This window comes from Haliotis asinina, chromosome 4, assembly GCF_037392515.1.
Source record: "Haliotis asinina isolate JCU_RB_2024 chromosome 4, JCU_Hal_asi_v2, whole genome shotgun sequence".
Taxonomy (NCBI): Eukaryota; Metazoa; Mollusca; class Gastropoda; order Lepetellida; family Haliotidae; genus Haliotis; species Haliotis asinina.
In genome coordinates this window covers 16071623-16215801 of record NC_090283.1, presented here as the reverse complement: position 1 = coordinate 16215801, position 144179 = coordinate 16071623, and the positions used below count along the sequence as shown (strand labels likewise).

The window sequence follows — 144179 nt, the reverse complement described above, 5'->3', positions numbered from 1 at the left end:
CAATACATCGAGGTTATATCTGAGTACATCGAGGTTTTGTCCCCATACATCAAGGTTTTGACCCAATACATCAAGTGTTTGTCTCAATACATCAAGCTTATGCTGTATCTCTAGAGGCAAAGACCACCTCGGCCATCAACCGATGGCCATGAACAAAAGAAATCGACTTTTGACATACCTGTGAACCTTTCCCCATGACGCCAAATTCTAGAGACGTCGAGCTTGCTACCAAGTAAACTCATGGATTTTAGAAGGGGCATATCATCGGAGGACATATGATACTAATCTTGCAGTAGTTGTCACTAGAGGAAGCCATATGATCGGTTATTACATCAGGTCCAAGTTATCGAGGAGTAAGAAATATTTAGTGTGGAAAGAATATTGTGTTGAAATTATCATGATTTGAAGATGAAAGGTCAACATATCCATACAGACCTAACTATGATATGAAAATAAAGGGAAAAACGATCATACAAAAACATGAATGTAAAAAGTCAAAATATTAAAACATGTTAAAAAACGTCTAAACGTGGGTTTAAATCATACGTGCTGCGACATATCAACAATGTGTGTATAGAATTAAGATATGAATTACGTACAACGTTGCTGTAGCTTTTAAACCAGGGATCTTTTCATGAAAGATCAGGTTCAGAACCAGAGAGTCCAGATTGCACTAACAAGTACAAGTTGTGGTTCCATTTGGAAATGCAGACCCAGTCGGGTAGGGCGATAACTGCACCACAATAACGACATACGTGATGACAGTCCCGGTCATCTGAAACAGATAACAAGATCACGTGTCATGATGGTCTCTGCTACCTAAACATTAAAACACAACATATCTGACCATAGCCTCAGCCATCTGAATCAGATAACAACATCATAGCTGTCTTTGAAATAGTATTGGCCCGTCTTAACAACAAGGTAAATCATGGTGTGCAAAGGTCCAGTAAACTCCCTACCGTACTGATAAATTAATTATGAGATAGATGTTTGATTCGTAAATAGTCAGACGCAACAGCTATTGTGACATATTTTTTTTCATTTGGTATGAAATGACTCTGTACACAATTAACAGATTTCAACCTAGCTGAAGAACCCCACATGAAGTGGATGAATATTGAGAGAAAAATGGCATATATTCACACATGGCCAATAAAATTAACTAAAATTTTTTTAAAAAAAAGAAACAAAAAAAAAAAAAAAAAAAAAAGAAAGAAAAAAAAAGAAGAAAAACAACCAAACCAAACCAAAACAGTAAATTCAGTTTATTGTATTCACGGCCACAGGTCCATATACAAATAAACATACTGTCATACATATATACATTGGTAATGGAAATATAACACATTTGGCATATATAGTTTACATTTGCTCTTTAATCTTTTCCTATTTAATAGAAATGGTGTGTTTACAAAATTTACATACGTTCCACACAGTTTCACTTTTACAATCAGACATAAGTGTACAAAACATTACAAGATTACAATTCTTGATGTATTTCTGAGGAATAATTTGTTGTCTAATTTCATTATACAGTGTGCATTTTAAAATAACATGGAATTCATCTTCTTTTTCATTTAAGTTGCAAAGTTTACAAATCCTATCCTCCTTAGGGTATATTATTTCTACGTTCTATATCTACCTGTAATTGGGCGCCTCCAGTTCTTAGTAAAGCTAAGTATGGCCTCATAGCTGAAAGTTGAAAATTTGTAACATATTTTTCTGGGAACATATTGTTTTTATCCAAAGAATAATTGTCGTATCTAGGACTATCGGTTAAAACTGAATGCCACTCTTGTATGGAAACATCTTTAAGCCTCATCTTTATCATATTCAAAAACAAGGGGCAATGGCCAACCTCTTGATATATCCATACATATCCAAGACCCAGCTTGAATAGTGATTCTCTAATAAATGACACCCAGCGAAGTCTTTTCTGTATATCTAAACAAAATAACATATTGTAAGCTTTTTGGGAAGTCTATTATCTGACATGTGGAGTAGTGATAACCAATATCTAATGCATCTTGTAAACGTTTCTACATGGACTGGGAATCTGCCACAATCACCAGTATCCATTGCATTTGGTGTATTATTTGGAACTCTCAAGCATCTTTTGCAGGCTGTTGTTTGTATTCGTTCTAAAACATGAAACTTCTGGTAGCCCCACAATTCTGCGCCGTACACACAAATAGGTTTTATCTTCGCATCGAATATTTTAAAATACAGCTCATAAGATAGATTGCCGAGCGGTTTCATTGACCTCAGTAGCTCACATAGCGCAGCTTTACCCTTAATACAGACACTTTGTACAGATTTTTGCATGTTTAGATTATATGTAAACAGGACACCAAGATATTTACACTGTGGGACTATTTTAACTAAGTCATTTCCAAAGTAGCATTTTTTAATATTTTCGTAGACCACCATGTTTTCTAAACACCACAATATTAGCTCTTTTGTAAACTAACTTGCAATTTCCATTTCATACCATACGCATTCAAGGTATCAAGGTGTTTTTGTAGACCAATAACTGCATATGAAAACAAAAACCCCACCAATCCAAAACAAAAAACAAAACAAAACAAACAAACAGATAAGGCGTCTTAGCCATATGTCGAAAGAAAACAACATTTGGCATCTAAAACGACCACGAGCAAGCTTGTAGATCGTCCCTGTAATGGTCGCCCACCAATAACCAAACACCTCATCAAGACCGACAGACAGCGGTTCCAGAGAGTGAACCCTACGGCGAGAACCATACCCTTCAAGACAGTGTATGTGTGAGAGCAGTTAGACGGCTTCTCGATAAGGCCTCTGTTCAAATGCGCCGGTTCTGACGTCGATTCCGAGGTGTTTAATGACGCTTACATCTGAATGCGTCGTTCACATACTTATAACGTGAACGACCTCTTTTCCAGTTGACAAGCTGCGTGTCGTTTCCCGTCGTGCACCACAGAACTATGATCATGAGTACATCTGACAATGACTCAGTGGCGTTTGTGCAGATATGCTGTAATGAGATGTGTCCAAGTTTGTAATTCTTCTAGTACAAACCACACATACTAGCAAAACAAAGTAATTTTGCATTATGTGATGCCTATTCTAATGCAAAAAGATAATAACATGATTTGTGGTGCTTTGCTCCATCATTTTCATCACTATCGCTACAGGATATAATCGTAATAATAGCCATCCCTTGAAAAGATGTGTGTTACAAGTCAGTTCACACATTCAGCAACGCTTGTGTCCACCTTTGGTGTTGATGACGACGCACAGACGACACGAACCTACTGAAGAAAGCTTTGGATATGATGTTCCATGTCTGTCTTGTTTTACGACAGCATAGTGAATGCTTTATTCTCCATCCATTTCATCCTAAAATGTGGGAACAGGGAGCAAGGCAGCTGGTACGGGGAGTACAGGAATGTTCTTCTGTCTCAGGAAATCAGTCACAACACAAACGACATGTGGATGGGCATAATCTTGCTGAAGCGTGACGCTATGTCTCTGTCCTTGAATTAACGACTGCACATGAGACCCAGTAATATCACCTCTGTACCGCAGTCACATAACCACTGAGAAAGACAAGCTCTGTTGGGCAATGAAATGTGATGGTGACCTATACCATAACGCTTTCGCTAGCAAACTGTCGGCGTTGAAGAATGCATACATCAGGATACCATTCAGCATCGCCGTCTGAACTCCTGTCCTCTGCCATCTGTGATGTCCACAGGAAATTTCCACCCGTCAGTGAACAGAACGCCATCCCAATCCTGTCTCCTGTGCCGTTGATGCCGTCTGCCCCAGGCAAAATGTGCCTGTCGGTGACGATGGGACAAAATTGGACGCATTGCAGTCCGTCCTTGCCGTTCTTGTGCTCCCTCAGGCGCTTCCGTACAGTCCTGGAACTGGTTGGACTTAAGCCAATCGATTCCTGAGATGGATCGGCCAAATGTGGTTGTCTTGCTGACATGAAGTCACTAGTGGAAGGCCGGTCCGAGGCAAATCTCTCGTGTTGCCGTAATGTTCAAAATGTCTTCATAGAGATGAGATCGTTTTTCCACGGACACCAAATTCTCTGGACACTTCTCATTTGGGGCCATTCCAGTCTCCACCATACTCATTGAGCTGAGACGCTGATTTTCTGTAAGCAGTGGCATGACGATGACGAAGTTTAAGGTGAAGTTAACGTGTTGTCCACACATTTGAAGGTGAGTGAATAATTAATCGTTTGTCAGTTTTCGAGCAGGTGTGTGAAACATACAGAAAGTGGGTGAGTTCACCGTGCACGAAGTGAACGTGTCACGTGCGATACTTAACATCACATTCCGTGCAAGTGCATTGCTACATGTTTATTTAGGGTTATTTCCATAACGCTTCATCATTTTTTTCATAATTTTATACTATGCGCAGGTACTTGCTTTCCTTTATAGTTTCTTCATTTTTTTTAATGGAAGCCAAATCTTTCCCTTGGATATTGTATCATATACATTTTAAGTGTTGGTGGCTAGTAAGTCGTAGAACAATTTAAATCCACTAACTGTAAGTATTGTTGCCTTGGTTACCAGGAACAGACCCACAACTGTGATTCCAACCTGTGATGTTAACACCTGCGACGTAAACATCCCCAACTGTTAGAAAAGAAAATCACACAAAAACATGAACACTCTTTATGTGGAACATAATGGTAGTGCAGAATTAGATGGTGGTTCTTCAAAATGTAGTTGGTATAATATATATGTACAATTGGATATGGATATAATTTCAGTGTTACTATCATGTGTATTCTACTGGATTAAATCTTTTATAGCAAAGTCAAGAACACTTTCTGTACCTCTGAGCATAGTTAGTAACAAATGACCATTACAGTAACTCACTGCTCGAAATGATTTTTCATCCATGACTGACACTCTTATTCTATGCAGGAGATCCACAAAGCAGGTGCTCTGAAAATAACCAATATAAGATGTGGAGAGTACACATTCCCTAAAGTGTATTGTAAGGACGTGCAGGTGCATTAGACTCATCGCAGGAGAACGTATACAATGTATGTTATAATATTCCCAGGGAGTATTGAGAAAGTTTCGGCAAATATCTCATGTATGAAGATAGCACTAGAAGTTTTACTTACGTGAATATATTGAGATATGGTTCTGTTACATTTTAAGTGTCATTTCAATACTTTGTGAGACCTGCAATAACACGACTGTATTCGCCTGGGTACATTACCGATCAAAGATTGTAGGAAAATGTGTGACAGTGTATCCCAATATTTGATTTGACAACTTCTTTCAGAAGGAGGTGTATTAAAATGGACATGAGTGGACATTTGTCTTTTGTGGAGCACTTTAATTACGTTCAATATTTTTAGCCAGACGTGATACATAGATCGATCTGGTGGTGTTTTCGATAATTGTCGATTTCTGAATATTTCTATTTTTATTTTTGGCGTTTTCATGGTAACAAGTTTGACTTTGACTAAATTTGGTGGCGGTGATCTTCGGAGCGGAACCATATCACTATTTCTTCACCAGACTTAGCCCATAGGTAGGTCTGGTGGTAAATTGGCGTCTTGACAGTTGTCAAACTCTGATTAATATATGTTTTGCGTTTCCCATGGCAACAAGTTTGACTTTAACTGAATTTGGTGGTAGTGCTCTTTTCCAGAGCAGAACTTTTGATATTCTTCTTCCACATTTCTGTATGCACGCCAACACATGTGACATGGTCATAGCTATTTCAAATAGTCACAAAATGTATGTTGCCCTTGCGGGGGATATTGATGACGTTGTCTTGTCTTTTTCTGTCCTTTAATAGTCCCCTTATATTCTCAAATAAAAAATCTAAAACTTCAACATTTTCGTCCGACAACCACTGTTTTGTGCAGCCCGGAGTGTCTGTGGGGTCAGAAGAACTGTTACAATAACTTTTCGAAATATTATGTTGCAATAGTCTATGGTTACTGCAATAGTTGATTCCCCGTCAACAGTGACCCTTCGTAATCATCTATGCCTTGCAACTGTTTATGGTGTATGGCTGATTGTATGTCATCATACAAATCTCATGTAGCTGACTGAAACCTCGATAACTGCTGTAGTCACACTGAAATATTGCCAAAGTGGCAATATATTATACCTCACTCACTCACGGCTGGTCCACATGATACGTTTGTTGTCAAATATACGTGTTCATTTACAATGCCAAATGCCATTTAGTACTGCATCGGGTGTAACTACTGTAAGGGGTGTGATTACTACAACGATCACAGGCGTAAAGTGTTGACGTTGTCGTAATGTCACAATAGAATATATGCAGTTGTGCGGCCCATAACCGGGTCAGAATCCACCGAGCAATGTGTTGCCCAATTTGCCAAAACGGTGGCATATGTACAAAGGTCGAGGACAATATCAAATCGTTAATATTGTTCAACAATGTAACTATACACTTACCATTGTATTGATGTACGCTCCAGCAAGTGTAATAACCGCAGCAGGAAGCACTGATCCAAAAAAAGAATTAGCAAAAATCACTGCTCCATCTGCCGAGGGATCCCATTTCTGCAAACTATATATGGTGAAGCAAAGCAGCGGGATACAACACAAGTAAGTAACAAATGTCCCTGAAGAAAACATTGCTTCAATCGTGTCCACCACACTGACAGCGTCTTCATATTCTTTGCGAATCATTTCCAGGACCTCTACGTCGTACTGTTTTCTTCTTAGCCTTTGCCTGACTGATTCAAATTCCATTCCGATATGATAAGCAGCAAGTGCTAGAAAGCTGAGCGTGACCCCAAGTCGTACATAGACAAGCGACATATGGAGGCAGTAGAGAACCAAACCAATATCCCATAAGATTGTTCCTGGCACAAACGGCGCCATTCTGAGGTAACTCACTAACCTGACGTTAAGCTTATCATCTCTGATATTGGATACGATGTCGTATGGGACGTACACTGCTACAAAGAAGGCGGACATAACCCATAAGCCCAGAATCACCCCTAGAGTCATGTGAGCTCTTCTTGTCAGCCGGATTTTCGATCTCTCCAGTTTTTCAATGTAGGCCATTGCGTAGTTTCTCCAAGACATAATAACGACAGTTTGGAAACATACGGTGTAAAAATGTGATATGAAAAACATGACTTTGCTTGCTTCCTTTGGTGAAGTCAGGTTGTTCCAGTTGACTAGCCATCCTATACGTACAACCTCAAACCATCCGAGTACCAAAGTAAGCACTGTGATGACAAAAGACACTGCCCCTAAGCATTTCCCACGCAATGTATCTCTTGTAGAATCCTTGTAATATACTCCACAATTATTTAGCACAGTCATGAGATGCTTGCATGTCTTTATAAAGGTGTAATCCTTTACTGTAATCGAGTTTCCATCCATGATGCAGGTGGAATCAGAAATGATGTCTATCCTACTGTCAATGCTGGACATAAATACCGATCCATAGTGCCATCTCTTTCCAATACAGTAAAGTGAAACGTGTGGATTTGATAAGTCTTTTTAACCGTTGCCATGGAGACAGGACATGGCTCTGTGAATCTGTTTGGTTAGCCATTACCTTTTCAACCGATATGTGTGTGCCTGTAGGCGTATATTGGTTCAGTTTCAATTGTTATCCAAATGATGTAATGTGACTGAGATAGTCTGGACTAGCTTTCCCGTGCAGCTAATACACAGCATATTTGTCTGTGTTGTTTGACTACGAGGCTTCACTCCTATCTAATCTGGGTTGTTTCGGGTTCTGCAGAGTGAAGAAGGGAACTGTTAGTTTCAGCGTTTGCTTTTCACAATGAATAGTTTATAGTAGACAAACTTCATGTCAAAGCCGAATTGTATTTTGAAGTCATCTGAGCTGACATTGTCACATTAATTTGTGGCCAATCTTGCATACAATCACCAGAAGCTGAGGGGATGGTGTAATCCAGCTAGGGACCATGCAGTAGCAGAAGTACTGTAAGTCCCCATGGCCCCTAGTATGGTGATCTACCTTTAGTTGTCGGTCATCTATAGCTTGTTTTATATTGTATTGTCTGAATAGTCATATTAGGTTTAACGTTTCACGCTAGTTGTATTTCCTACTGTGACATTCTAGTTGTTTTACTGTCCTTTGTCGACAGTATTTTTACAATATACATCAATTTCTTTTTTCAAGAATGTTCTCGTCACGATATGGCTGCAATATTGCCGATGTGACGTTAAATATTAACTCACTCACTCTCAGCTGACGGATGGTCTGCTCACGATACAATTATTTGTCAACGTATCAACAATCGGTGCCAAGAGACATATCCCAAAAGAGCGGCATGTCATCAGCTTCCGAAAAATACGAAATACGTTCAAGATGGTAGCAGTTGTTACCTGCTTTTAGAAAAGGAGTGGTCTGACCACGCTCAGCAAAATGTGAAACATGTTCTTCCTCACGATACCTCAGTGGGCTAGAACTCTTAAAACAGGGCACGCGTGTTTACTTTTTACATTAAAACACAAACACATAACGCCATATAAGTGGAATATTGCTGAGTGTGGTGTAAAACTAAACTCACTCACTCACTCACTCCTCTAGGCAAACATTTCAAAACTGTACTGATCGATATATCATTCACTTGACTATTATCATTTATTGCATTAAAAATTAGGCTTACTCCCACGGCACGACGAAGCTGGCATGCCCAGACTGATCAGTGATCAATATGTAAACAATGTGTTTCCCGCCATGGAGAATTTATTGGCAGTTCAAACTGCTGCAGAGTTTAATGGCTCTGAACGCGGAACATACAGACCCTGTCACAGTGTGAAGTTGCAGCCATTTGTATTTTAGTCTTCGCAGAGTTTACTTTGAATGAACAGGGTTTTAAAGCCTCATGTGCAAGTATCTGTCGATATTACGTTAAGGAAATAAAACAACTAAAGTACTGTCGGAAATAATTGTTTTCACCTTTAACCCTACACATAAATTTCGTCTAACTATAGTGTCAGCGTGAGGGAGATAGGAAACTCGAAAAGGTGCTTTACTGAAATTAGTGCAACAAAAGAACAAAGCGACTTACCTGGAACAGGCCAAGACTTAATGCAAATTAGTGTACGATGATACTGCGTCACAAAAGACACTTTTGAAATGTCCAGTTTGAATTTAGACTTACCTTCATTATAAATGATGGCTGACGTAAAATATACTACACAAAAATAGTTAGCGATATACATAAGTTTTATGAATAATGAACTATTTTATGACTAATAATGATTTTGGGATATGTAAGTGCATTACAGGCCCGGCGATATATAATATACAAACAGTGAAAACAATAAAGGCAGTTATGGCATTAGATACCTAGTAGCAATTGCGGCACTGATAAATGCGGGGGGTGGGGTGTGTATTTGTTTTTACGCTTTGCTGGATTTTAATACATACTGTGTTGTCAATCTGATTGCGACCCTGGTTAAGTCAGTTCGGAACCTAAAGCACTGTTCGGGAAACTGTCATTATACGTTGTACGAATACCCTGACCAGCGTCATTGTGACAACCGAGAGACACTGTGGCTCTCCATTCGGCAAACGTTTGGCGTAGACGTTTATGTGACGTTTGACTCCATGGAAGTGGATGAAAAAACCCAAACTCTTCTTTGGGCACACTCCTTCGATATAGAGGATCATAAACTGCTTCATCCTTTGGGCACACTCCTTCGATATAGAGGATCATAAACTGCTTCATCCTTTGGGCACACTCCTTCGATATAGAGGATCATAAACTGCTTCATCCTTTGGGCACACTCCTTCGATATAGAGGATCATAAACTGCTTCATCCTTTGGGCACACTCCTTCGATATAGAGGATCATAACCTGCTTCATCCTTTGGGCACACTCCTTCGATATAGAGGATCATAAACTGCTTCATCCTTTGGGCACACTCCTTCGATATAGAGGATCATAAACTGCTTCATTCTTTGGGCACACTCCTTCGATATAGAGGATCATAAACTGCTTCATCCTTTGGGCACACTCCTTTCTCACCAATGGACTCAATAACAATAATTATTACACTTATTAACCCGCTGCAATTTTGTTGTGTGCGACGTTAACAACAAACCAGCAAACCAACCAGCTTTTACTGTCACCGATGCACCAATGGAAATAATATATAAGCTCGTTGTACGCTTCGCGAACAGTAAATAGTTTTATACACATCGACCAGATGACAAGATTTGAAGAGTGAAGTCTTCACAAGTCGTAAATCCAGTTGCTGCAATGTATCGTGTTAGGCAATATTCACCCAGATCTGTCTGCCCTAGCAGCTACAAGATGTGTTTCCATTTGGATACGTTGGTCCAGTCGGATACGACGGGAACTGCAGCACAATGACAACATACGTGATGATAGTCCCAGCCAACTGAAACAGATGATAAAACATACGTGTTAACGGTTCCAGATGAAATAAATAAATAAATAAATAAATAAATAAATAAATAAATAAATAAATAAATAAATAAATAAATAAATAAATAAATAAATAAATACTGAGGTGAATGCCAGTCATGTGAGTGCGCTTTTATACTTTTACGCCGCACAAAGCAATATTCCAGCTATGTAGCTGCGGCCCATAAATAATCCAGTCGGGACCAGTCAATGCGGTGATCTATGTAATTAGGATACGATATGTGTCAGCGAGACTGACCAACCAATCCTATTAGTCGTCTCTTAGAAAAAAGCATGGGTTGTTGGAAATCAATGCTAACCCCAATTTTCACGAGTCTCCACCTAGATAAAGCAGACTATACAACATACGTGATGACTCAATCAGACATTAATAACCTATGTAATAAAATTCCCAGTGTATTTAGATAATTGTGTAAAGGCTGATTTATCTAAAAACAAAACATGGAAAAAGAAAGTAAGACGTGGTTTCACATCTGAATCGATGTCTACTCATCTTACCCTTATCATATTTTGATGAGATAAGATAAAATAAGACTTTTTATTAGCACGAAGGAAATTTGCTTTGCACGGTTAAAATAAATTGAAAACACATGGAATACAACAAACGATACACATACATACGACCACAAAAACACCCATACATATGACAAATATTACTAAAACACCTAGCAAGAACACCCAATGATGATTTGAAACATTTGACATATTATTGGTCTAACGTAAAACTAAACTCACTCACTTATTGGTCTAACGTAAAACTAAACTCACTCACGTATTGGTCTAACGTAAAACTAAACTCAACCACTTATTGGTCTAAGGTAAAACTAAACTCACTCACTTATTGGTCTAACGTAAAACTAAACTCACTCACTTATTGGTCTAACATAAACCTAAACTCACTCACGTACTGGTCTAACGTAAAACTAAACTCACTCACGTATTGGTCTAACGTAAAACTAAACTCACTCACTTATTGGTCTAACGTAAAACTAAACTCACTCACTTATTGGTCTAACGTAAAACTAAACTCATTCACTTATTGGTCTAACGTAACACTAAACTCACCCACTTATTGGTCTAACGTAAAACTAAACTCAACCACTTATTGGTCTAACGTAAAACTAAACTCACCCACTTATTGGTCTAACGTAAAACTAAACTCACTCACGTATTGGTCTAACGTAAAACTAAACTCACTCACGTATTGGTCTAACGTAAAACTAAACTCACTCACTGATTGGTCTGACGTAAAACTAAACTCACCCACTTATTGGTCTAACGTTAAACTAAACTCACTCACTTATTGGTCTAACGTGAAACTAAACTCACTCACGTATTGGTCTAACGTAAAACTAAACTCACTCATTTATTGGTCTAACGCGTTTAACACATTCAACATTTATGTAAAGACTTGGTAAAGACTTTACCTGTCATGACCATCATGACCCATGTAAGCAAACTGGAAGAATTGATTATCTTTATTTGTTAAGTTACAACTAAAGTGACAACACACTGCCATTTGGACGAATGATTGTCGAGCCGCTGTAGTCCTAAATTACGATGTTTGATCTTCAACTACATCTCTTGTCTCGCCTTGTGTATACTAAACAGAACATAAACACGTGTAATGACATGCCCATGTTTTTTTTATAAACAGGAACAAAAGATGCTGTCTTCATTTTTCAGAAATATGAAACTGCGCATGCGCAAATATATTTCAGTATTAACCAATGTATCACATATTCTATAGTCAAATTCTGAAAGTGACACTGCCAATAATCCCATGATTCCCTTTCTGTTTATAGCAGGATAAGCCTTAAACGTTGCTTCAATTAAAATTCGAGTGTCTTTTTGATTTGATATATTGTTTATGAGACTTAGATACACATTTCCTTCTTGACTTAATTCAACAAGGTTGTGTTTTTCTATATTGTAATCACAGCAATGATATTTGTGTCGGGAAAAAATCTTTGTATTTTGTGTCAGAAGAAACATATTATTTGCCCCGCAAACATGTTTTCACATTTCAACATCGAACCAAAGATACTTCTCTCAATACACTCAACCATAAACCACGCTGTTAGTTAATGACAGCTGAGAATACTCATGGTAACAAATAAGGGAACACATGAAAGTATAAGTGTTTCCTTATTTATTTCTCCACTCTCACCCACAGTGAAATACATACCTTGTGAAGAAAAATGAAAAAGAATGGAAAGGAATGAAAGGAATTTGATGTGTTCCCTTATTGTTTCAATGCGTATATATAGAAGAATTTTCAATTGAGTAACATCACAGATAGCACTTTCTCTGTTTGGCGATAAACAACTGAATTCATAACATAAATTAATATTAAATTAAATTGTGTATGTAAAGGAAACTTTAGTCCGTAACTGTTACAAAACGTCATATGTCGCTTGCTGTCCTGTGATATCTCAGCGTTACTAAATGGTTCACAAACAACGTACGGTGTTATAATTTTCTTATAAAATATATTCCTCATAATTATTGGCATTTCTGAGTGGTGCGTGTTCTTGTTCTTGTTTCTTTCCAAATGGTTGGGGACTAGGCTGAACATACAACCACAAAAATAAACAAAAACCCACAACATACCCACTTGCAGCTACAAATGACTAACGGCAGTACACCGATTGTGTCATCTGAAGTAGATTTGTCTGCTTATAAGGACAGGGAAAGAAACTTTGTTCTTTTGAATAAGCTTTGTATTCAGAATATAATCCCTTGAATTAAATTTCCGAGGTATCTCCCTAATTATGGGCCAAGGAAAATGTCCAATGGTGAAATTATCAGTGAAATTCTGCCAAGTTAGTGCCAACTTTCATTATGGTTGCTTGGTAGTGGAATATCTTGACTGCGGAAGATGCTGTATTGGCCATAGGAGATACATCCATGAATGTCTCTGAAATGGAGAGAGATCCTCCATGTTGTGTCCATTGTGAGAGAATCATGGTCTTGACTGTGTTGATTTTCAATCACAAGAGATACGTATGTTCATGTGAATACAACGAAGGATCTGTCCAATAACCTACATCTTCATTGACTCATTTTAAAGGGATTGATATTAAATGAGAATTCCCAATGTCGCTTTGTAATTGTTTGAATGAATTTAAATTTGTTAGAATGAAATTTGACTTCATAACTGGAATGTGGTATATGACTGCCTCCAAGAACGTATGTAAGTTACATTTGCAAGATTTTGCAGACTACGTGTTTTAATTGAAGAAAATGTGTTTTTTAATGTTTCGCTGAACTGTATTCAATCACCCAAGACTTAAGGGCTGATGTGAATCCAGCTGGGGTCCATTCAGATAACAAAAGCACTGTAAGTCCCTATTGGTATGGTAACTAATATGGTAACTTGCCTTCAGTTGTTGGCCATTTACACCCTGTTCATATGTATACTATTGTACTGATAAGTAAGAAAGTTTCAGATTTATGCATTAGTTGTAAATTTAAATCTGTGATCGTATAGCACTTTATACTGTCCTTCGTTGATAGTTATTTTATAATTCATATCTGTATTTAGACGCAGTCTGTCTGAAATATAGTCGCAGTGACTTAAAATGTTCAGTTTCACCCACTCTCTCGCTCAAAATTGCAGTTGTGAGGTGATCTGTTAACTGTCCGGCACATGTTAAGAATAGGTTAATTGCTTTTGTTTGTCTGTCTATTGATTAATTTTAGGTTACATTTTTTATTAGGGTCATACCGTGAACTGGATATACATACGAATCATTCAACAGTTTCTTACTTGCGAAAATATTTTCTACCATACAATGATACCAGGGCAATTCTATGCAAAGAAGAATAAATGACAATGAAATGTTTACTTGTGTAAGTTAAAATTATTTTTAGACATTTCATCAACATGTGAACAAGAGAACGTTAAAACTGTTCTTGTCTTCGTCAATATTAACAGGGTCATACTTGTTGAACTAATCTGACAGAGTTTATGGCCCTCCACGGTCTCTTGTTACAAAAACAATCCTGTTTACCACTCTAGAATGTAAGCACCATGCAGAAAAAAGAAGGAAAATAGATGTGTATGATGACAAAGACATTCGACAACTGAATGCAATACACTGAGAAAGGAAACTAACAGCTCTTCAACGTGTATACGTGGCACCTTTAATGGAAAACTAATATGTATAGTGTATATGTTTATGTATAGTGGATAATCGTACATGAAGAAGGACAAGTCTGAAACGTCGTGATAACGAATGATAAACAGTTGTTTCCATAAAAGCCGCAATGTTGGTCTAGTTTCTAAATGTTTACCGTGCTGCACATTCTTCACTGATACACTGAAACATACATACAGTTCATCGTGGTAACACATCACAATCTAACTGATAATAAAGTTACTTACTGTGAGTATTGTTGCCCTCTCTACCAGAAACAGTCCCATACATACATACAGGTGACCGTGGTAACACATCACAGTCTAACTGATAATAAAGTTACTTACTGTGAGTATTGTTGCCCTCTCTACCAGAAACAGTCCCACAGCTGTGATTCCAACCCGAGAAGTAACCACTCGAGACGTAAACATCTGCAGCTGTTATAAAATACTTCGTTAAAAATAGACTACATATGTATTAAATCATATTGCGGATCGTTGCAATTGTCTAAAATTGCTGCAACGGGCATTACCACCCTGGACCTAAATATCAGCAGCTGTTTTGAAAGCAAATTAATTGTATGTTCGAAGAAATATTGACAGACTTTGATGCCAGTTCATGTAGTAATTTAAAATAACATGCTATTCAAACTATTTTTTCTCTTACAACACGGGTTTTTGTTATTTTAAAGCAATGAAACTGTGTGGTGAGAGCTTGGAAATATATACCACAAATATATACAAATTGGCATAATGTTATTTGGCCTTACAGATCGAGATGCTTGCTCATCCATGTTATGCAACGTTATCCTGTGCAGGAGATTCTCGAAGCAGGTGCTCTGAAATAAATAAAGGTGTGAGTGAATAGTCTCTTTACCTAAGTATACTAATGTGGACACTCTGTCCAACTGATCGAGGTGTATTTTACACTGCCCCATTCCTCCATTGGATAAAGTATGTCAAAACGCTTGTGAAATGCTGTAATTGGTGTCACAGTGATAACTTAAACATTCTGGATTCTACGGTTTCGGGTGTCTTACGGCAACTTTGGACATCTGTCATGGTCAAATTTATAACTGTAGAGCTAATTACATACGTCGTTGACTTGAACTTCAAATTTTATCTAAAGACAGAAGTGTCTACTTAAAAAGGGCACAACATCTGTCACCAAGGTTCGTATTATCATGAAAGGTAAAGAGGTGAACATACCAGTTTCGTTCCAGAACGAATTCAACAATAGGTTTTTGAACATGCCTACAACAATTTACATTACTTTGAAATAAGAAGAAATCTCATCACACGCATGCCCTTGTCAAGACAATGTGTCATAGTCTCAAAACAAATGATATGTGTGACGCTGATGAGAGTTTCATGATGCCCTTGGTTGATGTTACTCACTTAAGTTACCGATGAGGTTAACAGAAAAGTTAACAGAAAAGTTAGTCCCTATTGGTAGACATCGTCATAGTGGGAATATTGTTGAATGTGGCAATAGGGAGCATTCATTGCTTAAAACCACCCCATTTGGTTCCACCCTAACTATGAAGATCACAACATCAATGCAATGGTAGGTGTAGGAAAACCGTCAGAATAAGTTCCTTCAGGTTTGTTACCTACAGTCGTGTCTGGAACTGTCCAAAGGTCAAGAATTCGTATTTGCTCAACACTTCAATTTCAGTCCAGGTCGTTTTCATTGTGAGACGAATAACTTCAGTCTTACCACTGCATTTATGTAAGCTCCAGCAAGTGTGATAATTGCCGCAGGAAAGGCCGACCCAGAAACAGCATTGAAAACAACAATGACAGCATCTGCAGAGAATTCCCATTTCTGGAAACTGTAGATAGTAAAGCATAGCAATGGGAGACAACACACGTACGTGACGAATGTTCCTGAAGAAAACATTGATTCAATGGTGTCCACCAAGCTGACAGCATCTTCATATTCTTCACGAATCATTTCCAGGATGTGGATGTCGTACTGTTTTCTTTTTAGTCTTTGTTGCACTGACTTAAATTCCATTCCGATGTGGCAGGCAGCAAGCACTAACAAGCCGAGTGTAGCACCAAGTCGTATGTAGACAAATGCCATGTATAAGCCGTAGAGAATCAGACCAACTTCCCATAAGATTGTTCCCGGAACAAACGGTGCCATTCTGAGGTAAATCACTAAACTGTCGTTCACATTATCAGTTCTGATGTCGGAGATGACATTATATGGGACGTGCACTGCTAAAAGGAAGAGGAACATGATCCACAAGCCCAAGGCCAACCAGACCGTTATGTATGCTCTTCTTGTAAGCCGGATTTTCGACGCCATCACTTTTTCAATGTAAGCCTGTACGTGGTGTCTCCATGATATATTAATGGAAATTTGGAAACAGACGTTGTAGAAATGTAAAATGAAAAACATGACTTTGCTTGCCTCCTTCGGTGAAGTCAAGTCCTTCCAGTTGGTTAGCCATCCTACTCGTCCAGTGTGAAACACGCCAAGTACCAGAGTAAGCACTGTGATTACAAGAGATAGAACGTTTAAGCAAGTCCCACAAACGTTGTTCCTTTTAGCGCACTTGCAATTAACGCCAGTGTAATTTAGTAAAGTCATAAGCGGTTTGAATGTCTTTTGAAAGGTGTATTCCTTGACTGTAATCAGCTTATTTTCCATTTTACAGTAGATTCAGTAACAATAGATCGGTCTCACAGACAATGCCGGACAGACACCTTGATCAACAGCACTCAATGAAATGAAACAACACGTGCGGAATTGATGACGTGTTTTACCATTGTCATGGAGACAGGACACTATCACTCTGTGATCATATTGGATTAGTTATTCGGTAAACACATTCTTGTCTTCCTCCACTCCCAATTGATCCTAGTACAATGTTATTTGACACATCACGAGTTGTAAACATGGCGCTGCAATGGAAGTGGTTTCTCTTTTAGAATTCCATTACCGATCTGTTTTGTAGTGATAACTATATCTTTGCCATGTTAACCACTGTGTGTTTGTAATAGTTCTGTCGAGGTGTTTACACATTGGAGTTAATGGCTACTTGAATTGGTGCAATTGTAATTTCTTTGCGACTCCATATGACGTAATTCTTCAAAGGCATTTAGACGTTGGTGTAGTAATACAGGAACAATCTTAAGGAGAACCTTTTGAATATATTTCTCACGACGTTTAGTGATCAACACAAGCTGTTCTACTTTGATGTGTCCCTCGACAATTCATCCAACAAGATCACTCCCTCTCTCTATAGAAAACCAACACACGCTGACCAGTATATTCATGATCTATCCAACCATCATCCACAAATAAACAAGCCATTGTATAACACCTAAGTAGACGAGCCAAGGCTATCTGCGACCCAGCCCAACTTCAGGGTGAAATTTACCACCTAAAAACATCTTCATCATCCTCAACGGATGTCCCAAATAACTGGTAGAGTAGACGGAACCATCCTAATTCAATGAAACGACGGTTCACCTAAACCCGAATCAGCTCCCATCCAGATTAACATTCTCTACCAAGGCCAGATTAGCCATCACATCAGCCTATTCCTACGAAGAACTGCCAATGTTGATGTGACATTTTATTCTGATAAAACTTTGAAATGGGAGAGATGGCAGCAACTAGGCCGAATCCAATCCCAGCGGATGTACATGCAAAATTTGTTGTGATTGTGGAAGCAGCCATTTTGGAGAAACTTGCTGACCCTTCAGTATAAGATTTTAAGAACTTCACTTAAAAATTCTGATATCAAATCTGCACTCTCAGAACACATAGTTAAAAGTCCAATTCACGCCATCAACTGGCAACACACTCAACTCCTGGCGTCCAACATCATGTATTGGCGCATAATCTAGCAGAAAAAGATTAGTGTCGGCGAGTCAGCACAAAAGGATTAGTGTCGGCGATCAAGGGAGATCAAAGGGTTTACCTCCCTAGCGCCTGGTGCATCACAAAATATCATAAAGTCTCAACCACTCTGGTATGTAAACATACCCTTGTCCTCAGCGTTAAATCTCTTTGCAGAAACTGACAAGGGCACCCATGTATAAACAACGTTCTATGCATTTATAGAAAGTCTCTGTACATATCTAAGTTATTCCAGCAATATTTTATACATTCATAATAATATGCATATTCATCCCATTACCTTTGTTAGGTAAAACAATTCACTTTCAGTTGTATTATGTTGTCATAGCACTGTGACATCATGAGCATTGTGACGTCAGGGGCAGAGTTATCAGTTAGGCCTCACTGTTCAGTTCCACCTGATCATGATAGGGCTGGAACAAGCCCCGAAACATCGTGAAAAATAAATTCAAGAAGTTGTTATCTATAAGATTTGTCCTGTATGGATTCCCTTTGACGCTTAGTTATTCGTTCTTTTCTGAATCTTTTATATGTTTCCTTCATGCTGTTCACTGTCATTTTAGTCTTAATCGGAAATCGTATCAGAGATTTGGTTAATATACGGACAATAGAAATAATGTGTAGACGATGAAGGTAATTTGATTTGAACCACAGCCAGCATCAAGCTGTTATGGACACATATTATTTCTCTTGTAAAAATTCTCCGTTTGCGAATGTTTCAGTTTTTGCTTTCTTCTTATTTTCGGCAAACATGGTAGGTGACAATCTCGGTATCTAAATGACATTTTCATCAAAAGAATGTATCAGAAACATTCGGGGACATTTTTTTTGTGAATTCGTAATCGTTTCGCTATGCACTGAAGACGGGACACCTTCTCAGCACCTTATACCGTGCAAAACGCGAAGGTCTGGGTTACAATAATGGCCTTCAGTAACCCATGCTTGTCGGGGATCGGGTTATCAGGCTCGTTGACTTGGTTAACACATGTCATCAGTTAGCAATTGTCCATGCTGTTGATCATAAGATTGTCTGGTTGCAGGTAGATGGACCGCAATATAGCTTGAATATTGCTGAGTGCGGCGTAAAACTAAACCCACTCTCTCATTATACTGTACAGGATGCGTGGGTGCTGTTTGATCTGAGGTGGTTTAGTAGTCCTCACAAACCAGAGTTACAAGCCACAATATGATGCCCATGACACATGCAAACTTCCATATGACAGTCTCTCTCTTTCCCTCTCTTTTTTACACCAATAAGAACATTCAATGACTTTTAAAACTGTCAAAATACGGGTTACAGTCGGTTATTAGCAGCAAATGTTTTGAGCAAGAGACTACTAGGACTGGGTGGTGAGACTCGCTGACCTGGCTGGAACATGTCATCGTATGCCAGTTGCGTAGGTTGATGTTCGTGCATGTGATTAGTCCAAGTCTCGATGATTTACCGACCGTCGCCAGCAAACAAACAGAGAACACGGGTCATGGTAACATGTGCGCGAATAGGTTAGATCAGCCTGATGATATGTCAGTGGGCTAAAAGTCTTGAAATATGACACAGGTGTTTGCACTTCTCTACAACAGCCATGAAAGCAAGGCGACTTAAAACTCATCCCATGTTACAACAATTACTGTTACAACTAACCTTGAAGGCTGTTCTAATTAGATTTATCACAATTTCAATGTATTTTGCACATGAAAAGATTTCTTTTAATGGGAAGGATTTACTTGCATGTGGGAGAAAATCAGAATTATAACATACTATCTCCTACTTTGGGACATTGGTCAACACGACAGGTTAGAACTTGGTGCTTTCTACAAAGTTTCAAACTAAGCTGGTCGATATATCTGTCACGCAGTTATTATCTGTTATTGACATACATGATTCCTAGATACTAATTAACGGAGCTATTATGTCCTGGTTGATCATTTAGTCAATGTTTAAACAACGCGTTTCGTGTTATGGACAGTTTACTGGCAGTATGAGTAGACAAATCCTGAAATACCATAATGCTATTAGCATCATAGAAAACTTCTGGATAGCATCTTATTAACTACTACGGATAATTGGATTCAGTAAATGGTGTTTGTCATGCACTCAAAAATTCATGTTGGGTGATAACCTGGAAGAATTAGCACCGTAGGTTAAAAAAACGATCAATTTCATAACTCTTGTCCGTTGGTTCACGTCGCAGTCAGCAATATTCGAGCTGTTTGATGACCAAATTATGTTATAATCACGATTCCTACATCAGTAAACGTTTGAGATATGTGAACGTTTCCATGCAATGTTTGTGGAGATTAAGTGTATCAGATATCGACTCCTGCCACTGTGAGACTCCAATCCTGGAGTTGTGATGTACAAGGAAAAGTCTTGCAGTGTTGACTTTATGAATTAATGTCATGGTAAATTCTTAGTATAACTGTTCGTATATGAGAATATATAAGAAAACACATATACGTTTGTATTTACTTATGTTAATTGCAGCAAGCCATCAACTGTACACAAAGAACAATTACTGCCATGACGCACTCGGTCATAATGTAATATGTGAAATAGGTTTCCACGTACTTGGCTCAACATAGTCTCTGAAGGCCTGGCATCGTTGATGCACTCATGATCACTGACATTAACTGATAGCAAAATAAGTCTCCGTGTTTGACCCAACATTTTCTCTGAAAGCCCGTCTTGCTTCATGCACCAACAGCCATGCATGAAATTGGTTGAAACAGTCGTACAATATCCTATTGCTCTCAAGTATTTGATTAGTTTGTGATTCGACCATTTTTGTTTGTACAAAACGTATAGTGTGTAAAAATATTCTAATCTATAGTAACGTATTACGTCTTTATCATTCACATTTTATGACTTATTTCCTAATGAAAGGTAGTCATGTTTTGCAGTTTAGGTTTTTTAATGACATTCATATAGATTTTTAGGATTATGTCCGACTTGAATTTACTCTTTATGAATAAACACATTGATATTGACGTGTTATAACCAGCTGCTACCGGGTAGACCCATTCACATTTCCAACATCACTTTGCTTCTTAGGAAAACGAATGATTTATTACGAGACTACATTTTTCTTCTCTTCACCGAAATATCAAATGTTGAAGACTTTATTGAACACATACAGTTGTCAGGAGAATAATGGCCAAATGTGTCAGCCTAACTGCAAGTTGGTAACAAACAAAACAAAACAAAAACACAAAGAGATAGTAGCACCATTAATGCTTTAGTCATAAGTGCCACGTGAAGCAATGCATATATAGGTGACTGTACAGGGTCGGGTAATCTCAGTCTTCAACTATTACCCATTAGATTATTTGATTGTGTTCTATCGTAACAACGCACTTTCTTTGAAATAGGCATTTTCAGTTGCGCTCTTTATAGTACAAAAGGTGAAGGGGTGGATAAACTGCGGATAGTTTTGTAGCTAATAGTTTCGTTTGTTCATACGCTTTGTTTTGTATTTATCAAGGTAGCACATGTTGGTTATAAGCGGTGATACGTGTACTAGAAGGCTATTTATGATAAGAAACATAGCTATGCCTTTAATGTTTTGAGTGGTATTTATTCAATGATGTGTGCGGCAGTTTTATAAATGTCACTATGCAGAATTTGCCGAACATGTGCATCGTGCACATGGCAATGATGTTCTATGACACTTTCAGCTTTATTCCAATGTCATGCCCAGTGCTCATGGTCTATTACGGCAAGTTAGACATTACTCTAAGAAGACTACATTCTGCAGAATTTCACCCAAATGAGGTGTCTTTTATCCAGTATTTTGTCTTCACTAATTCAACCTTAATTCCAAGCTTCAATTTCAAGACTTTAGATAACGGCACGGTGTTACCTTCAGTTTGTGGATACATTATTTCTTGTTTAGGAGAACGTTTACAAGAGTACTCTAAGAAGTCTTTATCATACTGAATTTCACCCAAATGAGGTGTCCTGTAAACCTAGGTTGTCTTAATTTATACAACATGACTTCCAAGATTCAAATTTATGAGTTTAGATGTCGCCTCTTTGCTACCTTCAATTTGGGGAAACATTATTTGTTGTTTAGGAGAAAAGTTTCAATATTACTCTAAGGAGCCAGCATTATACAGAATGTCACCCTAATGAGGTGTCTTTTGCCCAGTATTTGGTCTTCCCTAATTTACCATCTATTTCAACATTTTAGATAATGACACTGCGTTACCTTCAATTTGTGGACACATTATTTGTTGTTCAGGAGTAAAATATTTTCAAATATTACTCTAAGGAGCTTACGTTATTCAGAATTTTATCTAAATGAGGTGTTTTTTAACCCTCATAACAAGTGCTTTGTAGATAGTTGAGATATCTATCTATCTATCTATCTATTTATCTATCTATCTATCTATCCCCGTGAAGGGAAGCAATCCATGCTTGCCTTAAGAGGCGACTAATGGGGTCGGGTGGTCAGGCTCTCTGACTTGGTTGACAAATGTCATCGGTTCCCAATTGCACAATCGATGCTCATGTTGTTGATCACTGGATTGTCTGATCCAGACTATTATTTACAGACCGCCGCCATATGGCTGCAATATTGCTGAGTGCGGCGTAAAACTAAACTCACTCACTTTGAGACGTGTTGCTTGCTTTGAGGACAAATCACTCACTCACTATATATACGTGTGCGTGTGTTCGTGTGTGTACATACGTGCATATACATTGTGTGATTACTGTCACAGACTTTTATTCCAAACGGAATAAAAGATATAAAAGATATTGACTTCACAACCCGTCGCCTGTGGTTACTATGAGCAATAACGCCACTATTTCATGGCAGCAACACGTATGTGTCACCTAGCCCAGACACTGTGTTCTGACTGTAAAGTCTTCTGTACACCTTCTAAAAGTGAGTTCACACATTTGTTCGAATTGTCAAGGCAATTGTACAAAAAATGCTGGTTGGATGCGAGTCTGGACGACATTTTTGCTGAATGTGGCCTTCACGAATCTTGCATGTGAACAGTCATTCGCTCTTCCGTTGTTTTAATTGATCCTGGGTTTTTGCCAATCCCTTGAAACCCGTACACCTTCTCGTTTCATCTGCATGAGATTACTGAGAATTGTACAGTTTTTATTTGGTCACTCATTATTAATGTGTTAAATATGAATATTGCAGAAAGTAACTTCAACGACGGGTAAACAGTATTTTGTCGAGTCACCATGGGCAGCAATGTCGGCTTCAGTGCCAAAACTTAGAAAGTCGTGGTCAGTGCTATCCCAATATAGGACCGCCTCTCCTTTCATTTCAGAAATATACTTCTTATGGGCACTTTCTTTCATAAGTCCCAAAGCATTCTCTCCTCCTTTAGGTCAGGGCTATAGCTTGGCAGATCTAATAACTCATTTGTTGGGTCCGAAACCCGACCTGTGGATGCTTTGAACGATGTTTTGGGTCGTTGTCCTGCTGGAAAGTCAAAACATATTCCACAGACCACGTAAGCAGATGGAAGAGAGCATCTGTGTATCGCTCACTGATCATATTCCGCATGCACAGACGGGCGTTGCCCCTAACACAGATTTCACCCCACACGTTAAATTTCGGACTGTACTTTGGGCGCTGATACAAAGTTTTTTCAGTTTGTTTGGTCCGAAATTCCAGAGGATTAGGAAACAGCCACACAGAACTTTTTATCTGCGAAAATCTCAATGTCCCAGTCAAAATTTCTGTTCCGTAAGCACCTGTTCAACCTTCGCTCCATTTGTTTAAGTTTCATGACCGTTGATGGAATTCCTCGACTTTTCTGCCAACCCATTGCATGCAGCTCAGGTCTATTTGTCTCCATGCAGACAGCCACATGTCCTCCATCAGTCATGCTCAACCTTACGTTTTCTAAACTCCTTCGTTTGTTTTCAGAAACAAGAATACCAAGCCGCCTCCTGTCACCGACAGCCAGTTTCCTGGGCCTCCCTGGTGCTCACTGCTATATCCATTTGCAATGGTTTTCAAAACACCATAAACAATGGACAAACGGATGCCTGTTCTACTTGAAATTTCTCTGATCTGGTGTCCTTGTTATAATACTCTAAAATCAACTTCCTCTTCTCTCAATCATCCATGACCTGTGAAGGTCAGGTGTAGACTAGGCCTCCAGCAACCCATGCTTGCCACAAAAGGCGACTATGCTTGTCTTAAGAGGCGACTAATGGGATTGGGTGATCAGGCTCCCTGACTTGGCTGACACATGTCATCGGTTCCCAATTGTGTACATCAATGCTCATGCTGTTGATCACCAGATTGTCTGGTCCAAAGGCGTAAAACTAAACTCATATCAATCACACTGAGGATCACTGAAAATGTCATCTGCTAGGAAGAAAACAAAGGGGGATAATTCTTCCCAAATGAAAAAGGATTCCTACAATTCTCAGTAATTTCTGGTCATGCTATAGCTCCATTCCTTGCTATAAGGTTTCTATTACGCAGAAAGTTCAAATGATTTAGATACAAACAGGCCAAGGACTATAGGAACCCCCCTGCAATATTCTCCATCTGACTGGAATAGTATCCGAAGTCTGCACTGTCCTTGGGAGTACATCTCAAGATGAGTCGACCAGCAACTCATAAAGACTAGTAAATCAAGTAGTCGCTCTGGGTCGTCAACATGGAGCGGCTGTGGTGATATCAATTAGCCTCTTCCAAAATCATTTTTTGTACAAGAGGTTGGTCCTTGCACTCCCAACATCCCTTTCGTACCAAATTCTGCTCTCTGTAAATTATATCATTGTAAGAGCAGTAAGATAACAGGAGCTTCGTCATAAAACCAGTAAATATTTGGTATTGTGTATTCAAATGTGATAAAGCGGAAGTTTCTGGGATCAGTCAACTCTCCTTTCTTGGGGAGAAGAATTGTGTAACCATTGTCGAACCTTTGCAGAGCCCCTGTATCCCTCCCCTAGACGCGTCTATGTCCTCAGATGCATTGTTCATGTCCTTAGATGCACTGTCCATGTCCTTAGATGCATTGTTCATTTACCTAGACTTGACGATTACGAGGATGGCTACAAAGAGCATGGTGTGAATTACAAAGCCTTGGAGGTTTCAAACAAGAAAGAAGTGAGGTCCTGTATTATACTGATTAGCCTGTATTTGTGATGTCATACGGAAACTATCTGCATTCAGGGGTGAGAATGTCAAAACACATAAAACAATGGGTAAAGGGAAATTCAGGTGGTTTATTTACAAGAATAACGCATTGACCACACTCCCACATCAATAGGTCACAAAAAGTTCATAAGATATTAGCTACGGCATGATACAGGTCAGTTGATTAGGTGTTTCCCCAAAACATCTTTCGATATTCACTGCATAGTTCATACTAACTCATATTAAGTGATATAAATTTGCTAATTGCATGATTATGGGTAATTCAAAAAACCTTGAATGTTCCATAATACTGTAGAATACTTTGCAAGTAGTCTCATTGTATCTAAAACATGGCTTCATTAGATTAAGATTGTTAACTCAATATGATTCTCTGTTGAATTATTAATTACAAAAAAGTGTATTGTGCTAGTGAAGAGCGCTTGTAAGACAATATTTAACACATGTCAAGTGAGTGAGTTGGGTTTTACATAGATTTTAAAGTTATTCCAGCAATATCACGGCAGGGGACACCCAAAATGGGCTTCACACATTGTACCCATGAGGGGAATCAAACCCAGACCTTTGGTATGACAAACAAACACTGTACCCACTGGGCTACCCCTCCTCCCTTAATACATATCAAAAATCAAAAAGTCAATAATCATTTCGGCATGTCATTCTTAAAACGGTTGGTTTTTTAAGTGATTTCATTCAATGAAGTAGTATATGAAATATAAGCAAATATCTTGGGTAAAGTGCTACAGTTGTGTTAAATAACTGGCAAATATGTCAGAGCAACAATCTGAGTAGCATGGGGGTCATTCATATTATAAATGAGAAAGAAACCATCACATTGATGGATTGAGATTGTATTTCCTGCAAGAAACAAAATGTATTTGAATGAAACACAGGCAAAATGTTTACCATAAAAACTTGTTTATACATTTAAATAATCTGTCTCAGTCCTACTGTTGCGATGCCCAATGTGCAAGGATTTATACCCAAGCATAGAGATTACTGAAATACAGTAAAAGGTTTGTTGTGCTGGAAATTGAAATTGTAATGAGGAGCTAAACATACTGTGTTGGAAATTCAGAGGCATATAAATAAATCATATTAGCTCCAAATCTGACTTAGAACCAAACGCTTAGCATGACGTTTTCTATAAAAAATCTAGGGGTATTCACATTTTGTTCTGTGCGTCCTATTTTTCAACACAGTATGTTTCTCTCCATTCTACCACATCCGTGTTATTAAGATTTAATAATAATAATTTAATAATGTGTTGGAAAATCAAAGGTGACTTAAGTTAAACTAACAAAATTCAGTATTTATTGAAGTGAGGGTAAAATATGAAATATATATGGATTCCAACTTTGTCAAGCAATGTTCATCAATCTTTGAAAATGTTTCAGTACAAATATTCAACATACTGCAATTGTGCATCTATAATCACTACATTCAATCACCCCAGTGATCAGACCCTCTATATTGTTTCCAAGGCAATATGATTCACACTGTACAACACAAGTTATTACATTGTAATGAGTAGATTGCTGTCACTCACAGAACTGAATACTGGAATAGTATTATTTTCAGGAATATTTTCAGAAACATGATTAAAGACAAAAATAAAAATAAAAACAATTCTGTGAATTTTGGCAACAGAATTTGAGTAAAATGAACTGGGAATTCTAAGCTGAGGGGTTAAGAAGACAATGGGATTAGGGGAGAAAAATAACAAACCCCACCAACCCAGGTCAATGTAGGCACCATTGGGAGTTAATAAGACACAGAGGCATACAGGAGTTAATAAAGGCAGGGGTTCAAATATTTTTTTAAAAGCCACTTTCCACAGGGCAAGTGACTTCAAGAAAGTTACTTGTGCTGATTAATTTTCCACTTGCCCTGATTTTATGACACTGTTTGATGCTAATGTTTACTGGACTATTTATGAAAGAGTGGTAAATTTCAAAGAACGATAGCTCTAAATTGCTATTATTGCGAAATGTAATAGCTACATTATGAGCAGATGAGATGATGAAATGAACTTCAAGTTTATTTGCAGTGTGAAACCATAAGTGGATATCATATAGTAGCCCACAGACAAGTAAGACACCATTATTTGACTGCCCGAAATGAAAACTGACTTGTCCCTGGCATCGGGCGATGGGATTTTTAACCCCTGATAAAGGTCATGTTAATTATGAAATGTTCAGTAAACAATAAGTATGAGATCTAAGTAAATGCTCCCGAATACAGGTGAACCAGAACAAATCTTTGCAGATTCCAGTGCTAAGTACTTGTATGGGATTGGTTCATGAGAAGTCTGAACAACTCTGTCGAGATGGTAGATTTACATATTTGTATTTTGAGACCAACAAGATTATCAAGCATTCTTTTTGTATAAAAGAGAATAAACATAAAATATGAGACAGACTTAGGGATATTGGAAAAACCTTCTGTTTAAATACAAGTAATTTTTCAAAAAGTCATGTTCCCCAACACAATATGAGATAATACTAGAAATAAGTGTATTTTTGCATACACATGAATATTTCTTTTAATAGGAAAACCTATCTTAACAATATTGAAAATTTAAAGAAATGTCTCCTAAAAACAGTTCGAGGCATATCACAGTGACTTTGGAGTTGCATGTACTTAACAAACAAGGTCCCTGAAGCACATGGCAAAGAGAAAAGGGGAGTCAGTTGACAGTAACAACTGGCAGTGACCCCTTCCCTTGTGCAGACTTGCTCCTGGACAACCTGGTTGCAGACTTTTCCTGCCGTAGTTTCTCAGTGCGTTGTAGTTTGGATGTGAGGTGGATTGGTGGAAGGATCTTGTCAAGTTTGGGTGACTTGGGGAACTTCAGCAAGTTTGAGACTTTGTCAAGAATTGATCTACAATGAAAAGTCCCAAGGTCATCATGAGTGGGGTCAAAAGGTCATCAAGGTCATGAGGTAATCACAAAAGAGGTCAAAGTCAGATCTGAGGCAGTCAAAGGCCATGAGTGAGGTCAAAAAGTTTACTAAAAGTACTAAGTGAGCATTGAGTCCTGAGTCAAAGAGAGTGAAGTGTGACAGGAAAGATGAAAGACCATTTTTAATGTGAATGCTTAAATGGTATGGGTTTGCAACGTACTCAACATAAGCCTTTCGCTCATCCAAGAACAGTGCTGCCTCATCAATCTCCTTGGGTGGGATGTTTTCTGGAGCTACCAGCTACAACAATAAAACATGATGACAGAAACTCCAGAGGGTACAAAAACGAAACGTCCATAATATACCATTCACAAAAGGTAGGGGATATTGGATTTACCAGAATGATAAAATACGAAGGATGAAGCCAAGGAAGAAACAGGTAATGAAAAGAAATTAAGGGAAAAATGGACAATTTATTCCATTCCTTTGGAAATGTTTCATCTGTATGAATACACAATACTTTTTCTCAATGCATTGGCATTGGCTAGTGGTATGCTTCCAAAATTGGAATACCTCCTATTTTTTTTAATAGTATAACAATCATACACACCCACTCAACAACTGCCTTACACATCGTCATTAAAGTCTATTTTGATGGAGCTCAGCTAACACAGGCTCTAAGTTATTCCCTTGCTATTGAGGCAAGGTGTTATTATTACTACAGGCTACTGCAGATCATACTCTAAATAGTGCTGGTATTGGCATATAACCTGTAATACAATACATCACAATGCTAACATTTTATTCACAATACTTTAACAAAGTATTGTCCACTTTTTCTGTGTTAGGATACGAATCCTGATACAAGGATATCACTACGATATGTATCACAATATGAGAATCTTCAATTCTAACACCAACTACAAAACGCATTAAGGTCAAAAACCAAACCAGTTTTAAAGTATTTTGTCAAATTCCGCCAGTGATGTTAAATGTTCATTCGAAAATGAGATAATTACGTTTATACACTGATTTTGTAAATGCTGATAAGATGCGAACACTATGTCTGATACAGGTCTTGAGGCAAGAATTTCTGAGGAAACGTTTACTTATGAACGGAAATAAGTAAGCATACACTTTAATCATCTAACTGAAGTAGTCTCTCTTTTTTTGACTGATATTGTGATCTGGCAATATGCTAAGTTAGACATAAATGCATTGTGGCCCATTCGTATGGAGATATACAACAATGTTAAACTTTGCATCAATTCACTGCATCAACAACCAATGCATTGATGCGTATCGATGAATCCTCACACCACAACCAATAACTATGCATTGCTGTGGAGGACTTTCCATCACTCCTACCTTGAGACGTGAGCCCACATTGAATCGGCAACTCCTCTTCTTGGCTGTTAGGGTGAGTGCGATGCTGTCCTGGTTCATCACACGCACACCAATGTAGCGGTTCAGGCCGAAGCAGATTGGCTGGAAGGGTGGAGCATGTACGTGAGTCTCTTGATCCTTCCACGTCCACTTCCTTCTCCGGCCCCCATGAACGTCCAGCTCGATGCCACCCAGCTGGTCAAAGTACAACCTTCGAACAGTTTAGTTTGGTGATTAGGTATATTGATATTTGATGGAGAATAAAATGATTAGATCCATTTTACCTACCACCCACTGGATCATGTCATCAGGCCTGGTGACTTGTATGGTTGCATGTTTGTTGTTTGATGTGCACTCAGCAATATTCCAGCTACATGGTCAGAAAATAATCAAGTCAGAACCTGACAATCCAATGATCAACATCATGAGCACTGATGAAAAAATTTCGGACATGATGACTCATGTTAACCTGCCAATCCTGACCACCCAATCCATTTAGTGACCTCTTACGAGAAGCATGGATTCCTGAAGGCCAATTCCACCCTGGATCTTCACAGGCATGTTGTGCCAAGACATTGTGGCATGGAACACTTAACTCAAGAAAGGATTTGTCATTGGAGACTTAACACTGTACAAATCCCTATGATATAGCCTAAACAGTCCTAATATCAAAACTTTGACCCTTCTTTCACTTACCTCACTATTCCGTTGTTATGGTAACATGACCCATATCCACTGGGTTCAAACACAGCTTTGACTGTGCGGCTGGGATTTTCGTCATGCACTACGTAGATGTACTGACCAAGGCTAACATAGCTGATGAGGATGGCGATCTGACCATTAGGGTAGCTGACCATTGGTCAAGGAGATAATCAAGTCACAAAGACTCCATACAGGGATAAAAGGTTGAGAATTTAAACAGTATTTCAGACACTTTGGAACTTTGCAGCGATGAGTTCCATATTTAAAACAGAAACATTCTTGTAAATGATTCTCAAAACATATGTCTCTTCTTCATACAATCTGTGTTTAGTTTGATTTTAAGTATTGTACAATCTTGAAATTCAAATATGAAGAACATAACTGGAAAGTGAGTGAGAGAGTGAATGAGTTATTAACAATATTCTGGGGGACAGCAGGAATGGGCGACACACATTTTACCCATGTGGGGAATCAAACCTGGGTCTTTGGTTTGATGAGTTTGATGTAATGAAAGACCATGAGGCCACAAAAATATAAATACATCCCTAAAAGTTAAACCCCACCTCACCCTACCCCACCCCACCCCACCCTCAATGCTGTGAATACATAATATAGAATAATTCAGAGTAATATATGCATGATAATAAATCATGACCCATATCGACATAGGCATATTTAAAGTTAGGTCCCTCGTATGTCTATCACATTGATGAACCCAACACGTCCTGATGTGGTGTTGCCAACCAGAAAACAGACATGGTGTATCTTGGAATCAGAGTCATGTCTCTAATGATGCATTGGTTTGTTTGCTGTTTGTTTACGACCATACTCAAGTACTGAGGACTGTTAAATTCCATAATTGAAATCATGAGCATATATATATATATATGTAATTGGGATATGATGACATGCTTCAAGATGTCATCGAGCTTGACCTTGATCATAGTTTTCATCTTTGGCCTTAGGACAAAACTAAGCTGCTGAAGACCAATTTTAATTCAGATCTTCACAGTTGACAAAAATTGGTTAATGAAGACCAATTCTAACCCTCTTCTACACAGGAGACAAGCATAGATTGCTCAAGACAAACGCTAACCTAAGTCTTCAAGGGGGACAAAAATGAGTTAATGAAGACCAATATTTACCCAGACCTTCATGCGTTGATAGCAAATGATTATCCTGGTACAATTGTTATGAGAGTGTATTTTCTGTAAATTGTAATAGTGATTAAGTGATTATTATTATTGGGTCACAATGTTTAGAGATTTGAGTGATAGCTCTTATGGGTCACATTTCGTATAATAAATGTTCAGTGCTATTAGAATTTTAGCAGCAGGCCTCTACAGTTGCCTCCCTTGATTAATTGTGTTTACTCATGGGGGTCTGTGAGAAAGTTGGTGGCGATGTGGTCACAAAGTGCTCGAATATTCAAGAATCAGTGACTGCTTATATATAAGGCTGGCTACTGTGTTAACGACACACACAGACTTACACACATGGATTTACTGTAGTTGTCATCATTCGGCTTATCTACGTATGACTGCCTCTTCGTCTGATTGCCAACATCAACCTACATTCAACACTGACCTCTCGCCATGTAACATTAGGTACAACTGTTTCTCTCTCTCAAAAAAAGATGTTGGTGAGTTGATATTATATTTGTGACCCATTACATCAGATTTGACTCAGCTGCATTGTATTGGAAACCTCTATATTGAATCTTTGTATCTTGCTATTTGACTGCTCAATACATAATATTGAATATTTTAGACTTGTCAATGTCATATTTTGCTGGTTCTAAGGGGATTTCTTACACCTTTTGTCACAGCAAATTATTCACCGTAGCAATATATACCTACAACAAACAATACCTAACAGGTCTGATGTGTTATGTGATGTAGTTACACTGTAGTACTACAGAAGGATACAATATGTTGCCTGATCCATCTGGGAATACGGTCAGGAATTTCTTCCCATCCTCATAAAACTTCTGTATCAATGGTCGCTCATGGAACTGAAACACATTTAAATTTTAAATGTAATTATTATAGAGATATCTACTATTGTCTTGTGTGTGTCTCATAGTTCAATAAAAACAGAATGCCGTTTTCTACAACGTTTCAATTTTATAACTAAATAAATTAAATTTTAAATCAATTGAATTATCTAACAGAGTCAAATTTTGAATTAATTACATTTTTTAGTTAAATAAAAACAGAATGTCGTTTTCTCCAACAGAATGCCGTTTTCTCCAACATGTTTCAATCTGATATTTATGATTGAAATTTCCCCGTGATCCTCTCCGTACTTATCAAGGCCGGGTTTAACTAGGTCAGTACACCACCTACCCTCCCTGTTCCCATCATAGCTGGGTTTAAAGGTTCAGGTATGAAGATATCAATATCTTCCTCCTCATTGTTAAGAGGGCTTGGCGGCCGCAACGTCCAACCTTCCTCTAGACATCGCTGCGACGACAACTGGTAGTTGATCGTCTTCATTTGGCGAGCAACTGCATCAAACATGAAATAAACAATCAAGCAATCATCTTAAACAAAACTAATCCCCAAACCAAAACATCTTAAAACTTTCTGGAAAGGTATCAAAGAAAAATATTTACAAACATTGTGACTAATCTTAGACTAAAGAATATGTCATATAAACAAGAAAGCATCCTTCTAATTTTTTTCTTTTTTTAAACATAAATATACTGAAAAGCAAAAGCAACACAAGTTAAGAAACATTAAACAAAAAATAAATAAAAGTAAGCGTTCATGTTTATGTCTTTAAATTAAAAACTCGACAAAAAGACAGTGTTGTGTTTCTTTTGCTGTTCATTATATGTATGCAATAATTAGCTGCATGAATATACTAGAAAGAAATATGTTACGACTGTTTAATGTTCCTGAACATGTGGACATGAGGAGCTCATAATATTTTTCTAACCTCAGCAATCTTTGTCCTTAGGCCTAAGCAATATGGCACGAGTATGGTCAAGCATGCATTTTTTACCCCCTAAAAACCAACATACTATTAGTGAGACAACTTTCAATGACACACAACAAACATGTTAGTGATGGCTAGTCTTCCAACACTCATCCAAGCTTTACACTATCCAACTACACAAACATTACAAATATTTTTCCTGATTTTTGTCCGTACAACTATCTCTCAATACGAGATCATGGCTGAAAGTATTAATGTGGACTCATTTAAATATTTTGGTTGCAGGTTCTCCATGAGAGAGTGAGTGAATGCGTGCTTTCAGTCTCATGCCGCACTCAGCAATATTCCAGTCATATGGCGGCTGTTTCTAAATAATCAAGTGTAGACCATACAATCCAGTGACAACAACATGAGCATCCACCTGCACAACTGGGAACCGATGACATGTGTCAACCAAATCAGCGAGTCTGATCACCTGATCCCGTTAGTCGCCTCTTACGACTAGCATAGTCGCCTTTTATGGCAAGCATGGGTTCCTGAAGGCCTATTCTACCCCAGGACATTCACAGATTTCTTCATGAGAGACTTTATGTTCCCAAAAATTGAGAATATAGTGGGAATCTATGCAGGGATGGGTGGCTTTGAGGATACAGAGGATCATGTGACATGTCGTGTGACCACGACACATGCACTTTGACTGGACTTGTAAATGTGGGTGAAAATTCAGCATGGAACTAAAAAAAGCGTTAGTGTAGAAGACATTCACAGGTATGTTCTTCTGACTACATGATGTCTGGTAGTAACCTGGGGCAGGACATGGCAAGGATTTGGCACAATGGGACAGGAAGTGACATCATCACAGGATACTGTCAGCATGACTTGGATTTCATTCATGATCAGGCTGCTAACGTGATGAACATTTTTATCAGGCCATGATCATGCATGATTTAAAAGTGTATGGTAACTTTAAAAAGTCGTGTTTCACAAGCTGGGTCTGTGACTGTACAGATTTACCGACATGACTGGATTTTCACTTGGCACGGGCAAGCGGGCCTGTATCTATTTTGCAATTTGCACACTGACATTAACAAGAGTACAATGAAAGAAATTCTGAACTATTTTTAAAGACAGAAGAGCTGGAGGAGGTGATGTCACTTCCTGTAAGAGGCTGTGGTAGAGAATGGGTTCAGTTTATTGAGTAGAGACAAAACACCCTGGACTGATGAGGATGGGAATATCTCGAGAAGCATGGATCCAGTGAGATCTCGTCAGAATCCTGGTTTCCTGGTAAGAGCTGATGCACATGGGTACATAACCCAGATCTGGGTTTCAGTCACAGAGATGCAATATATATTTATTAGTAAAACCAATGATATGATGCACGTCACATGGCAGACTTACGTTCATGTACAGTAAATCGCATAGCAAAACACTCAGTAATAAATAAATAAATAAATAAATAAATAAATAAATAAATAAATAAATAAATAAATAAATAAATAAATAAATAAATCATGGATGGATGGATGAAAAAACAAATTCCAAATTATCAACATTAACATCAATAATAGTGAACTTACACAAAAACTTACTTTTTAAAATACATTATAAATATACGATTATTTTCACTGTGACATGGCAAAACTAATGACTACATCCCCTTGAGGAAGATTCCCTCTTGTTAATACAATCTGCTGGGTTTAATGATATACAAGCAACACGGGTACACTGTATATGAAAGGGTTGATATATATGTCCCGGACACCTGCCAACCTTCATTGGGGAGAACCCCAGTCGATCTGTTCGAGGTCGCTGTCAAAAACACAATAAATAGCTAGCTATAAAAATTTCATCCAGTCGTATTTAATGTATTAACTTGCACAACTTATCATATTATTGGGAAAGTGATATGCAATTTGGTGTATGAAGATTATACTAGCAGTTTAAAGGACTGTTATCTGAGAAATATTCAAATTCTGTCAACCATCTATTAGGAAGACATTTACATCTCAATGTCCACAAAAAAATGGAACAGGTTAACACAATTTGCTTGCACAGTGAAGGCTTGCATAAACCAAATCAAACATCAACATGAAATATGGTTCAACAGAAATATTCTAAAATCAACATCCAAAACACAAACATCTCAACAAAACAAACAAATTGATGGAATATGAAATAATGACAGATGAGTATCCAAGATGCTGCAGACTGCCCTGTTTGTGTTGCAGCACCCCCTATGTAGGGGAGATAACTCATGTCTATCTGATTCACTTTGCTTGTGGAATGAATCAAATCTGCAGTAATTTTGGCAGTGTTGATGTTTGAAAGTCTCCACTCTCAGAGTGACTGTTACTTATTAATCCACACAACTGCACAATGTGAGAAGAAACACTGTTAGTCTGAAAATCGTATTCTTAGATACTGTGTGATTATAATGCTGGCCCATTGCTAAATTTCTTCAAATTTCAAAAGGCTTATCTGATTTTCCAAAAACATCTAACCCCACACAACCTAAAAACAAAACGACACTTTTCACAAGAATGAATTAACCCACTATGTTTTAAATAATAAAAAAAAACGACGAAGATCTGGGTTGTCAGCAACTCATGTCGTCATTTCCCAATTTCATATATCAATGTCCATTCTGTGGAACATTGGATGGTTGAGATTTGATTGTTTACTGACAGCCACCAGCAAGCTGGAGTATTGCTGCGGGCACAACAAACAAACAACAACAAAACAGTTAAAAACATTCCCCAATGTCTTCAAGTAATACAAAACTGAACAAAAATACAAAAACAAAATCTTTAAATAATTAAAACACCCCAGAAATGTCTTCAAATAAGCAAAACACCTCGAGTGTAGCATAAAACAAATAAATAAAAATACAATGAAAAACATCCTCAAACATCTTCAAATAAACTAAATAACTCTTAACATCATCAACTGAAAACCCCCAAACTCTCTTCTTCAAACAATAAAACCCCTAATGTCTTCAAATGAAGGAAACAACCCCAAAAGTCTTCAAATAAACAAAATAAACAAAGTCTTCAAATAAACAAAACAATCCAAAATTTCTTTAAATAAAAAAACAAAACAAAAACAAACACCCCTTACATCTTCAACTGAAGAAAAGCAACCAAGCATCTCCAAATAAACAAAAGAACCCCTAATGTCATCAAATAAACAAACTAACCCCAACACTGGTCAAATGACCAAAATGTCCCCAGCAATGGTCAAGTGAACGAATGCATGCAGACAACCACACTCTGACCTACCACCGTCCTTATAGGAGATTCCTTGGGCAGGTATAATGTTGGCTTTGATAGCCGCGACCTGTGTGGCCCGCGCAGAGGGCATGACGCCCCCAACCTGCCCCCCAGCGCCCCCTGATGCTGGAGTGAAGGAAACAGGGATAGAGAGAAAGGAAAGGAAACAAAGAAGAAAGAATAATTTCATCCATGAAAGTATTAGACAGAGAATCAATGAATTGCTTAAAATACTGTTGCTTCTCAGGGCCTAAATTTCCGAAGCTGTCTTAGCACTAAGATAGTAAGTACCTTACATTAACATTGACTTACAGCTGTCTTAGCACTAACAGAGTTTTGTAAATCTAGGCCCAGGACTTCAAAGAAAGACAAAACATTTACAAAGTTTCTTTGTTCACCTCACTAGCTCTGATGACATAGCATTGTTATCACTGGGCACAATGCAGTTATGCCAACAATGCACATTAAAAATACAGTATCACTTGGCTTTTATTCTATTTCGTGTATTACCACTGGTGTCTCATAACACCTGGTGTCTTCTGTGGGCCAAAGACTCGTGTTATTGTGAGGGATGACTGCATGCAAGTTAACTGCCTCTGGAGGTTATGGATATAGATTTGATCAATTGTGGCGATTCAATCTACTTAGGCATCAGGGCCATTGTTTGGGTGGGTTGTTAGTCTGTTTATTGACCACTACAAAGTAACCCACCAAAATTGGTCTATTTGAATGAGTCTGCCTGAGTCTCACTTCACGATTTTTCAATTTCACAGAAAGTGCTGGCTCGTTCACATGCCAAAAGTTAGACAGACTCCACCTTTACGGCAATATGGACTAGTACGTAATTCTCGATTATACGCGTATACGCGTAATTCTCGATTAGTACCTCGAGCATAGAAAGTCCATGTTGAGCTTGAGGCGGCATGGAACATGACCTACAGTACATGGGCAAAAGTAAGAGTTCTAAAACGTTTTACTCTAGAGATGAAAAATTCAGTAGTCACTCACAGCTAGGTCAGTGCTTGATGCCCCTGAAGAGGAACTGGTCTGTCTATCTACCAGCACTATACTAAAGGGAGGTATTACAGCTGTAGAATGCTGTACATTACACTCAATAGCCACTTACAGCTATATCAGAGCTTGATTCCTCTGAAGACGAACTAGACTGTATCTTAACCTAGCAGTACAGTATAACAGGGAGGACAACACTGTACATTACACTCAATAGACACTTACAGGTGTATCAGAGCTTGGTTCCTTTGAAGACGAACAAGATTGTATCTACCTAGCAGTACAGTACAACAGGGAGGACTCAGTTGTACAACACTGTACATTACACTCTATAGACACTTACAGGTGTATCAGAACTTGGTTCCTCTGAAGACGAACAAGATTGTATCTACCTAGCAGTACAGTACAACAGGGAGGACTCAGTTGTACAACACTGTACATTACACTCTATAGACACTTACAGGTGTATCAGAACTTGGTTCCTCTGAAGACGAACAAGATTGTATCTACCTAGCAGTACAGTACAACAGGTGAGGTAAGAGCTGTACAACACTGTACATTTATAGACACTTACAGCTGTAGAAGTTCTGTTGCAAGCCACTAGCCTCCTGCTGTCTTCGCTGCAGTTCTCTCTCACGCATTCTGAAATATATCACAAATAGTTTCATCCTCAAACTCTGGCAATATGTCAAATCTTGTATGATCTTCCAAAACAACTGTCAGCTAAAATATAAAATGAAGCAAACTGTGCAGGCAATAGCTACTGAGGCTTTAGCGCAACCGCCATGTATCTCCGCTTATTTGGCTAAAGTGCTGTTGAGAAAAATACTGAGATAATGAAGGCCAGACTTCTTTTAAAAATCCAACAAATCACATGATTAAACAAAACTTTGAAATATGAGAAAAAAACCAAAGAAAAGCCATGGGGTTTTCATTCAACCTGAAAAACCTAAGATGACAATAATAATAATCACATTGCATTAAATATATCATTCCAAATACTGTAACTTAAAACTTCTTGGAACATTATTTGAAAATTTACAAAAGACGATATGCAACAGACATACTAGTACTTCTTCAGTTTAACATAAGGGAGGTAACTTTTTCACTTCTTACTCAACATAATAAGGTAATACAAAATAATTTGTCTTTTAATAATATAACATATTGATCAGAGGAAAAAAAAGAAGTCTGGCCTAACTATACTAAGGTGCCCCAACTGTAACCATGGTAACCATGGATAAAAATAATATAAATTTAACGAATGTGATTTAGAACTGGTGACTACATAAGATCAACATAAAACCTTAGTATTTACAATATATCTTCACCTCAAAATATCCACGAGCAAACACTGGATGTTACTCAGTAACTCACAAATTACTTTTCCAAATGTTAAGAGGGAGTTTTTTCAAAACTTTCAAGTTTAAAAATAGCCTATGTCTTATTGTGAGTTAATGATCACTGAAAAATATATCATACATAATTATCTTACCTCACATTTTCTGTTTGGCTAAGTGCTCCTCTACTATTTTCAGTGTACCCTACTTACAAGCAGGGTGCACTGCTATACACCCCGCTGCCAATGGCAACTACTTCTCTACTTTGTGGTAGTACCTCTTTATCTCAAATAACATTGAATCACACATGATGCACAAAAAGAACCAATGTATTTTGAATGAATATTGATGAAAGGGAGGTAACTCAAAATCTGTTTTTCTTGTATCATCTGCAAAATCTAGCGATGACTATGAAAAAGTTTGCTGCACATTCCATTAAAAAATTTTGACAAAAAATTCCAAAGTAGTCTCTGTGAATATTAAGAAGGGGAATGCAAGAAGCAAGATTTGAATCATTTGAATCACACAGCTTAGCTGAAGTATACAATCCGATACCCAAGTTTAAAACAGTTCAAAATTAACATTGAAGTGTCTGGTAAGATAAATATGTTGTTCAGTGGTCCTTTGGAGCCGATGGGTTGATGTACCCTTGATGTCTGTTCATGTTCCCCTCGCCCTTCAGGGTCAGGGAACATAAACAAACATTGAGGGTACATCAACCAATGCCCCACTCATGACCAGGGAACAACTTTTAAGATCTACAAATTTCAAAGACTACATACACATTTGCTGAAAATAAAGCTACAGATGTCAGAGATTTTGCTGAGTGTGAAACAAAGCAGTCCTGCATCTTGACAAATATATGTGAACTCTTGGCCCAGAGGCCAAATCTACATTACATGACATTTGAAATCATCTCTATGACCAAATAAAATGATGCGACTGTCTTCATATTGATGCTATAATGGCTGCATGTGTGTGTTGAAATCTGTATTAGGTAATCCAGTCATCGATATCATGAATATTCCACACTACAGTTGTACGATGACACAATCAGCTGAACCTAATCCTCTGATAGCCATTGTCAGCCATCACTACAAGCATATATTTTCCAGTAATAATACTAATCTAGAATACCATGAGTGCATGATGCTTTATGCCATAGAAAACCACGAACAGACAGTAAGAAAGTAACACTGGACTAGATCATCTATGCAGTGATAAAACAAAATAAGAATAATAAAAAATATGTCCTATAACCATAGATTACCTCCCGTGAGCTACAGTATATTTCTTTTTGCTGGAAAAATAAGTGACAGAGCTTTAATCTTTAATAACAATTGCAGAGCGCTATATAAATTGCGGTGAATAAGTTATCAAGGTTAATTCTTCATGTGTCATTAATTAAAAATGTCATGACATTTTGATACAAACATGTAGTGCATATGACCTGAAATTTGGTTCATTCATGTGGGAGAAAAACTCTTGGAAAGAAATATTTGCTTCCATATTAAATCAAAAACAGCTTTTTAACTCATTTACATAAAAAGCTCATCTTTGCACATTCTTTTTTAACATTCTGAGTTTAAGTTTGATATTTATTGTGCAGTCATAAAATTTAAATATGAAAAACATTAAAAGAAAGTGTGAGTTTTACACCGCTTTTAGAAATATTCCAGCAACATCACTGTAAGGGGCATGAGAAATGGGATTCACACAATGTGTCCATTAAGGAATGGAGTGAGTGAGTGAGAATGGGTTTATGTTACTTTTAGCGATATTCCACCAATATCACAGGTGACATCAAAAAAGGACTTAACACACTGCACCCATGTGGGACGTGGAACCTGGGCCTCTGACATGAAGAGCAAACACTTCAACACTAGGCACCCCAGTGGCGCTTACTGGAACGTAATCATTCACACCAACATATATTTCATATAACTGGTGGCATTCAGTTCTGTATTTCATATTTCATTCAAGACGAATTAATAAAAGCAAAATAAAGCCTGGTAAGCATCAATGTATTTTATATTCATGTTGATAAAAAAGTATATATTTATAGAAGAATGTACAATGCTATCATAAAATATTTACTATCTAGCTAATTTAGCACTATATTCTGATGCAGTTACGTGTAGAATAATGCAAAGCTGCAATCTGTGGTTGGTTGGTTGTTTAGCAGTGCACTCAGGAATATTTCAGCCATATAATGGTGGTCTGTAAGTAATCAAGCCTGAACCAAAACTTCCAGTGATCAACATCATGAGCCTCGATCTACACAAATTGAGATAGGATGACATGTGTGAACCAAGTCAGCTAGTCTGACCATCCGATCCTGTAAGTCGCCTCCTACGACAAGCATAGTCGCCTTTTATGGCAAGCCTGGGTTGCTGAAGGCCGATCTTCACAGGTCCTAACATAACAAAAATGTATTGGCCAGAATCACGTTTATATGATTATGTTATCATGTTCCTGTTTCCGTTTCGTGAGATACGATGACTTGTGTCAATCAAGCCAGTGAGTCTGACCACCGGATCCCGCAAGTCTCCTCTTACTACAAGCATGGGTCACTGAAGACAAATTCCAAACGGGATCTTCACTGGTGCCACAAACGTTTGTTTGAAAGTTTGTTATGAAAATGCAGCCATATTTCAGCTACCTGACAGGAACAGATTATGTTTGGACCGGACAAACCAGAGACTGATATCATGAGCACAAGAATATGTAAATGAGGTACAATAACATGCAAGCAAAGAAGTCGGTGTGTCCTCCCACTAGAACCACTACGGCCAAGTCTTAAATTTCAAGCCAGGTTTGCAAGTGTGGAAACTGTTCTCATCAAGTCGGTTAACATCTTGCCTAAAGAAAGCATATCTCGTATTTGGACACATGAGGTCACTGAACATCTGGAGATGTCACAAGGAATATGATACAGCTGGACAACCACTGGCAGTAACGCAATGTCAGTTATTAAGTGACCCAACCAACTTTCTTACATCAGAGGCAGGAAGATAGCAGCTACACATTCCTAATGGTAGAATGAGTGAGTAAGTTTATTTTTATGATGCACTCAATAATATTCCAGCTATATGGTGGCAGTCTATAATAATAAAGTCTGGACCAGACAATCCAGTGATCAACAGCATGAGCATTGATCTGCACAACTGGGAACCAATGACATATGTCGATTCGATTCCTGTCACCGATTAGTCGCCTCTTACGACAAATATAATCACCTTTTGTGGCAAGCATGGGTTGCTGAAGACCTATTCTACCCCTGATAGTAGCAGAAGGAAATAAAACAAAAATTAACATAATCTTGAGACTGATTACCTCCGAGGAGTAAAAGAATATTTCTTTTTGCTGAAAAAGTAAATCAAGAGAAAGAAACAGATGAAAACACATATGTGCAGAGCTCTATGGAACATATTTGATAATGTTTACTGACAGCTTATGATTTTTTTATTGTAAACAATCTATAACACACAATTATACTCAAAATCCTCAAATTGTAAATTATAGATCATGTGATGATACTGCTGGTCCGGAAGAGGATCAAGGATTGAGTTGAAGTAGGGGGAGCTTTATATAGTGAATGAAGACACAACATGTATCTGATAGTGTTGCTGACTATGAAACTATATATATGTATTTACATTAATAACACATGAAACCTGAGTGAATGGTTTTACACCACCTTTAGCAGTATGCCAGCAATATCAGTGCGGGGGACACTAGAAACAGGCTTTACATATTGTACCTATGAGGGAAATGAAATCCGGGTCTCAGCTCAAAAACAAATGCTTTAACCACTAGGCTACCCTATGGCCCACATATATTGTGACAATGACTCAAGCAGCCAAACATATCCTCCTAAACCACAAATTGACGACATATAACACATACCTTGGTTATGACGTGACAAAAAGGTCGACATAAAGTAGTCAACAACATGGATGTGTCTATTTCAAAATATACGTTCATTAATTTGAACCTATAAACATAGATGATCTAGATACCTTTGCACTGCTCTCTCCTTTGCTGCCTTTCTGTCATTCTTGTTGCCAAAGTGAGCGTGAGGTTTGATGTTGATCAGCTTGTTGGCATGCCTCGTCTCCTCCTCCAGATCCATGGCTGTGGTGGTTGCAAAGTTCACAAATTCTCGATACTCCTCACAGCAGTACAGTTCATGTGGGGGAAGTTGTTGCTGGCGTTCCACTGAGGGGAAAGGTTTAATGTTCTGCCTGCAGAACTCACATTTGCCGCCGAACATGCCATACATGCGTCCACACTCATCCACGGGGTAGTCAGGGATGTCCGTCCCTTCCTTCTCTCGCCGCTTCTCGGGGTCCTCTACTTCAATATCAGCAAGCTCAGACTCTCGGATGTACTGTAGGTAAAGTATTGATGTAAGCATTAGGATGCACCAGTGGGAGATGCAGCTTACAAGCATTACTGGCAGACAAGGATAAGGTGAACAGCGACCTGACAATTTACTTGTACTAACATGTATGAGTGCCGCCTACTGGCATTTGCCATTGTGACTGAGCGTTGGGGTGAAGCATGGGAGTTTTTCATGCACTGACTACTTCTCGTAAACACATTCAAAGTGCCGGTCCAACCTATCCTTGTTTGCCAATAGGATGTATCATTGTCTGGTGCAAGTGCAATAGTCCATTATTCATAGTGTCCAGTGGTTCTTAAAAATTAGTTCAACCCTATCATCTGTAGTTCCACACAGTGGAAAAACATATCACTGTATCGAACAAAAAGAAATGATCTTAAAGTATTTGAAGCAAATCATGTTACCATCATAAACACTGACAATTTCCAATGATGTTCAATACCTCATCCTAAAACAAATTGTGAGTTTGTTGAAGATGCCCTCAGCAATATTCCACCTACAAAACGACATTTTGTAAATAACAAAAATTGGACCAGACAATCCAATGACTGACAACTCCATACGATGAACTATACTGACATCAGCAAGTGTCAGTGAGTATCACCAATTGCTCCCAACCGTCACCTCTTACGATAAGGATCTAGTGGTCATGCTCACTGACTTAGCTGTCACTTGTATCCTAATTGTGTTGATTGATGCTTATAATCTTGATCACTGGATAGAAATTATTTACGGGCTGACGCCATGTAGGTAGAAAGACACAAGGTAGAAAGCTGGTCAAAGGATGCAAAGTACACACAGAAAGCAGGTGAAAATACTAAAGCAGAAATGAAAGGTGTCGTAGCTATGGCAACCAGACTCTGAAAGTGAATTCAGTTTCTGAAAGGCAATTGGGATGTTCCGTTAAACCAAAAGATACAAGACACAGTACTCATAGTCAAAAGACAGGTGTTAGCAGCAAATTCAGCTAGAAGAAGTCAGAGAGAGCTTGCAGAAAACCAAAAGAGTGTAAGAACAGTAACAAGTAATCTCTCAAAGGAAAAGTCTGTGGAAAGCAGGTGCTCAGGTGTAAGTGGGCACAGAAAACAGCGTCAATCACAATGAGTGCATACAAGACAAACAGAAGCAAATGTTATCATGTACGCAAAAGCAGCAAAGGTGCACAGGCTGGTGTTCAGGGTTGAAGTTTCAAGTGATGAAGAGCTGTTAAAAGTAGAGAAAGCTACAGGAGGTGGTAGAGGAGAGGACGTCATGGGCAGTCATAGCCGTCCCCAGCGTTACCTGCAGGATTTGAGGGGGGCCGATACTTGGTAGAAAGTTATTATCATCTGCGTCTTTCCTGTTGGAGTCCTCATCGGAACTCTTCATGGAAAAAAAACATGAAATATTTCAACAAACAAAACAAAACAAACAACATGCAGATGAGACAAAGATACACCTTCAGTCACTGGACTAATCACTGTGATTCAGGTTCACCCAGACCTCAATTCAATTCGACTTTCGATACTGGACCCTCGATTCAAACATTTTCGATTCCATTCTACATACAAGTAAAACCATCAAAACTTCATATAACTCTCAGTTGATTGTTTTAGCATGAAATCCATCGTCAACATGGTGATGTCTTCCAACATCAAGTCTCATTTGATAATTAGCCAGGCATCATTCAATCACATTTTGCCGTATTTTATGCTTGAAACCGCTCAAGTCGGTGCCAAAATTACATTGTGACTGTGTGTAAATATTTTGAATAAGTATTGAAATATCGAAAGGAAATAGTGATAATTGTTATCGAAATAAAAACTAAGGTGTCTCAGATTCGATTTTCGATCAATCGAATCGATTTGTTACAACCCTACTACTGATTAACTATAGTGAAGCATAGCATCAGGAATAGCAACTGATATGTCATCATCTCATTGATGTCATTCCGATGTCTTACCTCATCTACCAGATACTATCTATCGTTTGTCACTTTTATGTATTTGTGCTTCAAAACAGCTTGTAAAATAAATGGTTTATGAGAGTCACAAGAGCAAAGGTTTGTTCCTGTTCCTAAAATGGCATCACTTAAGCACTGAATCTACAATTTTGTCTATTTTAACGATTACCGTGGAGCATGATTACATAATACAACCTTCATTCATCTGTGATATCATCCAGCATATTATTACTATTATTATCACATATTATTACTATTATTATATAGCACACATGTGCTACTGCTAACTAGCCACACCTACTGTGACCTTTAACAGAATTATTGCTGTCATACCTATGGATTATCAAGACAAGACAATGATATATTTACAATCTACACAAACAAGGTATTCGACCAACATACAAATTAAATATCCATGAACTACATCCAGGAAAGTAGTCATCACACAACCTTAACTCTCCAGCATGAAGTAGCAATCACAGATTTTAATCACTTGACCTTGAAGCCAACTAACTCACGTTTTTGGTTTTGCATATGGCAGAAAAATATTATGATGGTGAACTAACACATTTCCCTGTTAGCCTGTGGGTCCGTTCCTTATTATTGAATGGAAAGTCTGTTATTGTTCCCTTTAATTCATAAATTTACATAAAGTTGGAAATTATTATGGAAATTAGGCCAGACCAATTTTATTTCTTGTTTTAAGGATCTGCCTGCCGTATTTTTTTCAAGAATGAGAAAAAAAAAAATTAATTTCCCCCGCTCAAAAAGTGAAAAATCCTAATGTTTTTATAGTATATATGTAAACTCACAAGAAAATACTTTTTGGGTTGTTTTTTTTCAACCATATTCATTTCTTAAATTGCCAAAAGTAATATATTTTGAGTATTTAGATGGAATATTACTTTGATTGGAAATTTTATTTTTATTTGTTTCCCCGCCTGCCTTTAGGTTTTCAGAGGACAAAAATCCGTAAAACAAGAAATAGAATTGGTCTGGCCTTAATAATTTTCACTTTTTAGAATGTTTCTCACAGTCCTAATGTTCCCAAAATATGATTGTTTTTCTATAAAATTTCAACTAGAACTATTCATAAAACTCTCTCACAGCTGACACGATTAACCCTGAACATGCATATGTGCATTCATAAACTTACATTCAATATTATGTTTATTTATTGTATATCATTTGCAACATCTTGCCCTGATGAATTACCATGCTGTGAAACCATAAACAACAAAACACTACATCACATAGGCATTGCACGTGTTTTACAGTTCCTGAAGTGTGGAAACAACATCCTAACATGACATTCGCATGACATATCACATACCATACCACATGGCACGACACCACACACGCACTGCATGTGTCTGACAGCACCTGAAGTGTATAGATTCATCTTACCATGACATGCCACATGACATATCACACGTCATCTCATGCCATGCAACATGACATGACACATGACACTACACCACATCAGTAATGATGTGAGTGATGTTGCTTGAAGTGTAGATACAACATGATATTTGCATGACACTGGCATGACATGTTACATGACTTACCACATGACATATCACATGACACTACACTACATAGGCACTGCATGTGCATGACAGTATCTGAAGAATGAAACAAGGTGCTAACATGACATTAGCATGATGTGAGCATGACATATCACATGACATGCCACATGGCATTGTGCAAAACATTCCACATGAAAACATTCCAAATACATACAATCTACATAAAATATGATTAGACGAACCCCTTTACACAATGGACAACACCAATAAATGGTTCTGGAAACCATGGTTACCACGCTGGAACATATCATGGAATTCCAACAGTAACACATGACTTCTGTTTTGCTAGTATGAGACTAGGGAAAAACTTACAGGACTAAAAATTATCTTAAATTTTAACACACAAAGTTCAAAATTAATTAGGACATAGCTCATAAGTAGTTCCCGAGAAAATAGCATGTGAGACATCTAATAATATTGTTACCATGACAACAGAGTGTGATACACCAACATGCTACATCTGCAGTGAGGTGCTACCATACCTGTGGCCATCAGGGAGCTTCTTGGGGATACAAAGGTGCTTCTTTTAAATAAATACATGGAATATCACAGGTAGCTTTGATATGTTTACCGAAAAAAAAACCCTTTCTGGAACCATGCTCAACTGGGTACGATATCTACAAAATGGCATATCATTTGCCTGCTCTCTAGCATGGTCATTCATGGAGAGTTTTTTGTATTACAGGGACTTTATAAATAACATGATTTGGTCAAATTTCCAACAAAATCAATATTTTCTGAGTGTTACACACTCGGCTTCCGTTAGCATTGTGCATTCATGTATAAACACACGTTCATCATAGTTTAAAACTCACTGAAAACGCCCATAGTTTTTATTCTGTATGGATTTAACTTGAAAAGTTTTGGTGGTAATAGTCACAAGGTTGTACGTGACTCTCTACACATCTCAATTAAAAACCAAGTTCCATATGTTTTGAAGCACGTACTGAAAATCAGTGTCTTTCAAATAAACTTCCAGGCTCCAAATCCAGCAAGAATATTCATTTTGTCAACTTGTTTACAGGTGATGGAGAAATGACAGAACATAGATCTGCCCAGTGATTGATTAAGTGGCTCTAGTTTTATGCCATTTTTCGCAACATTCCAGCAATTTTATGGCAGGGAACACCAGAAATGGTCTTCACATATTTTACCCATGTAAGTAATTGAACCTAGGACATTAGCGTGACGGGAAAGTGCTTTAACCACAAAGCTGTCCATCACCTTGATCTGCTTAGTACTGACTACACATGCTACTTACATCTTCAGAGTCGGAGCTGATGTCAAGGATGGGGATGCCGAACTCATCGCTGTATGGTGTGTAGGGCGTGGTCGGGGCCATGCGGTCATCTGCAGACATGGATTCAGTAGTGCCAGCCTTAGACAGGCTGGTAGTCTCCCGACTGTCCGGCTTCACTGAGATCAGATTGAACATCATCCATGAATTCAGGAAAATTTGTTATTATGCTAGCAAGGTTTCAGGAACAACGCTTCAGTGGAATGTAACCCTTTACAAAGATGCAAAGTCTGACAGTCTGATCCAAGTGGGTTGGGTAGTGTCTCAAAACATCCTAACAGAAGGAAACTGGATCATTTTGACAGACGAGTAGTGAGGGATGTAATTCGGCAGTTTACACAAGTCGAATGTTTTCCAGAAATTTGAAGACGACCATGATATTCATGTCTCTAAGTACACAATATCGCTATCTCTTCAAGAGACTGAGCCACCAAAAGTTGACAATCCGTGCAAGTTGTGATATTACAGCAATGAGAAGTTTGTAGCTGAGGAAGGTGTGTTCTCTTAACATGGTAAATCTTCCCTTTCTCACCTTTGTAATATTATCATGTTTGTTAATCATATTAACTACTTGTCTTTACTTTTCAATTCAAATGAATGCTTTAAAAAATCTGTCTAAGATGAAATGGTCCCTCAACATGTCGATACATAATCACAATGTCACCCAAACTGCATGTGCCACACACATTACGACATTTTTGATAGAAATTGCAGCATGTGAGAGTACTCCCTTGTGAAAACATTGTTGTCAGAAATTTAAGATGACAGTTTACAAGTAAAACCTTTAATCGCTGACATAAAGTTTGGAAACTCAACATAAGATTAGTCAGATATCATTATTAACTGAGCAGATTAAAGATGGAAACTTTTTGTTGCAAAAAAAACATGCAAAAAACCGTGTTCCAAAAAACAAGCTGACAGGCTATAACTGATTAACATCTCCCTCATAAGTCATGTCAACTAATCCTTCCTGGCCAAATTATCTCCCCTGACACTGATATTATTTCCCCTGGCATTGTGATTATCTCCCTTGACACTACGATTATCTCTCTGACACTGTGGTTATGACCCCTGAAACTTTGATTATCTCCCATTAATGATTCAAGATTTACCCAGTATAGATTTGAGGTCACTTTTCTCTTTCTTTGAGTCACTGCCACTGACTGCACCTGCAATACACACACAATACACAACACCTGTCAATCACAATTATCATGCAGTTATAACAAAAGTGGCACATTTAGAGTATGCAAGCTTCCAACACCGTGTATACATAGAATTAGAGCCGAGACCATTCCAGCAAATATGAGAGCAACAAACTTGGATAAGAAATTGATGAAGCTGTTAATATATTTGGACTAATGAATGAAGAAGAAAAAAATCTTCTTTAAACAATCTTAATGAAGTAGATAGCCTATAAAATAAAACCCATTTTGGTCCAAATGCTTTGAATTCATGACCCTCTCTGATGCTCCATTGACTTTGTACTTTTCATAATCATGTCAGCTGACCTGGAGGGCAGTGTTACCATGGTATCGGCAATTGCTTTAAATTTTAAAGCGACTACTTGTTTCTCAATTTTTCAACCATGAGAGTTCTTTTACTCTAACCTTCAAATTTAGATGTGTTCAAAATTTCTTGTGCAACCTGTCTATAATATTTGCTTATTAATTTCAATAGTCAAAAACAATGACCAGCCCTCATCGATCTATCTATGGCAGTTAAAAAATGTCTGCTAGAGTAATCTAAACTTTCATAAAGCCAAAACGTGCTTGTTTCTGGCTTAAAGCAAGCTAACAATACTCCAGGTATATCAGTGTAAAGATTCTTGAGCTTGATGCACATAAACCTGTGACTGTTGGTTAGCATGGTAACAATTTTGTCATCAGGATACACTAACCAAAACAGATTTGAAATGATTCATTTATTATAATTTTCGTGATGATGATGATGATGTCAGGTAAAAGCAAACAATCAACAACCATCACCCAGTAATTTGTGATTCAATGTGAATTCGTCATCATGATTTTTATGATTATTATGATGATGTGAAAATTATGAAAATATCCATCACCAAGAGCATAATACAGTCTTCCTTATTTCTCGAGATGTTCATTAAGAATATCAGCAAAGGGAACAGTGAAATACCAGTAGTGATGTGTTTGCCTCGTCCGGAATCTACAGCATCTTTTAACCACTGCCAGTCAGTCTGTGTTTCCAGCGTAACCACGGTGATCTCACGCCCATCGTAAGTCTGCCGTTTTGCTGTCTCCTTAACAGCTGGTGATCTGGTACTTAACCTGAAAAGTAGAACGAGTGTTGGTTGGTTGGTTGATTAGTTTTGTTTTTTTCAAGCTATATGTGTAAACAGTCAAGTCTGAACCAGACAATCCAGTGATCAATAACATGAGCATCAATCAGTCTAAGTAAACTTTGTCTCAGTACTTTTCGTTACAATCACTACTGTCGTATTCCTTGAATATTGATAAAAATGCTATTTTCAGTAACTGTTTAATCACTGTTGACAGTATTGTAGTGTGCTCCGTGTACATTACCCGGTAGCGATCATATGGAAAATAGCATTCAGAATCATTCGGGTACAAACCCTTCTGAGGTAAAAGTTCAAAAGATATGTGCTGATGTTTACTTTTGCGATTTGGTAAGCTGTGTCCTGATTGGACAATCTCAAAGGTTACCTGACGCAACCCCCTACTAGGTTTTGTTAGACTCAGTAGTGGAGTGTTATAAAATGTACTGAGACTAAGTTTACTTAGATTGGAGCTTCAGTCTACACAATTGGGATACAATGACGTGTCAAATAAGTCAGCGACTCTGACCACCCTGTGAATACCGTTAGTCGCCTCTTACGACAAGTATAGTCACCTTTTATGGCAAGCATGGGTCACTGAAGACCCTTTCTACCCTGGATCTTCAAGGGTCAGTAACATACAATTATGTCAAATGACCTGGAGGTAGTGTTAGCTTGGTATTGGCAATAGCATCAAATCTTAAAGTGACTATTTTGTTTCACAATTTTTCAACTATTCGATGCGATGATGTGTCAACCAAATCAGCAAGTTTGACCACCTGATCCTGTTACCAGCCATTCACAACAAGCATGAGATGCCGAAGACAGTTCTAACTGGTATCTTCAAAGGCAGTAGTAGAGTGAGTGAGTTGGTGGTGGACAGGACTCACCCAAACAACCCCTGTTCATGGATACTCAGTAACATTCACATGAACGCATTTGAAACTGATATTTTTTCTGCTGAAACCTGTGCAGATTAGCATGTGGTTGTTTTTCACTTCAGTGTTCTACTTGAATGAGAGCAGTCTCACATTGGTGGCTCTAGATAATTGAGTGACTTTGGAATGTGTTTGTGTCTAATTTGTAGATGTGTGATTGAAAAAGTTAGAGATTGCACATTTGGTGTATCTTTTGTGTTGTGTCATATTTTGGACACACTCTTGTGGTGTTGTGTTTGGACACTAGTACTGTTGCAGTTTCAAGTTTGGACACACTCTCATAGTATCTTATTTGGACACTCGAATGGTGTCATGTTTGAAGACATTTTTATTGTCATATTTGGTATGTGTAAATATATTTGAACATATAGTGGGTTATTAATATTTTGGAATAAACCTATGGAATAAAAATTAACAAAAGTGAACTGTTCTCATCTGACTCCGTATTTACCAGCTTCCACTGCATTCCAGGTGGGCTTTGATAATGCATTGAATCAAAATCCCAGCTTGATGTTACAGTGATGTTTTAGTGTGTACTACTACAATACAACCCACAAGCACAAACCCAGACAGGTGATAAGGGCCAACCTACATTTGATCCCATATTACAGGCAAAAGGGACAAAACTCAAGCTTGGAAAAATACAGTAAATCAAAGAATGGGCGCCATTATCAATGTGTATTTACAAATGAGACCTACAAAAACAAAGACAACAATATATCTCATATTTCACAGGTGAGATGGTGAGATGGTGAGATGGTGAGATGGTGAGATGGTGATGATGATGATGATGATGATGTCTGATGATTGCATGCCTGTATTTAGTTTATATCTGCATTTGTATTTGGGGCCAATAACATCCTATAATAACCAAATAAGAATGATGAAAATGAAAAAAAATTGGGTACACTGACCACGAGTCTAAGTCAAACAAAACCTAGTAGAAGGCAGGTGTCAGGTAAACTTTGAGATTGACCAATCAGAGCACAGCTTACCAAATTGCGGAAGTGGACATTTGCGCATACCTTTTGAACTTTTACCCACACAAAGTTTTGTACCTGAACAATTCCGAATGTTATTTTTCCTACGATCGCTTCCAGGTGATACACATGGAGCACGACACAACAGTGAATAAACAGTCGCTGAAAATGGCGATTTTGGCATTATTCACAAATGTCAGCTTGCGGAAATATTAGCTAATGGTAACCATGTCAACAGAAACCAAACTGCATATATACTGTAGGACAAATATCAGTGTTATATGCGGATTTTCATTTGTTGACACTAATGACAGATCATTGTCAGTGATTGGTGTATTTCGTAAGTCCCACCAAACCCTCAACAGTAGCTTTGTCTGATTGGTTACATCCGTTTAGCCATCACACATTTCATTGGACCGTCAGGGTCACTCAGTGGTTACCTGGCACGACCTCCTTCTAAGTTTTGTTAGACGCAGTGCAGGAGTGTAACGAATGACACTGGGGCTAAGTTTACTTAGAGTTAAACTGACTGACCACTGGAGAATTAATAAAAAAAAAATAGAACATAGACAATTTGCATATTCAGATATAAGCGACCTACATATCACTTGGTGGTTTAGGAGTGAAGGTCACGGAACGTTTCGATGTCCTACTTTCTGTTATTCCATCATCATCAAGGAGTTCTGGTCGGAAGCCACGTGCAATTTTTGGATGGGATCGCCCATGACCGGGCATGTCCAGTGCAGCAGAAGAGGCTGAAAATAAGGATCAGAGGACCAGATAAAGTGCATATCCATGTAAAATATGCACAGAAAATTCCCAAATACGCATTGAAGAAATAACTGTTGTGTAACAATTACACATTTCAAATATTAGACATGCTAAAAAGTTTAAAACATATGCATGCGGGATAAATCTACAAGAATCGCTGCGTAATGAAAAAGTCATCAGTTTATTTTAAGTCGTACTGTTAGTATAAGACTAATGGTGAACTGTCAGTACTAGATGAGTGATTTTTAATGAAATCATTTCCATTATTTCAAAGTTGGTTCTGATTGGGTATGACATAATACAGTACATACCCGCATAGTAAACTTAATGGCATATACTTAGCTGTGTAAAATCCCTGAAATACCCACATATTTGAAAGGAGTGAGTAAGGGAACATGAAATATGCACTCAGCATTCATAATACCCACTCAAAGAAACACAGTGGGTATAGTACCCACATGAGCTAAATCTTATCTGGATTTGTATACCCCGGTGTCTTATAGATTAATCTTTTGTGTTAACATTTGCTTTTAAAGTGGTACATCAGTTAACATGTTAGTTAACTGAAGAAACACATGATTTTCACTAAATTTCAGATTTCTAGTCTACCCACCATCCCCAACTAATATCTTGTGAGTTTCAGAAGAATCTGTTTTCAGTTATAGGTAATTCCATAACAAGGGCAACACATGGACAACCAAAAAATACTGCGAAAATATTATTCCACACAAAGGGTTTTGAGGGGTTAAAAGATATCATACTTCTGACATCTGGGATGATAACAGTGCACAAAGTTTACTTGATGTAATTTTTGTAAATGTTCTCTTTTCTGTAATTCTTAAATGTTGAAAAAAAATGGAAATGTCAATGCCATCATGGTTTTGAAATTATTTAAAAATTACATTGGTTTTAGTGAAAGTGATAATAACCCAAAATCATTTATGTATGACATCCATTGCATGACAAAGACAGAAAATACCCATTTATCAAAGCAGTATCACAAATAGTCATCATTTTCCTTGACTACAATAAGAAATTAATGACCTCATATTGATGGAAAATACGAATGACGCTGACACACTACTTCAGACAGTATGTTGCTACGTTTTAACAACCAGCCTGTACAAATATTTGAACAAACTACTTGCTTTTACAGCTGTTAAAATGTGATAAATAATGTATCAAAGTTGCATGAGATAAACCCTGTACACTTGGAAATAGGCATAAACATTAAAATATTTAGCACATCAACAGCTAAACTTCAATGTCTTACTTTCTTACCAAAGTAAAACCATGGTGGATACTGTATTTGTTGCTGAAATTTCATTTTTCACTAAATTTACTCATCATGTTTCTCTGTGTGTGTGCTACACACAACCACCACTCTGTCACCCACTCTGTCAGTGACATCACAATGAGGGTCATGTGACCAACAATGTATGACATCACAGTCAACACCTGCTTTGGTGTTCACCATCACATCACAAAGGTATGACATCACAATGCTTATGACATCAGAGATTCCATGATGACCCTCACACAACATAAACAAATGGGTTTAATGTTTAAAAATTTAATACATTTATAATTAATAAAGTTATTATTAGTTAATAATATGAACCTACATTATTAATCAGTCGACATTGAATGCAGTTCTTACTAGTGTTGTTTTATTAGTTAATATCCACAATATTGTTTGATTGTTTACTATACCTTCTGACGAAGTGTCTTCAGTTGGCTTGACACCGATATCCACTTCACTCTCACTATCTGAAGCAAAGTCATTATCTGGTCCATCCTCTACCCTGTTGTCAACTTCTTGCCTCCCACCTGCTCCATTGTCAGTGTCAGTATCCCTTTCTTCCACATTGTCCAAGAATTCAACACTTTTCCTTTTCCCAGATCCTGGACTCGGGGAAGACACAGGTGCCTCTTCCTCCTCCATGTTTGACACCTCTTGCACTGTGTAAATCAAAACATCTTGTAACAGTACTGAGCTAAAGGACATTATGAAATATTTAGCACTAGCTAGCAGACTGAAATGTGTACCAAATTTCATTTGGTACTCAGAACAGTACATAAGTACAGAACTGTTCTTAACAGTGTTACCATCCGATTCAAAATATTAAGGTTTCGGACAAAAGACGACATATGTCTAATGATCATATATCCCGGCTATTCCCCCTAAATTGTAACGATGGGGGGAAATTTCTTTGAGTGGCATTTTTAGAAGTTGAGTATGCGTTTCAGTATTGTTCACATGCATCTGAAACAACATGCTGAAACTCATCTTTAGCAGATGATGAGGAATACATATTCTTGGGATATCATTTAACTAGTATGAAACTTAAGGTGAGGTACAGGCGGACGTCTTTCGCAGAAAATACTCAAGAGTCAATTTATACAGAACACTTGAAATAATTTTGCCCAAGTTATCAATTTATCACGACATGCATTATCGACGCGCTTTATTTGCAAGATCACACTTTGATAATCTAGTAATCAACTACCCGTGAGGGTACCATTACACATTTTCATAAAAAGAACAATATATTTTGTACCTGAACGAATGTAAGAATCTCGTGTTATCGGGCCGCCATTACATAGTTTGTTTATAGCGACGATCACGTGCTCTGAAGACGGATTTGATTGGTTTATTTCAACCACATTCGGATCGCCCATGCTGCAAAAAATCCGTTTCACAGCAGTGCCATTAATTTCTCAGCTAAAGCCTACAAGATAAACACACATGTATCTTTAGGAAGATGTTCTTTTAATAAATGTTTATTTTTAAAGGGATACTGAAATGTCAACTGTCGTAATATTTCAACTGTAGTGACGCATTCACAACCGGTGTTGTATTGCTTTCTTCCCTGTATTATTCACTACAGCATCCGTGACCAATCCTGTAAATTTATTATATATAACGCTTATATATCATAAAAAAGGGGATTGGATTTACAAGACTGATGAGATGTAAACGATAAAACTATGGAGGAAATAGCTAGATTATGAAGAGAAATTTAGAGAAAATGTAACAATTTTAATCTGTTCCATTCTTTTGGAAATGTTTAATCTGCTTAGATACGTATTATTTTTAATAGTATAATGCAAATTACAGGAATTATGTCAACAATATAATGAACTTTTATTGCATTTAATGAAAATAATGCAATGCATGGTGAAGTAGCTATAATGACTAACAATTTCGTTGATATTGATCTTTTTCTAGAATGTCCTATACACTATATCTACAGAAAAAAAAAACAGCTCTGAAATTTTGCAAGAAAAACAAAACGGATGCAACCGATACAGAGATCAGAAACTCAATCATGATAATCAAATTTGTAGGCAAAACCGGACATTGGCGTACTCTGGTCATACGTAAATATGATTGTGTCGTTTGACAAATGGGGTTTCTAACAATTGAGAATGAGTGAGTGAGTTTAGTTTTACCCCGCACTCAGCAATATTCCAGTGATATGGCGGCGGTCTGTAAATAATCGAGTCTGGACCAGACAATCCTGTGATCAACATCATGAGCATCGATCTGCGGAATTGGGAACCGATGACATTGTGCCAACCAAGTCAGCAAGCCTGACCAACCGATCCCGTTACTCGCCTCTTACGACAAGCACAGTCGCCTTTTATGGCAAGCCTGGGTTGCTGAAGGCCTATTCTACCCCGGGACCTTCATGGGTACCAGACATGGGCTTCACGCACTGTACCCATGTGTGGAATGTACCCGGTTCTGCGGGTTGACGAGCGAACACTTCAGCTACTGAGCATGCCTCACTGGAGTCTTTAGTGAATCCCTCCGAGACTAAAAGTGTTATATTGCATACACTTATTTTTCAGGAGAGGGGTACTCACGTAAATAAAAGGAACACATACATGTAAGAGCAGGTGTTCTTATATTCTGTTCTTGCTTTCTTGTCATTCTTTTTGAAAATCTGGGAATAAGTAACAGTTATTACCATTGATTCGGAGTTTTCGCCTCGGATGGGCCCCACGGACAAAACCGTCCTGATACCTGCCGATGCAGCGAGGAAACTGTTGTAATAAGTGACTTACATCTCATTAATACTGAGTGAAAAACAATATATATCTTTAATAATTCTCAAAACATTGTGAATTTCCACAACCTTATTTGGGCCCCTCCAGCTTTAGTGAATGAAATCTGTAGTACTACGAAAGTTTTCGCAAGACATGTGATTGGCTCATCCAAAATGCACGAGCATGGCGTCCCTGCACGTGCAATATTCAGGTATAAAAGCAAAACACGTGTTATACTTTAGCCCTTTATTGAGCCATGGAGTTCGATAAGGATGGAGACGAGTTGTTGTCTCAAATTGACTTTGAGGATAGAGAAGACTTCAAACTTACATCTAGTCAAGAGCGACGACGCTTTGGTGAACCAGTGACCGGTGAATTTATTGAAACTTTGCATCAAAATCGGATTCCTAAAAAATACACAGCGGAATACTAAATGGTGTGTCGACATATACGACTCGTGGGCGAAGAACAGAAACACACGAATAGCTCTACAAGGGACAGCTGCAAGTGAGCGGTATGTATAATTTCTCTCTGCAGAAATTCCCGCAGACGCCCTCGACTTCTGGATGTGTCGATTGATTTGTGAAATTAAACGACAAGATGGAACCGTGTATCCCGCACTGTCGGTCAAAAATATTTGTATCGGTATATGGCGCTACTTGCGTGACGTGTGCAAGAGACCAGATCTAAACTTCATGGTTAACCACGAATTCTGTAACTTTCTTGATAGTGTGATGAAACAAATCAACCAAAAGGGTATTGGATTGTCTTCACGCAAAGCAGAACCTGTCACGCCTTTAGAGGAAGAGATGTTGTGGGCCAAGGGCACATTTTCTTCTGAGACTTCTAGTGGTTTGCTACATGCAGTTTAACTTCTACAACTGCAAAGTTTTTAGATTAAGGGCGGCCAATGAACATGCCAATCTGGAAGTGAGTCAGTTTGAGTTTGGCCGGTATTCCGTTGGAGAATACGTGCGATTCATTGAGCGTGTCATCAAAAATAATCAGGGCGGGCTGAAGCAATGCGGAAAGATTCAGTTCAAGTGAGTATTTACCTTACATGTGTACTAAGACGGGAACACATGTTCTGTCTTAAATATGTCTGTTAGTTATTATTTCGAACCTTCAAAAGTATTCCGATGTATAAACCCTAGAACTGGGCATATTTAGACCAAAAGGTGTTTAGACGACAAAAGGTAGTTGTGAAAAACTCATTAGAAAATATTTGATAAGTGAAAACAACATTTTCGTTTCGACAGTAAATGTATAAATCACATTCGAAGTTTGAATTGAAGTATGTTAATACGATTATAGTCGCCAGGAGTGAATATATCAAGTGTTTGTTGCAGGGATATCAAGCAATACGCCCAACCTGACAACCCACGATGTTTTGTGGGACTGCTCAAGACCTACTTGGCAGCGATACCGGCCGACGGTCCCTTCTACAGGCGACCTCTGGCAGCTAAGGACGGAAAACTGCGATATTCACAACAGAAAGTTGGGATACACACATTGCAGAAACTGTTCAAGACAATGTGCGAGGAGACAGGTCTACATGGAAGATTTACTGGCCATTCCGGAAAGGTATAATTCATTAGGTTTCATGACTATTTAGTTCATGAAACTCTTGTACTTGACAAAAAAAGTTAAGAATCATCCCCAAATCCAGTTCTGAAGTGTTAAGTAGATCATAATATGAATTTTAAGTTTTTGATATTGAAAACTGGGATGGTCATTAATCGGTTTTTTTTCTCGTAGTAGACAAACCCGAAACCATTCAGCTAACTCCGCAAACTGAAAGTGTTTTTGGTGTGCCAATAAAACATGTATGTTTTAGAAAGCCAAATGGTAATTTCTTTCGTCAGGTCACTTTAGCGACAACCCTTTTCAACGCCAAGGTGGACGAGCAGCTCATCATGGCGAGAACAGGCCATAGAAGCAATGCTTGTGAGGGTTTACAAGCGCGCCTCTGAGGTAATCAACAAGGAAATATCTGACAAAGTCCAACCACCTCCAGCTAAGAAGCCAGAACGAAAACAAGCTGATGTCCCTGTCGACGATGCCGACCACGCCAACCAGAAGACAGATTCCAAAAGTGTTGTCACCAAATGTGAAAAACCAGACGGGACATCCTTTGAAATCGTATTCTAAATAGCACTGAATAAACGAATAAATCGTCTTGACTTTTCAGTTTGTTAGAAAGTCATGGTCGTTGACTGATTCAAGATGTTTTCAGTTCAGTTTGTACAGATATATTTGGCAATGTGAAAATAAAACAATTGTTTCAATATCTTGATGACGTCACGATACAGCTTATTGAAGATTTTCAAGTGTCCTGATATCGATAATTAACAGGACACGTTCATGAATGGTTGCCCGTGGCAACGAGGTGTTAGTGGGATGTAAATAATCACTTGAGAACACTTGAACGTTCATGTTTTCCGTTACTTGTTTCAATTAGTATATGTACTAATGGCGTAAGGATGTTTCATGCTAGAAATAATCTCCTCATGTGTCAAGCTATTTTCATGCATTCTACACAGTGAGATGGACAAGTTCACCCTTTGTGTAATTACCCATGAATTTTGCATTGATTTGGCCTACGCAAATGTGATGCGATGTACATGTATCAACTGAGTCAGACCACCTGAACCCGTGAAGATCCGGGTTAGAATTGCTCAACAACCCATGCTTGTTAACGGGATTGGGTAGTCGGGCTCACTGACTTGGTTAACCCACGTCCTCGTATCCCAATGGCGTAGATCGATGTCCATGCTATTGATCACTGGATTATGTGGCCCAGACTTGATTATTTACCGCAGCCATACCTGGACAATAATACTGAGTGTGGAGTATACCTAAACCCACTCACTCACACCGTTGCCTGAAGCTCGATATAGAAAGCCTGGCTATAGCAACTGTTCAGAGTATCCAATCTTTGAATAGGTGGCGTAAAACAAGAAAAAAGACAGACCAGCTAGCTGATCACCTCGTTAGGAGCATGGGTTGCCGATGGACAATTCCTACTCCGATATCACTGGTCGGTTAAGATATAGAGGGTGTAATCTGAGTGCCCACGTCATACTATTTTATAGTGTGCCTAAATGCATTTCCAAGGACATAGGGGTTTGTCAGGGGGTTTCACACAGACAGCACGCATGTATAGCGATGGAAAAGAGATAGAGATGCATGCAGGGAGCCACACAACAGAAACGGCAAAATACTAGCGTTCAAAATCTTTTGAAATTTCGCCTACACTTTGTTTTCAAATGTCTCGAACATGCTACTAATAACTTCTCAAATCCATATCAGGTTGAGTAGCCTTTTCCTTAAAGCTTTCACTCGCCGCGCGGGTGTCGGCAGTCGTTGTTGGACCCCTCACGTGGGTAATAGAATCTTGCACAAGTTTCTGAGGTAATAATTAATAGTTCAAATAAACAAGCCCCCCCCAAAAAAAACAAAACAAAAAACAACAAACAAAAACAAAACAAAACAAAAAAACAAAACAACAAACACAAACAAAAAAACAAAACAACCCAAAAACTCACAAACAGTAAAGCAAAGCAAATACTTTCGTACTTTTTGTTATGTGGGACATTTAATATACCCTCTGTGAGTGTGCGCGTTCGTACGAACGTGTTAATGTATCGACCCCTGGTTGATGCACTGATTTCAACTGATTAAAATTCAGTTAATTGAAGACAACGAAACAACACAGGTTGGAGCATGATTTGAAGCTGACACATCATTGGAATAAGCACGTTAAAACATTGCCAACATGACATGCACACACATATCTATATAGTAAACATTTCTAACAATAACAATAAATTTTCAGAACCTTGACCTGTTACTTTTTAACAGCGAGATGTACGTGAGACATTGTCTTGAGAAATCGGCACGTGCACCTTGACCTTTCAACACGCAGGATGAGCAAGCGTGTTTTTAGTACAATTGTTTCACCATAAAGGGATACGTATGGGATCGAACGAACAACTTAACGTCTCTGAAAATATACTATTTTGATGGAGACAAAAAAACCCACTATGTTCAAGTTGAAAAGGATCCCCTTGTGATCTCGGAGATCCAGATGCAGGGGAGATCAAGATTTCTTTACTTTGGGGCGTTTGAGGTAAAGAAAAGATGGGTGGACGGGAAAATATTGTCTTTCAGGGACTGCGAGATGAAATTCAGGACAGGGCGAACTAAGTACGGTCATTGCAAATTCAGCATTTAGATCCCCGCACCAGGATCAAGGAGAAATGGTTGACACATACTATTATTCATGTTTGTAACCGCCTGCAAATGTTGATTTGCAGACTGCAACAAGGTACCAGTGAAGCAAAGCACAATTTCATTTACTGCCATCTTTATCTGACAAGAATGTGCTGCTTATCAGAAACGAGGCCTCTGTGTTCAGAGATGATTGAGAGTTCCTGCCACGCAAACCTCACAATGATGGCCTTTCTTAATAGTGGTCGCATGTTGTATTTCCAGCTTCCCATCCTGTATCAGATAAGCAGAAAAAAGAGATAAGACATCTGAACCAGGGGGCTGGTGTTGACTCAGCTGGTTGCAGTTAAAACCGTCACACGCGCGAAGACACATACACGTTTTGTTGCACGAGCAGGGCGCGGTGAATTGGACGCGTACTGCACTTGGAGTCGAAGTGACACGTTTTGCTCGAGCGAAAGGCGCTGCATCTAATATCACGTGCTGCACGAGGAACTTGTTATGTAATGGAGATGACTTCACGTGCACAGGTAAGTTTTCAGTTCCATCGTGTGTACTGCTGACGGCAACTTGTGGGTGTTTGGGTTTAGTTTTACGCCGCTTCTAGCAATATTATAGCAACATTACAGCAACATCACAGCGGGGGGCACCTGGAACGGGCTCCATAAGTAACTTAATAGAATAGGACCAATGATCATTGCGTTCGTGGACAACTCAATGAAGAGTTGACTTTTATTTGCGTGTGTTTAAATACAAATGTATTTGGATATCACGACAGGCATAAATCCTCACAGGCAAAGGCTCCTTTAAGTAATGCGTCAATAGCAACTCATTATTCCTAAATTAATGCCAATTCCTTTCAATATGATTAACATAACAACACCTTGAAAGATTTTTTAATCTTTAAAATACAATAAAACTCCCTGAGTGAGTGAGTGAGTTTAGGTTTACGCCACACTCAGCAATATTCCAGCTATATGGCGGCGGTCTGTAAATAATCGAGTCTGGACCAGACAATCCAGAGATCAACATCATGAGCATCGATCTGCGCAACTGGGAACCTATGACATGACATTGTGCCAACCAAGTCAGCGAGCCTGAAACCCGATCCTGTTAGTCGCCTCTTACGACAAACATAGTCATGGGTTGCTGAAGTCCTATTCTACCCCGGGACCTTCACAGGTCTAAACCCCCCTGAAAACATGGTATCTGTGACATGGTACATGCAACAGTCAGGCTGGTTAATGGACACGTTTACGTAATCAGGAAATATAATCAGGCAACATAATTTTAAGCATCAGTGGGAGTAGCTAGCCACAGTGTATTCGGTTTATGTATATAATTAACACATCGTCAATATGGACATAGACTTCCAACCAACACCGTATTTCTAAACATAGTTTGCAGAGAATGTTGTACAGTTACCACAACCAGTTAGTGTAAACCACGATCAGCGTAAGGATGATAACAAACCACTTTTGTGTGTACACTATCTAGAACCAGATGCTGCCCCCCATGTTTCAGCTGGCCGCCAGGGAACTGATTTTCCTTCATATCTCGAGACTGCTAATTGTAGCATGTTTTGATAAACAGCTCTGTGTTGTGACAAGCCGATTTGCAAAGATACTTTAGCATCTGTTAACTGAAGATAACCCTACACCATCATGTTTACCTTACCGTGTGTTTGTTTGAAGTTGTATCATGCCACGTACATACAAGTGTAAAATGCTTAAAAGAATTCGAGGATACCGACGTACAGTAACTGTACAAGGATATGATCAGTCAAGTCTCCTGGAGATGCAGGTTATCGTTCTTCAAGACAAGACAAGACAAGCAACGAATTCTTGACGTATGATGCGACTGACGGAATTCATTTTGGCTGGATGAAGTGCCTGGTGCATGTCATGTACCCAATTGCTTACAACGACTCCATTGATCTCTCGATTGTCTGGTCCAGACTCGATTACTTACAGAGTACTAACCGAATACAAAGCTCGGCATTAAATGCCAACCAGCAAAACCACAAACAAAACTATGCTCATAGTGTTACTCATTGACTGTTTTGCTTATCACTTACGATCGCCGTCACATGGAGGTATTCAACAAATTGACACATCAACACAATGAAAACAACTGTCACATACACTCCAGCACACATACATCACTACTAAACATTAACACAATCTTCAACAACAGTCGTGCACAGATGAGTAATTGAAAGAGCTACTATACAATGAAATGCTCAAACCAATAAATATGAATGGCAGCTACATTCTCAACCATGTTCACTTTGCAAAAACACGACAAAAATCAATCACTCAATTGTAACTGAAATGTCAGCATCAGTTATACTCTACAACGATCGTAAAAAACGTTCTAATCATAGAACACACTTTGCTATTCTTTCCAGACAAACAACCTCAAAACTGCATTATCAAACTTGCAGTAAGTGTACAAGTACTTTGTTTACATAACCACAAAAACAACTGATACCTTTAATTTCCTTTTCCAGAGTATCCCAGGTAACGACAGAGTCGAAGACAAGAGGATGGGGATGGAACCACAAGTCTCCAGGAGAATTGGCATCGTCGGAACTGGCACCTTCGGGAGAGCTCTTGCTAAGCGACTGGTCCTATCTGGCTATGACGTCATCATCGGTAGCAGGAAACCAGCCTGTCGGAAATTATCGGAATATGACGAATGTTTCCGTGACATTCAGCTCACCACGGTTACAGAATGTGTGAGTCTGTGTGAGGTGATCTTTGTGGCTGTTCATGCAGAGAACTTCCAAGAAACACTGTCACCTCTGACAGACATGTTTACAGACACAATAGTCATCGACGTGTCAAACAGAGAAAGTCCTTCACACAAGACATCTAACGCCGAGCTCCTTCAGTCTCTGTTACCAACAGCAGCTGTCGTCAAGGCCTTCAACACCACTTCAGCCTATATCATGGAAAACGACATTGCCGGTGGAAGTCGAAAAATATTCGTTGCCAGCAATGACGCCAGTGCACGAGACAGAGTTAGTAACCTTGCACGTGAGATGGGCTTTGTACCGGTTGACCTAGGCAGGTTGACGTCGTCACAGAGAATCGAGGCGTACGCCTCGCGTCTATTCCCTCAATGGAAGATACCAGTGATGTTCACTGGTATTATATTCGGTATTTGGTTTCTTTACGCTATGTATCTGTGTTTTATAAGACACACATACACTTATCATCAACTTTTTTTGAAAGTTCTCAACAAGCCCGTCAGTGCGACGGCCATTACAGTTATGGCTTTGACCTACATGCCCGGATGTTTAGCCGCCTTCATGCAGATGAGGTATGGAACAAAACACAAACCATTTCCTAGATGGCTGGATGCTTGGTTGAAGTCAAGGAAACAGCTTGGCGTTCTTTGTTTCATGTTGATAATACCACATGTTCTTATGTCAGTCGTACTGATTACACCGGCAAACTTCAGCTCGTGGTTTCATTCAACCGCCATTACAATACCCGCCAATCATACCAACGACCTTCACCTTCCGATGAAGACGGTGATGATATGGAAGGGAGAGGCCGCTTGTCTCGCCGGTATCGTGGCCTTCGTCCTGCTCTGTCTCCTAGCAACCACCACGTTGCCATCAGTCAGCGATTCTTTGAACTGGCGGGAGTGGCGGTTCATCCAGTCCTCGTTGGGGTTCACAATGTTGTTTATTTCAGCAGGTCACGTGACGATCATGGGTCTTCCCCGTTGGATAGAGACAGGATTTCCAGAATCCTTCACAATCATCAGTTTCCTGTGTTTAGCATTTCCGATTTCCGTTGTCATTATGAAACTGATACTCCTTCTGCCCTGTGTAGATAAATACGTATCCAAAATACACAAAGGCTGGGAACGAGGTTCACCAAGAATACACACTGACACAGGAACACCAGATGAAGAACATTGTTAGGATGACATATGACGTAAGATGAACACTACTCGCACGTTTCACAATCAAGCTGAATAGCTTGTGATTAAAGTAGGTTTGTCATTCCTGCCTTGTTTGATGGAGACAAAAAAAATATCTTTTCGAAATAGCTCACCCATAATACATAAAAAAGTGATTTTCACACAATGTTCTTATATATAATTGCCATTTAGGCCTAGCCAGGGTGTAGTTTGGATACAGTAGCTATGAGGAACACTAAACTTCACTGATATGTTACTCATTTTCAAGGTTACGTCGGAGATTGGTGTATTGTGATCACAGACCATTGACGACCAAAACAGATCCGATCACTTTCCACATAAACCTGAATGTGCTTGCTTCATGGAGTTTCCTGGCACTGGTTGTATCAAACTTTCATAAAGCTTTAATCGTTAATGTAATGCAGGGGATACAGTCGACGCCTGGTTTGTCTGTCCATCCGTCCGTAATCATTTTGTTTCAGGAGCTTAACTCAAAAACCGTTCAATACTTTTAGACCAAAATCGGTAGATATAATAATCTGACCCTTTGGTTGCGCCTTTTGCTATTTACAGATTTTTGGCATTTTTTGTTTATTTATTTATTTATTTGTTTTGTTTTGTTTTTCCATGGAACGCTTTGGTGTTAATCTAATGGCGGGGTGGGCTTCGTTTCCGGAGCAATAATTTTCTGCAAAACCTGGTAGATGTATCAGTCAGAACCTAAAGTGGTGCCTTTTGCTATTTACAGGTTATTGTGATGTATTATTTTATCGGTTTCCATTAAAACGTTTCTGATTCAGTCTCAAAATGGAGGGATGGGCTTAGTTTCTGGAGCAGAACTCAAAAAGCGTTCAATATTTTTCTGCAAAACGAAAGTGGTGCCGTTTGGTATTTACAGGTTTTTGTGATGGATTATTTTCTCGGTTCTTGGAAACGTTTTGGACTTAGTCTCAAAATGGAGGGATATGGGCTTCGTTTCAGGAGCATAACTCAAAAACGTGATGACTCTTGTTATACTATGAGTAGTTAATCATTGATTATCTTCAGTTGCATGAAACCCTAATAAATGAATCCCTTCATTAATCCATCATTAAGCTAATGAAGGTTTGATGGTATCATTAACTCGTCATTAGCCTTATCTACATGGCAGACAGCATAACCTTCCATCAACTACTTATCCGAAAACTCTTATTTTTTGCATTTTTCATACATATTGTCCCATTTTGTCTTGATTTCTTTGGGCGTTCTATTGCTTACCTTTAGGCTATTGATCTCGGACGTTATTTTGTCCCATATCTGCTTCCTTTTGTCATTAGGAATGGAGTTAGTCAGTCTGCTGTTTAACACACAGATATGATCTTCAAGTAGGTCTGCTAGAAGTATTTCACAACTTTCAAAATTTTTACTACGATTTCTGACGACAGCCATCATGCAGACGATAGATTAGTGTTTACCCGCAATGCATTATGGATAATAATTAGGGGATTCCCCTAAGTTAATGATGGTTTAATGACGAGAACTTCATTAGAGGCATACTTAGTTAATGGGTGTTTAAATACTGTAATCTGATTAGTGTTTAATTGATGATTACATAATTATGCGTTGATGCAACCGGGTCCTGGTCATTACAGGTTTATATCTACCACCAGGAAGCCAGTGTTGTTAGAGTCACTGGGTGTGCTGATGATTCCGATGCCCTTTGTGAACCTTCCAGATTACGCTACTTTAAATCCATCATGATAATCCCATGTATTGCTGAGAGTGGTGTGAAACCCTTTCACTCACTATAATATGTGTTCAAAATTAGACGTGTTTGTAGATTGTGCTAGACATTGCAGTGTGCATGATGTCATCCAGGTGCCATGCTGATTCACTGTTAGCTTGTTAGATAGCGTCATTCTGTTACATCCCAGTAGGTCTATATGTATCACATGTATGCAGCCGGAAATACACCGTCGTGTAAGGTGTTAAAAAGTGAGTTGTTGTGATATCCCCGGATAGAAAGAGTTTGTTTTTCGTTTCTTTCTTGTTTAAAGTTTTTCTCAGCCACATACCGGTCTGCTGTCTGGAAAGAAGCGAGCCCGGACCAGACAATGGAGTGAACATCGATTTACGCAATTGGGATATGCAATAACTTGTGCACCAAGTCAGCTAATCTAACCACCCGATCCCGTTAGTCGCCTCTTCCGACATGCATGGATTACTGAAGATCCATTTTAAGCCCGATCATGGCTTTTAGGGTTATGCCATTCTGTGAAATACAAATAAAAACACTTGGAACGGGGTCCAGCTCATATATACGCGTGACGATTCGGGTTAGAATTTGTTTTCATGTTTGTCACAAACCCAAGAAGCGATTTACTGACTTTGTGTTTTATCATCCCAAACTGTGTTCCACAGGAGATATCGCCTGTGTGAGATCAGAAAACATCTCCTAGGAAAATCGTTTTGGCACTACATTGTGTGCAATGCCCTGACAATGCTTTGACGTCATGAACTTGATGACGTCACACTGCTATGACATTGCTGTACTGCAAGTCTAATTAGAAGATAAACATAATGTGTTGGCCAATTTCCGGGTGTTATTGAGTATTTGAAGCACGGGAATGCATTTGGAACCGACGGCGTCAGCCGGAGATTTCAAATTAAATATTCCTGTGCTCAATAACACTCGGAAATTGGCCAACACATGCGGTTACATGGACCAGACAATTCACTCACTGACTCTATGCGCATTGATCTACTCAGTTGGGATACGATGACGACCAGTTCCAACCCAAGTCGTCAGATGTAAGAGACCATAGTTTGTTTTAATGTTTTCAAATCAGTTTCATGTACATTATACAAATCTCCCTCAGGCCTAAAATGTCTGAATTTAATTTGAATGAGAAAAAGAGTACACGTACACTGTAAGTCTGTTAAGCTGTATTCTGTTAGATCTGTATCAATATGTCACCTGAGTACTTGCCACCAATGTCATCAAGAATCATAAAACAGGTTTTATGTTGAAACACGACACTCATCCATTCACAGCTGGAACCAATGAAGGGCTGTGCAAATGTATATAAGGCTGATATTGACAGATGAGCAAAACTACTTTTCTGACGACAGACCACTCGGGCCTTCTTCAACAAGAAGCTGTTCCTCTTGATGCTTCTAGGTAAGCTTGTGTAACCACTGTGTCTTTCATGGGGCTATAGACCACACCATTATGGACATATCCTCTTTAACATTCATCCATTGGTTTCCATGTTCATCCGCTGGTTTCCATGTTCATCTGCTGGATTATTGGGTTCATCCGTTGGTTTCCATGTTCATCCCGACTATGCTTGTCGTAAGGGGTGACTAAAGGGATCGGGTAGTCAGGCTCACTGACTTGGTTGACACATGTTATCGGTTCCCAGTTGCGCAGATCGATGCTCATGTTGTTGATCACTGGATTGTATGGTCCAGACTCGATTATTTACAGACCGCCGCCATATCGCTGGAATATTGCTGAGTGCGGCGTAAAACTAAACTCACGAATAGCAAATCTTTTCTTAAATAGAAAATTACATCAACAGCTTTTCAAGAATGTATATATGCTTATATATAGTCAAACGAAAATACGCACGTATTATTCAGTACTATGAAAATTCACTGTTCCATAAAAGGCAATCTGCTGTGACTACAGTACACAGTACATGTGTCTTCCGGGAATCAGAAAACGCATAGATGCGTTAGTATATGTACCATCGATTCATTTATATTTATATGAAACACACACACACACACACACACACACACACACACACACACACACACACACACACACACACACACACACACACACACACACACACACACACACACACACACACACACACACACATATATATATTATTCCTCTAATATCCCCAATGGCATGAAGTGTGTGAGGACCATATTATAGAAGGTTTATTAGTAAGGTATAACACTTAAAAGACTTTTCTCTGGAAACCTTCAGCCTTTACGTATCCTCTATTTATTACGTATCAAAATGGAAAACGAAGTACCACGTGGGTAATAATTCTCTTTATTACTCTCCCGTGGTAGAGACTGCAGCGTCATATTTTACGGCAATATTACCCTAGTGTAATACCGCTAGACGCTTCTCGGTTTTGACGTCACAATGCTAATGCAGCTGTCGCAATGTTACCAGACCCTGCTTGACTCATGGAAAGCTCCGAGTCCTCACACTGTGCCATGATTGCAGCTGTTTTCTATCAATATATGTTGGAGAGTAATAAACAGAATACTAAACTCGCTTCCGTCAAATACCATTTTTATTAAACTCGTAAATGATTTTGTATCAAACTTCTTTTCTCTCGTTTGATTCCAAATCATTAACTCGTTTAATAAATATAGTATTACACGGAAGATCGTTTAGTATCTTCTATTTATTACCCATGTGTTACTTCGTAAAGGTGTGTCATAACAAAGTGTTATGACACATATGTGTCATAACACCTTCGAGTGATTTGATTGGCTAATACGTGAACTTTGACATACTGGTACTACCTTTATCACTCATTCCATTCATGATTTTCATTCAAAAGTGTTCACAACTGAGAGCATGTAAAACGAAAACACTTCTATGGAATTAGATAAAATTTATTTCATTTAGTGTGGTTACTAGCATTATTTTCAATTCCATAATAACTCAAGTAATAAAAACGAAAATAAAACAATCTATAAAAGTAAGTAAACAAATACGTCTAGTCGGTCTCTCATGAGTGTAAACAAATATGGCGTCGCCCGTAAAAGTTATTGATTTCGTCAAAATTGACGGACGGTTGGTTGGAAGAGTTGTGAATCTTATCAAGAGATTGAATACCTTTTGCGTGTATGTTGTCAGGACTGCACAGTAACACACAACATCTAAAGACGAGCGGCGCTCTTGTATCTCTATCACTGTCACTGTCACTGTCACTGTAATCTGCATCCATTCGCGTCCTCCCGAACAAACATAGTGTCACTGCCATACCTCCCGTGGTTTCTTATGCAGGGGTCAAAAGCACTTCCCAGAATCTGAACACAATAGCCTTGAAATCGTCTTCGTTCGAGGTTGCAGGCTGTGTTTTCGGACCCAATTTTCGCTGGAGTCTCCAACATAACCATCTAATCAAGACAAGTGGGAAGTCAAAGCCGAGGTGAGAAGGCGTCGCCGAATTATTTACAGTAGCTCCTCCTCCGATGAAGAACATTAAGCTCAACTATTTGAGACATACAGTTTCCTGTTATTCACATTCATCTTTGATGTTGTACTTGCCGCTCCTAAGTGCTCCTTATAATCTTCTTCTTTGTGAACACTTCTCAACATGACGACTCGCCCGACAATGATGGCCGACTGACATTCAGCCAAGATATAGGACACGAAGTCAAGTTCAAAATATTTACACTTTACAAGTGTTTTGATGAATAATATAATTGCTTTTGAAAACAAATGCTCAACTGAAAAGAATTAAATTTTGATTACGACTTGATTCTGTCTTAATTTGTTTATTAAAGGAAAAGGAAAGTGAGTGAGTGAGTGAGTGAGTGAGTTTTAGTTTTACGCCGCACTCAGCAATATTCCAGCGATATGGTGGCGGTCTGTAAATAATCGAGTCTGGACCAGACAATCCTGTGATCAACAACATGAGCATCGATCTGAGTAATTGGGAACCGATGACATGTGTCAACCAAGTCAGCGAGCCCGTTAGTCGCCTCTTACGACAAGTTGAGTCGCCTTTTATGGCAAACATTGGATGCCTATTCTAAACAGGGATCTTCACGGGTTCGTAAAGGAAAGACATTGCCTTTATATTGCGAACGTTTTCCTGGAGCGAAGCGTTCGACATTCCAATCACCAATATGATGTATTACATGGTTCTATATAGGAAAGCAAAATATTGCTTTATTTTAACGATATTTTCATTTCTTAGAACGTGGATAATAAAAAGGATACAAAACTCGTTCACCTTTCATATCAAGTTTATGTTCCGAGTGAAATAATTTTGTTTCACGAGGGATATTAACTCGATATGAAATGGGAAGCTCGTTTAATATCCTATGAATATATATGAAAAGCTAAATATATGGACAGACAAAACACTCAGATGTGTGTCATTATGCAACTGAATTGCTAACGGTGCACGGACGTATCTCAATACAAAACGTCAAGTCATAAAACAAACCCATTTCGGTTATCTATGCACTGTGAAACGTCAGGATGACGTTTTATATTTTTCACGATTTTTATTCGATCACATATTGTCACAAAAGATTGAAGAAATCAGGGTTACTTCTATCAAAGCACCCCAGTCATTACTAGCGTTCTGACTGTGTTGCCGTATCTCCGCACGTAGTATTCATCGGTAGAGGAACTTGTCGTTTTGCGGTTGACGGAAAGGGGCAACTGAATCAAAGTCTGACTTCAACGTGTCATGCATGTGTCGAAAATGAACTTAGTGGACACGTGTGCTATTGATCTATGTACGTCCTGATTTAAACTACCTTCATTACTACTCTTACATAACCTTAAAATCAGTTCCCATAGTTTTTGTCAGAGGTTTCTGATCAGAGGGTCCATAAGAGTGGACAAAACACCTATTGATATCACAAAAATCGATAATCTACAGACCGTTCAAAGCAAACCAACTCTTGTATATGGCAGCTAGCAAGATCGAGTGATCAGATTTATTTTCTTGCCTCATACGTGTCATCGTATCGAAGTATCTACTACGCTGCCAATCACTGGAATGTCTCGTCCGGACTCGGTTAATGACGGACCGCTGCCATATTGCTGTAACATCGCTTAAAGCAGTCTTAAACCAAAAACAAACAAGAAAATTACGAATGACGTTTGTTTACCCACTTGTATGTTTCGGTTATTTCAGTGGCTCCGTCGAGTTCTGGACCTGGGATTATGGAGGGTGAGTAGAACAGTTTTGTGTGTAAGGGTGGTGATAAAGAGACATTGTGGTGCGTTCATAATTTGGAACATATGTTGACACTGATGCACCCTTGGAAAATCAGGTCCCCCTACATTTCTATGAGTATACATGTAGTTTGACCAACATAACGAGTGATTCTGAGAAAGCTTTTTTCATGTACGTCCGGATATCACGGTTTGAGGATAGGTGTATCTTGGGGAGGATCGGTCAGTATATTTGCATGCACGTTCATGATCACACTTTGGAGGAAGACATCGGTATGTGTGCTGATGCAGTGTTGGTTTTTTTTAGCGTGGGGCATAATTCCTTATGGTGAGTACGACAGAGGCATAGAATGCCTTGAACAAGCTTGATAACAACAGCAAGTCCGGATTAAATTTTGTGTTTCTCCCTTTGTTGATTTTTTAGTGGTAATTCTCCCAGCCTTCATTTGGTCCATTTTACATAACTAGTCAATGCTAGTTTCTTTTTCTGCATTCCTGTCCAAAGTTTCCATGTTTGTTATAATGCTACCTTTGTTAATTTCTACAATCTACTGAGGTGGCTGGGAAACTTGTGGTTAAGCGTTCGATCGTCACACCGAGGATCGATTTCCACTTAGGGTGTGTTCATTTCTGGAGTCTCCCGCCGTGATATTGCTGAAATATTGCTAAGCGCGACCGGTGTTAAAACATAAGCCTTCAGTCACTTAGAAGTATATCCTCAAAAGTATGAATTAGACCAGATATAAATGCTCACCATAAGCTCACTCACTTACTCTTCCATCTGCTATTAATGGTATATCTGATACTCTTGACTGCAGTTTCCCCAATCATACATGATTGTACACTCGAGATTATATCCCTTGCTGTTGTAACCTGTTCTTTAGTTAACAACTGTATTCTTCAAATAAGCAAAGGCGGAACAAGAGCTGACATTTCGTTGTACAGGTCCTCACAGAGAGGATGAAAAACACAGTTAAAGCTGGGCTTGACTCGTTGCACTCGGCGCTGTGCAAGAGACGGTTCATCTGCCTCTGTGTAGAGACTGCCAACAGAAGTTCTAAAGGGCCCAAGACAAAGTCTTAGACCTTGGTGGTGGATGGAACCTTTCAGTGTAAGGTTGCTTGTGCAGGCTCCACCACATATGATGAGGTCGTAAAATAGTTTCGAGTGATTTGTATAAGTGAAGCAGGGTAGTTTGTTCCCCATACTGAATTTGAAACAACTTTTAACATGGCGAGTGCTTTCGGGCATTTAACCGTAAGGGGATTAAAATTCGGCAAAAACGTCAAGTGGGAGTCGACAATAAGACCCAGAAACATGGCCCAATCCGGAAATATTGCTCAGCTTTCTTTCCTCCTAACCTGTTTGCATTGATCGTTAACCTATCGTTTTCGTACTTGAGAAAATGCAAATGACTTTTGGATACACTCGTCACCAATGTTACTGGGTACATCTGAAAGACATTTTATAGCACCAGGATTCAAAATCTGTGGAGAATTGCCTTTGAACCAAGCTCAGTTTGTTTGACAGCTTATGAACTGAATGGATATTTAACATCTTGACTCGATGTTGTGGTTGTTGTGGCAAAGGTTTTCCTGGAGGTTTTTTAGGTTCAGAACTCTTACAAGTTTTTGGGCTTTGGAAAAAAACTAATGCAATCCATTCAAAAACATGGAAACGTGGACCATACTCAATCGGTTTGGGCGGTCTTTGATCAGTATCAAAAGGATCAGTTTCAAGTTGACGGTTTTGTGTTAAAAGGGCGGTTTCATAAGCCATGTTTAGAGTAATATAGTTCATCATCCGAGCTCCCCACCCATCACAGAGTATCACAAGGACTATGCCAAAAACAGGTGGGCCTCCGACTTGGTGAATCACTATCTTCATCAGCTGCTGAATATCAGCACCACAACATCAGCTCTAAAATATTGACAGATGTCACTGGGTGAACACTGCCAAGTCGGCTGTAGCGAACTGCATTGATGCAAAAGATATTATGACGCCATCGGCTGTGATCAGCAGAACGTGTTTTAATTGAAGGACACCTTCGCTTCCCTAGATCTATATACAGTGAATTCATTTTCCGAAATGCAAATGTTAATATTGCTAGGGGATTATTTTTTTTCAAAATGCTTTTACCTCCTTGTAAGAACCACAGCCGCTCTGTATGGCTGGGACTTACACATGGCAGTTGCCAGTCTCATACTCAAACTTTCGGCCGAACCGTTTCTGTAATGCAATACTCTAGAAAGAAGCAAGCCTTGACCCTCACTGGTTTTGTATCTCAGAGACCACTGGGGGTAATTCAGTATATACGGAAAGATATGATTCTATCAAAATTTCATATTTTCAGAGACTTAAACTTGAGTCAGGATCCTGTAATTATGGATCCAAACATATCCCGTATATGCTTATTGGGTTTTCAAGACCATACCTATATTTCTGAATTTCTCCCTCATTAAACAAGTGTTCTTAGATCCAATATTAAATCTGCAGCTGTGTAGACATTTTGTTATTTGTTGTTGTTTTTGTGTATTTTGCGCATGGCTTAAAGCAAACTTCACTTCCCTTTTGGACATGTGTTTTGTTTTATAAAACTTGTTGTAAACACATTCCAGACGTCCTACCTAGATAACAGACATGCGATGTGTGCATGATAGCTAGATATCGGTAGGTCAGAGTGACCCATGTGTCCCCTGTTTGTACATAGCAACTACGTTCTGAATTAATTGTGAACTATGAACACAACGCCAAATCGGGATATCGGGTTGGAATCCCCATTTAGCCCAGAGGATGAACCTTGCGTGGTACCAACAACGTCAGAACTACAAAACATTCATGACTTCTGGCTTTTCTCCCAAACTACCTGTACTTAACTAATCGAAGTAACACAAACTTTCACTCACTTTCATTCGAACAATGTAGATCACCTCTGTGTTTGTCCTTCTCGATAGGACCCGTGGAGGTCCCGGGGTAGAATAGGCCTTCAGCAACCCATGCTTGCCATAAAAGGCGACTGTGCTCGTCGTAAGAGGCGACTAACGAGATCAGGTGGTCAGGCTCGCCGACTTGGTTGACATAATACGTCATCGGTTCCCAATTGTGCAGATCGATGCTCACGTTGTTGATCACTGGATTGTCTTGTTCAGACTAGATTATTTACAGCCCGCCTCCACATAGCTGGAATATTTCTGAGTGCGGCGTAAAACTAAACTCGCTCAATGACGCACTCACCCCTTCACGGCTGCAGATGCATGTTAGAAATACGGTACAACATGCGACCATAACAGAATACATAAAAGGACATATCAGTACGGTCGTTAATAAGGACGCACATGTCAACTTTAATAGTACATAGCATTGAAATACATATATTAATGTTAAACAATACCCAGTCGTAACAATACTCATATTCCATCCCGTGAAAATGCGACATGACCGTGACAATATTATAGATGAACTTCTTAAAATAGGTGAGTGAGTGAGTGAGTTTAATTGTACTCTTCACTCAATAATATTCCAGCTATATGGCGACAGTCATGATATAATCTGGGATACGGTGACGTGTCGACCAGTTCAGCGAGCCCGACCACCCGACCCCTGTAGAGACCTTAAACCCCTACAAGATCAATTCTAGACGGTACTTGAAACAAGTGATGTCACCATCACCATCACCATTGTCACAAAAGGGTATGCATGACATAAGAAGCACATGGTCACCAATCACCCCGTCACACATACAAACTGAAGAGCGTATTATCTAAGTTGGTTTGTCACAAATCCCTCCAATCAAGAAACAAAGAACAAATGTACATCTTTTGTAAACAGCTGAGCCATATAACCGAGGACAGTAACCTTAATTTGATTTACTCATATGCTTCTTTCAGATTACGCTCGTTTAAATCCATTGTAATATGGATGTCCAATACTGTTGCTGACATTGGTTTAACAACATTTCACTGAAGACAATGTGTGTATAAAATTGCTCGCCAAACAATTCCACCATCTTGGTGTCCTGTTGTTCAGCTTCTTCTGTTTATTCGGAATAAACCAGCGGCCCAAAGAAACGCCACCAAAATAAGAACTATTGTAAATTGTCTAAATCATTGTCAGTCTGTTTGAAAATAGCTAAAAACACATATCTGGTACACAACATGTCTCTTCCCGGCGATAATTTTCACTTGCATGATAACACAATGCCATTTAGAAAGTGGTCAAATGTAACATATGTCATAATTGGCATTCCATTTTCTTAGTCACCGCCACTTCCCCGTCAGCTAGGCGGCTGACCTTGTGTGCAGGCAATTGGCTGCCTGACTCCGAAGGTGCGGGTTCGAATCCCGGATGGAACTCAACCCCATTAGTACTAGAATTTGTAATTTAGTACGACAGTGCAATTGCAAACATGACATATGTTACATTTGCACTTATATTTCGCCCTTTTGTGCAAAATAAAACACGACTTTGCATGAATAAAACGGAAACTATGAACAAAGTTGCCCGTATCAAATTAGGGTATGAGGGCTAACGAGGTTTATTGTCATACATCATTTTAATCGAATGACAACCGGGAACATGTCTCGTTCAGACACAAGGCTGGGACCATGGGATGCTGCAAATCCACCATCGGAAGACTTGTCATATGTCAACGAAAGAATGGCATTTCTGCAGACGGACCAGAGAGTGGCAGTATGAAGGTGTCTACCCAAAATGAAGACCGGTATTTACGGGTGTTGCGCTTGTGGAACCGATACATCACTGTGCTGTCATCAAGCACCAACAGCACTGGACATCCATTCAGCGGACGTAGTGTGACTAGACGACTCCGCATTCATGGTCTCTGTGCCGATCGACCTTTCAAGGGCATGACGTTGACGTGCCAACACCGACGTGCCAGATTGAGATAAACCAGGAATGTGCCTCATTGGCAGCAGCGAAACTGGCGAAGAGCGAACTTTAGTGACGAAATCAAGTTCCAGCTCTCCAAGATCTGTCCCCAGTTGAGCACCTCTGGAATAACTGGGACGTATTCGGAAACGTCAAAATGAGCCATTTACGAGAAACGCTTTGACAGCTGCTCGGCTAGAGAAATGGCTTCGGATACCTAATCAAGACGTCAGAAGACTCATCTGATCAGTTCAACGCCGGGTTCGGGCCTGCATCAGCGTTAGAGGAGCACTGAACCAGCATTGAACAATATGTGCTGCCCAGAAAGTTGAAAAGACTCCCAATAGATTCTGCATTGATGATCGAATACTGGATAATGCACCCCAGTGTCATTTATATGATCTTAGATCGTCGTTTTTCTTCATGTTATTCATTAAATACTGTTGGTGAATGATTTTTGCAATAAAACCATTAATGTTATCATATTTAGCTTAAGTTTTGTTTTAGACCTGAAAAAAATATTTGGTGCCATTTCTTTAGGACGCTAGTTTAAATGTATTCTGTGTATATCGTCGGGAATAGGCTGTCGTGTAAAGTTGTTTGTGATGTGTGATGTTCAAGAGTAGAAATATTTTTTTATTTGTTTCTTTCTCTGTTTGTTGTTAAACGCTGCACTTAGTAATTGTTCAGATATAAAAAAATTAGTATGAACCAGACAATCATGTGATCAACATCGATCAACGCAGTTGGGTTAGGATGACAGCGCAACTTCAGCTGTGTTTAACAAAACTTCAGCCAGTTTATTTTGTATCTGTCGAAAATTTACAATGAATGAATGAATGAATTATAGTAAGAATTAAGAGCAAGTATTATATGTGAATGAATAAAAGAAATAAAGAAAAAGAATAAAAGAAAGAAGTACATATGTGAATGAATGAAAGAATATATGATACACCACGGCCTTCCCTTCCAAACCATGTTAATGAACGCAAAAGTATCGCTGGAACACGTGTTAACATCAACTGTCCTTTTTAAAAATTCTACTTTGAGACATTTTTGTTTGCATTAATAATTTATTCAGACATGCTATTGCATGGGCATGGACATTGACAAAATGTTAACTGACATTAACAAAATGTTAACTGACAAAATGTTAACTGACATTAACAAAATGTTAACTGACAAAATGTTAACTGACATTAACAAAAAGTTAACTGACAAAATGTTAACTGACATTAACAAAATGTTAACTGACAAAATGTTAACTGACATTAACAAAATGTTAACTGACAAAATGTTAACTGACATTAACAAAAAGTTAACTGACAAAATGTTAACTGACATTAACAAAATGTTAACTGACAAAATGTTAACTGACATTAACAAAATGTTAACTGACAAAATGTTAACTGACATTAACAAAAAGTTAACTGACAAAATGTTAACTGACATTAACAAAATGTTAACTGACACTGTCACACACCCCTCAAAAAACAGAAAGCTTAAAATTATCACAAAGCGTTGTGAGCACCTTTCCAGTTTTGTCATATAACAAGATCAACAAGAAAGAAAGAAGTTATAGAACTTTAACCCTCAAGCATCACAAGCATCAATGGTGCATCAGATCAGCGATGCGTCGTATTTGTCACTCACATCACATACATCCTGTTTTTATAAAATCGTAAAACTATCACTATTACTTGCAAACACCTTTCACCTGATGATATATTCCCCTCATAAAAATTGAACGTGTATGTGAAAGAAGTTTTAGAATAATACCTAGAAACACCCAAACATTTGGCCTTTTGATGGAATTGACAAAACAGTTAACTTATCTTCTGCATATCTTTGTTTTCATTAGTCACTACACTAAGCGAATTTAATCAGTAGTTGAAAATAAACCGGGCTCAGTCTTCTAATTACTCTTCTGGAACCAATAATAACTTAATTTAACAGGTTTCTCACTCTTTGTCTGACAGTATTGCTTATTTTGGTGTGATTTCAACGAATGCATAAGACCTATACTTTAATAATAACTTAAATACTGCCTTGTTACACGTTTTTTTTAAAATTTTTGAATCACATAATGCATTCCACAAACGTTTGTCCAAGTACCAGATTATACCCAGATGTCGATGTGACCATTTAATTTAGACCTCGAAAACTGGCACATGGCGATTTTCAGAGCTCGCGGCGATCTATTGAGATTCGCCATCATGAACGGGTGTTTTCTCTATCATTTCATGCAAGTTTCAAATTTTAAAAAAAGCCTTCAAAGTAAAGGCGCTAAACAAACATCGGTATTCAAAGTAGACCAGTAGATCAGGTTTAGTTTCACATTGGCTACATTCGCAACTACTCGTGACATTCATGCAAGCCGTATGGTTTCTTGTAGGTCACGGTAGATCACGGAAAAAGACGAGTAGTTACGAATGATTTGGCCTCTGAATTACCTCCCTTTGACAGCTCTTTCGTTCAGTGAGGCTAGTTAAATCCCACTTCCTTTTGATTCTGCTCAGGATTTGTTATTATCACAACATCTCAAATCGACTGTAATGTCAGGGGTGAAGGATACCGTACATGGCAATTTCTGGCAAATTGTAAGACTAACATCAACAAGGCCGTTTGCATTTAAACTGTAGCCGCCCCCCTGTAGCCTATGAAGTGTTGGTTCAAGTTGTTCTGTTGAAGAGATGTGAAGTGATATGAAGAGAAGAAAATTTTCCATGTCAGACGCAAATGGCGTATTCCTGGTGGAAAGTTGGCCTGTGCTTAATTCACTTCCTGGTATTTGCTCAAGGTAAATGTAGTGGACAGGCGAGAGCCGCGATGCAGGGTCATGTCTTGACTGTATAGGACCGCATCGCGGCTCTCGGCTAGGGTCATGTCTTGACTATGTTGGACCGCATCGCGGCTCTCGGCTAGGTAATGGTGATACAACTGTTGCACCATCATAAACTAAAATAAAGCGAACATGCCCGTGATTTCTTTACTCTGACATCATCATCATTGACACACCTACAACAGCTAAAATAGTTAGCTCCCATTTGTACCTTAATCTACATCAAATATTTCGGTTGGTTGAGAGTCTTGGAATAAACCAGTAATGACAACAGACAGGACTGAGGATGATAACAAGATGAGCTTTTACTTCAAGGTATGTGAAGTTAAAGGGGCACTGATGCGGAGCGAATAATGTTTCTCGCCAACGGTCGAATTACGAAACCAAACCGCAAATTGGTCAGCGCCCGCTCCTTTGACCATGACGGACAAAGGAACTGGGCTCCTGCCCATATTAGCAGAATTTCTTCACCTAAACAGTCTGGAGGCCGGATGCCCATCATATGCCATTTGTTTAAAAATATCCATGGTATCCCTTGTCTGATCGTAACCAAATATCCCAGCAGTGTAGTTCTTTTCGGATGCTTGGATGGTATAGTTACTGATCCAATTTGATCCTATTTCTGTGTTTTTAACCTCGATATTTAATCATGTTACATGAAAATATGATGTCTACAGGCACGTAGCAAGCCATTTGTTTCAGTACGGAAGATTGCAAAGCTTTATATATATAGGTAGTTTTGAGTGTTGGTTCAGCTGTGATAGCAAATATCATACGTAAATTTTTGTAGCTATGGTAGCTACAATGGTTTATTATTTATGATAATAAAAACACAGAGTTGATTTATCTGAATTCGTAAACAAAAAACGATGACTTTGCCTTTGGTAGAGAAATCTGAAAATTTTCTTACGTAAAAAAACCCTTATTTCACCTATTTACCCAAGTACACAGCAAATGCCTGTGTGTATTCCTTATGTAACGAAATTCTGTTGGTATTCTCAAAACAGTTTCGGCCCATAAGTGTTTTCAGGCTGCATGCGACACAGAGATTACATCTTCCTTGCTGTAACTCGCGTTTGATGGTGTAAAGCTACACGTGTTATTTGTCATCATTCTCTGGATGGTCAATTAATGAAGTTATAACAGGTATAATTAGTAGTAACACCACTTCGGTTACTCAACAAAGGTTGCCATTTGGCATTTCTCCTGTCTGGAGTAAATACTCAACATTATAAATTAAGGTCTGTAATGGCAAATGTATTGTATGTTATGTAATATGTGCATGCAAGTGATGCAAGAGGGTTTATCAGCTGAGTTACAAAAACAAACATCGATCAAAGGATTAACCGATAACACACTGATTGATTAATTACTTTTATCTTCTAGCGGATTTGTCAAAAGGCAGTGTGTGTAGATGACTACACCCTGTCGTAAAGAGTGAGTGCAAAAACAACATCCTCCCTTCAAAGAATTAACCACCCTTGCGTTGATTGATTGATTGCTCATTATTGGTTAACTAAATTACTTAGAATAGTGGACATCATACAATTAGTTTGCCAGGTGTGCTATCTTGGGAGACCAATGAGAGGTTTATCTGGTTTTCACCAATGAAAGACGTGAAACGATGTGTTGCTCTTTCGCAAACTAGACAGTTGTAAGACACGCGACATAGAGCAGGATTATTTACCAGCTGCAGATGAATGGAATACGATTTCTTTTACGTGGATATTTAGGAGATAAACATCATGTGTTGGCCAATTTCCGGGTGTTATTGAGTATTTGAAGCACGGGAATGCATTTGGAACCGACGGCGTCAGCCATACATCGAGTATGAGTACAACAGTAAAGTGTCATCAGCTGGCCGTTTCAGCTGGTTCCCATGGTAACGTCTGGAGTTGCTCATTTGTGACGTCATTCTAACTTTACGTCACAATATGATTTGAATGACGTCACCACTGTTGATGACACAACAAAACAATTGTTTACGTGTCAATACGCAGTGAATAGTCTTCCAGTTTCCGGGAATCTAATTCCATTTGATCATGTTTTTCAACCAATCAGATTACAGAACACAGTGACTTTTGGTTTACAATGATAGATACATTCCTGAACAAGGTAGTAGCCTGACATTGTTGCTATAAAATTAGTCTATTTTACATTCATTATTTGCATTTTGTTTTAATTTATTTGTTGTAGCATTCAGCAGAATCTGTATGACAGAAAACACACACTAGATCGCGTATGTGTGTGAAATAGGATCCACATTGGCAATCTATACAATGTATAAATGTTGCTGTTATGTTAGAAATTTACTTTGAGTATAAGCAGATCGTGTGTTCTTTTATTAATTTTCAGAATCATACAAATATTACAATAAACTAATTAGTGTTATGAGACAAAATATAGAGACGTACATTGGCTTCGCTATTTTTCCGTCCTATTAGTGTTTTACCATTTCTACCACTGGCAGATGATTAACCTTCAAAGTGTTTCATTTGTTTTCATAATACATTTGTAATGAAGTAAAAATGACTTCACCTAAGTTGATCTGTCTATTATTAAACTATCAATTGCGCTTACGGAATGCGCAGCAGAGGTCACGAACCAGTCACGAATTCTGGAAGATCATCCGGGTACTCACGGGAGAAAAACAATAACAAAAGTTTACACCAGTCCACGGAAATTGCTCCGCATCAGTGCCCCTTTAAAGGTCACATGCAACGTAAAGTACAACTTTGCAGATTCTGATACCTTTCGGTATGCACTTACCGAAACAAATCAAAAATGCCAATTCAGCCTATAAAGTTGAAAAAAACGTGATGAAATAAGCCTGCAAAATCGGAGTTCAAACGATTTGCTAAATTTCCCCCAGTGCTGGGGGAAAAAGTGGTTTCAACAGCTGTGCTGCGCTGCGCCCATGACGCATGCGCAGTGAATAGGTTCGCGGAGCTTGAAACAATATGCTTACCTGGAGTATGAGGTCGTGAGCAGTAGTCTAGTCTTGGTTGTGTACACAAACAAGTAAATAATCTACTTGTTACAGAAAAAAACTTGTTGATTGTGGTCAGCAACCTCTGTCACAGAGAAAGCTCAATGTCTGGATTATTGACACCTATATCACTCTATGTCTGCTAACGACAATATGCAATACACAGCTTCAGTCATTGACCACACACAATTTGAACTTAACACCTATCAGGCTATAAATTGATTTATGACTCGTGCACCCGAGTCCTGTCTCTGCCATATTATGTAATTAGACAGATGTGATACTTGCACACTTGACATGTTTTTATGTCTGTGGATTGCAAACAAGCTATGTGTACATCTGTTTTTCTCGGATGACTTTAGCTGGCGAAACTCTTGTCAGTTTCAAGTCCTGCTTTGTTTGTACTTGGACAAATGACAGTTTCCAGCCCGCAGTAGTTCACCATCTCTACAGAGATGATTTTTTATTGAATCGAACACAAATTCAGAGAACATGTATCTACAAAACTCAACATCAATATATCCATGGATAACAACTTCTTCTAGTGCATATGATTTTGTTTGACAGCGATATATGAATCCATACTGAAACAATGCATCAAGTACAATAAAAGAAGTTGTTATCCATAAAGAGTCTTACTTTTTTGTGACTCGCCATACTTCTAAAATGCTCATCAAACAGATCATCTTTCTGTACACAAAATGAGCCCTCAGCGTATCAGCAAATGCACCGTCCAATCGGAATCCGTCGTTACACTTGAGTGCACTTCCACCCTCTATGACTGGGTTCGGTCTCCCCCGAAGGCTTGTTTCGGGAGATGTAAGCCCAAGTACGAAATATTGCACTTCTGAATCGCGATTGTACGCTTATAATTTTGTTTATTTATTTTTTACAAGCAGCAATGTATATTATATGTCATGAATAATTGATAATTGAATTTTAATTATGTTTGATGTTTTGGTTGCATGTGACCTTGAAGTTCACCACTGTGGCATGGATTTTGCCATTTTGTCCATGAAAATATTGTGTTCAAGTATCATGGTCTAGTATCAGATTTCTAACAAGGTACTTGTATATGTTGGTAGTACCACCAAAAATCTTCGTCACAAAGATGGTATACTGGCATTTCCTATTCTCGTGGTACTTACAGATATCAGATGAAAATATAATACAAACAGTTCTTATTGTATGAATGCTTGTTGTTTTTAAATGAAGAGAAATCCGCCTCAAACATCTACATCTATCAACTGTTTGATCCATCAGGTGTATTGCCACTCTTGAGAACGTTGAAAAACAAGGTCGTACACCGCTGACTTATCAAGGCATTTGCCCCATGCTTGCGGCATCACGAGGATGTAACATTATGAAGTGAAGGGAAGAAAAATCCTCTCTGAAATGTGGGATGGGGGGGAAAGTTATGGTTTGTCCAAGTTGGTGAAAGCTCGCCAATAGTCATTACATTGCAAAATTTAGATCATTCCCAGACTTGGGTCACTTCCTAGTTACCGGTCAGTGACGTAAACAACCTCTAACTAGTCTAAGTATCACGCATCGGCGAAATCGTGTTTACTGTGAGAACAGAAGATGGCTCTATGCCAGATTTCATCACGTCAAGGTCATCTGATTCTTGGAACATAATCAAAACAGTCACCATGGCTGGCATCATTACATTTTAGGTATAATTAGTGCTGCTGTTCACACAATTTGTAGAATGATAATCAGAGCCTGGTAATTGATCAATAATCGATTGTAATCCTAAACCCCACAAGATAACTCATGATCTCAAGAAAGGGGTACAGTTACAAGATTCTGCAGAAGAAACTGTCACCAGTTAATACTACGGTCAAAGATACTTTCTTCTGAGACCCACACAGGCATTTTACATGTCAAGAAACAGCATCAGATGTGTAAATTTAACAAACAAAACAATTCTAATAATACTTTCCAAAGTTTGATTTTTCACTTTTTTGATATATCGATTAATCTTCAAAGCCTAATTTGATAATTTCTGGACATTAGTTTTCATTCACTTGAACATATCTCTTAATTTTAATGCCCAAATTTAGACATTTTTAATAATGTGACAAAGGCCAAGGGTCTATCCTACCTGTCCTGTGCTTTGTTTAAATAATGTTCATTAACAATAACATTGCATGTCTTTGAAGTCACTGGCTCCTGATTCTTACACACATGATATATATATGTAGGGTTTGTTAATTGTAATGATCATGTTCCTTAGTGGATGTGTAGATTTGTACATTCCGTGTCAGAACTATGAGCATGTAAATAGAGGATATTATACGAATGCACATGTCATACTATGTTTACGACACGAATGCCAAAATGTTGGTATTTCCTGTGAGAGAGCAAGGTACATACCAATATTTATTCACAAGTGTCATAGACACAGTATGACATGGGCATGCATATAATGTTCTGTTTATATTATAACCAAATTGTCAAATTTAGGAAAATAAACTAAAGTCTACTTTAAACATAGGTTTGCTAACCACCATTGCCACATGTAGACCACAACGTCAGATAAGAAACGTTGTAGCATTGTTCATAGCGACACGTCACCATGACACAGTGATAATTTGCCCCAGGGCATCATATGAAAAATATTAACCCTGATATGTTAGTCTTCATAGGTAATAAAAAGATGTATGGACCCATGTTGTGCATTATGATGATGATAATAATCCTTGTGTTTGCAGGTAAGGGCCTAGATCTTTGAAGCTCTCTTAGCACCAAGATAGTCGTAAGTGCCATACACTAACATTAACTTACGACTATCTTACTCTTAGCACTGAGAGGGCTTCGAAAATCTAGGCCCAGATTTGTAGGTTCGGTGGCTACACTGTAGGTGTGTACAATGATAGATGAACCCATGATAGAACCTGTATTTGTATACTGGATTTGGAAGTAGAACAGCTGCTCTAAAAGAAGGTATTTAACCCATCATAAACTTGATGTCCTTGTGTTTTCAGGCAGGTTCATTGAGTACACTGGGATTTGGTGCAGAACCCCTATGATAGACACGGTCTGCTTGTGTTTACAGGTCAGATTTGTAGATTCAGTGGCTACCATGCTGACTGTCGCTACAGAATTGATGGTGTCATCATGGTGCATATCACAGCAACCATCAACTACTGTAATGAACCCATAGATGTCAGCTTTCAGTTGAAGGTAGGTCATAGCACAAAACCTGTCTTTCTCAACCGTTGATGTCAGCTTCCAGTTGAGGGTAGGTTATAGCACAACTGTCCGTCTGTATCATAGAAGTCAGCTTTCAGTTGAAGGTAGGTCATAGCACAACACCTGTCTTTCTCAACAGTTGATGTCAGCTTCTAGTTGAGGGTAGGTTATAGCACAACTGTCTGTCTGTATCATAGAAGTCAGCTTCCAGTGGAAGGTAGGTCATAGCACAACACCTGTCTTTCTCAACAGTTGATGTCAGCTTCCAGTTGAGGGTAGGTTATAGCACAACTGTCTGTCTGTATCATAGAAGTCAGCTTCCAGTGGAAGGTAGATCATAGCACAACACCTGTCTTTCTCAACAGTTGATGTCAGCTTCTAGTTGAGGGTAGGTTATAGCACAACTGTCTGTCTGTATCATAGAAGTCATCTTCCAGTGGAAGGTAGGTCATAGCACAAAACCTGTCTTTCTCAACCGTTGATGTCAGCTTCCAGTTGAGGGTAGGTTATAGCACAACTGTCTGTCTGTATCATAGAAGTCAGCTTCCAGTGGAAGGTAGATCATAGCACAACGCCTGTCTTTCTCAACAGTTGATGTCAGCTTCTAGTTGAGGGTAGGTTATAGCACAACTGTCTGTCTGTATCATAGAAGTCATCTTCCAGTGGAAGGTAGGTCATAGCACAACACCTGTCTTTCTCAACAGTTGATGTCAGCTTCCAGTTGAGGGAAGATCATAGCACAACACCTGTCTTTCTCAACTGTAGATGTCAGCTTGCAGTCAAAGGTAGGTTATGGCACAACTGTCTGTCTGTATCATTGAAGTCAGCTTTCAGTTGAAGGTAGGTCATGGCACAACACCTGTCTCTCTGTGCCGTAGATGTCAGCTTTCAGTTGAAGGTACATCATGGCACAATATCTCTCTGCTTATCTGTGTCATAGATGCCAGCCTGTAGTTGAAAGTAGGTCATGGCACACTTGTCTGTACCATAGATGCCAGCTTCCAGCTGATGGTAGGTCAAAGCACAACACCTGTGTGTCTGTACCTCTGACCTCGGCTCCAGCTGATAGTAGGTCAAAGCACAACACCTGTGTGTCTGTACCTCTGACCTCAGCTCCAGCTGATAGTAGGTCAAAGCACAACACCCATGTGGCTGTACCATAGATGTCAACTTCCAGCTGATGGTAGGTCAGAGCATAACACCTGTGTGTCTATACCATAGACATCAGCTTCCAGCTGATGGTAGGTTAAAGCACAACACTTGTGTGCCTGTACCACAGATGTCAGCTTCCATCTGATGATAGGTCAGAGCACAACACCTGTGTGTCTGTACCATAGACGTCACCTATGAGCTTATATTATATATTTTATCCCATAAAGTCTATTAGACTATTACCATGTTGTTTTAGTGTGTTACTTGCATCATGTTTGTATAACATATTCATTCCTCAACATAGTTAAACATGTTTCTTTTCTTCTTTTCTCATGTATGTATATTTACACTCTTGATACTCCCTACCATTCACCTGATGAAGGAGCCAGCATATGCTCTGAAATGTCATGCTATTGACAATAAAAGAGCTGACACCTATAAATCTTGTTTTTCTTCTACATTCTGCATAAATGCCCTTCAAAGATTTGAGTGCTTACAACTTGGTAACCTATTTGTCTTTAGTGCTATAAATATTTTACTTACCTTACCATAGGACTATACATATTACCTCAAGCTTCACTTGAATGAGATCAGACAGTTGTTGATTCGCCATTCCCATGAATGGCTACCTCATGTATCGACAAATCTGTAGGCACGGAAGTGGCCTGATCTCCTGAACCGCACAAGTGCGAACCTTTCAAAGTTCACTTTTACTTCAAGTGTCGTGGCGATTGTACGTTTCATTATGGTTAGAGTTTCTACCTACAACTTGTGCTTAGGTTGTTACTACATGGTAGGTATGTTTGTTTGTTTGATGTTGTGTGAATGAAAAGAAGAATTAACTTCACTTACCTGGTTACCTTGTGTGCACTTGTTCCTTGATTTTTACGGCGTCCCTTCTCGTTTCTTCTACATGATGTCTTGGAAGCCTAATGGTTAAAGCTTTTGCTCATCACACCGAAGACTTGGTTTGATTCCTCACACTGGTACAAATTTATGAAGCCCATTGCTGGTGTTCCCTGCTACACTACTGCTGGAATATTGCTAACAGTGGCAAGAACTACACTCGCTCACTCATTCACTTTTCTCCCACACCAATGAAAGGATCTCATTCCTGAGGAAACTCATGATGCTGAAGTCTGTATGAATGTTTCATGTTTCATGTTTGTGTTTCAGTCGGACAGACCCCCCCAGGTGTGGAGCCACACTTTTACAAATGACAATGAGATTCAGATCATACCTGGGTATGACAAGAGCATCCAGATGCAAGTCCTGCTTGGTATGACTGATGACAAGAAACTGTGGGTTAAGGTACGTCTTGGGTTTGGCAGATCCTCCATTACATCAGCTATCAGATGACACGATACTGTAAGTTAGGGTAAATGTTGTGTGGATGCTCCATCACAATCAGCTATCAGAAGACAAGATTCTGTGGGTTAGGCAAGTGTTGTGTAGATGCTCCATCACAATCAGCTATCAGATGACAAGATTCTGTGGGTTAAGTGTTGTGTGGATCCCCCAGTCAGAATCAGTTGTCAGATGACAAGATTCTATGGGGTAGGTAAGTGTTGTGTGGATGCTCCGTCACAATCAACTATTAGATGACAAGATACAGTGTGTTATGATGCACCAGAAATGCAGTAGTTATTGTTCTAAAACCAAGGACTAGTCAATACCATAGCTTCATCTCAGAGGCACAACAGTAACTTGGCATCTCAGGAAAGTTTCTAGGGTATTATACAAGCAATCTCGACCTTTTTTCAGGCGGACTTCTTGGTAGAGAGTCAACAGAGGACATTCTTCATAAATGACAGAGTTGGACTATCCAAGGCGGAGTCCTGTTTACAGTGTAAGTTCCAGGATTTACCTATGTCTGTCAGTTCTTGGAATTTAAATCTAAACACAACTTTGCAGATTCTTTCGCACGTGTGGACTTACAATACCAAATTATCAAAAATGTAAATACAACTTACAAAGCTGAAAAATAATGTGATGAAAAAAATCCTGTGAAAACAGAGCTCAAACAATTCACAAGGAAACCTACTACCCCATCTGTATACACCTACACATACCTGCATACAGCCACCCATATCCACCTGTATACACCTGCCTATATCCACCCATATACAGTCACATTTCCAATGTACAACTACACTCACCTATATGTATTCACACCTACCTATATACACCCATGTATATACTCATCTATTACACACATGCCTATATACAGTCACCCAACCTGTATACACCCACCACACCTATATATATGTATATATAACACCCACCTATAAGCAGTCACCATACTTATATAGGCTCACCTCACCTATGTGCAACTACCCCACCTTATACAGTCACCAACACCCATTTGTATGCACTCATATATTCTACACTTGTCTGCATACACCCATACTACCTGTATACATCCACAAACCCTATATACCCCACCTACATCCGTATTATTGTTGTTTGGCCAAAACCTGGAGTCGGAAAATCCAGAGTCGCATTTGTTCAAAATGTTTTCCTCAATGACAAGTCATTCCTCTGTCTTTCATTCACAGTAAACACGGCAGGTAAGATTGCGCTGGGCTGCCTCATAGTTCTGCTCGTCGTCGCAGGCGTTCTGTTGGGCATTCTTCTGGTTATTCGCCATCGGCGCCGTCTAGCAGAACAAGAAAATGCTATTATTCAGCAGATGGAGGTCAACGAAACAACCAACAGTGTTCCAGGGAGTCTGCGGGAGCCCCACAACCTTGGACTCCATGACAATACATCACCAGTTGTCCGATTCAGTTTACCCACAATTCCTGAACAAAATGAAAGTTCCAGTGACAGTGGCCATGTGAGCATTGAGATGTCTAATGGCAACTTGCCTTCTGATCTGAATATCGACCCGTTACCTAGGGCAGTATCAATTTGATAGCAGCACTAATGACCCAGTCATCTTAGATGTGAAGTATGTACAGAGTTCCGTCCCTTAGATATTTCAGGATCCTATGATCATGGATTTGTATTCCTGTTTTTGAGTTTGTCAACATCATACCCATGCTTTGGTTTCACCAAAGCGTTTCTCAATTTCTTCAGGCTTTCAGACTTTCCTTTGGCGATGATGCTGACAGACATTATTTAGGCCTATATTATATAGATTTGGGCATTTGCACTCACTTACCCTTGCATCCATGAAGACCCTGGTATCTTCAGTGCCCCATGCTTTTTGTATGAGGTGACTAGCATGTTCGGGTGGTCAGGTTCGCTGACTTGGTTGACTCGTCATTGGTTCCCAGTCACACAGATTGATGCTCATGATGTTGATCACAGGATTGTCTGATCCAGACTCGACTATTTATAGATTGCTGCTATATAGCTGGAATTTTATGATGTAAAACTCATTCACTTTAACTTGCTATATATTGTCCCTTCCAACTTGCCTGAAATCAATAATTGAAATTTTGAGGTGAACAGCGTCCAAACAAGGAGCTTTTGACATATATGGAATATAAACAGTTACTCTGTAAATCGAATACTGTTGCACACATTGATGTTGTTAGAATTTGATGAACTAAGTGTGGTTGTGGTAAGGCTTGTTGGGGAAGACTTGCATTGCCCCTTCAGAAGTCAGACTGGATATTTATAAGCTGGAATGAGTCGTCTTTATGACACATGAAGTTATGGTTGTTACAGCTTTTACAAAACTGATGAATTTGTGTTATTTGTTTACAAAATGTGGATTTTTATATTAGTACTATTTTTATACAGCTGAATGGCGTCTTCGTTTACACATCTGTGGTGCACCGATGTCATGTTTTTTATGACTTCCCAAGTGTATATTTTTTTCATGACTATTCCTAAAATGACAAAATGCAAATATGCTTTATGTTGTGTATTAAAATGCCTATATTTAGATTACCCTCCTCAGATATGTGGATAGATGTTTAGCAGCCCAACATCACTCCCCGTAGATGAGAGTCATACCACCTCAACTACACCCTGCCGTCCTACACTCCCTAACCATCCCCTCTCACCCAACCAGCAACAGAGATGCCAACCTTCCCGAATTTATCAGAATCCTTATGAAAACTGGATTTCGGTCCTGCCATTCCGACAAAGCCAAATTCATTCTGATTTTCTGTAGATATGGATAGTCTGGAGGACTAGGATCATCTTGGACTTTAAATAATGGTAACTCAATAAATATACCTCCAAATTTACAGAAGCTCTCAAATTGTTTACACATGAAAGTAATCTGGAAATTGAGTAGGATGCCTGATAAATTCCAAACACTGTTTACTTTTTTTCACTGAACATTCACAAACACTGCTGCCAAGTGCTGCAAACCAGTTTCTGTTGTATGAGGATGGCTGTGTGTAGTGGCATTGAAAAAATTCATTCCTTTAGTGCAACAATTTATAGGAATCCCTAATTTGTTGGGAAAATTCCTAACTTTTTCTTAAACTAAGAGAGCTCATATTCCTAATTGCACCAATTTGGGGGTTGGCATCTCTGAATGATTACAAGTCTTTGCTGTACAGATGCCCCTCTCACCATATATGATTTTTATCCTTACAAGAGTGCTATTTATTTGTTGTTATTGGTCAGTGTGAACCTACTGCTGGTGTGCATTAACCTCCATAGCAGTAAATGCATGACCTTCAATATCAAGATGAGAATATGTTCAAATGTTTCTCTGTTAAATGGCAGAAGAGTTATTCCCCATGAAACGTGTTGTAATCATGAACCAGCATATAGGGTCGCAAACATAATTTTATGTTTTTACTAACAATGGACCCCTATTTGTGGATATTTATCACCTGTGTAACCATTTGTCACTATATTTAAACCAAGATGTATTTAGATATTTGAGCCCGGATATAATATGTATGACTATATCAGGCAGCTTGTATGGCACTATTTGAGCTTCGGTCATTGTGTGGCAGTTTTTGATTTATGATATGTATCTTGATATTTGGGGAAAAGTACAATCAATATCACAATATAAGATACATGTGTCTTAATATTTGAGCTAAGATACAACATGTGGCAGGATATTTGAGCTAGGAGAGTACATGTATCCGGATATTTCATCAATGATATTTCATCAAAGATACTGTCTGTATCATGATATTGAAGCTAAGACTGTACATGTATCTTTTTTGAGCTGGATAGTGCATGTATTAGGATATTTCATCCAGGTTACAACGTGTATCAAGATATTTGAGCTCTTATAGTGGATGTATCATAAAATTTGATCTAGGATACATCATGTATCAGGAAATTTGAGCTTGGATAGTGCATGTATGAGAATATTTGATCAAGGATGCATCATGTATCAGGATATTTGAGCTAGCATACAGCATGTATTGTGATATTTCAGCTAGGATATGAAATGTATCATATTTTGATGTAGGATGTTCATAGACATGTTTGGTCTGATAGTTCATATAATGAAAATGTATACGGAACCCACAGAAATGGAAATCTGTACAGGGGTTCAAAAATCCCATTGCCCGACACCCGGGACAAATCAGTTTCATTTCGGGCATTCAAATAATGGTATCTTACTTGTCTGTGGACTACTAGATAATTTCCACTTATGGTTTCAAGCTGCAAATAAACTTGGACTATAGTAATTTAGAGTTATCGATCTTTAAAAATTTTTAACTCTCCAAAAAATAGTCCAGTAAATATTAACATCAAACATTGTGTTATAAAATCAGGGCAAGTGGAATATTTGTCAGGACAAGTTACTTTCTTGAAGTCATTTGCCCTGTGGCATATCGCTTTTAAAAAAATCTTTGAACCCCTGCTATATTTGTCCTTGTCATGCCAAACTACAGGCAGTTTCACAAACATTGCAGAACTTGTCCAGACTTCTGTTGTTGATTGTTATGTCTATTTCATTTGGTGCTACTTGTAGTTACAGCTGTTTTTTGGATAATTTCCCCTGATCTCCCAGTGTTTAATCCCCCGAGAGTTTTGGAAAGTAATTCTCTACCAGAGCCTTGTTTCTGTTGCTTCCAGATACGGAGAGTTGATTTGTAGTTTGTAGATAGAGACTGTGATGTCAATCAGTTATTGTCTTTTCTTCATGTTGAAGTAAAATTTAATTTGTTTAGCAGTGATGTGGAATGTATTTCCTGCAGTGGAACCTGGCTAATCAGGACAGTCTGACTAATCCAGACAGTGATGTATAGTGAAGGTTAATAGCCATGTGACCTATCCCACTGGGTATCCATTTCCTGCTGGATGACCACTGGTGTTTTTTTTACAAACTCACTTGCCTTAGGTGAGACCACCTCGCTGAGTGAGGTTTCAAGTAACAAACACGTACCTGTTTAAGCCAGCGATATAATTGTTGTGACTGAGTTTGATCTCAAGTAATCGTCTTGCCATGTTATGACAACCAGGGTATGTTTTAGCATATACCAAATATGTGACAAACTAATATGTTTTTGTGTCATGTCTTTTGACTATTAAACACATTCCTTCCCGGCTTCCATCTCGGCCTCCAAAGACACTCCTGTTTCCATTGCAAACAACCAAAGCAATACGTTCCGATGACAAACTGCTGATGTGTTCATGAGGGTCCGACTTTTTGTATTCGATAACGTCCACTTGTGAAATTCTCAGAGACATAGTTTTATAACTTTAAGATAGGTATTTTAGAATTTGAATGGTTTTATTGAACTTTTTAACTGAGAAGATTCTAGTATGCATTTTATTAACAACTTGTACTTTACCGACTCTTAAGGGCATTTTGCGATTTCAATGTTGTCAGTATTTGGAGTGCATTTTCTGGCCCTGACAACTTCACAGATATGTTCCATGGCCAAGTGTTTTATACACTAATAAGTAGTTCCAAAATCATTTGCATTTGATTAAGAGAAAATCTGATCAATTGCTTGGTCGTCTAGTCACTGTGACCAATCTTTGATAATTTCAATTAATCAGAACACCACTATGGTATATGCACTTGCTTTTGCTTGTATCCACGGAGATCTGGGATAGAAGGTTTCTTCAGTACCCCATGCTTGTTGTATGTGGCGAGTAATGGGATTAGGTGGTCAGGCACGCTGACTTGGTTGACACATGTCATTGGTTCCCAGTCGCACAGATCGATGCTTATGCTGTTGATCACTAGATTCTCTGGTCTGGACTTAATTATTTACAGACCACCGCCATATAGCTGAAATATTGCTTAGTGCAGCAACAAACAAACAACAAACAAGAATCTTAAGTAAACAAGCTTGAGCTTTGGCTTGAACACTTTTTACTTCTGTTGTCATTTTCTTCATGTATTGAACCTTTACCATTGCCAAGTTGTCTTGATTCTTGTATAACAAGACATTTTTTGCATGAATACAAATGTTTGATTGTTATAATTGGTAGGGATGTTATCTTGTAAGTCAAGAGGTATTTCATTGCAAACTCATGAATGCTGATTCCACGTATTCAATGTATTTGAAGGTGTTTTTTGATACACTAGAAAGAGGTGTTTTACAAATGCTGTGTTCAGATGCTATGTATTTTATGTTGTCTTTTTTGACAATTTTTATACGAATTTTTGTACAAACTGAAATTTCAGAAAGTAACTGTCTCTCTGACACAATGCATTGTCAACATCGGTATATTTTTGCATTACATTAGACGTAGGATTTTATTGTCACCTGATTATACTCAAACATACCAGAGATTTTGTGATAAGTAGTTCAACAAAAACTTGCCACCAGCGCAGTCCACAAAGTGTTCATAATGTTATCACTGCCGTAATTCTATTGTTAATGGTAGGATTGAGAATGTTCTAGTGCAAAGATCGTTTTGTGAATCGGGACCCAGTAGTTGGGATGGATGTGAAGACATCTTTTCCAAATCATTTATAAAGGGCTTACATCTGCGTGTTAGTTTCTCAGTGTTCACTATTGTAATCACTGGAACTGGGCCCTGCTTCACAAAGAGATCATGGCACTGTGGCTGTCATATCTGTAAGTTAAAGTAGGAGATATGATAGTTGTAAACCATTGATCAATTTGTGAAACACGGCCCTTGCTGACATGTCATTCACATCACCAGTCCACTACTCAGAGGCTGGTTTGTAACATACATTCTGATTGGTCAGTTGAGTTCTGAATCTAGTTGGCTATTCGATGGTTTCATATTACTTTTCAACTTGCTGTCCACATGCGCAGAGCATGTAAAAGTCTACGCTGGCCAACTTCCAATTTGGTCATATGTTTTCTCAAACTAGAATAAATATACGATGACTTACATATGACAAATTTTTTTCACAGGTGAGTACATGCATTCTTTTAAATTATTGATTAATAAATAAATAAAATATTGTCCTATTTGATTGCACTTGCATCAGAAATATGTCTTTTTTTTAGCTGTGAGAAGGTGATGTGCAGGAAGGACAGTGGTGATGAGATGTGTTATACAAAAGCTTGTTGACATGAATTAAGCTGTTTATTTAGCTAATCCTGGTCCTGGTTCATAAAAAAAGTAAGATAAGTTTCATAAGAAACTATACGTTTGTTTTTTTGTTTTCTCTAGTGTGTAAAGCATACGACCATAATTGAAGTAGGCCAGTGGCTATTTTTACATCGCTCTTTTTAAAGTCGAAAATTCATGTGAAACCCAACAAACTGAAAATTCAAGGGCAGGTATTTAGAGATTGTGAAAACTGTAGGAATGATTCAAGTGGTCAGTGTAGGCTCACCAGAATGCTAGTCCAGGAAACTAGATGTTTTCTGCCTGAAGATTTCTTGCATTTTGTGTTTTGTTTCATTGTCATCAAACCATCTTTGTTTTGAAGTGTGTTGCTGATGTTTGCTGTTCAGTCAACTTCATAACGACGCAGCTTATACATACTCACAATAGCATCACTTTTCTCAAATACTAGTGTGAGTGAGTGAGTGAGTTTGGTTTTACACCGCTTTTAGCAATATTCCAGCGATATCACGGTGGGGGACACCACAAAATGGACCTCACACATTGTACCCATGTGGGGAATCAAACCCGGGTCTATGGCGTGACGAGCGAATGCTTTAACCACTAGGCTACCCCACCTCCCCTTCTCAAACACTACAAAGTACAGGTGGTATGGCCCTCTTAAAGGTGGGACACTCCAGTTAAAGGTGTACAGGGTAGGCTAAAAAGAAAGAACAATAATCTGCAATATCGTCAAAAGGAAAAATTATTAATGATTATTGGTATAAAAATTCTGTCCTTGATAATATAGTTAGTACTTTTGCGATATAAGAAAGTTTTAATTTACTCACACACAGTATGCAATGGTGGGTTTAAGTTCATGCCTGCTCATACATTTGAAAATGGTGTTTTGTTAGCAATCCAGGCATAAACATGTCACTGCTCACGAGTCAATCAGTATTTGTTCACAATTATCAATTTCCATTATGTGTATCAATAGTCAGACATCATTATGTATGTATAAAGGGTGATGAGGTTTTCAACTTCAAAGTCCTACAGCGGTCATGTTGTGTTTCTCCCATCAAAACTCCATTAAAAAAATCTAGTGTAGAGTCTCATTACGCTCTGAAGACTTGTGGATAAGAGCAAAATCCACGAAGGGAAAAAGCACCACTTTCTAACTACCAATGGAAGCTGTCAAAACCGGCAACTCTCCAATCTGGCAAGTTGTCAACACCGGCATAAAATATCAGTGTGGCTTGTACATTTATCATCAGTTCTACAATCTGGCATGTTGTCTAAACTGGATTGTTTCTTCTGTCCCGATGAGTGCTAGTTTAGACTTCCTTCGTAATTGAGCACTCACTGATCTCTTCATGTGATCTCTGGGGCGGTGTCTTAGTGGTTGAAGCATTCGGTCATCCTGCTGAAGATCCAGGTTTGATGGGTACAAGGAGCAAAACCCATTCTGGTGTCCCCTGCCATGTAATTGCTGGAATATTGCTAAACACAGACTAAAACCAAACTCACTCACTCATGTGATCTCTTCATGCATCAGGTTTGAATTGGGTCCTGGATGTCATGATCTTATTTTGGGCGGTGGGGTAGCCTAGCGTTCACTTATCATGCCCAAGACCCATGTTTGATTCATCACATGGATACAGAGTGTGAAACCCAATTCTGGGGTCCCCTGCCATGATGGAATTTTGCCCAAAGCAGTGTACAACTAAACTCACAATCTCATCTTGTGTATTGATATTTTCGTTAAGTATTGACTTGATTATCTGCCCTTGATTGTCTGTCCAGTGAGTGCAGTTTTACACCACTGCTACCATCTGCCAAACAAACTACCCTTTGTACATAAAGTATGAAGTCTTTTTGTGATGTGGTTATTTTGGATGTGGTTACATGCCGAGATGTGTTTTCTTTTGATCATTCAAACCATTTCTCATCATCAACTGTGTCATGTTTCCGTTTTGCAGAGATGTTATGTAATAAAAAGTCATTTTGCATGTATAGGATTTCTTATTTGTCAGAAAGGATTTTTGTTACGGAGACGTATCACCTTAGAAGAAATATTCTTTGTTTCGGAGCGTGGGGGAATGACCAAAGATTTCAGTGTGAGGAATGAGTAGCAGCACTCTATATTTAAGTCTCCAATTTACCAAAATGTTTGTAAGTTTGTCAGCTCATATCTGTGTGTATAGGTTCCACAAACACGCAGCTTTATATCCAGCTGCTGTGATAAAACTGAAATACACTTCAAAACAGTATTTAACCTTCCTCACACACTCACACAACTCTTACTCATTCATGACCACCTCTGTACTGTGACCTGTGAAAATCGGGGATAGAAGAGGCCTTCAGCAACCCGTGCGTGCCATGAAAGGTGACTAGGCTTGTTGTAGAAGGCGATTTACAGAATCGGGTGGTCAGACTCGCTGACTTGGTCAACACGTCATCGGTTCCCATTTGCGCAGATCAATGCTCATGCTGTTGATCACTGGATTGACTGGTCCAGACTTGACTATTTAGCTATAATATTGGGGAGTGTGGCATAGAACTAAACTCAATCACTCGCTCGCTCCTCTGTGATGTAGTGGTCAGAGTGTCCACCCGTAGAGTGGAAAGTCATGGGAACAATTCCAGGCTGCGTCATACCAAAAGATATTTAAATATTGTACTTGTTGGTCCCTGTCTGGAGCTCACCATGAATGGGTACAAAGACTGGTTGGCTTGGAGTCAGTATACTGTGTCTGAGTGGGGTATTCATTCTTCACCACTGCATGGTGTCTCAATGAGCTAGCACTATGCAAACAGCTCAAGTCTGGGCTAGTACAAGCAGCCACACATGAATGAGATAGTACAACGTTAAAGTCAATTTCACGTCACCACACCTACATAAGTCCCAAAGCATTCAATGTAAATTTATATCTACTATGACATTTAATCCTAGCATATATGTTCTTTTGGTTTCTGGCTAGAATATCTGAACTTGCTAACAGCTAAAGGGATGGTGTGTAAATCCAGGTATGGTCCATGCAGGAAGCATATACACTGAAAGTCACCATGGTCTGAAGAATGGTCATTTCCCTCAGTTGTTGGCAGTTTATAGCCTATTTTTCTATTGTATTATCATCTACAGTTAAACTATTTTAGGTTTAATTAATACATTTAAATTCGTCCATGTGATACTCGTTATTTTACTGTCCTTTGGAGACATTTTTTTTATAATTTACCATTAGGCCAGACCAATTATATTTCTTGTTTAACGGATCTGCCTGCCATATTTTTTCAAGAATGAGAAAAATAAATAAATTAATTTCTCCCGCTCAAAAAATAAAATCCTAATGTTTTTATAGGCTAAAAAATTGCCAAAAGTAAAATATTTTGAGTATTTAGATGGAATATTGCTTTGGAAATTTCATTTTTTTTTTTTCCCTGCCTCCCGTTAGGTTTTCAGAGGACACAAATCTGTAAAACAAGAAGTAGAATTGGTCTGGCCTTAATTACTATGTATACCATTTAATTGTTTTCATCACTCTACGGCTGAAGTATTGCCCATGTGCAATAAATTATGACTCACTTACCTCCCCTCGCTCCCTTGCTTATTTATGTGTCCAATCATTTAACCATTCAGCAGGGATGGCAACAAGCGAAATTGATTTCAGCTGAAAATCAGCTAGGGGTCTTTGGACCGAAACAATGTATATGTATCTAAGAAGTTACGATGAAATTCTGAAATTTGATAGCCGAAGAGACACAGATGTGGTAACCCGACGTCAATGGGCATGACTTCAACCTCCTGCATATTTTCTCCCGGGATTTAAATGAATTTCAAGATCAACTGATTTGCATTTAAATCCACAGATTTCCGCGAATTCATTGAAAATTGCCATCCCTGATTCAGGCACTTGTCCACTTGACACAAACTAGCCTCTCATCTGAGTGAGCAGTGAGCAAGTTTATTATCTGTCTGCCATTGTTTTGAGCCGTAACGACAAAAGCTTTAATAATAACATAACACGTGAATCCTAAAAAAGCATTTTATTGTTTAGAAATTTGATTTTGGACCAACAATACAAATCACAAAACATGCGACATGAAACTAGTAAGGTGTGCAGTATTTACAAATCCAGATACACATGTTTGTCAAGTACAAATAGATTGTCCAAAAAATGAGAACAATCATCCAATGGATGAAAAACGTTTGGAACCAAACTTTTTCCTTAAATGACAATTATTCGTTTACTAGGTCATACCATCCTTCATCACTGTCTTTAATTACTTTTGTGGAGTATTTGTGGAAACAGAAACAAATCGGGAATTTTTCATTCAATATTGATCAGGGATAAGAACAGCCAATTTCAATTTTGGAGGAAAATTTTAAATGCCATCAGCACTGAATGACATATGCAATAGAAACTGATGCTGATGTAAAAACTGTCCCAAGCTGATATGTAAGTCACAGAAAACTGTGAAAAATTCTCATGCCTGATTGATAAAAATATATTGACAAATTCTCATGACTTCTGTGATAAAAATCGACAGAGCCCTCAAGGGTGCTTCAGAATATGTCTGTAATAAGAATGAACAAATCAATTAAATGGTCACCCTGAAATGCCTTGTCAAATATGGACTGAAAACCATGAATACAAACATTATCTTATGAAATGTCCAAACAAAAAAACACAAAATCAGAATTAGTTTCTTAATTGATATACCCTATACCACATAACAAACATGCACTCTAGAACAAGAGGCATGAAGGTATCATGCTCTTTCCTATCTCGCGCCAGCTGACAATAGATTATGGTGAACCCCCTAGTTAATGTTAAACCCTCGTCGCCTTGTTGCCATTGGATACCTTGGTTAAACATGTCCATGACAGGTGTGGGAGAACAATGCAATATGTCACAGCTGAAAGACACATCACAAACTATTTTGACAGAATGCAACTGCAATGCACAGGAAAAAGAGAAGCTATTCAGTTTTTTTGTCTTTTCTCCACAATACTTAGTGTTCCTATTGTGCAAATCATAAAGAGACATCACAGCTTTTATTTATGGCTTAGGTATAGAACTTACCTCATGAGCAGTTTCACAACAGGTCTAATGAGCGAGAGATAAATGGTACCTCACAGACATGAATGCAGAAATCTGTTTCTTAAACCATTAGTCTGGTGATTAAAGTGTTCATTCTTGCTGAAGATTTAGGTATGACTCCCCATATGGGTACAATGTGTGAAGTACATTTCTGGTGTCCCTCACCGTGATGTTGCTGGAATATTGCTAAAAATGGCGTAAAAACTCACTCACTCACTCACTCTCAACTCATGATCACTCACTCAGATCAACAGCATCCTCACTGATGTGCACAACTCTACCATGATGTGTCAACATAGTTGACTTGCCTGACAGCCTAATCCTGTTAGTTGCCACTTACGACAAGCACGAATTGCTGAAAAATGTCACACTGCTCTTCACATTCTGGAGGAAGAAGAATAGTGGTATAAGATCAAGATTAAATCATTCGCTCTTCTTCGCCGAAGAGCCTGATTCAATTCCTCATATGGGTACACTGTGTGAAACCAATTTCTGGAGTTCCTCACTATTGCTATCAGCGACATAAAACCATTCTCACTCATTACAGGTGAGCTAAATGGAAAAATTATGGATTTTCATATTGTCTCATTTCATTGATCTGCCAGTATTCCTGCTGTGACTTCCAGTGACCCACTCTGGGAGTAGATTTCATCAATAGCATCTTGAGAATACTGGGGAAACATGGCATGTAAAGTGGCAAGGTCAGAGTTCATTTCAGAGCTCATTTGATGAGTGTCTCTCTCTCTCTTTGGCTGATCACGTACTGGGCGCTGTGGCTCATTGACTGGGTGTGAATGAGGCTGAGGGTCACATGACCTGGAGGGAATAGCAACACTGGCACTTGAAGTCTTAGAGGGAACAGCTGAAACATAGACAATCACATCAGCTTCGGTCAACAGGGTAAGCAACATCCTCGATAATCCCCAGGATATACATTCCAATGAATTTCCACTAGTACCGTACATTCAAATTCATTGCCTCCCTTTGCTGGCTCCGCATTCTCACATTTGCCAATCAGTTAAGCCTTTACATCTGAGCTTGCCAGTGTAAACAAAGATGGTGGCTGCAGCCTTGAAGGTTTTCTAACTGTGTGATTCTGACTTAGGGAAATAATTATACACACAAATTGACAGACCTGAAACCTTAAAAAAATATATGCAAGCATTCACTCTACCTCTTTCACAGTAAATCTGCGACAATTATGATGCCAAGTTTAATCGGTTAGATAAAAGAAGCAGAAGTCAGTTATGATAGAACGCTTGTGACTGCCGCACTCATTTTCCCAGCCTAAACACCTGACTGGATAAAAAGCCAGCTAAGGGAGATAACAAAAGTAGCAGCAGATGCATCCAGGGTATTGTAGAAGATTTATTGGAGAGTTTTTGCTGGATATTATGGATGATGGATAATGCACAGTTCATAAATGTTACCACGGCATGAGGAGAGACAATTTTGTATAACAGTCCTTTGATCCATGCGTTATGGGTGAAAATCACCCCAAAATAATTTACCAGAATCCAGAAAAAACAGTGACTTTTTTTTTACACAATCCCAGACTCCCCTCCATAGATTACAAATGGTCTACTCAATACAGTATCTGAGTCATGTTTGTTACGAGAGTGAGTAAGTTTGGAAAAAGTATTTAAACAATATTCTTTTTATATCAGAATGTCAAAAATTAATTACGAAATTAAAAATTAATGGCAATGCAGGTCTCAGATTAGCATGTTGGCAAAACCCACACAATAATTATAGTGCTGGAATTGAGATAAAAACATGTTGAAGTGTGATTTGAAACCAGAATTATTGGTTCCTGGTGTGCTCAAGGGACACAACTCTCAACAAGAAACAGCTATTCCTGAGATGATGAAGGAACAAAGACGGTATGATGAAAGAGACTTAGTGAGATTATATTTATCACCAAAATTAATTCCTTTTTACTGTTTTATATTTCAAATAACCAAAGACTCTACTGTAGGAAAAACAGGTCAACAGCTTCTGGAGCAAAATTATTGTTGTCATTTGAATGCGACAGCATTGAAATATCACTAAATCCTCTCATATAGAATTTCTATGATACTCAAGACAAAGGGACAAAGAAAAGCCGAGAAACGTGTATAGAAAAGAGAAGATCCTGACATTCATAATACTTCTTTGAGGCTTTCAAAAATGATTTATTTCATATCTACTTTATTATCACTGTGAAATTTAATAGCTACATTTTGAGCAGATATGAAATCAAATCCAAGTTTATTTGGAATTTGAAATCATAAGTGGAAATTATCTAGCAGCCCACAGACAAGTAAGATACCATTATTTCACTTCATGAAATAAAAAATGATTTGTCCCGGGCATTGGGCAAGGGGATTTTTTAGCCCATGTGGCTCCATAAATGGACCTATGCTGAAGTCAATATCTGGTGCCACTGTGTCATGGTAAGGCTGAGGGAAAATTTAAATCTCACTCACTCACTCACTCACTCACTCACTCACTCACTCACTCACTCACTCACTCATTCACTCAGTACTTAATACTTCAGTACTTAACCATTCATCATGAAGAGTATTCAGTGTCTTACCTTTAGGCGCAGATCGTTCAAATCTCTCCAGAAATTTGTTTTTGATTCTGGAACAGAGACAAACAACATTCATAAAATTCAGTTCTAGTCGAAAAATTAACCAAACATATAAATAAACACAATCAGCTTTGAAAATTAAATGAAAATTGGCTGAGAATGCAATATAGTTATTTCTCACCAAATATTTCTAAAAATTCATTATTTACTGAAATATGACACGATATGGCTGAAATATTGAAATATATTTTGAAGCTGGAAACTTTTATGACTGTTCTTCACTTAACATTCTCAAAAATTATTCATCGCATCCCAAACTCAAACATGACACACTGCATTCTTATGAAAACATCCGATGTATCCATGCCCTATGACCCTTGAAGATTCATGTTAGAGCTGCCCTTCAGTAACACATACTTGTCATAAGAAATAGTCTTTAACTACTAGGACGTTATCAGTCTCAGGATGATGTAATTTTTTAACTTCCTTCTGCCAATATCAAGGGTAGAATAAGTCTTCAGCAACCCATGCTTGCCACAAAAGGCGACTATGCTTGTGGTAAGAGGCGACTAATGGGATTGGGTGGTCAGACTCATTAGCACGGATGGATGCTAATATTGTTGGTCACTGGATTGTCTGGTCCAGACTCAATTATTTACAGACAGCCGCATTTAGCTGGAATATTTCTGAGTGTGGTGTAAAACTAAACTCACTCACTCACTCACTCCAGTTGTGTATATGGAAAGTGATACACGCGACTATGCATGTCGTAAGAGGCAACTAACATGATCGGGTGGTTAGGCCCACTAAATTGGTTGACACATGTCATGGTATCCCTATTACATAGATCCATGCTCATGCTGTTGACCACTGGATTGTCTAGTCCAAATTCGATTATTTACAGACACTCGCTATGTTGCTGGAATATTGCTGATTAAGGTGTTTAAAAACATCCAAACCCAACCTTGCCCTCTGACAACAATGTAATTCTTGCAAGTTTATTAATGCTCCATCACGATCCATTTTATCCTCTTCAGAGTTTTAGAGTTAAATGAAATCTGATGTTTCTACTTGTATGAAGAATCTTATTGAAAATGATCAAATAGCAGGTCAAACACCAAATCAAACGGAGGTCTCATTGGAGCCTTGTACTCAAACTGAAAGACTTTGGTAACTATAGAGTTCTGTTTAAGTTTTTAGCATATTTGCACTTGAGCAGCTAAAAATGAATTGATTGATCATGCTAACCAAAAGTTGACTGCATTTTTAATTCCATTTTTGTCTATCATTTACATTCAATTCTAAAACCTTAAAAAGAACTAACGAGCCTCACCTGTCCATTTCTTCATGTTTCTTTGCATCCTCTCTCTCAGCCCGCCTCTTGTTTTCCTCGGTCTGCCAACAGAAAATATCTAAGATGTCACTGTCTCACATAATCAACAAAAACAACTTTCACCTTGATTCAGGGATAAAGGCACAAACTCATCAGACACCTTCAACCATAGGATATATCCTTACCTGTAGTTATCTCCCTTGCATAGCCACATACGAGCCAGGACCTAAATTTTCAAAGCTCTCTTAGCGCTTGGATAGTTGAAAATTAATGTTAATGTATGGCACTTATGATTATCTTAGTGCTAAGAGAGCTTTGAAAATCTAGGCCCTGGGCAGTGGATTAGCCTAGAGGTTCGATTCCCCACATGGGTACAATGTGTGAAGCCCATTTTCTGGTGTCCCCATCTGTGATATTACTGGAATATTGCTAAAAGTGACGTAAAACTAAACTCACTCACTAAAATGAGTCGGATGAGGTAAACTGTGAGTGTGGTTGAATGCATGTGTATGTATTTTCAATGGCTTTCTTTGATTTTTCCTTGTATTCACATTAGTGCTATATCAATGTGAAAAGTGTATTGTCTTGCTTTGCATTTGTGCAACACAATGATGAAGTGATAACATGAATTCAAGTATTAAACACAAATCTGAAATAAATTGTTCATTCTTGCATTGTTATAAGGCTTGTCAATGTTTTACAAATTTTAATGTAATTATGTTAAGTAAATACATATTTTTTTAGGGCATGTCAGTTTTGGTCCAGGCTGGCAAGTTTTACTTCTAACCAGCCCTGTGGTCTAGCTGAAATTTTTGGGCGTTTCATACCCAGCAAATGGATCTTAATTAAGAAAGTACAATAATTCCACTTTACTAAGAAAGTGTAATCCAAAAGTTATATTCCCAACATTTGTTCCCTATGATCTAGAATGGCCTTGTGTATGCCGGACGTGGCGTCATCCCATCGGTGACATCCTTACCTTGTCAGCTTGCAACAGGCTTATCCTTGGTCACGTGGTCAAGGCCAGAAATTTTTATACTGTTACATATATTCAGTCTCCTGAAACTAAATTGTGTCTGACTCACCTTCCTTCTGCCCTCCATCTTCTTTTTCAAGAACTCTTCCTCCTGGACCCTCTTCTCTTCCTCCTTTCGCTTTTTCCGTTGCTCCTGGCAACAAGAGTTGTATCATGTATTGTAATGTAGCAACAATACAATATTGTATCACTACTAGTGTTGGGAATTGGTTGAAAGCTCATATTTAATAACTGGTTTATTACCAACAAGATATCATGGAAAACATTGCTTAGGTGTGTGAGTTATTTGTTATATTTGGCAAATTCTAAAAACAGCTTGCTCTATTGTTATTTCTTGATTAAATCATCTCAATTAATTATCTTGTATTTGTAATTACAAGTGTGATGTTCACCGACAGTGGTGTCAAGCAGCAGCCAGTAAGGAACACATTAATTACCACCCATGTGTGACTGTTTCTGGTCAGATTATCTGACCAGCTGTGTTGATTGTCGGATTAACAAATGTTTTTACGATGTATTTACAATAATCACTTGCTAGCTTGGTGTGTCGGAGTCGGAAAGCTAGAATGTCGGATTAAGGATAGCAAATAATCACTGTTTTAAATGGTTCCCTAATTTTTGGTCGGATTAACATGAATGTCAGATCATTGAGTGTCGGACAGACGAGAGTTGACTGTCAGTTTCAGCAATATTAACGTGTGAGATACCAGACATGGTCCGCCCACATAGTAGCCATGTAAGGAATCGAATGCGTGTCTTCGACATGACGAGCCAATACATAATCATGCTGAAAGACCCGGGTTCCCAATATGTGTGAAGACCATTTCTGGTGTCCCTCTTCATGATATTGATGTTTTTTGTCTTAGAATGCTTTAAACTTAGTATTTTTCCCGTAGTGAAATCTAAAAAGATGTTACACAGCTGCGAGTCAGAAACATAATGGGAGAGAATACATGAACTCTTCATTAGAAATCAAAGATGGGTTATCAAGTGTCATAAGTGCAGCTCAACTCAATATGACAGCGTGTATGATTTTAGATGACACTAACCAGCATATTGTACTTGGCGTTCATATTCTTCATTGCCATATTTCTCCTCGCCTCTCCCTCCGTTATCTCTCCTCCTCCTGAAACAGACACAACAGTCTCATTACACTGGAGCCAGTGAAAAACACTTTGTGAGATCCTGGAGCAGTCAGTGAGTGAGTGACTGACTGCGTGACTGTAAGTGAGAGTGAGTGGGTGGGTGGGTTGTGTGAGTGAAGAAGTGAAGGAATGAGTGAGTTAAGGAGTGAGCAAGTGAAGTGAGTAAAGGAGTGAGTGAGTGAAGGAGTGGATGAGTGTGTGGGTTAGTGAGTGAAGGATTGGGGAATGTACGTTTGAGTGAAGGAGTAGGTGGGTTAGTGAAGGAGCAGATGAGTGAAGGAGTGAGTGAAGAAGTGAGTGAAGGAGTGTGTGGGTAAGTAAAGGAGTAAGTGGGCGAGTAAAGGAGTGAGTGAAAGAGTGAGTGTGGGTGAGTAAAGGAGAGTGAAGGAGTGAGTGTGTGAGCGAGTAAGGGAGTGAGTGAAGGAGTATGGGCAAGTAAAGGAGTGAGTGAAGGAGAGAGTGTGTGGGTGAGTAAAGGAGTGAGTGAAGGAGTGAGCGTGTGGGTGAGTAAAGGAGAGAGTGGGTAAGTGAGTGAAGGAGTGGGTGAGAGAGTGGGTGAGTGAAGGAGCGGATGAGTGAAAGGGTGTGTTACTGAGTGAGTGAGCAGATGAATGAAGGAATGGGTGAGTGAGGGGTGGGTGAGTGAGTGGGTGAGTGAGTGGGTGAATGAAGTAACGGATGATTAAAGGAGTGGATGAATGAATGAGTGGGTGAGTGAAGACGTGGGTGAGTGAGTGGGTGAGTGAAGGAGCGGATGAGTGAAGGAGGGTGAGTGAAGGAGTGGGTGAGTGAAGGAGCGGATGAGTGAAAAAGTGCTTGAATGAAGGAGCGGATGAGTAAGTGGGTGAGTGAAGCAGTGGGTGAGTGAAGGAGCAGATGAGTGAAGGAGCGGATGAGTGAAGGAGAAGATGAGTGAAGGAGCGGATGAGTGAAAGAGTGCTTGAGTGAAGGCGCAGATGAGTAAGTGGGTGAGTGAAGCAGTGGGTGAGTGAAGGAGCGGATGAATGAAGTAGCGGATGAGTGAAGGAGCGGATGAGTGAAAAAGCGCTTGAATGAAGGAGTGGATGAGTAAGTGGGTGAGTGAAGGAGCAGATGAGTGAAGGAGCGGATGAGTGAAGGAGAAGATGAGTGAAGGAGCGGATGAGTGAAAGAGTGCTTGAGTGAAGGCGCGGATGAGTAAGTGGGTGAGTGAAGCAGTGGGTGAGTGAAGGAGCAGATGAATGAAGTAGCGGATGAGTGAAGGAGCAGATGAGTGAAGGAGCCGATGAGAAAATGGGTGAGTGAAGGAGCGGATGAATGAAGCAGTGGGTGAGTGAAGGAGCAGAGGAGTGAAGGAGTGGGTGAGTCAAGGAAAGGGTGAGTGGGTGAGTGAAGGAGCAGATGTGTGATGGAGCGGATGAGTAAAGGAGCAGATGAGTGAAGGAGCGGGTGAGTGAAGCAGTGGGTGAGTGAAGGAGTAGAGGATTGAAGGAGTGTGTGAGTCAAGGAAAGAGTGAGTGAGTGGGTGAGAGAGTGGGTAAGTGTAGGAGCAGATGAATGAAGGAGTGGGTGAGTGAAGGAGCAGATGAGTAAAGGAGTGTGTGAGTAAGCAGATGAGTGAAGCAGTGGGTGAAGGAGAGGGTGAGCGTGTGGGTCAGTGAGTGAAAGTGTGAGTGTGTGGGTGAGTAAAGGAGTGTGTGAGTGAGTGGGTATTTGTGTTACTCATGCAATACCACTGTGGTTCATGTATAGTGCCTAGGTTGAAACCCAGGTCCTAGGTGTTATAACCAAACGGTTTAACCACTGGGCTATCCATCTGTCATGCATGCAGGGATGTCTTATCACTCACCGTATCTCACTGTGCAATTATGAGACATTACATCCTTTATATCTCACCTACTGTTCCGTGATATGAGACGTGGCCAGGCTTGTTCTCGGCTTTGTGTCTCTCATAAGCTTCTGTTTCGCGTCGTGCCTCTGTACATGCAAAGAGAAAAGACTATTAAGTGATTGAGTGAGGTTAGTTCTTACGTAGCTTTTAGCAATATTCCCTCAATATCGCGGTGTGGTGCACCAGAAATAGGCTTCACATGTTGTACCTATTTGGTGAAATGAACCCAGATGGGAAAAATAATTGCTTTAACCAGTAGGCTAACCCATCGCCCGGACTTTCATAGTTACCGTGGTATCTATGTATCTACCATTTGAGATGTACTGTAACAGAGGAAAAGGGTGGGCAAGTGGGTGGGGTGGTGGGGTCAAGTATGTATGGGGTGGGGTGGTTAGGTAATGAAGTAATTTGATTCAAGTTTTCAAAACAGAAAAATACTGTTTACATTGTTGTTTAACACCACACAGTAATATTCCATCCATAGACATGATGGTGATCTGTTGTCATGAGAACTCATGACTCAGTGATTCTCACTGACTTGGTGAGTTTGTTTTTATGCCATTTTCAGCAATATTCCAGCAAAATCACAGCGGCGATCACCAGAAATGGGCTTCACACATTGTACCCATGTGGGAAAATGAACCCGGGTCTTCAGCATGACAAGTCAACACTTCAACCACTAGGCTACCCCACCACCCTAATCGGGGATGTGATGACATACAACCATATCAGCAAACTTGACCACCCAACCCTTTAACTAATCTGTCTCAAACAAATATATTCAATTCAGCCCATGCAAGTCTAGAATATGTGTCAAGTGTAGAAAGTCTCGAGGTCCCTTTCATTCCACTTTATGGGTATGATTTAGAAACCTTTTTGGGTGTAAAGTTTATTCTTTTCAGAAACTAGATGTTAGTCTATTTGTGCTCTGCAAACCTGGATTTCATGATTCATGGGAGGATCGCACTAAGCATCAGTTGCGATCAGCAGTGAATAGTTTGGGCACCTGAAAGGGTAAGGTTGCAAACTACAGATATAAAACAGTGCTGAGTCTGTTTGAGTTCATTACAATGAGACCCATGAAAATGAGGTCTTCAGTAATCCATGCTCGTTGTAAGAGGCGACTGAATGGATCGGGTGGTCAGGCTCGTTGACTCGGTTGACACAATGTCATAGATTTCCAATTGCGCAGATCAGTTGCTGTTGATCACTGGATTGTTTACAGACTGCTGCCATATAGCTGGAATATTGCTGAATGCGGCATAAAACTAAACTCACTCATTATAACCATATTTAGGGAACCTTCATTAACAATCTCCTTATTAGTGAGAGAAATCCAAGAGCATTTTTTTTCTAAATAAAATGTGTCCAAGCAAAACCTTTAGCAATAATGCAGTAATCTCATAGCGACAAACACTACAAAAGGTCCTCACACTGAACCCATTAAGGGAACTGAAGCCTAGACATGACAAGCAAATGCTTTAAGCTACCCCTTTGCCAAATGTTAATAAGGACAGTGAATAGTGTCACTGATACCTACGCTCAGAAATCTGTTGCCTTTTCTTCTCATTGGGACTGATAACAGAATACGCTCCTTGACTGTCAAGAAAACAAAGAACATGATTTATGCATCCAAAGAAAATTTGAAACATCATGTATTATCAACAGTAGAAGCTGATTCGGAATCATATGTACCATGACATACCAGGGGACAATGCCATCCTTGCACAACGACTGTTGTAATCAGTGTTACACTCCAGTGCTGTATGTGAGTTTGGATCATTTAGCTTTGTGAGGATAGTGACACTGTTGTCACTTAAATACTTATTTCATTTACAGTGAAAGAATTCAAAGGATGTATGTAAGTAGCAAGTCCACACTAAGTGAGTTGCCAAGGGACGTAACTCTGTAGTACTCATGAAAACCTGGTCCAATTTTGGGGGTCCTTGTTTTACGCGTTCTGGCTTTTTCCACGATGTATTTGGGTGAAAAACAACGACTGGTCCCTTCAGAAGATATTCCCGCGTTGGCGCCATTGGCGAAAAAGGTTGGTCTGCTCTGTTCTTTCATAGTTTTCCAACAATTTAAAATATTGCTGAACATTGAAATTTGTTTTATCAATCGATGGCACACTTTAGATTATTTTTATCATAAGCACACATCAATCCTCTCCATTATAAAACAAATTTTAACTTAATGTAACCAGGGATGCACATTTCACATAGATTTGTGTGAGGGAGGGGTGTATTGCCAGGGGCAGACAACTCCATGTGTTAATCCAGCTAACAATGATCGTGTCATTAACTCATTCATTGAGTAATTTTATTTAACATGCTTAATATGTTTTAAAGTGTTCAAATGTGTGTACTTTGATTATTAAACAGGTAGGAAAGCATTATTTGTTTCAAATACCTTGTGCAATATGTATGTTATTTTCAGATTTACATGTATTTTCTGTCTGTATCCAGAAGTGACAGCCATAGAACACAAAATTGTGGCTAATAATAGTAGTATTTGAAAACTGACAATATTTTATTGATCTTTTAATTTAAGCAGAATTCAGCATTATTCATTTGTGGATGTCATAGCACTTACATAAACACATGATGTAGATTTGGGTAGAGAGTAAGTATTTTTTGCACATTACAGCATCACCACATACGCGCAACATACACTGATATAATTCAGCATCAGATTTGCTTCAGGTTTGAAACATGGTATCTTCAGCACTGTCTTTAAAAGCACAGTCTAAATTGAATTTTCAACACTGGTGATACAGGTTTAAGATTAGAATATATGAAAACATGTTACAATCTTAAGTTCATCTTAATTGATGCAAAACAAAGGTAGCACTTCATAATCTTGACTCTAACTTGAATCTGTTTCAATAATTTAGTGTTAAGATACTGATTTTGCCAACATTGACACTGTACATCAGTCATGATGTTTAATGAACCGTTTCTTTCTTCTTCTGCAGACCTGAAACATACGTTGATTCGAAGTTCTAGGATGTTCAAAGAAGACGTATAATTCCAGATGAAACATTTTTCCTCTGGAAAGCACTGTGCTGATAGAAAAGACTATTAATATATTTGTGGTTCAACAACATTTACTTAAAATAGTTTGGTACTTGAAATAAATAGGTGACGTTTTTTTCACAAAAATGGAAATGTGGACATTTCTCAGAGTTGACAGTAGTTGACTTGATCACCTTGTTGATCAAGAACGGATGGACAGAATTTAATCTGGTAAAGTTTGTTGCAATGCTGATGTATCAACAAACCTTGGAAAAATAGTTTTAAAAATCTGAACCGTTGATCTAAAAAGTGTTTTTTTTAACAAAATAAAATGTCTCCTGAGAAATTAAGTGTTTATTTGCATATGAGATTATGCGAAGACATCAAATTATCTATATGGTTATACACTATGCTTACTGAGATATTCTCTGTTCTGTTCCCCCTTCTGCTCCGGTCGCACCCCCGTCGTCCTCCTCGCCAGGCCTCGGGGGGAACGTCCCTCCTCGTCTAGGGGGATAAGTTCCTCCTCGTCCCCCTCGCGACCCCATCTCGCCTCGATTGTACATTCCCCGTCTCGTTGACGGATTTGCCCTGTTTTGATCTGATCGATTGCTGACAGCCCCTCGACCTCGTCCCGTGGGTGTCCCTCGTCCTCGGGATCCACCCCTGGCTGCAGTTTGGTTTCCTGGTCCTCTTGTAGATCCGCGAGTCCTGCTAGAAACTGATGGACGTGCGGTGAATGTCTTACTCATGGTGCCACTTTCACTTTCTCTTCTTGGATGTGCTATCGTTTTCTCTAAATATAACTGATCTGTTGACGTTTACGTTGTTGGGGAATCCCTAAGCTGGGTCACGGTTCCTTGTGCGCGTTTCAACTTGCCATTATGAGACGGAGCCCAGCTTTGAGGAAATTTCGCTTTATAAATACCAAAGCGCCGTCTAGCGAACGGCTGTAAATGGAGAACATCTAGACGTATTGCATCATATTTTGGGATCTAGTTTCGATATCGACTTTTTAAAGCTACCAAATAAATAAATAAATAAATAAATAAATAAATGAAAATAGAGAAGTAATTGCTGAACGTTCTAAAACAGCGTTATGAAAACAAATCAACAGTGTTTTGCATACTTGCTCAGTATCAGAAACTGTTTAAAGTTTTGTTTTGTTACTGAACATGCATATTCACAATTAATGCTTCTATTTGGTGACACAGTGTTTCTGATGAGCAGTTTTCATGTTATGGATCTCTAAAGAGGGTCTGCTTGTGGATAAATGCTTTAGTAGTCTCCCGACTATAACAGTCTGTCTGAGAATTTCTTTGAGTGGCATATTTGAAAGTTGGGGAATCGGATATAAGGACGTTATGGACGAACAACTGTTAAAGCAATGTGTGACGTTTCGATACAGATACTTGCTTCACGATACAAGAAACTGTATCGAAACGTCTCTTTAACGGCCAAAGTTGTCTTAGTTTATCATTGGTACATTTTAGATTTTGTTTAGTTGTATTTTTCTCAAATATTTTACTTTTGTAAAATATTAATTTGCAAAAAATTGTTTTCCACATCTGGATTTGAACCCATATCTAATTGTTTCAACTGAGTGTCAGTTAAGACTTTATATCAAGGGGCTAGTAACTCTATAGTCAAGGGTGGGTTACTCTGGTTATGATCGTTTGGACCATGTACTTGCTCCTTGATGGAGCACATGTTTGAGCCGGTATACAGCAAGCACCCCAGGAGATGGAAAGTTGAGGACCATATTACAGACATAATAATGACAGGAAATCAATTTCAAATACTTAGTAAATGTATTTATCTTTCATTAAGTGTTAATTTCTTAGAATTTATCATTTGTAATTTTTTTCAGTAAATTCAATTTATTGGACTTTTTAGAAAGTTTATCTTCCATCATTCGCTTGGGTTTTCAGTAGGAGCATTTTAGTTCAAATCACCTCTTTATTTTTTGTTTCAGTTGATCTGTTAGTATTTACAAAGAATTTGCTGTGCTTTGAAGATGGAATATTGTACCATAGAACCTCAATGTGTTGGATTCATTAACTCAACTTAAAAGTTTTCTTTTTTTTTCCTTTTTATTTTTACACAAACAGTAGCATTACCCGAATCAGAGACCATGCATATAGTCTGTGCTCGAATAAAGAAGTTGTTCATCTATAACGTTTGTCCTTATCTGATGTGAGTATATATGTTTGTTCCTTGTTTACACCGTGAAGGTCCCGGGGTAGAATAGGCCTTCAGGAACCCACGCTTGCCATAAAAGGCGAGTATGCTTGTCGTAAGAGGCGAATAACGGGATCGAGTGGTCAGGCTCGCTCACTTGGTGGACACATGTCATCGGTTCCCAATTGCGCAGATCGATGCTCATACTGTTGATCACTGGATTGTCTGGTCCAGACTCGATTATTTACAGATTGCCGCCCCATACAGCTGGAATATTGCTGAATGCGGCGTAAAACTAAACTCACCCACTCATTCACTCACTACAACTAACAGCGAGTGAGTTTTACGACGCTTACGGAGAGGGACACCAGAAATAGTGTCCAATCAGCGTTTCCAAACCATGAAACTTTTCATTTTGACTATATAATCAAGAATGGGTTTAACCATACCGCTCGGTTTTTCAAGCACCATGTGAACATTTATTTCCACAATAACGTTTTCAAATATTTACTAGAACGGGGAAAGATCGACTTTATGTGTATCGACGTCTTCTGCAATAAGGAACATATAATGTCTTGGAGTTATGCATCCAGTTCATCTGATGAAGAGGAAGCACATTCTCAGAAACGGGACCCAGCTTAGGGGTATCCCGGCACGTCAAAGCGTCACCAAGAGTAAGTCTGAAAGGGAGGTAATACCTATTGATTGTGCATACAGTTCATCTGATGACGAGGAAGCACAGAAACTTTGTGCTCCAGAAAATATATTGGCATCCAAAAATTGTCTCCTTTATGTGTATCACTGACAGATATCACTCAAAGACTTGATTCAGGAAAACAATTAAACCTAACTCACCACTCCAAACACACCGCTCCAAACACACCGCTCCAAACACACCGCTCCAAATACACCGCTCCAAACACACCATCACACATTCCACTGCTATTCATTCAATGTCGTACTGACTGCCGGGGACACAAGAAATGGACACGTTGGGAATCGAACCCGAATCTACAGCGTGGCTAGTGAACACTTTCAACACAAGGCTAACCCACCGCCCCTGAGCACACCAGAATCTTATAGTGGTAGGTTCGAATCCAGTTCGACCTTGTCAAGCGTCTGTCTACCCTTGTCATCAACATGTTTGTGGTCATCCAAGAGAGACATCCAAGACCTGCTTCGCTTTGGACTTTTAGTCCACATCAAGCGCACACGCCATTGGTGAGTGAGTGAGTTACGTTTTACGCCGCTTTTAGCAATATTTCTGCTCTGTCACGACGGGGGTAACCAGAAATGGCCTTCACAGATTGTACCCACTTTAGAATTCGAACCCGGGTCTTCGGCTTGACGGGCGAACACTATAATCATCAACTACCCCACCACCCCCTCGTGACGGAAGTGGAAGACTTCAAAATGGTGGGATAGCCTATCAGTCAAAGCGTTCACGCCTCCTGTTGAAGACCAGGGTTCGAATCCCCACATGGGTTCATTGGTGGAGCCCAATTCAGGTGTCCCCTCGCCGTGATAAACGAATATTGCTAAAAGCCGCGTTCAACTACATTCATTTAAGATACTGAAACCCTTCTGATTAATTCTAAGCATGAAGTAATGGTGTTGCAAGTGTCGCAGTTTTATTTCTCTAGTATAGGTGTGTGTGTTATGTTGATCGTCTGTGTTATTCAATTACATTGTTTAAACGGGTTTATTAGAAAACAGTTATATTTGTGTTCTTCTGCCCGTTTTTCCAAGGATTGCAAAAATGGTCTTATGAACGTGTTTTTTTTTTAAATCTTTCTCTTTAAATCTATAAAAGGTCTTAAAAATGGTAATTTTCTCTTTTCAGTATCGAAAGTGGCCACCACTATGATGTTTTCAAACATCAGGCAAAGACACACACACGCACGCACGCACGCACGCACGCACGCACGCACGCACGCACGCACGCACGCACGCACGCACTATTGCATAATTCCGGAGACTTCACCTTCACCCATCCTGTTCCCATATGTTCTGACGTTATTGAGCATGCTGTAGGATGCGCTCCATGCATGTGTATGTGTACGTGTGGTTGATTGACTATTATTGTTCATCAGCAATAGTCACGTGGCAGCGGTCTGTAAATAATCAAGACTGGACCAGATTATCCAGTGATCAACAGCATAAGCATCGATCTACTAAATTGTGATACGAACACGTGTCAACCATGTCAGCGAGCCTGACCACCCGATCTCGTTAGTCGTCTCTTGCTACAGGCAAGGGTTGCCGGAGACACGACCCGTTAAGGTCCCGGGGTAGAATAAGCCTTCAGCAACCCATGCTTGCCATAAAAGGCGACTATGCTTGTCATACGAGGCGACTAACGGGATCGGGTGGTCAGACCAGCTGACTTGATTGACACATGTCATCGGTTCCCAATTGTGTAGATTGATGCTCATGTTGTTGATCACTGAATTGTCTGGACCATACTAGATTATTTACAGACCGCCGCCATATATCTGCAATATTGCTGAGTGCGACGTAAAACTAAACTCACTCACTCACTCGCTGGAGACACACTATAAACCAGACCTTCACGGCTATTATGTTCTGACGTCATGAAGTATATATACTGTAAGGTGATGGTGGTGCGTTCCAAACGTGTTTGTAGGTGCGTGTGTGCAGGTGCGTGTGTACATGAACATCTCTGATGTTGTAGAGTAAGCCTGCTGACATAACATGTCAACATAGATACACCCGATTCGAACACATTATTCAGAACGGATTCGTCCTTGTTTTACCAGTTTCATTCCCAGCCAGGCAGGGTAACAACAACCATCGTCTAGTATGGCAGGGAACAAAACAGACCCCTGGAGACTGAGACGATACGTTGGTGGCACAACCTCGTACAGCATCGAACCAGGGTAAGACAAATGAGCGGGCGCTTTAAGCACCAGACTACTCCGCTGCATTTCCTTTGAATATTACTCATTTACAGTAGCTGGGGCAGTTAATGTTATCAAGAGGAACTACTGTATGTCGTCCTCGTGCCACATTTTGATAACCATCCCCTTGCGAGTCGTCCAGTGACCTGGATGACAACACTAGACAACACCTTTATTAGCAACGCCACTGAAAATCAGGAGGTCACTATAGTGATGGTTCACATAACGTCATCAATCATTATTTGAGAACAATGTGACATTCACAAAGGTGGCGTAGTCATGGTGACCACTAATGAGGCATAACTGATAGTGCTGTTTTCCCCGCATTCTTCTCAGATTGCAATTAAATTGTCACTTCATGGCAGTGTTTCCTTTATGTATTCTCATGTTCATTGTTTGCGAACGACAAGATTCGACTGAACAACATCTGAAACTGAATACCCCCCTCAACTCAGTGTATATGTACAGGTGTGGCATAATTTCACAGGAACTGGTATCGATGTTGCATTTATTAATACAAAATTAGATACACAGCTGAAGAATACAAACACCCACGTGACAACCGTTTGAGGCCAAACGGGGTCAAGGTCGCGCAGCTCTGAGTATTATACCAAAAGTGCTATCTTTATTAAGGATACTCAACATAGATTATGCAGAATGCAAAATATTGTCATAGCATATCATGAGTAAGGTGAATTAATACATGGGTAGAAGGGTAATACATCTACGTAAGTAATGCATGTCTGAAAGGTACACTATATCCAGTGTGAGATCATTCTTGACACACTAAACATCTGAAGTAGTAGGTGTTTTACTGAAAGCGTTATCTACACGAACTCAACCCAATAAATATACATTCAAGGTTGTGCTTATAGTGTTCTAAAGAGATCAAAATCATGTTTATCTTTTCAATGGTAGACCGGTGGGATATGGAGAATAACTGAGTTTAGTTTTACGCCGCACTCAGCAATATTCCTGCTGTGTGGCTAAACGAAGAATGATCGATAGTTTCGTGATTTAAGAAATGGAGTTTAGTGATAAACGTGTGTTAGTTTGTTGTTTAATGCGGAAGCCAGACGATCAAGCATTAAGCAAATATCCTGGTTCTCTCGGCGGATGGTCTACACACACATACAATGTGGGAATCGAACTCGTGACGAGCTAATGCTGCAATGGCTACCCTACCATCTCAGTCGTATCACAAAAACATTATCTCCTCCACCATCTGGGGCAGAAACACCACACACACGAACGCACACACGTACGCACACACGTACGCGCGCACACACACACACACACACACACACACACACACACACACACACACAAACCAACATACTGAAAAATGGCCCCCCGCTTGGTGATATTTTCGTGACAAGGCTTTTTCAATAGCAGACACGCGTGAATTCAGATTTGGCAAGCGTCATATTCAACGTCCCTTTATGTTATCTGACCTTTTCAAAGGGACTTGTCCAAAATCGTAACCAAATTTGAAAAGTCTGTTTAATCCACCGTGAACGGCTGTCAGTGTCCAAGAAAATGAACCCACTGAAACTCTTTCTTGTGTCTTGTTGGTGGTTATTCTGGTGGACGATATTGATGAAATGGCGATTTCTCATAAACACAATCATGTTTATTCATCCGGTGACATGACGTGGGAAACACCTGATTACGACGGACGTGACTCTGCTTTCACTCAAGATTCATGTCTGGGTTCGGTGATTGAGGAATGCTTCCAACAGGGCATTCTGTATATTCGCTGTTCTCATCCACATTGGAAGACTGAAGGCATGGTTCGTCTGTCACCTGAGCTCTATGATGAAGGACATTGTGACGGTGACGACGCCGACGAAAGCCCCGACGATGCCGATGAGGAACGTTGGGCTAATGATGTCTTTGTTTTCCTTTAAGGCGCCGTCTAGACCCTTCTGCAACACGAAATATAACAATCAATTTGTTATAGCAATAGTGATGAAGCCAATGACGAGGGAGATTAAGTCATAATATCAAACAGACACAATACTTATAGAGTCTATAGTTTGAAAAAGGAAACTGTTGGAAGCCATCGAAATCAGCCGCCACAAACCTTTGATCAATAGAGACCAAGGATACTACATACCACCGGCCTATGAAGAACTAATCAAACCAGCTTAGCATTGTTAATGGTTAAAGCGTTCCATCGTAACAATGAACACTCGGGCTCAGTTCCCCACATGTGTACAATATGTGAAGTCCATTTCTGGTGTCCCCCGTCGAATTATTGCTGAAATATTGCTTCAACTATACTCATTCATTCATGTATCTTTACTCAGTTATTATATAATACCCCACGGGTTCGAATGGTTGTGAACAGTATATGTACATTCTTTGATAAAAGTCGTATTGATTCGTTATGCAATCTGACCTAAGCTTTAGATGTATATACTTTCCTAATAGCTATTACCTCACACACATACACACATCGTGTGTCTGATTGATCGCACTAACGGGGTCATAGCCCCAAGACATATGCTAGGAATGAAGGTGAATAAACTGCCACACATTCTGGTGGCTTAATTGTCTCCCTACATAAGTAGATACAAATACAGAGTTTAAACTTGATTTACACCGACTGTTGTTGTAAGGGTCGCGTGCCTGAAAGCAATCGTGTCAGAGTCATATTAATCATAGACTTAAAGGTGTCTTAGCGCTCAGGTCAGGTCAGGTCAACCCACATGCCTCGGTGAGAGATTACTGTCATATGCATTTCAAGCATCTGGATTGCAGGCAGTTTCACTGACAGGCGTCAAATAACACTCCGCGCGGTTACACAACCTATCAATCACTCACGCGCTATGGACACGTTTACCAGTAAAATTGCTTGATGCTCAGATGTACATAGGCCCATGCAAATTGGATTAGTATGAGTGAGGGAGTTTAGGTTTACTGAGTTGTTTTAGCATAATTCTAGTGACATCACGGTGGGGGACACCAGAAATGGGCTTAACACATGTACCCATGTGAGGAATAAAACCCGGACCATCAGCGTGACGAGGAAATGCTTTAACCACTAGGCTATACTCAGTTATCATGAGATTGTGTGCACTATGTGTTTAATATAACCCGCACTGCAACCATTCTAGATAACAATCTTCATAAATTTTACCTTGTTACACAAACAACGCAATAGTATCATTTTATTATCATGTTTTACAGATTAAAATACACAGCGTTTACAGATAAAGTTAAATAATGCATTATTAGTAAAACTGAAACCAAACACTCAAACATCAACATCGACCGGGAATTTTCACATCTTAGATCAGTTAAACATTTGCACGTGTATTGCCTTATTCATTGTCTTATCAGTGGTTTGATAATTAAGTTGTTTTGCATATGGGTAACTCAGAGGAAAGAACCTCAGATTGTATATTTGTAGACTTACAACAAAGCGAGTATACTCTGGAACGGAAACGAAATTTCACATCGCACTGTATGTGCAGTGTAGTGTGGAGCTATGAATGACGCTCATCGTTACTGCAGCTTGCGTTAAAAACTTTCTAATGTTGAGATATATGATACTTATAAATACATCTGGATTATGCATACAGTAACAGAACTCATGAGCATCGATCTACGTACACGCAACTGTGATACGATGTGTCAACAAAGTCAGCGAGCCTGACCACCCGATCCCGTTAGTTGCCTGTTGCGACAATCATGGGTTGCTAAGAATATGTATGGATCAGTAAACAAGTCTATCACGTGTCTGGGTCACCCTGGAAAACAAGTACATATATTTGCCTCCGATAGTTGTAACTTTATCAAGTGAGTTTACATAAATGATATCAGTAAATACTAAACTCTATTTATCATCTAAAATCATTCTTCCTTAGTTTTCAACGAAAAATGTACATCTCACTGTATTACCGTTAGACTTGCACTGCAGCGATGTCAGCATTGTGACGTCATCCAGTTCATGACGTCATAGCATTGTCAGGGCATTGTGCAAAATCTATTGCCAAAGTGATATCTCCTTGGAGATACCGTTTGATCTCACACAAGCGATATCTCCTCTTGAATACAGTTTTGGGTGATATCTTTTTTTCATAAACGTGTTTATCATGTTTGGGCTCATTTGTTTCTTTATACGAGGGTAGGTAAAAATGTAGTCCGTGTAACTACATTCTCAATGTCTAGTGTTTGAAAAGCATTTCATTCTATTTTGAAGAAATAATTACACAAGCCATTAATAAAAAAATCACATATGTATGTAGTTGATATTAGTCATCACAACACATCGGGATATAATATTCCTTTAAAAATTGCAGAAAGTGAAAAACGATCTGTCATTTGGTACCTCTTGGATAATGGTATGCCCTCAGAAAATATCCTGTAAAATATGTTCAGTATAGGACTGGATGACTTAGAGTCATAATCAACATTCAAAATTTGGATTGCTTGATTTAGATTTAGACACAGACACTCCCATTTCAGTCTTTCAAGACATTGTATCCATTTATTGAAGTCGGCACTATTAACAGTACATGAGAACAGACACTTGTCTGACCACTCAGTATTTCGTTTGAACCCTTGGCATCACATATGAATAAGTGAAAACATTAGAATAAGTTATGTCCTTATGATTACGTTATCTAGAAAGGTACCCGTGAAAGTCCCGGGGTAGAATAGGGCTTCAGCAACCCATGCTTGCCATAAAAGGCGACTATGCTTATCGTAAGAGGCGACTAACGGGATCGGGTGATCAGGCTGGCTGAATTCGTTGACACATGTCATCGGTTCCCAATTGCGCAGATCGATGCTCATATTGATGATCAGTGGATTGTCTGGCCCAGACTCGATTATTTGCAGACCGCCGCCATATAGCTGGAATATTGCTGAGTGCGGCGTAAAATTAAACTCACACATCTATGAAGGGGTGGCAGTGTCTCCAAGACAAGGTCTTTCATGCAGTAATCACGAAGAGGAAAGTCACACTAACAAATCGCTTCAATTTGCTTTCTAATGCACTTTAATATCCAACATTGAACCAGCGGACTTTAAGCTATGTTAAATGCACAAATTGTTTCTTGCATATTTTCTTGCCTGAAGTTTGTGATGCATTTACTGCAGACTTTGCGGGTGTATAAACATAAACCGTCAAACAAGATGTGGATCGGGAGGCTGTAACACAGCAAAAATCAATTTTCTTGATGTTGACAAATAATATGTAGACAAAACAACAACGTATAAACATGTGCATTTGTACCATTTTCTACTTCTTTTTTGAGCGACACTCGTGAATGAAAGGCAATGTCCTTCATCTTGAAAATCACTGTGAATTAGCGCCCTTCATAACGGGCGAGAAAAGTGTTAAGAACAAAACTAGTTGGCGTGCAGAACAGACATCTTGCTAACCTTTGCACAAACATTAACACATTATTTCAGAGTTGGAGAGATCAGTTTGTATGTTCATGTACATAGTCTCCATGACAACCAGAATAACGTGACGCTAGGTTTTGTGAGTTCGTCTGGACGGAGGGATTTGATAATTCATGACGTTTGTTATGACGTTTACCTAGACACTGGATTAACTATTCTGAGAAAAACCTGACGTACGACGGTTTTCAGTGATTGAATCTAGACCAGTGACAGACGCCATTACCAGCGATCTACGAATATGGAATACTATAAGATGCATCAACCAACTCAGCGAGCCTGACCACACGATCACGCGGGCTGAGGACCGAATATTCAGCGAGTTGTCCCTCTTCGGTGGGCTGTTGGGTAGCCTTGTGGTTTTGTTTTGGCCTGGGTTCGATTCCCCATTTGGAGGACAATGTGCTGTAATATTGCTAAAACCCAACCTACTCACTCGATATTCTTTACGCTAGAATGCAGCTTACCGAGCGCAGTACCCTTTACAATCCTTAAGGTTAGGGTTTGGGGTCAGGGTTAGGCAACCTTTACGATCCTTAGGGTTAGGGTTTGGGGTTAGGGTTTACAATGCAATTAGACACTTTACAAGGCACTTAGACACACTACAGTCTATATACGGAAATACCTCTGATTTACAGAGCACGTATACAAATGTATCAATGCATGGGATATATATATATATGTATGTATGTATGTATGTATGTATGTATGTATGTATGTATGTATGTATGTATGTATGTATGTATGTATGTATGTATGTCCCACGTTCATCAGTGTTCGAGGTAGGTCTTGTACGACTGCGTGCAGAAATAAAATTATAAATACGTAGTGCAAATCTTATAACTATCATTCCTGAATGATTTCAAAATTTAATGTCTTTTTTCTTGCTGTTTTAAGATACCCTATTTAAAATTGGGTAGTTCAGAATCTATGCGTCCAAAATATGCACGCAAAATATTGTTTGCGTTGGGATTTTTTTCGTGAAAAATGCAGGTGTCTGTGTTAACGCGAAGACTGGTTCATATGTGTAGCGATGCATAAGTTTACAAGGTACTCATACAAGCACATCAAGATATGGAAGGTATATCAGTCCATATGCAACGATGCAATAGATTTTGCAAGATAATATACAAGTATATTAAGGCATGGGGGATATAACAGAACATATACAGTGATGGGTAATTTTACGGGTCACTATGCAAGTACTCCAATGCTTTATAGATATGCATGTATGAAAATCAATTATACCATACCATAACAGGAGGGACCTCAAGGTAAGGCGTTAACAAGATTCACAAAAAAAAAACATGGGTCTGGTGCCAACAGATCAAGCATCAGTACTTTATCTATTTTTGGATTCAAACAAACAAATCGCAGATTCCGACCGCCAAAGGGCCGTAACGAACTGTGGTGCTTAGAATACCAACTGCAGTGCATTATTTTATGATGTATTGATTGGGAAACAAGTATCGGTATAGTGACAGTCTACTGCAACCGATTATTGCGATAGCTGAAGGCTACTGCGCACAACTATTGCACTGCGATTGCAATAGCTTTGTTCTCCTTGAATTGTCTCATTTGAAGTCATTTTCCAAATGAATGTATAATTTACATGGAATAAAAGCAGGTTGAAGTAATTATCTCTTATAATTCCTGGCAACAAACTTGAAACCTACATCAAATAAGCAGTTAAAACATACGCTCAATGAAGCTGCAAGTCTCAAAGTGAACGAAACTGGAACTTCCTGTATTCAAGTGCTCTGTGCCACGGCCCTGCAGAGCACGTAGACATTCTACTCAATATCTGTCACAACATGTCACGAAGGGTTGATTGACGGGCAATGTAAGACCTGGACCACCTATCACGAAGCAGTAAGGTGATCGTAAGTCACTAAGGTAACCTTAGTGCAATGTTAAAGAATGGGAGTTACACTTAGTAAGGGTACCCTTAATAAAGGTTGTTTCCAGAAAGGAATCCCAGAGCAATAACAATACACCGTCAACTGAGAATCGGAATATTATGGACCTTTCCTCTAATTCGAAGACACAATTATGAACAAATGCACAATGCCTTTTACAGAAAGTGGTCAAATGTGGACATGAATAACAAACGAGTGAGACAGGTCCTGGCGATTTGGTGCCTTACTCTGAAAGTTAGGGTTCGGATTCTGTATGGGACGCATTCCCCGGAAGTACTGGAATCCATATTTCAGACAAAATGTTTGTTTTGTTTTTCTTTCGCAGTTTCAAATACTACTTACATATCCAGAACCGAACCATATTGAGGTGAAACGAGCAGACGCGGCACTAAGCTACCCACCTTCCTTGTTGGACATCGAAGCAGCCAGTTTCTGTAATTTGCTCAAAATGTGAACGGAAAACAGGACGGTATGGTACTTACAATCACCGTAGGGCTTAGATTGTTTTGTACAACGGCACCCAGCTCAATATATGCAGGCATTTGCGAAACACAGGCGGATACACTGTCACTTTCACATCGGTAATCATTGACAAACTTTTGCTTTGTTGGACGCGCTATGTGATGCACTCACTGAATCTGTATGATACAGACACAGAGGTTACATGACTGAACTATAAACACGTGGTATTGTTGTGTTACTGTCTAAAAACCATTCACCGATATTAATCAACTTTCTGACGAGAAGAAATTTCTTGAAGTGGCATTTCTGATTGATAGTTTCTTGTTCTCGCCGCACCCAAAGATATTCCATTTTTATATGGTTTCGGTCTGTAAATAATCCAGTTCAGACCAGACCACCCAGTTATCAATAGCATGAACATCAGTCAGTTAGTGTGTGTGTGTGTGCGCGTGCGCGCGCGCGCGCGCGCGTGTGTGTGTGTGTGTGCGCGTGTGCGCGCGTGCGCGCGTGCGTGTGTTGTGTGTGTGTGTTTGTGTGTATGTGTGTGTGTGTGCGTGCGTGCGTGCGTGCGTGCGCGCATTCGGGAACTCGACCCGACCCCTCCAACGGTTATTTCTAACGCTGATCCACACCGCATTTAAAGAAAATCAATTCATTTAACCTGTTCCTTTTCGAATGGAAATACTTTTACCTGCAGGAAAGGTACATTCATTCATCTGCTAAAACTACTGCCACAAACTATCCCCATAATGAAAGTTTGCGCACCCTTTTTTATATGTCTCAAGGGTCACTCGTTTGAGGTAGGTGGACTCACCTCCTTAATGTCATAGCGTTGTTGTCTCTATACATTAATCCAATACTGTGTAAACAGTCAGAGCGCACAACACTCAGTGTGTGATACTCAAGTTATGTATCACTCAATTTGTTCATGTTACCGAGTAGATTATTATGTTAGTTACGAAACAAGACCCACTCTGAGACAGATAAATTAAGTCCCAAGTGTGCAATAAATTCTTTATCTACAATAACGACTTTTATCTACTTTTAACGTATATATACTTGATCATACTTACAACACTTATGCTCAAGATGAGGATATAGATGACGACTTCTTTATTTACGTTTCTGGGCCTAGATTTTCTAAGCTCTCTTAGTGCAAGGATAGTCGTAAGTGCCATACATTGACTTACGACTGTCTCAGCGCTAAGGCAGCTTCGAGCTACTTCTTGCCCCTTCTTCAGGTGGTTGACAGAGAACATGAAAGTAGTACGCTTAGTTTTACATTAATACGATGCTAAAATAAATCTGAATACTAAAATGAAATTCAAAACTTTCAAAAATACTAATTTTGAACAAAAATGTTCCCATTTTAAGGCTGTGTGTGTGATGACGGACCATCAACTCCTTACAGACTGGACTCCTCATATTCTGGTACCATGGCACGAAGTCTCGGTAGACTCACAAGCTTCAGCAAGCAAACCTTGCCAATCGTCAATACTTTGCAAACAATGTATGTTGAAACGACAATGTTTGTGTTCCAAATGTAGAGATTCCCCTGAAAAACCCGAAAAGATATGGCAACCTGGTGACCTAGAATGCAGTGTGCGATCTCTGTGGAAGTGTGTCTGATTCGTTTAACTCCGCTCTCAGCAATAGTCCAGCCATGTGGCTGTAGTCTGTAAATATTCCAGTCTGGATCCAGTGATCAAGAACACGAGCATCGATCAAACAACTGAGAACCGATGACATGTTTTAAGCAAGTGAGCGAACCTGATTATCCGATCCCGCTTGACACCTCTTACAAGCATGGGTGGCTGAAGGTTCCCGGATTTTATGGTTAACGGCGTTGCATATACGGTATCTCAGAATTCCAATCGCCAAAGTTTCAACATATCTGAACTTATAATATAAAACATTATATTTCCGGAGACTTTGTGTCCGCTCTTATCGTGGCTAATGTACACGATTCCAGTATCATAATGCGTCAGTAGAAATTGGATAAGGGTAAATAGATTTTCTTGTAGCAAATCGGAAATAGATTAAAGACGTAAGTACAAACATCAAACAGACGGTCTCATATATACTTAGTAACTGTCGTGAGGTGAATAGTTTATTTCCCCCAGGATGTCATAGCATTCAAGTGAGTGAGTTTAATTTTACGCCGCTCTCTGCAATATTCCAGCTATATGGAGGCGGTCTGTAAATAATCGAGTCTGGACCAGACAATTCAGTGATCAACAACATGAGCATCGATCTGCGCAATTGGGAACCGATGACATGTGTCAACCAATTCAGCCAGCCTGACCACCCGATCCCGTTAGTTGCCTCTTACCACAAACATAGTCGCCTTTTATGGCAAGCATGGGTTGCTGAAGCCCTGTTCTACCCCGGGACCTTCACGGGTCTCATAGCATTCAAACTTGAATCACTTGAATGTAACAAACCGATATATGAATGTCCTTCAATTAGATATAAAAATCGAAACACATTACGCTGCAAAGTAAAACAGGTTCTATATGAATGAGTGTGAGTTCAGTTTTACGCCGCACTCAGCAATATTCCAGGTACATGGTCTGTAAACCATCGTATCAAGACTTGGTTGACAAACATCATCGGTTCCTATTCGCTGGATTGTCTGGTCCAGACTCGATTATTTACAGACCGCCGTCATATAACTGGAATATTACTGAGCGTGGCGTAAAACTCACTTACTCATTCACTCTAAACACCCGTTCTAACTCAGATGTACACGGATCCGTGATCCTTTCAACTGTTTCACGACCCTATAAATTGGATTTGACTCTCCCTGCTCATGTCTGTTTATGATGCTTGTTCCTACAGAATAAAAAGAGTGAATAATTTTAACACCTATCTATGTAGCCTTACGTTCCACTGTAAACGTACATGCACCCTTAGTTGTGCTCAAAGCGAGGTTGGGTAGCCCAGTGGTTAAAGCGTTCGCTCGTCACCACTTTCCGAATGTTTGTTTGTTTCATGCTAACTGGCTACTTTGAGTTCCCGTGTTTTCCTGTTGAATCGCGTTGAACGTATATAACTGAGCGGTCACAATTAGCGTCAACCATTATCTAAGACCAAAGGACACCGGGACACCTTCATTTCATTTCTCAACATCATGTTCACAGGAAACGTTGCATGCCAAATACTAGTCCTTTATTCGAATTTTCTTCTTAATGAGACAGGCGGTTTGTTTCAGTGAAATATTGTATCATGGGAGTTTTTGTACGCATTTAACACGCATATCTGCGTAATCATGGAGGAGGCTATCAGTCCTCAAACTTTCAGGCGGCATGAAGTAGACAGTGCACGAATTTAACCCTTTGGGAATGAGGGTTAAGACTGGCCCATAGCAACCACTGACGCCAGTAAGATGTGACGCGAGACAGGCAGTACGGCTGGTGAATTATTAGTCTTTGTATTCAGGCCGTTGCTCATGACATCGATCACTGGACTGTCTGGTCGATTATGTACTCGCTTTCGACATATACGCAGCCCGTGTCTATGAACGGTTTCCGCGGAATCTTCAGCAACACATGCATGTCGTAAGAGGCGACTACGTCGTAAGGTCTCACTGACTTGATTGTCAGCGTATCCCAAATGCGTAGATCGATGCTCTTGATGTTGATCACTGGATTGCCTCGCCCAGAATCAATTGTTTACAGACCGCCGCCATATAGGTGAAATATTGCTAAGTGCGGCGTTAAACAGCAAATATATTCTGTATGTGGCGTCAGTGAAAATCCGGACAAACACTGCGGGTGTTTAGGAGTTCGATACAGTTACACAAACTTCATCCACGAGGGGTCGTCAAGAACGTTGACCTAAACATGGGTAGTTGTGTAACTAGCATTCAGAACTGACATAGAATGATTAACAGTCGCACCACAACAGAGCGAATATTTGATAGCGAGGATAGAGTGGAGTGAATGTAGGGCTTTACTGCTCTCCTGAATCAAGTCTTTGAGTGGCATCTGTCACTGATACACATAAAAGAGACAATTTATGGTTGCTAACATATTTTCAGGAGCACAGTTTTCCTAGGATGTGCTTCCTCTTCATCAGAGTGAGTGAGTTAATATTTAACGTCACATCGGCAGTATTGCAGCCATATCGTCTCTTCATCAGATGAATTGAGTGCATGAATGCTGTGTTCCTCTTTGTATAGGTAGTTGACATACAGTCTTTCTCCGTTCTAGTAATATGTGAAAAAAATAATCCAAGTGTATGAATGAATGAATGAATGAATGGATGAATGAATAAATGAATGAATCTAATTTAACGCCGACTTAAGCGATATTCCAGTAGTATCACGGCACCATCCATTCTGCTCATTTGAGTGAGTGAGTAAGTTTAGTTTTCGCCGCACTCAGCAAAATACCAGCTATATGGCGGCGGTCTGTAAATAATCGAGTTTGAACCAGACAATCCTGTGATCAACAACATGAGCATCGATCTGCGCAATTGGGAACCGATGACGTGTCAACCGAGTCAGCGAGCCTGACCACCCGATGCCGTTAGTTGCCTCTTACGACAAGGACAGTCGCCTTTTATGGCAAGCATGGGTTGCTCAAGACCTATTCTACCCCGGGACCTACACGGGTCCTGCTCATGTGTAAACCTGATACTTTAACCAAGTGCTCTAGGCTACCGAACACCAATGCGATATGGTTAAATGTGTTTTGGATCAAACATTCAAAATGGAAATGTTTGAATACGTTCTGTTTGGAACAAATATTGACACCATTGTCGGTCTCTTAGTTGCAGAATCTGTAGGCGTGGTCGAGGGGATTAAGCGTCCGCCCGGAGAGCGGAAGGTCGATGGTTCGACCCCGAGTCATGTCTTTGACGAAAGTTGTTGCTAAATTGCCAACAGATCGCCTTTACGAGGCTGAAGCAAGAATGGCCGCCCTGGAGTTAGGGCACCGTGTCCCAGATGGTTTTCCATATATCAGAGTGCACCAGCACTATAAATGCGGTATTTGACAAGACGAAAACACGCTCGCCTACTCACACCCACACACGTACGCACGGACGCACGCATAAGCGTGATAGTACGTTGTTAAACGCTGCACTAAGCAATGTTCAGATAGGAAATTGGTCTGTAAATAATGAGATCTGAACCAGACAATCAAATGATGAACAGCACGAAAATCGATCTACGCATTTGTGATACCGTATGACCCACACATGCAATGATTCAAAACTCCATGCATCTCTCTTCATCTAACATATAAGCTATAGGTAAATCAGTCGACCAAGCATATTGCGCAACCTCGGAACTACTCTACATAAGCATAACATCTGACACCAGTTCAAAACTACGTCAAACATTCCATCGTCAGTCGGCACTTGTAGCCCGCTCATAGATACTGATAGATATACGATCGGATAACACCAGACCAAACGGACGTATATTGCGCAGTCCCAGATCCTTGGCTCGATAAAAATACCTGCTGCGTCCTCTATGGCCATGATCATTATGGATCAATTAAGGTGTAGTGTTTATCTGTTTCTGTCGTTCACATGCTATCGACCTAACGGGTAAACATGTTATTTCCTTCACACCCAGAGGGATTCATTGTGCGGCCTTGAATGACGTGAAACGTTTGTTTCCCCATGGTTGTTCACGATAAGGTCCGTAGTGCAACAGTTTGTTGTTTGGGGAGCGGGTTATTTATAAGTACCTGATATTGTTAGATATGGAAGACGAGGTCGCGATTCGTTTGGTTTGTTTCTTTAACGGATATTTGTAAATATTTGCTCAGGTTATCCTGGACAATCTCCTTTAGTGGTGGTGGCAGTTAACACTACTACAAATCAATTACAACTCATTTCTTCATGACCTTATCGTGTTTTGGGTCCCCCCACTTTTACTGGTTGTTGATGACTGGATTGTTTGGTCCAGACTCGATTGTTTACAGACCGCCGCTATATGAGTGGCCTAAACCTAAAACTCATTCACTCTATCATTGGTCAAACCTACCCAAACCTCTGCAACCCTCCATGTACGAATAAACCAATAGCGCAATAGGCACAGATTCTACGCTAAAACAGTCTGCTTTCTCTTATTAGTTGTGAATCATCTCTTAAAATATCTTAAACATAAACATACGTATAAATCCATGTGAAAGTAAATGATTAAACACTCCAAACAGAGACTGGTCCCAGTCCATACTAACTAGAGACACGTTCGGCCCTGTTTCATATTTCCCTGTTATTATCCACAAACACTGTAATGACAAAGTTATGTCTGACGAGGCAAATTAAAAAAAAGAAAGAATGCGTCAAGTTCTTACCCATCCACCTTGCTTTACAAGCCATTCCACGAGGTGCACGACGACAAATCCTCCAACCGTGTCCACTACTTCGTTGACGAAGTCAGGGTGTCCCTGTTGTACACACTCCTCGGCAAACGAACTGCTTATCGCGAACATTGACACAACCTTACCCCAGGTGATAGAATCACGAAACAGTATGTTCAAGACATCGTTTAGAGTTGCTTTCACAACACCTGTGCTGCTCATGGTTCTGCCTATTTTCCTTGAAACGTCCGTGTAAACCCGAGGATACATCGTCTCCAACACCTGCCCTGCGTGAATGTATCTTTCGGACAGTACTGAATTGTAACCTCCAAACCTCAGTTTCCTTGTCAAGTCCTTTTCTAAGAGACGGTGATATATGTAGTCCATGCATATTTTCTTAGCTTCGTCCATCACCGTCTTGGACTTCGATTGAGGCAATGACAGATCCGACCTTGCCTCCATTCCGAGCGATTCCATAACAAAGGAGAAAACTTTTTGCACATAGTTAGTGAAGCAGACGACAAACCACGTTTCGTCTGCGCCTGCGCGAATACTGTCGTCTGCAATGACAGCTTCTCTGGCAAACGTCACCTGTCGCCGGCTGGAGGACACAAACGCTCGATCGTCGACTGGCATGATTGACGAGTTATGCGTATTTACTCAATCGTGCCCTTACAAGTCCGATACAACATGCAAAAGTCTGTGCGTGAGCGAGATGATTAGAAGGTTGCAAGTCTAAGTACTTCATATCAGTCCTGTACTGTAGATTGTATTTCGACCCGTAGTATTGAGGTTATCGATATGTTTGTGGATAGGTAGCAGATGGCATGTGCTCTGGGATGAGAATAGACGCGTCTGCACTGTGACATCGCGGGACATTCGGCACGTACCATGCTGTCCTCCACACAATATTGATCAGACACTTGCACGCGGAAATGGAAATAAATATATTGATTAGTAACTGCGACATATAAACAATCTTATGTGCGTGTTATATATGCATGAGCGAAAATCCTTCGAGGAATATATGCAAACGTTTTGTCCTTAGAGAAAGCACAGCGCGTTCACTGAAAAGTGCAGAATTTTTCTTAATCTTTCGTGAAAGAGTATATTCTTGTCAACTGTTAATGATATGTAGAAGTATGTACTTATGTATGTATTAGTTAGTGTATTTTAATCATCAGGTCTAGCCCGTGCCTAACCTCTTAATTTAACCTGCTTCTCTTTCACAATAGCACAGCCACACTCGCGTTGTCTGTTACCCGAAGTGTCTTTGCCAGGCCCATCCGCAGGCCCCAAGGATTCAATAGCAGCGTGTTTTGTTTTCCATTTTCACTTCACTCTGCCCGATCACTGGTTATCGTTCACAACAGCTTGTAACAGGTGTGACAAACATATTTCCCGAGGTTTGTGACGTCAAAGGGCACAATGCACTCATACACATTGTTTGATAAAGCATAGTCCCCAGTTATATATTTTGCGTGATTAATCAATGACATATTTCCTGGTTATACATACTGTATGATTACGCATATTCCCAGTTCTTCGCATTATCTGAATATTCCTATTCTCCGGTTATACGTATGGCCTGATTAATCATATTCACCGGTTATTATCTGGTTAAACACTTCTCCCGGTTACGCATATTCTCAGGTTATAAACATCATCTGAATCGTGATGTTTTCCGGTTTTACGTATAACCTGGTTAATCCTATTCCGCGGTTATTCATGACATCTGATTAATCATAATCCCCTGTTATACATATCATCTGAATAATCACATTCTCTGGCTATTCGTATAGCCTGGTTAATCCTATTCCGTGGTTATACATACTATCTAGATAATCATATTCCCTGGTTATAATATCATTTGAATAATCATATTCACCGGTTACACGTATATCCTGATTTATCATATTCCACGGTTATTCATATTATCTAATTAATCGTATTCTCCGGTTATACGGTTATACATATTATCTGATTGATCATATTTCCCGGCTATACATATTATCTGAATCATGATATTTTCCGGTTATACGAATAGCCTGATTAATCCTATCCCACGGTTATACATACTGTCTGATTAATCATACATATTGTATACATTTCACCATTACACATACAAGACAATTATACACATTCCATGATTAAAATGGTCCTTGTTAGCGTATGTATTGATTACACATGTTCCCTGGTGATAAACATTCATGATGATTCTGCAACAAATGAAATACTTCAGCGCCGGTGTATAAGATATAACATGTAAGCATATAATATTGATCATAGCCTCGACAAAGTTTGTATTCACGCATGTAAAACATTGACTCCTTTCACGAAGAACATCTTGACGTAGGAACGTTAACACGTAGACAGCGAAAGTACTCATTTACGACCATGATCGTCTTGGACGTCGATTGAGGCAATGGCAGATCCGACCTTGTCTCCATTCCGAGCGATTCCATAACAAAGGACAAAACTTTTTGCACGTAGACAGCGAAACTACTCATTTACGATTTAGTGCAGGGGTTTGTGCAATTCCGGGGGATTAATTGGTATGTTGCGAACTTGACGAGACAAATAAACCGATTGAAGCGTACATAATATCTGATTTTGAGTGAGATGGCCACATTCGTGACGGTTTGTTTTTCCTTCTGAGCAGTGATGACAACGTCCTCAAAACTTCCAGCATCGATAAAACTGTGAATGAAGGCCTGAAACCCGGTACACAGAGGTTAGTGTGAAGGGCAGCTGACTGCGACTTTACATGATCTGTAGAGTCCTTGTAGAGATTTACCGAAGCTGTTCCCCTTACCTTGACTGTCAAGCAGTGCTTCCTGGTGGTATAGTGTCCATTTTATTCTGTTTTTATCTTCAAGGATAAAACTAACGTGCTGAAAAAGCTGTACAGTGGTCTTCATGGGCAATTACAAGGCAGACACTTAGAATCTACAGCTATGTTTCTTCAACGACTTCAACGACAACGAAATACTTCATGCAGTGGTTTGTTACAGTGAGTGAGCGTGTGTGGGCATAAGAGAGTGAGAGTGAGACTGTGAGGGAGTGAGAGAGTGAGTGAGAGAATTTTTAGGCTGAAAATAACCATTAACATAATGAACGTACGTATATCTCTGCATTTAGGAAGCAATATCTGACAGCTGAATCTCGACCGCGAAGGTGCGGGATAGAATAGGCCTTCAACAACCCATGCTTGCCATAAAAAAGCAACTATGGTTGTCGTAAGAGGCGACTAAGAGGATCGGGTGGCCAGGCTCGCTGACTTGGTTGACACATGTCATCGGTTCCCAATTGCGCAGATCGATGCTCATGATTGCCTGGTCCAGACTCATTATTTACAGACCACCGCCATGAACCTGGAATATTGCTGAGCGCGGCGTAAAACTAAACTCACTCACTCAGTTGAATCTCATTCGTCGCTTGCTATAGAAAGCATGGTCTTCAGAATACCAACTCTTGCCCGGATATTCACGAGGTATTATAAATATACATTACTTCCTTGAAGGGATCGGTCTCAAATGCATGTGTTGCACGTGGAATGCATAGTGTAAATTACCAACATGATTCTTGTACGACTGTGTATTTTACTTTTCTCCACACTAAAAAGTATAGTTTTTGATTGGTATTCTGCTGTGATTCATATCGGCATGAACGAGACATTTCACATTTGCAGTTAATATACAGGGCGATACCAAACACATCCGATGTAGATTTTTGACTAGCATATAGAACTGTTGAAGCAATTCACACAAATGTATATTTTGATCGATTATGTCTGGTCGATAATTACTTTGTACACCATTGGCACATAAATCATAATACATTATTATGATTATTACTCCGTCGAGTAGCAGTCTTAGTGACAATGACATTTTCACATCAGAACGATTTCCCCAACTTGCAATGAAGCTGATCAGAGACTAAAGATACCCCCAAACAACAGTTTAAAATATAAACGAAATTAAAAACAACAACAATTGTTTCCTGAAAAAAGCCCTCCCAAAATATTCCTTGTCCTCAACTGTCACTGTTGCAACAAAAATGCATTGTTGCATTGTCGTTCTTCCACTAACAAATATTTTGGCACACAGATTTGAAAATATGTAATGTTTGGCAGCCGAAGCTGAATGTTGCCCAGTCTCCATAAAATGAATGTGCCGCTCAGGCCACTGTATCGAAAATAATCTAGAGGAAGCTTATGGGTTGTGTCACTTGTGTTCTACCAGCAAGAAACACATGAAAGTGTACTTCCAACTCTCTTAATTCTATCACTCTGTATACAATCGGTATATATGCCGTAAAGCCACAATGCCAGGTGCACATTACGTATCACAATGTATCACGATATCTCTGGGAACAAATCGACTACAATGGTATAAGTATTTTTGAATGTAAGTATGGAATGTTCGGTCAAAACAACACCAGAGACCACTTGCATAGAGCAACGTCAGTTACAATTGATCCTACACACATGTAATCAACATAATAAACAGCCAGCTGTCATACTCCCCTTGCACATCCATAATTTATGTCTTGGGTGTGGGTTGTTGTGGTTATAATTAGTATATAGGATAACATACAATGTGGTCCCCAGTAAGTACCTCAGTCTATCGCACCTGGAACAGTTTTCATGAAAAGCACACAATTTGTAGCAAACGATTTCTGGATAGCATATTTACTACAAACACCAGCGAAATGCCTTCCCCTGTTTGATGCAAATATTGAAATACGAATAATTTCATTCATAAATTTATTTCGAGATAAGGAAAATGAAAATAGAAAATAACAATGGGAAAATCTTAAGTTATTACAATGTACGGCAGAGGAATGTGAATAATAAATGATATTACAAGATAAACGTTGTTAAACGTAGCCCCTGTATATTTATTTTTAATCACTTTTAAAGTGATTTATTTTACTTGTGGAACTGCTTAACTATTCGCAACATATTTCATAAGCAAATACAAATGCTTACCCGCTTGATATATTACAATGCATACACTAAAACCCCTCATCTTCAGTTTGATATAAGAGAATGTGAATGAAACTGGTATGCTTAATTGTATCGAATTGTCGATCAATTTATTTTAAATCCAGGGAGAAAAGGGACACATTGATAAGAATGTGACCAAAAAGGAACATTGGAGGAGCACTATTGAAAGCACTGACCAAAACCATGCTCTACGGCAAAGGCATAGTAAAAAGGCAAATGGATCTTGAGTGTAAATTAGGATTAGCTGCCCTTGAATTATGAGAAAGGTCACGGCCATTACTCTGCCCGCAGACGATATATTAATCTTTGGTTGATTTTCGAAAGGGTATGTCGTTTCCAGCTTATTCCAGCTTTGAATCGGGCGGGAATAGTACTTTTAGATATCGACTATATTTATCACTGTACGGAAGGTGGTGTTGGTAACTTGCGTTACCACCATTGCAACATGGCGGCAGGTAGATCGCCTGGCGATTATTTCCCTCGAGTTACCAGTCTTCCACGTGTATACTTTAAACATTATTCAGCACACTGATACACCGTGATGGTGCAAATATATTGAATGCACTGAATTTGCTTATTAATGTCTATGTGTTGAAGAATAAGCATTTTTCAAATTCTGCGAGGATATCGAGTTATTGGCATGTGGGATTTGCAATAATTTTAGCGTTAGGTCTTGTTGACGTGGAATGTATTTACAATGACGGCAAAATTGATCCAACAAGAATTAACTCCAGCATACTGAGTGTTTATTCAAACACAAACGAAATGCGAACATCTTTAAGTTTTCTCTTTATTACTCAATAACGTCATTGATATGACCCCCTGAGCCACCCCACCTACCCCGTCAAATAACACAACCTCTCCAAAAAATCCACAAACAAACAAAAAACACAGCTAACACACAACAACAGCAACAACAAAATCAAAAAAGTACCTAACAACAAAAAAGCAAACAAAAAACAAACAAACAAAAGACAACATACAAACAAAAATCCAAAATATGAAAACACCAAAAACAAACAACAATGAAACAAACAAGAAGAAATACCTACAAATTAACAAACAAACAAACAAACAAAAAACAAACCAACTACATACAAAACAAAAATATAAAATATAGCAATAAACAGCTCAGCAAACAAAACAAAAACAAAAACGAGCAAAACAACCCCAAACCAGCAAACACAAAACCATACTGAAATCGTAGAACCAACAAGTAAAATTTAGTAACTTCATGACATTTCTAACTTAACACCGCAAACACCAATGGAGACATGGTTCAGCAGTAATGCCGAACTGATGCCCTCTCATTATTTTCTCAACCAATCGGTAAACAAACTCCCCACCTGGGCGTGGCAGTATATTTCATTTGACGTGAACAGAAACGAAAACAATCCTTCGTCAACCAATCTACCTCCATGGAATCACCTGCAGTATATTTATTGTGCTATATATGTTACTGTGGACGACACATTTCGAAAAACACAAACGGTTCCTGACAGTATTGGAAAACAAACGCCAACCATGACGGGGATATTCGTCTCGGTTTTGGTTACAGTGTTTCTGGCGTCCTCGGGACACGTAGTACAGAGTGAGGGTAAGGATCCTTTTTGTCATATTGTCATACCGAACATGAGTCTCATTAATGAATTCAGACCCTGACCTACTTTTCAGTGGTCAGAATTTTCTCGAGTGAAAGTGAAAAGAGAGACTACAAACAACTATGGTTTCATTAAATTCTAATTACTCGTTTCAAAGAAAATTGTATTTGCAGATTCATTTACATTTTTAAAATCCGATTTCTACGTTTTATGTCGTTCACTACATAAGACGCCACTTACTACTCCTGTTTGAAGACGTCTTACAATGATTCATAATTCATCTGGCTCACTGGTAACACCTGCTGTGTGTTCTTTGCTCATTCCAAATGTATTATCACAACGTGCAATGTGATTAATATAATATCTAGGCCGTATCAGACCGCCAAACGTTCCTAGCCACCGAGCCTCGTTTTGAGATTTCCACGATTTCCAGATTTCCGTTTGTCAGAGCACGTTGTATGGCACAGCCCGTTGCAGAGGAACCTAGGTTTCTAATATACTCGTACAGGTAATTAGACGTATCAGATAATTGATGCTCATGCTGTCGATCACTCGGTTGTCTGGTCCAGACTCGATTATTTACAGACAGCCGCCACATGACTGTAATATTGCTAAATGCGGCGTAAAACTAAACTCACTCACTCACCCTTTGTCATGCCAGAATCCGATGGATTCACATCTCACTTGTTCCTCATATAGTTGTTTGCTAAGAGACCAAATTATTTTAAGCACAGCATTTGCTATTGCTTTGTACAGACGGAGGTTCGGCAAACGGATACCTTGCGAACCTGATGCAATTCTTTTAGTATTTTGATATCTTCTAGAAATGCTAGAAATTTAACTTTGGACAATAATAAAAAATCTTACAAAATTATGCGTTTTTCGCGAACTTATGTGGTCCAACTCCGTTATCATTCATAAAGCAAGTTGGTTTTGTGCGAGTGTGCGCGCGTGCATGCTTGTTTTGAGGGGGTAACGTAGAGGCATCTTGATTGGAGCGCTGTGGGACCAAAGACATGGTCAGTGCATCGAACTGACATTCCCGCAAACTCGTTCCAATGTCACCCAGATTACAGAAGATTGCGGGCAATGAGGTAGCTCAGTGGTCAAATCGTCCGCCCATCCCACCGAAGACCCATGTTCATTTCCCCACATGGATACAATATGTGAGGCCCAATTCTGGTGTCCTCCGCCGTGATTTCAATTCAATTTCAATTTCAGTTTCTTTATTTCGCTGTAGTATTGCTGGAAGCGGCAACTTACTAACGACTACTCACTACATTTTTGGTTTACCCAATAGAGATTGATGGAATGCCGCCTTTCATGACAGTCATGGCAGCTAGTTACCTCCCTCACCCCTTATGATATGGACACCATTCAGCTATTGATACCATTTGCCCCAAATTCTTGTCCTAAACGAGGTCGTTCAGCATTCGGCTTGCCCATCGGACGATTCCATTCTTTACCATAGGGTATAGTTTGCATTTCCTTTTCATTGCAGACATTGAAAGGTATTTCACGGACTTGAGAAAGGATGTCATGCAGAAGTTGAATCTATTGGAGGAATCAAACAAAGCCCTTTTCAATAAACGTAAGTTTTATCACGTCATATGTATTTCTAGAAGTGCTTAGTTTCATAAACCCTGCACATCCGGGCTAGAATTGGTCATCAGTGACCCCAGCCTGTCGTAACAGACGTCTAACGGTATCGTGTGCTCCTAGTTGCGTAGATCGATGCTCATGGTCACTGGTTTTCCTGCTCCAAACTCGATTAATTACAGACAGCCTCCATGTAGCTGGAGCACTGCTGAGGGAGATTTGAGGCTTTGTCGCTAGAACCAAGGGATATGCTTGTCGAAGGAGGTACTAAACGAATTGAATTGTCCAGACTTAAATTCCTAAATCCCATTATACTGCTGAAATAATGTTAGGCATTAATCAGTATTCATTCACTTACCAGTCAATATTTGAACACTAGTTTGTTTGCTTGTTGTTAAATTCCCTGCTGTCTGTTTTAATCGGAAGGGACAATCCAGTGATGCCATGTGACAACAGTGCATATGATATGCCGTCATGGCTCATTTGTGTGTTGGTTTGTTAGCTTGTTTGGTTAACGCCGCATGCACCAGTATCGTGATTATCGCAAGGGACAATCCGTTGATCAGGAGACTCTATCTACGCAGTTAAGATCCGGCGACATGTGTTAGCCAAGCCTTCAATCCGCTCTGATTGCTTGTCCTTTAGCTCATGGATACTTTGCTGAAGAGCAAGCCTATCCTAGATCTTCACAGCTGTTATTTTAATTTGCGCTATCTGTTTGTTACAGTGCAGGAAGTAGAAGACAACCTTGTCCACGGAGATGATATACACAGCAAACAAGGTAATGACTTTACCCTACTTCTTTCTTCTTTTAAACCGAATTATCGTTATTTCAATTAAGTTTTGATTTATTTAGTTTTTGGATTTTTCGAATTCTTGTTAACTTGGGTATGTCTTTTTTTTTGTTTAATTGATCGAAACACACGACCCGAAATTGCATATTCCATGAGATTCCAAAACCAGCTCATGATATACCATGACAGTCCAATTAACGACTCTTGACCTCCAATAAGCTGACCTATGATCAACAGAACTCCTCTTGGTTCCACGGGATCGATGGAGATCCGTGACGCATACACATATACACATGCACGCACGCACGCATGCACGCACGCATGCACGCACGTAGACTCACAAAACTACACAAAACAAGATTAGCCTCGGGGCTTTCAGGACCGTCAATGTTGGTGTGTGGAGGCAAATACGTCGACCCTAAAACTATGTCGCAATGAAAATCCGGGGTCAGTTGGTCTTCAGCAACCCATACTTGCCATAAAAGGCGACCATGCTTGTCGTAAGAGGCTACCAACGGGATCGGGTGGTCAGACTCACTGACTTGGTTGACATGTCTTCGGCTCCTAGTTGCGCAGAACGATGTCCATGCTGTTTAGCACTGGATTGTCTGGTCCAGTCTATTTACAGACCGCCACCATATAGCTGGAATATTGCTATGTGCGGCGTAAACCTGTACTCACTCACTCACTCACTCACTCTGTGCATTTGTCTAAAAGTCAAAATCTAAACAACAATTGTGCCTGAAAATGTTTTCTGGAGGAATTCACTTTTTCAAACGTTTCATCTGCTAAAAGGTTTTGTATGTTTTTTGTTTAATGTCGTAATCAGCAATATAGAAACTAATCACTGATGTAAGTAACTGGCGCACAATCACATGTGCCTGCCAAGTCAGAGAGCCTGATGACCCGATCCCGTTAGTTGCCAAGCATGGACACCAGAACATCCGTTCTAACTCATATCTCCACGGCTTCTTGTAGAAGCGATGGTAGCAGCATTCCGAAATATGTGAAACACCGTGCACTTCCATTCTTGTTTCATTAAACTGCTGCAGTGGCACTCTGTGAATGATAGATTAGTATCAACAGTAGAGACTATAGCTCCAGATTATGGTGTATGATATGTGACTCTGATTACTCGTTACGCAGAGTACACTAACCCACAGAAAACTCCATCGAGTCACATAACAGTCAAGTGGATCTAACCCTTGGAAGAAATATACATCAAAATAAATTTTTAAAAAATCAAAAATTAAAACTTAAAACTCAAACTGTATTTTGTTACAGAGGTACCTGCACAAGGCCTAGGAATGTTATAACTGAAATAACATACTATTCATACATCCAGCATGTACAAAATTACCAAAGAGAAGACACCTGTTTCCTGACGAAATTTGTTCAGCCTTGGCATGTTTCAAATGGACATGTTCAAGCTTGTCATGATGTAACTGAACGTATGAACATGTGGCTAAGACTTTGTCTTCAGCAACACCTACTAGAATAGACTACTTTTGGTTAAACTACAACTGACGACTGACGTATTACAACCACTCTATCATCCATGATAATTGTTAGTACAGAAAAATAACGAAAAAACCCAACACGTTGTTCTTTCGTGTCTTAGCGTCTCTTTTCGCTAATTACACAAAATGCTCTCACAAATGTCAAGTCTTTAAATGGTGAGTAGTATGTTAGGGAAATGAATTTCCTGAAGTCTTAAGATAAATTCAGTCATGACTTGGAACGAGTTTGTTGTGTTTAGGAAATGTAGCGGGCAAAACACACACTATGAAAAATATTATCAATGCGAACGTGTCTTTCAAATTTGTTTGAGTTCAGTTATGAGAAAACGTGATGGACTGCTTGGTCGTTCAGTCATTGTGACCAAATTTCCATTATTTCAATTAACTGGAGTACCACTACCCTTAACCCTTTTTATCTGACTTGGCTGATATACATTATTATGTCCCGTTTGATTATCGATGGAATGATTTCAAGCCTGACGTGGCTGATATACATTTAATTTATCATATCCAATTTGTTTCTCGATGGCATGATTTCATGCCTGACTTAGCTGATATACATACATATCATATCCAATTAGTTTCTCGATGGCATGATTTCATGCCTGACTTAGCTGATATACATACATATCATATCCAATTAGTTTCTCGATGGCATGATTTCATGCCTGACTTGGCTGATATGCATTATCATATCCAATTAGTTTCTCGATGGCATGATTTCATGCCTGACTTGGCTGATATACATACATATCATATCCAATTAGTTTCTCGATGGCATGATTTCATGCCTGGCTTGGCTGATGTACATTTTCATATCCAATTAGTTTCTCGATGGCATGATTTCATGCCTGACTTGGCTGATATACATACATATCATATCCAATTAGTTTCTCGATGGCATGATTTCATGCCTGGCTTGGCTGATGTACATTTTCAGATCCAATTAGTTTCTCCATGACATGATTTCATGCTTGACTTGACTGATATACATACATATCCGATTTGTTTCTCGATGGCATGATTTCATACCTGACTTGGCTGATATACATACATATCGTATCCAATTATCTTATCGATGGCGTGTTTTTGTGTCATGAACGCTGAGCATTTTTGTGGACTGCATTTCTATATATTTCCAGGCTCAGTTTGTGAGGATTCGTCACCAATATGCGATATTAATGCCAAGAATGGATTCTGCAACACGAGCAATGTCATGTTCCCATTCATGCGTAAAAACTGTCGACAAACGTGTAATCTTTGTAAGTGTTACTTCGTTTACAGACAGTGACTCAATCATATGCAGATGTTAGGTGTTGGTGCCTTAATGCAGAGCAAATCTCTCCGCTGCCTTGAGAAAGAATTCGCTTTAGTGTGTGCTTGTGTTACCAGAGATCTATCATCAGACATCACAAAATGACGTGCTAATATGTCGTACTATTGTATAGGATCGTGACTGCTGGCTATCAACACTTGCAACTGTTTTGATGAGCTTCATGAAAATTTTAAAGACACATTTCCTCCTTATTTGAAAGTGAAACAACTCAAAATTGCAACTGCAAAATTATGTCCAACGAAACTCATCTCACCACTCGCATTTAGTAGTGCAGTGGGGCGCGGTGGGCGAGCTGGCTAAAGCGCCAAGCTAGTGATCCAGCGAGATTGAGGTGACGGGATCGAACCCACCTGTGACCGAGTGTAAAAACCTTGGAGTCAAAAGACTTTGCAGACTCTTTGAGTGTGGTCACAACCCCTAGTGTAGAGTGCACAATCCTGTGCACTGAAAAGAACTCGTTGGTATAAGACCAGATGGTGGCTACAAGAATACACCTAGTTGCGGGTACAGTAATGTGCAGTAAAATGTTTACTGCCACTAAGTACTGTGACTATGTATCCCAGTCCACCACTGATAATACGATGTGACGCTAAGACGGACATCCAATGATCGAGGGAAACAAATGCCAGCGCAATAGTTACATGGATATGTGCGCTATATAAATACCCTATAGTAATAACAGTACTTTGTGTGGGAAGTCATGTGCAACAATTTAACGACACAATTAGGAAAGCTGTCTCAGTTAATGATATACCAGCATACCGCAGACAGGCCTTCTGTTCATTTTCGTTCTGAATATTGCCGATACAATCACCTGAAGAAGGGGCAAGAAGTAGCCCAGTCGAAGTTACCATCCATACCTTGTCTTATAGGCATGACATGGTTTCTCAATAATAACTGTCCGTTTGTGATAATATGTCACACGTGGATTTGGGGTGACGAAGAGGCAGCTT

The 144179-nt window shown here is 39.2% G+C and overlaps 5 protein-coding genes and 1 pseudogene across 8 annotated transcripts; 3 read left to right on the top strand and 3 right to left on the bottom strand.

Annotated features, from left to right (window-relative positions):
* Nucleotides 1–25664: 25664 nt before the first annotated feature.
* On the bottom strand, nucleotides 25665–56031 carry LOC137281328 (glutamate-rich protein 6-like). 4 transcript variants are annotated; one of them, XM_067812501.1, is made up of 17 exons: nucleotides 55968–56021; nucleotides 55120–55368; nucleotides 53237–53390; nucleotides 50558–50709; nucleotides 49522–49578; nucleotides 48374–48528; nucleotides 44863–44943; nucleotides 43196–43566; nucleotides 38408–38475; nucleotides 36832–36948; nucleotides 35324–35362; nucleotides 32956–33116; nucleotides 32536–32621; nucleotides 30602–30754; nucleotides 29888–30116; nucleotides 28740–28819; nucleotides 25665–28498 (listed from the first exon to the last, which is right to left on the bottom strand). In XM_067812501.1, exons 2-17 carry the CDS (start codon nucleotides 55349–55351, stop codon nucleotides 28303–28305), a joined length of 2331 nt encoding a protein of 776 aa, XP_067668602.1. In that variant the 5' UTR covers nucleotides 55352–55368; nucleotides 55968–56021; the 3' UTR covers nucleotides 25665–28302. The 4 variants fall into 4 exon arrangements, with proteins under 4 accessions (XP_067668602.1, XP_067668603.1, XP_067668604.1 ...); XM_067812502.1 differs by lacking the exon at nucleotides 35324–35362 and having other exon boundaries at nucleotides 55968–56031; XM_067812503.1 differs by lacking the exon at nucleotides 36832–36948.
* Nucleotides 56032–57718: 1687 nt separating this feature from the next.
* On the top strand, nucleotides 57719–59613 carry LOC137280805 (uncharacterized; annotated as a pseudogene).
* A 2393-nt stretch (nucleotides 59614–62006) lies between these two features.
* LOC137282299 (metalloreductase STEAP4-like) lies at nucleotides 62007–67608 on the top strand. The gene is made up of 2 exons (XM_067814041.1): nucleotides 62007–62225; nucleotides 64208–67608. The coding sequence occupies exons 1-2, from the start codon at nucleotides 62202–62204 to the stop codon at nucleotides 65633–65635; spliced, it is 1452 nt and encodes a 483-aa protein (XP_067670142.1). The 5' UTR covers nucleotides 62007–62201; the 3' UTR covers nucleotides 65636–67608.
* A 12393-nt stretch (nucleotides 67609–80001) lies between these two features.
* On the top strand, nucleotides 80002–98073 carry LOC137281326 (uncharacterized). Its single transcript, XM_067812500.1, has 5 exons — nucleotides 80002–80261; nucleotides 86354–86481; nucleotides 88819–88953; nucleotides 89407–89491; nucleotides 90201–98073. The coding sequence occupies exons 1-5, from the start codon at nucleotides 80201–80203 to the stop codon at nucleotides 90557–90559; spliced, it is 768 nt and encodes a 255-aa protein (XP_067668601.1). The 5' UTR covers nucleotides 80002–80200; the 3' UTR covers nucleotides 90560–98073.
* A 2022-nt stretch (nucleotides 98074–100095) lies between these two features.
* LOC137281325 (epithelial-stromal interaction protein 1-like) lies at nucleotides 100096–113008 on the bottom strand. Its single transcript, XM_067812499.1, has 8 exons — nucleotides 112562–113008; nucleotides 110668–110726; nucleotides 109133–109213; nucleotides 107162–107238; nucleotides 106162–106245; nucleotides 105077–105138; nucleotides 103747–103793; nucleotides 100096–102030 (listed from the first exon to the last, which is right to left on the bottom strand). The coding sequence occupies exons 1-8, from the start codon at nucleotides 112894–112896 to the stop codon at nucleotides 101759–101761; spliced, it is 1017 nt and encodes a 338-aa protein (XP_067668600.1). The 5' UTR covers nucleotides 112897–113008; the 3' UTR covers nucleotides 100096–101758.
* Nucleotides 113009–117737: 4729 nt separating this feature from the next.
* On the bottom strand, nucleotides 117738–132154 carry LOC137282298 (bcl-2-related ovarian killer protein-like). The gene is made up of 2 exons (XM_067814039.1): nucleotides 131360–132154; nucleotides 117738–119174 (listed from the first exon to the last, which is right to left on the bottom strand). The coding sequence occupies exons 1-2, from the start codon at nucleotides 131999–132001 to the stop codon at nucleotides 119049–119051; spliced, it is 768 nt and encodes a 255-aa protein (XP_067670140.1). The 5' UTR covers nucleotides 132002–132154; the 3' UTR covers nucleotides 117738–119048.
* Between the last annotated feature and the right edge of the window lie 12025 nt (nucleotides 132155–144179).

What these genes read in the sequence shown, in the direction of transcription:
- LOC137281328 (XM_067812501.1), bottom strand. Translation starts at nt 55,351, where the DNA reads ATGGAGGAGGAAGAGGCACCTGTGTCTTCCCCGAGTCCAGGATCTGGG. An exon ending in CATAACAACGGAATAGTGAG is followed by an intron (nt 30,117 to 30,601) that starts GTAAGTGAAAGA and finishes AACTGTTCGAAG; the next exon opens with GTTGTACTTTGACCAGCTGG. An exon ending in ATGTGGGCTCACGTCTCAAG is followed by an intron (nt 28,820 to 29,887) that starts GTAGGAGTGATG and finishes TTATTGTTGTAG; the next exon opens with CTGGTAGCTCCAGAAAACAT.
- LOC137282299 (XM_067814041.1), top strand. Translation starts at nt 62,202, where the DNA reads ATGGAGATGACTTCACGTGCACAG. An exon ending in AGATGACTTCACGTGCACAG is followed by an intron (nt 62,226 to 64,207) that starts GTAAGTTTTCAG and finishes TTCCTTTTCCAG; the next exon opens with AGTATCCCAGGTAACGACAG.
- LOC137281326 (XM_067812500.1), top strand. Translation starts at nt 80,201, where the DNA reads ATGGCGTATTCCTGGTGGAAAGTTGGCCTGTGCTTAATTCACTTCCTG. An exon ending in ATGTCAGCTTTCAGTTGAAG is followed by an intron (nt 86,482 to 88,818) that starts GTAGGTCATAGC and finishes TTTGTGTTTCAG; the next exon opens with TCGGACAGACCCCCCCAGGT. An exon ending in GGCGGAGTCCTGTTTACAGT is followed by an intron (nt 89,492 to 90,200) that starts GTAAGTTCCAGG and finishes TTTCATTCACAG; the next exon opens with TAAACACGGCAGGTAAGATT.
- LOC137281325 (XM_067812499.1), bottom strand. Translation starts at nt 112,896, where the DNA reads ATGAGTAAGACATTCACCGCACGTCCATCAGTTTCTAGCAGGACTCGC. An exon ending in AAGGCAACAGATTTCTGAGC is followed by an intron (nt 109,214 to 110,667) that starts GTAGGTATCAGT and finishes TTGCATGTACAG; the next exon opens with AGGCACGACGCGAAACAGAA. An exon ending in AAACATGAAGAAATGGACAG is followed by an intron (nt 103,794 to 105,076) that starts GTGAGGCTCGTT and finishes TCTCTGTTCCAG; the next exon opens with AATCAAAAACAAATTTCTGG.
- LOC137282298 (XM_067814039.1), bottom strand. Translation starts at nt 132,001, where the DNA reads ATGCCAGTCGACGATCGAGCGTTTGTGTCCTCCAGCCGGCGACAGGTG. An exon ending in TTGTAAAGCAAGGTGGATGG is followed by an intron (nt 119,175 to 131,359) that starts GTAAGAACTTGA and finishes TTCGTGTTGCAG; the next exon opens with AAGGGTCTAGACGGCGCCTT.